Source organism: Arachis ipaensis, chromosome B10 (genome assembly GCF_059453495.1).
Source record: "Arachis ipaensis isolate K30076 ecotype BB chromosome B10, ASM5945349v1, whole genome shotgun sequence".
Taxonomy (NCBI): domain Eukaryota; kingdom Viridiplantae; phylum Streptophyta; class Magnoliopsida; order Fabales; family Fabaceae; genus Arachis; species Arachis ipaensis.
The window spans coordinates 64047055-64191233 of record NC_142435.1 but is presented as its reverse complement, the minus strand read 5'-3'; the positions used below and the strand labels follow the sequence as shown (position 1 = coordinate 64191233).

At 38.3% G+C, this 144179-nt stretch overlaps 1 protein-coding gene and 1 non-coding gene across 2 annotated transcripts; one reads left to right on the top strand and one right to left on the bottom strand.

Moving 5' to 3' along the window:
- The first annotated feature begins 55757 nt into the window (after window positions 1-55757).
- Window positions 55758-94280, top strand: LOC110267659 (uncharacterized). The gene is made up of 8 exons (XM_088491953.1): window positions 55758-55940; window positions 56031-56098; window positions 92227-92308; window positions 92392-92505; window positions 92563-92670; window positions 93628-93865; window positions 93953-94017; window positions 94191-94280. The coding sequence occupies exons 1-8, from the start codon at window positions 55758-55760 to the stop codon at window positions 94278-94280; spliced, it is 948 nt and encodes a 315-aa protein (XP_088348079.1).
- Window positions 94281-134529: 40249 nt separating this feature from the next.
- On the bottom strand, window positions 134530-134637 carry LOC148580301 (small nucleolar RNA R71). Its single transcript, XR_015896564.1, has one exon. It is a non-coding gene; the product is annotated as a small nucleolar RNA R71 (small nucleolar RNA).
- Window positions 134638-144179: the final 9542 nt, after the last annotated feature.

Genomic DNA, 144179 nt, shown 5'->3' with positions numbered 1-144179 from the left:
ATAATATTTTAATAAAAATACTAAAATAATACGAAAAAGGCAGTTTTCTGTAAAAGCTTTAGAAAGACAACTTTAAGCGTAGAATCTCATAATTACCTTCGTAAAACACTTAGGGAGTGGTAATAACATATGAGTGAGGCAAGGATAAAGGAAAGATAAAAAGTTGAAGAAAAGATAAGAACCAAAGAAAAGTCTGTAAAGTTTTAATAACAGAAAAACAGACAGAGACTAGCGAACAAACTAGGACAACATAGTTAGTCCTTAAGTTATGACTAGGGTTAGGTATCATATGAAAAGTTAAACTATTTCAGTATAGACTTAATGAACCTATACTTGGGACAGGCTAACTATTCATACCGAAATTTACATAATCTTTAAATACATATGTTAAGCAGAGAAGTCAGGGTAGAGTAGAGAAACACAGAGGATCAAAGCAACCAGAGGAAAGTAAAGAGATAAAGAGAAAAAGAGTAATATAGATACAGAGGAAAGAGTAATCAGAGCAAAGTAAAGAGATACAGAGAATAGAGTAACCAGAGCATAGTAAAGAGATGCAGAGAAAAGTGGAACCAAAACAGAGTAAAGAGATATAAGGAGAAAAGAGTAATATGAAAAAGAGAATAGAGAACAAGTAGAGGGCCTGTTGAAAGGTCATTTGTTGCATTAAGGCAACTCAAGAGTTATTTGTATGATCATCTACTGCACTGAGGTAGTCAGATAGATGGTGGTACAACCACTGAGAGTGCTTTCCTAGGTACCTTGCTATAATGCTTTGCTGTAAGACAGAGGTTGCTTACAGAGGTATCGAGATCAGTGTGTTCCTGTAAGACAGAGGTTGCTTACAGTGAGTGTGCTATTGCTCTTGTAAGACAAAGGTTGCTTACAGTGAGTGTGTTGTGCTCCTGTAAGACAGAAGTTGCTTACAGTGAGTGTGTTGGGCGTATATCGGCTAATAAGTTCCGCCCTACAAGACAAAGCTTGCTTGCAGTGGATACCCTGCAAGACAAAGGTTGCTTGCAGTGGGTATTGCCAACAGGAAAGCCTTATCCAGACAGAGGTTGCTGGGTAACGTCGGAAGCGGGTATGTAACCGACAAATGAGCTCATTACCTGCACTAGGGCTAGACATGCATCATGTTTGGCTGTGTATTTCCTCTGTTATGATTGTTGTATGAATGCATGCTTTCCTTGTTTGTATTCTATTCTTTGTGTTTGTGTTATTTTCTTGTATTCTTCTGTTTACTACTTCTCTGTATTCTTCTATTCGTCTGCAAAATAACATATAATTAATGAACTTAACGAATAATCCCCAGCCCTACTAAGAACTCCCTAGTTTTTACCCCTTCTCTTTCCCTTCCCCCTTCAGATGGAAGCATGAGTTCCCTTCCATAGTTTGCTGACGATCGTACGCAAAAAGGATTCTGCTCTAGGTAGTCTTCTGAGTCTAGGGTGAATCTCGTTCTCTGTTTATATGTATATACTGTGAGACCAGCCAACGTCTGCACCCCGTTTGTATGCGAATTGAACTCTAACTTAAATCCTGTGTACGAGACTCCTGTTATGTGGCTACTTGATGAGGTACAAGAGAGACGTCATATGGCAATATCTGATCGTGCAGAGGAGTAACAGATGATGTTCTACCTTTCGATGACGTTCCACCTGACTTAAGTTTTGAAGACTTAGAACATACTTTCCCTCACTTTAGTATTTTAAAGGGACTAGGTGAGTATAGGGTCTAGGCTAGCCTGGGCACCAGCTTAGGGACTTCTTGAACAGGTCAGGACCTGGGATGTTGTATGTATATATATGTATATAGTTATTATCTAGCTATATCTTGCCGTGTTCTAACTAAAAGTCTATATCTAAATAAAGGCTAGATCACTAAATGTTATTAACTACTTGCGATGTATTTATGTGTGGTTGTTTATGACTGTTTTATCTGTTATCAGTTGTGGAATGATTATGAATGATTCCGTCTATTAATCCAAACGTTTTCAAAGAAAAAATACCTCGCAAATTAACTACATTTTTAATAGCGAATCAGGCTCATATGATAAATAATAGATAATAATTAGGAAGACAAATTAGTAGCGCTCAGTTTCCAATATGATCTAGACATATTGAAAATTGGGTCATTACAAAATTTAATTTCGATGAATTTTTTTGAGTTGGAAAATGTATCTTTTTCGAAAAGTTTTTGTAAAATGCGTACGGGTGCTTAAGCTAGCAGTACGGGCTCTAGTCTGTCCAGTACCGCGTATTTTGGAAAATAAGATTTTAATTTTTATTTATTGTATTGAAAGGATAAAATAATTTAGAATTGAAAACTGGGCACTAATCTTAAAGGCTTAGGCCCAAAGTGGGCCGAACGAATCAAAAATGCTACGCAGTTGGACTGGGCCCAAGTTGGGCCCAAGTCCAACATATAAAAGCACATTTTAATGAGCTTTCAGCTCATTTTTAGCACATACACAAAGAGGGTGGCGCTGGTTTTCAGAGAAGAGAGGAGGAAGAAGAGCACTATTCATCTCCTCCATCTTTTGACCATGTCTTGAGCTACAGAGCTCCGATTGATGAGCCATTTGTGGTCACAAGAAGCTCTTGTCGAACTCTTCGTTTCTATCTAAGAAATTTTGGTAAGAACTTGAATCTCACACTCTAGTTTCCTGCCCTAGTTTTTGTGCATTTTTGGTTATGGTTTTTGAGTAGATTTTGTGGTTTTGGTTGTTTAGGTGATCTCTAGTAGCGGGTAATTGTTGAGAATTTCCCTAATCCTCTTTGGACAAGGTGAAGTTGCTCATAAACTCTAGTAGTGTTGTATGTTGTGGTTTCTAGGTTTTGATTTTGATGATATATGTGTTGTTAGTTTGAGCTTTGGTGCTTTTTAGAGTTGTCTTGGCTTTTTGGTGGTTTCGTGCGTGGAGGATAATCGGCCAAGGTATGGTTTCAGTTTTCTTTATGTAATATGTAATATTTTGTGAATCTTAGGCAAGTTGACCTTAAGATAGGATTGGATGCTTGGGTGTATGTTTAGTTGTATGTGATTTTGGTGATTCGAAGATAAGTTGTATAGTGGTGATGATGATATAGAGTTTTGGGATGTGGAATATATGAATTTTGATGTTGATTGTTGATAATTAATAATTATGAAGATTGATGATGAATGTTGTGATTTATTATTGTTTATGAGGATTGTGGAAAAATGAATGTTGGTAATGATTAGTAATGTTGAGATTAATTGAGAAGGAGTATGAATATTAATGTTGATGACAATTGGTTAAGGATGTAATTTTTATGAGAATAATGTGAGTAGTAAACACTTTGATGAATTTGGGTAATGTTAGATATTTTTTGGTGATGATTATTGAAATTGATGAGGATTTATAGTGGTTGTTGGTGTTGTTGTTGTTTATTGATGATGATTATGAGTGTTTATGATGGTTTTAGATGCTGATGATTAAGGGTTTTGAAGGTGTTGAATGGTGTAATTTAGATATTATGGATGGTTGAGTTGGGAGAGGAATGGTATGGAATTTTATGTTGTTTTGGTATTACTTGGGTTGTGATTGGTTTGGTTTTGGATTGGGTGTTTTGGTAAAATTGAGGTTTTGAGACTTTTGGTAAAAACAGATTTTTTGTGAAATTTGACGAATTATAACTTGAGCCTCAGTTTTAAAAATTTGTTGAAATTTACTTTAAAATAAAGTTCATTGAAAAATCTTTAAATGGATATAAAGTTTGTAGGAAACGGATTTTTGTAGAGGAAGTTATGATCATTCAAAGTTTGGTGTCAAAATCTGAATTCTGTGCATGCTGTAGAATTTGTGATTTCTGGTTTGTGTGCGCACGCACACCCCTATGAGTTTTTGCACCTTTGCGCACGCACACACAGGGGAAGGCTTGCTATTGAGGGCGCTAGCATGACCTGTGCGCATACACAACCAACGACGTTTTGCAACCTGTGCGCACGCACCCATTGGAAGGTGCACTCTGTTGAGGGCGTTCGCACCCCTTGTGCGGATGAACAGAGTAGAAATTTTACTACCTGTGCGTATGCACACCTCTATGCCAACGCACACATTTTGAAAATCCTCCTGGGCGTACGCACGCACACTCTTTTGCGTACGCACATGCCCTATTTTTCAATTAAAAATCTTGTTTTTAATTGTTTCACCTTCCCAACAAGCATGTAAACTTCTGTGACACCTATTTAAGACTTTTTGGCTTGTTTTTGAATGTTAAACATAGAGAAGGTCTTGTGTGGAATTATCTGGGTATTACCTCGAAAAGTTAGAAAACGGAGGGTTAGGTTTCTGGCGTATTGAGGATGAGTTTGGTTGGGAGAGGAGGAAGAGTAGTGAACTTGGTGATTACTGATAACGAATTGAGAAACTGATGAACTAATGAGTTCGGAATGGAAATTATGAATTGATGATGGTTGTGATGAGTTGATGACTCAAAAAGGGATGATGATCTTATTGAATGTTGAGAGTGTGCCAGACACTATATCCTTGGGTAAAGTGTGGTGGTAACTCAAGGAGGGATGATGATCTTGTTGAATGCTGAGAGTGTACTAGGTACTATATCCTCGGGTTAAGTATGATATTGTGTAGGGTATTATGTCCCTGGGATTGAATTATGATTGATAATCTTTTCTGCTACAAGAGTGTGCCAGGAACTATACCCTTGGGTTGCACATGCGAGTGTGCCCGGGCACTATATCCGTGGGTCAATAGAGTGAGCTCGGTACTATATCCATGGGCATGGCAGAAAAGCTACATCTTAAAGGATGTGTCGAATTAGCATTTATAGACTGACAAGTGATATCACGAGCCAATAGGACATGCATTCATCATATGCATCTCTTATGTGTTTGTTTGCTTTGATTACTTGAGTTTACCGAATTGTATAATATGCCTACTTGCTTCTTGAATTACTTGTTATATATGAATACTATCTATGTTTTACTTTCTTGCATTATCTGTGATTGTCTAGTGTTGAGGAGGATAGGTAGGCGGTGGCAATGGCGTCGCATGGAGGGTAGGTTGGCGAAGGCTGTGGGATACGGCGGTGTGGTTTAGTATTAGTTTGCAATTTCCTAAGTTTAGATAACCTTGTTTATGGTTTATGGTTTAAGTTATTTTTTTGTTAAGGCTTGAATATTCTGTATCGACGTGAAGTTTTAGGATTGCCTTTGGCGTCCCAGAACCTTACATCTTACATTATTAGGCACTGTTACCATACTGAGAACCTCAGATTCTCATACCATATTCTGTTGTTATTTTTCAGATGCAGGTTGCAACCCACCTAGGTGAGTTGCTTGACGGTGACAGAGCAGAAGATCTTTATCATGTTTTGGAGTCCTTTAATTTATTTTCATTAGTACTCTCACTTTTGTATTTATTTTGCCTTAGAGGCTTAGTTTGAGAGAAAGATATTGTATAAACTATTTTACTTTTAAAATTCTGTATGTTTGTATTTAATTAGTTGGCCCAAACTCCGCAGGCTTAGACTAGTATCTTATGATTATTATACTCTTATATACCTACATATATCTTGCTATCTCGCATAGTGGACCTTGTCTTTTAGGCTTGTAGCTTCGTGTGAATGTTCGCGCTTGGTAATTCCATATTCGAGCTTATTTTCTTCATCGGGCTTCTAGAATTATTACTCCTTCTAAACATATTTCTGTATAACTCATAGATTTGTCGTAACCTTTGATTAACCTTTGCTTTACGGCATGAGGTAAGGCTTAGGGTAATTAGGGTGTTACAATCTAGCCTATGTTTTCACAAAATTATCTATAAGAAACCAAAATCATACCTTGGCTAATTCCCCCTAAACTTGGAACACATAAAAAACCTCTCCTTTCACAAGCTCCAAGTGTCCAAACGTTAATTTCTCAAGCTTAATCTCCCGAATTTCGTTCCTAACCACCCAATTAAACTCCAAATGAACAAAAACACAATCTAATTCACACGATATCACTATAATCATCTTAGGGTTCACTAATTCAATAATTCACAAAGGTTCAAAAGTTTCTTACCTTACCCATGCATCAAATAAATAAAATCCAATAGTTTCCTCAAGCTAACTTAAGCATAGAACATCAAAATCACATAATCTATCAAACTCAACCCTTAAATTCAAAATTAGGGAAGAGTGGCTGAGTAAGAGATTTCTAGAATCTTACCAACTTGATCTATTGCTTTTGTAGAGAAATCTGAGACGAACGCATGGTCGCTGACGGCTCGTCAATCGGAGCTTCAGATTGAAAGTCATGTACGATTGAAGTTTTGGAGGTGAAAGTTAGGGTATTTAACGTAAACCCCTCTTCCAGCAGCGGGAATGGTCTTAATTTGGAGAAGAAGGCTGATTCTTGGTATATATATTTTGGGCCTTTGGGCCTAGTTTGGGTCCGAATCAACCGGTTCGGTCTGTTCGGCCAATTTTGGGCCAAAACCTTTAAAATTAATATTAAAATTCATATTTTAATTATTTCTTCTATTCTAAACTATAAAATTTAATTTTCTATTTTTTTAAATAATAATTAACTTGTTGGTTAATTATTTATAAATTCTCTGGGGTTTACAAATTTCAGGTAGCATTCTGATGAATAATCGATGGAAAAGCACATGAAGAAGCAAAAGAGGACCATGCGTATGCATCACTAGAGCAAAAAGGGAAATCGTGCGTACGCATGTGCTGCTAGTATGCATGACTATAAAGGCTTAAACAAGGACAATTCTCCTCTAGATGGTTGGCGCTAAACACCACAACTCAACGTTTAGCGTCCAAGGCTTCGTAACCCGTGCCACAATTTAGGGGACCAGGCAGTAAACGCCCAACCACCGGCATTTAGCGCCCAAGCCCATATTTTGCATATAAGCCTCGCTACTTGGGTGGTGCTAAATGCCCAGAACCTGGAGTTTAGCACAAAATGCATACAAAAGGATGGGGACCACACATTTATAATGCAACAAATTAAGAAAGCTTTTGGAAATTTGATTTTGTAAATCAAATAGCTATTAGAAAATATCTCTTAGGATTTTATTTAAGTTTTAAATATCTTTCTAATTAGGACTATAAATAGGATTTAGATCCATCCACGCGGGGACTTCTCTTCTCCTAATTTGTATTCCGCACTTTTACACTTTTTCTCTGCTAGGATTTTCTACACCATGAGCAACTAAACTTCCATTGTTAAGGTTAGAAGCTCTGTTTACTTGAATGGTTTAATAAATATTTTTTCTTCTACCCTTGATTAATTCTTTGATTATTGTTTAAGGATTGATTTTGTTCTTCATCCTAGGGATTAGTGATTATTGGAAAATAACTCTAATTCTACTTGAATTTATTTGAGTCTTCAAAAAGTTATATCATTAGATTTATAACATGAAAACAACTTCTCATAATTTCTAATTATCTGGACTTAGTGTGGTACGTGACATATAACTGCATTATGTTTTGGGATTCTTAGGGTTGTGTGGCTTATAAATTGAAAATTGAACTTAACCCTCTAATATAATTGAGTGATCAAGGAATTGACAGTCGGCTAGATTAGAGGAGACTAGATTGCCTAGGAACAATAGTTCAATCACTTGGGGTTTACCATCAACAAAATCATTGCTTGATCAAGGTAGTTGACATTGAATATTAGTCCGGACATTTAAACATCTCCGAAACCTTAACTCTAGTCTCATATTATTTTCTCAACCATTTACTATTCACTTTCTTTAGTTTATTGCTTCTTATGTGATTTGACAATCAAAACTCTTATTTTAACTTGTCTAACTAGAATAGCTAATCAACCATTGTTTGTTTAGTCCATTAATTCTCGTGGGATCGACACTCATTCACCATGAGTTATTACTTGGTACGATCCAGTGCACTTGTCAGTAAATTGTGAATTGTAAATTCCACCACCAGCAGGGGTGGATATGTGTGGGGTGGGTGTGTGGGTGGGTTTGTGTGTGTGGGTGTGGGTGTGTAGGTATGTGTTGCTTACATTATGAAATTGTTGCACGCAATATGAACTTGTTTGTGTTATGTGTGTGCGTCAATGTATGTATATATAACTTAATATTGTTGCACTATATAAAACGGAATCCATCTTAATATTGATGCCGTTTGGGTTGTGTTATATATATATATATATACACTATCGGCTATTTATATAAACATACATATTTTGTTATTAGTTCGATTATATATTTGTTGTGTGCTTATAATGTAATATAAGCATATATATATATATATATATATATATATATATATATATATATATATATATATATATATATATAAAATGATACTTATAAAATTGATAATTTATTCTAAAATGTCAATTGAGTATTATTGAATCATGATTATCTCATTTTAATTATCCCTTCCATTAATTTGGTATAAAATATTTTTTTTTTGGAATATAAGAATTATTGTGTATGTAATTTATACGAATATTAATCGATCCAGAAAGAGATTTATATTTGGCCAAGTTATATGTACACATTAATAATATTTGAATAATAAAAAGTAAAAAAAAATTAATTGATGTTCATCATTTATGCGAACAATAACCGGCCCAAAGGAAATTTTTTTTTGGCCAAATAATAAACATTGCACATTTTTGTTTATTTTCTATTAATTATGTGGTCAATAATTGGCCCAAAGAAAGGTTATTATTCTGGCCAATTAATGGAAAATATGTGTGACAATAAATAAGTTTCAAAGTTTAAGTTTTCATGTGTGCATTTAGTCGATTCGAAGAAAGGCTCAATGTGTGGCAGAAATTTTTTGACAATATTTAATTACTGCAATGAGAGTATCACTTACAGTTAATTTTTCTATCCAAAGATTGAAATTTAATATTGTTCTAGATATCTCAATATGGACTTTTTTTCATTATTTAACTAATGTTTAGTGCATGTTTTTTATTCTAATCCAGTTACTATAGCTTTTGCTACCAATATTTCTGCACAAGTTAGCAGTATTCCTATGTTGAATGGTACAAACTTTAAGGTTTGAAAGGTTACCGGGAAAATTATCCTCGGTTGTATGGATCTGGATATAGCTCTATGAGAGGGGAAACCTACTTCCACTCCATAAAATTCTAATGAGGTTAAAATAGAGAAGTGGAAGAGATCGAATCGAATGAGCATTATAATTATGAAACGCTCAATTCCTGAGGCGTTTCAGGGCTCAATTACTGAGGATAAAGATGCCAAAATATTCCTAAACGATGTTGAAAAATTCTTTGCTAAGATTGAAAAGGTGGAGGCATGTAATCTTTTGAGCAAACTTGTCTCCATGAGGTATAAAGGTAAAGAGAATATAAAGGAGTACATTATGGAAATGTCTCATCTTCCTTCAAAATTGAAAGCACTAAAGTTAGAGTTGTCTGAGGATTTGATGACATGTCATCATATCATGTTTTTCTATGCTTTTTCATACAAGAAATTGATAATTAGTGCTTAAATATTGCATTCTTTTGTGCTTAAATGGTAAATTTCTTTGATCTTTTGATTTTATAAACTTTATAGGAAATAAGAAAAAAAAGAAGCAAAAAAAGCACAAAATAAGCTAAAAAAGAAGAAAAGAGAAATTTTGGGGCACGCTTTAAAGATTGAGCACGCTTTGGAGTCTTAAGCTACGCTTTTAAAAACGTGGCCCATGACCATGAAGCCATGGCATGATATATACATGCATTAATGACTTATGCATGCATTTAATGAACCATGGCATTCAAATGAATGAACGCTAACGCTCATTAATTGGCATTGCCAATAAAGCCAAAGATTCCATTATCATGAATTAAAGCATACATGCATTTAATTAATAATGCCAATTAAGAATGGATGATATGAATGAACGCTACATTGGCTTATTCATACTAGTATCATTGGCTTATTCATTAAATGAATGAATGCCACGGCCAATGAAAGCATGCATGCATGAAGCATTTAATCATTAATGCTAAGTGAGAATGAATGCAATGAATACGGCATTATTAATTAAACCAATGAAAGCATGCATGAAATTTCTTTAGTAATGTCCAATTGGAAACCTAGCGTTGAAAGGAATGAACGCTAGCGTTCACTTGTGTGAACTTTTGCGTGACCCTGGCCCATGAGAGGAATGAAGCACCAAGCAACACACCAAGGAGAATTCCAAAAACTGAACGCCACGTTCAAAACTATGAACGTTTTCATGACACTTTTGGCATGGAAGCAAGGAAGGAAGGCCAGCGCTCAACCAAGGGAGTGCTACAAGAGAACACTCAACCAAGGGAGCACTCAACAAGGCATAGCATTCAAAACTTTGAACGCAGCGTTCACTATTGTGAACATTTGCGAACCAAGGAAGCAAGGCGAACCAAGGAGGGCCACCCACAAGGAACAGTGTTCAATAAGTGAACTTAGTGAACGCTAGGCACCAAATGCCCACCAAAGTGGCACACCAAGAAAGTGAGCTGGGCGTTCACTAAAGTGAACTGAGCGCTCCACTGGAGCTTGGTGCACGAATTGTGAATCACACTTTTCACAACTCGTACCACTAACCAGCAAGTGCACTGGGTCGTCCAAGTAATACCTTACGTGAGTAAGGGTCGAATCCCACGGAAATTGTTGGTTTGAAGCAATCTATGGTTATCTTGCAATTTTTATTCAGGAAGTCAATTATATTTATCAGTTGAATTGCGAATAAACAAGAGAGCATGGGTTAAAGGTTACTTGTTATGCAGTAAAAGAGAATATGTTGGAGTTTTGGAGATGCTTTGTCTTCTGAATCTCTGCTTTCCTCTGTCTTCTGATTCACGCACGCACGTCCTTCTATGGCAAGCTGTGTGTTGGTGGATCACCGTTGTCAATGGCTACCATCCATCCTTCCAGTGAAAAGGGTCCAGGTGCACTGTCACCGCACGGCTAATCATTTGCAGGTTCTCAGTCGTACCGGAATAGGATTTACTATCCTTTTGCGTCTGTCACTACGCCCAGAACTCGCGATTTTGAAGTTCGTCACAGTCATCCAATCCCAGAATCCTACTCGGAATACCACAGACAAGGTTTAGACTTTCCGGATTCTCATGAATGCCGCCATCAATCTAGCTTATACCACGGAGATTCTGATTAAGGAATCTAAGAGATATTCATTCAATCTGATGTAGAACAGAGGTGATTGTCAGACACACGTTCATGGATTCAGGAAGGTGATGAGTGTCACTGATCATCACCTTCTCCATAGTTAGGCGCGAATGGATATCATAGATAGGAACACGCATGTTTGAATGGAAAACAGAATTACTTGCATTAATTCATCAAGACACGGCAGAGCTCCTCACCCCCAACAATGGAGTTTAGAGACTCATGCCGTCAAAGAGTACAAAATTTTGATCTAAAATGTCATGAGATACAAAATAAATCTCTAAAAGTTGTTTAAATACTAACCTGGTAACCTAGGTTTACAGAAAATGAGTAGACTATGACAGATAGTGCAGAAATCCACTTCTGGGGCCCACTTGGTGTGTGCTGGGGCTGAGACTAAAGCTTCTCACATGCCTGGGCTGTTTTGGGCATTCAACGCCAGGTTGTAACCTGTTTCTGGCGTTGAACTCCACATTGTAACTTGTTTCTGGCGCTGGACGCCAGACAGCAGCATGGAACTTGCGTTAAACGCCAGTTTACGTCATCTATCCTTGAGCAAAGTATAGACTATTATATACTGCTGGAAAGCCCTGAATGTCTACTTTCCAACGCAATTAGAAGCGCGCCATTTGGACTCTTGTAGCTCCAGAAATTCCATTTTGAGTGCAGAGAGGTCAGAATCCAACAACATCAGCAGTCCTTTTTCAGCCTGAATCAGATTTTTGCTCAGCTCCCTCAATTTCAGCCAGAAAATACCTGAAATTATAGAAAAATACACAAACTCATAGTATAGTCCAGAAATATGAATTTTCCCTAGAAACTAATGAGAATAAACTAAAAACTAACTAAAATATACTAAAATCTATATGAAATTAACCCCAAAAAGCGTATAAAATATCCGCTCATGACAACACCAAACTTGAACTGTTGCTTGTTCTCAAGCAACTAGACAAATAAAATAGAAGACTAATAAGTCAAGAAGCAATAATATCTCAGACTTTTTGAGTGAAGCTCAGATTCTAATTAGATGAGCGGGACTAGTAGCTTTTTGCTTCCGAACAGTTTTGGCATCTCACTTTATCCATTGAAGCTCAGAGTGATTGGCATCTATAGGAACTTATAATTCAGATAGTGTTATTGATTCTCCTATTTCAGTATGATGATTCTTGAACACAGCTACTTTATGAATCTTGGTCGTGGCCCTAAGCACTTTGTTTTCCAGTATTACCACCGGATACATAAATGCCACAGACACATAATTGGGTGAACCCTTTTAGATTGTGACTCAGCTTTGCTAAAGTCCCCAATTAGAGGTGTCCAGGGTTCTTAAGCACACTTTTTTTTTTTTTGCTTTGGACCTTGACTTTAACCGCTCAGTCTCAAGTTTTCACTTGACACCTTCACGCCACAAGCACATGGCTAGGGACAGCCTGGTTTAGCCGCTTAGGCCAGGATTTTATCCCTTAGGCCCTCCTATCCACTAATGCTCAAAGCCTTGGGATCCTTTTTATTTACCCTTGCCTTTTGGTTTTAAGAGCTTTTGGCTTTTTCTGCTTGCTTTTCTTTTTCTTTCTATTTTTTTTTCTGCAAGCTTTGTTCTTTGCTGCTTTTTCTTGCTTCAAGAATCATTTTTATGATTTTTCAGATTATCAATAACATGTCTCATGTTCATCATTCTTTCAAGAGCCAACATATTTAACAGTCTTAAACAACAAATTCAAAAGATATATGTACTGTTCAAGCATTCATTCAGAAGACAGAAAGCATTGCCACCACATGTTACTAGTTAGAATTTTTCTTATTAAAACTCGAATTTTATTGCTTCTTATTCAAAAGATCTGCTATTTTATTCATGTTTGCTGATGATGAGAAAAATAGACTATAACTTAATTGGAGATAAAATCAAAAATAGACACTAATTACTACTATATGACTCCTAAGGTAAACTCCTATAACGACAACTATCACAGAGTTAAAGCAGAAATTAGAATTTAACAACCTTTGTTCTGGGAAGTGGATGTTCCTCGGATCTGTGGGGTGCTTGGTCCTTCAAGAGATAACTTCTGGCGCTTTAATTCCCTCAAGTCACGCCCTTGCTCTTCCTATTCTTTAATCAAATAGCAAAGAATTTGACTTTGTTCCTTCTGTTCCTTTATTATTTGTTCCATAGCTTCTTGCATCTTGGTAACTGATGTTTCAAGATACTCCCAATATTCAGATTGAGGGATTTCTGGGAGAAATTCCTGTGCTTTCTTCTTGATGAGATCATCCTGTGCTTGTTGTTTTTCCATTGATGCTTTGGTGATTGGTTTCTCAACTGAGATATACTCAGTTATTCCCATCCTTACTCCAGCGTCCTTGCAGAGCAGAGAAATCAAGCTTGGGTAAGCCAACCTGGCCTCTTTAGAATTTTTGTTAGCAATTTTGTAGAATTCAGTTGAAATCAGTTGATGAACTTCCACTTCTTTTCCCATCATGATGCAATGGATCATCACTGCTCTTCTAATAGTGACTTCAGAACGGTTGCTGGTGGGCAGCAGAGAATGCCCAATGAAGTCCAGCCAGCCTCTGGCTACTGGTTTGAGATCTTCTCTTTTGAGTTGATTAGGAACACCCTTCATGCTGGTGGTCTACCTGGCTCTAGGGATGCATATGTCCTCTAGAATCTTATCCAGGTTCTTGTTTGTTCTCATCATTCTCCTATTGAAGGAGTCTGGATCATCTTTCAGCTGAGGTAGCTTTAAGATCTCTCTGATCTTGTCAGGGTGGGTATGAATAATCTTTCCTCTGACCACGGTTCGATAGTCATAGATATCAGATCCAAATAGTCTTTGCCTGTTTGTATGCCACATATTAGCATAGAACTCCTGGACCATATTCCTTCCCATTTTCGTTTCAGGATTAGCTAGGACCTCCCAGTTCCTGATTCGAATTTGCTCCTGGATCTCCGGATATTCGTCTTCTTTCAGATCGAATCTAACTTCTGGGATCATTGATCTTAGACCCATTATTTTGTAATAATGGTCTGAATGTTCTTTAGATAAGAACTTCCCTTGATTCCAAAGTGGTTTTGGAACGCTCTCTTTCTTGCCTCTTGAAGTGGGTTGTTTTCCCTTAGGAGCCATGCTCTTAGTGATCACGGATAAACACACCAAACTTAGAGGTTTGCTTGTCTTCAAGCAAAGGAAAAGTAAGGAGAGGGATAGAAGGAGAGCTAGGTGCAATTGATGATGGAAGGGGAGGGAGGCCGAACCCATATTTAAAGGGAGGGGGGGTGGGTTCGAAAATTTAGATAAGATATGATAAAAAAGATTGATTTGGAAAAGATAAGATAGAAGATATGATAAGAGATGATATAGTTTAAAATTGAAAAGGTATGAAAGATTTTTGACAAAGATAAATCTAATTTTTGAAAAAGATAATGTGAAGATTTGAAAAAGATATTAGTTGAGAGGATTTTTAGAGTAAAAAAAAAGATAGATTTGTTTTGAAAATTTGAAAAAGAGTTGAATTGGATTGAAAAAGAGGGTTGGTGCTTATGGATTAAGATATATTTGATATTTTTATGGTAGGGTTTTTAGAAATTAGGATTTTAGAAATCAGGGTTCTTAACATGTTTATGCAAGAAATCATGAATTGAAGCATGAAAATCAGGATTAGAATGAAAAAAATATGAAGAAAATGAATTTACCTCCTCCCCACCATCCTAGCGTTTGAACGCCCAAACACTGCATGTTTTGGGCGTTTAGCGCCCAAATGCTGCCTCTCCTGGGCGTTCAACGCCCAGCTGCTGCTTCTTTCTGGCGTTGAACGCCAGGAAGTCCTTTGTTACCGGGCGTTTTTCTGAACGACCAGAATGCTGTAAATCTGGCATTAAACGCCCAAAAAGAGCTTCTTTCTGGCGTTTAATGCCCAGATGGCTATCCTCACTGGCGTTCAACACCCAGTGGATGCTTCTGTTGGGCGTTGAACGCCCAAAATAGACTTTTACTGGCGTTTTCTTGCCAGTGAGCTCTTTTTCTCTGTTTTGTGTGCAGAATCCTTCTGTAACCCTGTGAACTTATACAATTGACTCTTTTACCTTAGGATCAGTGAACTTTATATAAACAAATAAAAATAAAAATAGGGCAAAATGCTTAGAGGATTGATGCCCCATGGCTGGGTTGCCTCCCAGCAAGCGCTTCTTTATTGTCTTTAGCTAGACTTTGCTGAGCTTTTAGTCTAGCTTTAGCCTTGAGCACTCTTGCTCAACATTGCCCTCAAGATAGTGCTTGATTCTCTGTCCATTGACAATGAACTTTTTATCAGAATCAATATCTTGAAGCTCCACATAACCATATGGTGATACCCTTGTAATCACATATGGTCCCCTCCACCGGGACTTCAGTTTCCCGGGGAATAGCCTGAGCCTAGAGTTGAACAACAGAACCTTTTGTCCTTGTTCAAAGATTCTAGATGACAGCTTTCTGTCATGCCACTTTTTTTATTTTTCTTTATAAAGCTTGGCATTTTTGAAAGCCGTGAATCTGAATTCCTCTAGCTTATTTAGCTGGAGCAATCTTTTTTCTCCAACTAATTTGGCATCAAAGTTCAGGAATCTGGTTGCCCAGTAGGCTTTATGTTCCAGTTCCACGGGCAGGTGACATGCCTTACCATAGACCAGTTGGTATGGAGAGGTCCCTATAGGAGTCTTGAATGCTGTTCTGTATGCCCACAGAGCATCATCCAAGCTTCTTGCCCAATCCTTTCTACGGGTATTTAAAGTCCGTTCTAAGATTCTTTTTAGCTCTCTGTTAGAGACTTCAGCTTGCCCATTAGTCTGTGGATGATATGGAGTCGCCACCTTGGGGCGAATCCCATACCGGACCATGGCAGAGTAAAGCTGTTTGTTGCAGAAGTGAGTGCCCCCATCACTGATTAGTACTCTAGGGACCCCAAACCTGCTGAAGATATATTTCTGGAGGAACTTTAGCACTATTTTAGTATCATTGGTGGGTGTGGCAATGGCCTCAACCCATTTTGATACATAGTCAACTGCCACCAGAATATAAGTGTTTGAGAATGATGGTGGGAAAGGTCCCATGAAGTCAATTCCCCATACGTCAAACAACTCAATCTCCAAGATTCCTTGTTGAGGCATGGCGTAACCATGAGGCAGATTACCAGCTCTTTGGCAACTGTCACAGTTACGTACAAACTCTCGGAAATCTTTATAAAGTGTGGGCCAATAGAAGCCACATTGGAGGACCTTGGTGGTTGTTCGCTCACCTCCGAAATGGCCTCCATATTGAGATCCATGGCAATGCCATAGGATCCTCTGTGCTTTTTCTCTAGGAACACACCTACGGATTATTCCGTCTGCACATCTCTTAAAGAGATAGGGTTCATCCCACAAGTAGTACTTTGCATCAGTGATTAATTTTTTCTTTTGTTGCCTGTTGTACCCTTTGCGTATGAACCTTGCAGCTTTATAGTTTGCAATATCGGCAAACCATGGTGTTTCTTGAATGGCAAATAAATGATCATCCAGAAAAGTTTCAGAGATCTCAAGAGAGGGGAGGGACGTCCCTTCTACTGGCTCTATCCGGGACAGATGATCAGCCACTTGGTTTTCTGTCCCTTTTCTGTCTCTTATTTCTATATCAAACTCTTGCAGAAGCAACACCCATCTGATGAGCCTGGGTTTTGAATCCTGCTTTGTGAGTAGATATTTAAGAGCAGCATGGTCAGTATACACAATCACTTTTGATCCTACTAAGTATGATTTGAACTTGTCAATGGCATAAACCACTGCGAGTAATTCTTTTTCTGTGGTTGTGTAATTTTTCTGGGCATCATTTAAAACACGGCTAGCATAATAAATGACGTGCAGAAGCTTGTCATGCCTCTGTCCCAATACTGCCCCAATGGCGTGATCACTGGCATCACACATTAGCTCAAATGGTAATGTCCAGTCTGGTGCAGAGATAACTGGTGCTGTGACCAGCTTAGCTTTCAGTGTTTCAAATGCCTGCAGACACTCTGTGTCAAACACAAATGGCGTGTCAGCAGCCAGCAGATTGCTTAGAGGTTTTGCAATTTTTGAAAAATCCTTTATAAACCTCCTATAGAATCCTGCATGCCCCAGAAAGCTTCTAATTGCCTTAACATTGGCAGGTGGTGGTAATTTTTCAATTACCTCTATTTTTGCTTGATCCACCTCTATTCCCTTGTTTGAGATTTTATGCCCAAGGACAATACCTTCAGTCACCATGAAGTGACATTTTTCCCAGTTTAAAACTAGGTTGGTCTCTTGGCATCTCTTCAGAACAAGTTTCAGGTGATCAAGACAGGAGCTGAATGAGTCTCCATATACTGAGAAGTCATCCATGAAGACTTCCAGAAATTTTTCCACCATATCAGAGAAAATAGAGAGCATGCATCTCTGGAAGGTTGCAGGCGCATTACACAGCCCAAATGGCATCCTTCTATAAGCAAACACTCCAGATGGACATGTGAATGTTGTTTTCTCTTGATCCTGGGGATCTACTGCAATCTGGTTATAGCCTGAGTAGCCATCCAAAAAGCAGTAATAATCATGACCTGCCAGTCTTTCTAGCATCTGGTCTATGAATGGTAAAGGAAAATGATCCTTTATGGTGGCTGTATTGAGCCTTCTGTAGTCAATACACATGCGCCATCCTGTAACTGTTCTTGTAGGAACCAGTTCATTTTTTTCATTATGAATCACTGTCATGCCTTCCTTTTTTGGGATGACTTGGACAGGGCTCACCCAGGGGCTATCAGAAATAGGATAAATAATCCCAGCCTCTAGTAATTTGGTGACCTCTTTCTGCACCACTTCCTTCATGGCTGGATTTAGCCGCCTCTGTGGTTGAACCACTGGTTTAGCATTATCCTCCAATAAGATTTTGTGCATGCATCTAGCTGGGCTTATGCCCTTAAGGTCACCTATGGACCACCCAAGAGCTGTCTTGTGTGTCCTTAGCACTTGAATAAGTGCTTCCTCTTCCTGTGGATTTAAAGCAGAGCTTATGATCATTGGAAAAGTATCACCTTCTCCCAGAAATACATATTTCAGGGATGGTGGTAATGGTTTGAGCTCGGGTTTAGGAGGTTTTTCCTTTTCCAGAGGAAATTTTAGAGGCTCTTCCATCTCCTCTGAATCCTCTAAATCAAGCTGAACATCTTTAAAGATGTCTTCCAACTCTGATTCGAGACTCTCAGCCATCTTGATCTCTTCTACCAAAGAGTCAATAAGATCAACTTTCATGCAGTCTTTTGATGTGTCTGGATGCTGCATGGCTTTGACAGCATTCAACTTAAACTCATCATCATTGACTCTCAGGGTTATCTCCCCCTGTTGGACATAAATGAGAGTTCGTCCAGTTGCTAGGAAGGGTCTTCCTAGAATGAGAGTAGCACTCTTGTGCTCCTCCATTTCCAGCACTACAAAGTCAGTGGGAAAGGCGAATCGCCCAACTCTAACAATCATGTCTTCAATCACGCCTGATGGGTATTTAATGGAGCCATCAACAAGTTGGAGACATATCCGGGTTGGTTTAACTTCTTCAGTTAAGCCAAGCTTTCTGATAGTGGATGCAGGTATTAGGTTAATGCTTGCCCCAAGGTCGCACAGGGTTGTCTTGGTGTAATTACCTTCTAATGTGCATGGTATCAGAAAACTCCCAGGGTCTTTAAGCTTTTCAGGAAAGCTTTTTAGAATGACTGCACTGCATTCTTCAGTGAGGAGAACTCTTTCTGTTTCTCTCCAATCCTTTTTATGACTCAAGATCTCTTTCATGAACTTATCATAAGAAGGTATTTGCTCAAGTGCCTCTGCAAATGGAATCTTTATTTCAAGATTCCTGAGATAATCTGCAAAGCGAGCAAATTGCTTATCCTGCTCCTCTTTTTGGAGTTTTTGAAGATAAGGTATCTTGGCTTTATATTCCTCAACCTTAGTTGTTGTAGGTTTATTGCCTACAGAAGTGGTTGAAGAAGCCTTTTTAGAGGGGTTGTCATCAGCACTTGTGCGTGTCTGATCCCTCACTGGCAGTTGAGTGCCAGAGTTAGAAGCTGGAGTGACGTTAGACGCCAACTCCTTGTCTGTTCCTGGCGTCTGAAAGCCAGAACTGTGCCCATTTTGGGTGTTCACCGCCAGATCTTGCCCATTTTGGGCGTTCAACGCCAGATCCTTGCTTGTTTCTGGCGTTGAACGCCAGTCCTTGCTTGTTACTGGCGTTGAACGCCAGTCTTGGGCATGGTCTGGGCGTTCAGCGCCAGCCTTCCACTAGATTGATGGCATTTTAACGCCAGAATTACTTTTCCCTGGGCTCTTATTGTCCTCAGGTAAATTTTGGGTGGTTTGCTCATTCCTTGGCTCTTTGCTGCCTTGAGGTGGGGTATTTAATGTTTTCCCACTTCTCAATTGAACTGCTTGGCATTCTTCTGTTATTTGTCTTGACAGCTGCTGCTTTATTTGCTTCAATTGTTCTTCCATATTTATATTAGCCATCCTTGTCTTTTGTAGTTTATCCTTGAATTCGGCTAACAGCTTTATTAGAAAGTCCAATTGCTGATTGAATTCAGCAGCTTGTTTTACAGGGCTGAGTTCCTTTCATGGAAGGGTCACTGCTTAGGTACAGATGCTGATTCCTGGCAACTGTATCAATGAGCTCTTGAGCTTCTTCAATTGTCTTTCTCATGTGGATAGATCCACCAGCTGAGTAATCCAGAGACATCTGAGCTCCTTCTGCAAGCCCATAATAGAAGATTTCTAACTGAACCCACTCTGAAAACATTTCAGAGGGACATTTTTGTAGCATCTCTGTGTATCTCTCCCAGGCATTATAAAGAGATTCATTATCTCCTTTTTTGAAGCGTTGGATGTCCAGCCTTAGCTGTGTCATCCGTTTTGGGGGAAAGTATTGATTCAGGAATTTTTCTGTCAGCTGTTTCCATGTCCTTATGCTGGCCTTAGGTTGGTTATTTAGCCACGTCTTAGCTTGATCTTTTACAGCAAACGGAAACAGTAATAGTCTGTAGACATCCTGATCTATTTCCTTATCATGTACTGTGTTAGCAATTTATAAAAATTGTGCCAGAAACTCTGTAGGTTATTCCTGTGGAAGACCGGAATACTGGTAGCTTTGCTGCACCATGATAATGAGCTGAGGATTTAACTCAAAGCTACTGACTCCAATGGAGGGTATGCAGATACTACTCCCATATGAAGCAGTAGAGGGGTTAGCATATGACCCCAGAGTCCTCCTGGACTGTTCATTTCCACTTAGATCCATGATGGAGAAAGGGAGATGATGTCAAATAAAAAAAAATTATTTTTATTTATTTATTTATTTATTTATTTCGAAAATAAAATAAATTAAAATAAAATAAATAAAAATGGGTGAAGATTTTCGAAAAAATGAGGAGAGAGAAAGTGGTAAGGAAGTTTTGAAAAAGATATGATTTGGAAAAGATTTTAAATTTTAAATTTTTTTTTAAATCTGAATTTTTAAAATTAATTTTCGAAAATTGTTTAAAATTAGAGAGAAAAGATATTTTTGAATTTAGTGAGGAAAGAGAAAAACAATAAAATAGCACAAGATTTAAAATTTTTAGATCTAATGCTCCTTGTTTTCGAAAATTTTGGAGGGAAAACACCAAGGAACACCAAACTTAAAATTTTAAGATCAAGACACAAGGAAAACTCAAGAACACTTTGAAGACTCACAAGAACACAAGAACATGAAGAAAGAACACCAAACTTAAAATTTTTAGAAAACCAAAATAAAATTTTCGAAAAACAAAGAAAAATCAACAAGAAAACACCAAACTTAAAGTTTGATACAGAATTTAATAGAGAAATTATTATTTTTGAAAAAGATTTAAAAAAAAAAAGTATACCAAACTGCCAGGGACTTAGACCAACGCTCTAGCCAATTGGACAGTAAATGTAACACTTGTTTTGAAGAAGGATATTTTTAACCAAGAACAACAATAAGAGACTCTAAACCAAAAAGAAAAATTTTCCTAATCTAAGAAACAAAATAAACCGTCAGTTGTTCAAACACGAACAATCCCCAGCAACGGCGCCAAAAACTTGGTGCACGAATTGTGAATCACACTTTTCACAACTCGTACCACTACCCAGCAAGTGCACTGGGTCGTCCAAGTAATACCTTACGTGAGTAAGGGTCGAATCCCACGGAGATTGTTGGTTTGAAGCAATCTATGGTTATCTTGCAATTCTTAGTCAGGAAGTCAATTATATTTATCAGTTGAATTGCGAATAAACAAGAGAGCATGGGTTAAAGGTTACTTGTTATGCAATAAAGGAGAATATGTTGGAGTTTTGGAGATGCTTTGTCCTCTGAATCGATGCTTTCCTCTGTCTTCTGATTCACGCACGCACATCCTTCTATGGCAAGCTGTGTGTTGGTGGATCACCGTTGTCAATGGCTACCATCCATCCTTCCAGTGAAAAGGGTCCAGGTGCGCTGTCACCGCACGGTTAATCATTTGCAGGTTCTCAGTCGTACCGGAATAGGATTTACTATCCTTTTGCGTCTGTCACTACGCCCAGCACTCGCGAGTTTGAAGTTCGTCACAGTCATCCAATCCCAGAATCCTACTCGGAATACCACAGACAAGGTTTAGACTTTCTGGATTCTCATGAATGCCGCCATCAATCTAGCTTATACCACGGAGATTCTGATTAAGGAATCTAAGAGATATTCATTCAATCTGATGTAGAACGGAGGTGATTGTCAGACACACGTTCATGGATTGAGGAAGGTGATGAGTGTCACTGATCATCACCTTCTCCATAGTTAGGCGCGAATGGATATCTTAGATAGGAACACGCATGTTTGAATGGAAACCAGAATTACTTGCATTAATTTATCAAGACACCGCAGAGCTCCTCACCCCCAACAATGGAGTTTAGAGACTCATGCCGTCAAAGAGTACAAAATTTTGATCTAAAATGTCATGAGATACAAAATAAATCTCTAAAAGTTGTTTAAATACTAAACTGGTAACCTAGGTTTACAGAAAATGAGTAGACTATGACAGATAGTGCAGAAATCCACTTCTGGGGCCCACTTGGTGTGTGCTGGGGCTGAGACTAAAGCTTCTCACGTGCCTAGGCTGTTTTGGGCGTTCAACGCCAGGTTGTAACCTGTTTCTGGCGTTGAACTCCACTTTGTAAGTTGTTTCTGGCGCTGGACGCCAGACAGCAGCATAAAACTGGCGTTGAACGCCAGTTTACGTCGTTTATACTTGAGCAAAGTATAAACTATTATATATTGCTGGAAAGCCCTGGATGTCTACTTTCCAACGCAATTAGAAGCGCACCATTTGGACTCCTGTAGCTCCAGAAATTCCATTTTGAGTGCAGAGAGGTCAGAATCCAACAGCATCAGCAGTCCTTTTTCAGCCTGAATCAGATTTTTGCTCAGCTCCCTCAATTTCAGCCAGAAAATACCTGAAATTACAGAAAAATACACAAACTCATAGTAAAGTCCAGAAATATGAATTTTGCCTAGAAACTAATGAGAATAAACTAAAAACTAATTAAAATATACTAAAATTTATATGAAATTAACCCCAAAAAGCGTATAAAATATCCGCTCATCAGAGCTGTACCAAGACACTCTAACCCACACCATCAAGTGCCAATCCGGATCCACTTATTCAAGGCCAAATCCAAGTCAACCCATTTCGTTGAAGCCCCAAAGCAAGCATAGCCCATTGACATGACTCAAAGGCACAAGAAACAATTAGATTAGGAATTTCATTTTAATTGTAATTTGTTTTCAATTTCAATTTCATTTTCATTTTGTAAAGCCTATAAAAAGGCATCAGTTTCATTTCCTTAGGAAGGCTGGCTCTGCTAGAGAGCAATAGGAGTAGGATAGAATAGAAAGCTTTCTTTAATACACTTTCAATTTTCTGCAATTGTCATATTTCAATATTGAATTTAGTTTATGCAAATCTAAGTTTTCTACAATACTCTGCTCAACTTTCCTTCTCTGTAATTTTAGTTTTCTGTTTACATTGCTCCCAATTTAGTTTATGCAATTTACACCTTCTTGCAAATTATGTTCTTCTGCACTTTCACATTTTTGTTTCCCTTGAAGCTTGATTTACTTTTCTGCACATTTACGTTCTGCAACTTTACATTTGAGCTTGCTGCAATCTGAATTTACTTTTCATGCCTCGGATCTATTGCTTTCTTTAAATTTCCAGCACCCAGCCCCCTTTTACATTTTGCTGCAATTTACTTTTCTTGCTCTTTAAGCTTTTGTCCAATCTATATTCTGCTGATTTACATTTACTGCAATTTACATTCCTTGTTTTTTAAGATTCAGCCAATTTACTTCTTTTGCACTTTTAATTCACTGCGATTTATCTTCTGCTAGTTCCATTTCATCTAATTCACCAATGTTAGCTTGACTAGACTAATAACTCACTAAAGTTGCTTCTTCCATCAATCCCTATGGGATCAACCTTACTCTAAGTGAGTTTTACTACTTGATGCGTGATGAGCGGATATTTTATACGCTTTTTGGGGTTAATTTCATATAGATTTTAGTATGTTTTAGTTGGTTTTTAGTTTACTTTCATTAGTTTCTAGGCAAAATCTACATTTCTGGACTCTACTATGAGTTTGTGTATTTTTCTGTAATTTCAGGTATTTTCTGGCTGAAATTGAGGGAGCTGAGCAAAAATCTGATTCAGGCTGAAAAAGGATTGCTGATGCTGTTGGATTCTGACCTCCCTGCACTCAAAATGGATTTTCTGGAGCTACAAGACTCCAAATGGCGTTCTTCCAGTTGCGTTGGAAAGTAGACATCCAGGGCTTTCCAGCAATATATAATAGTCCATACTTTGCTCAAGGATAAATGACGTAAACTGGCATTCAACGATAGCTCTCTACCCAATTCTGGCGTCCAGCGCCAGAAACAAGTTGCAAGTTGGAGTTCAACGCCAGAAAAGGATCCAAAGCTGGCGTTGAACGCCCAAAACAGCCCCAGACACGTGAGAAGCTTTAGTCTCAGCCCCAGCACACACCAAGTGGGCCCCAGAAGTGGATTTCTGCACTATCTGTTATAGTTTACTCATTTTCTGTAAACCTAGGTTACTAGTTTAGTATTTAAACAACTTTTAGAGATTTATTTTGTATCTCATGACATTTTTAGATCAAAACTTTCTACTCTTTGACGGCATGAGTCTCTAAACTCCATTGTTAGGGGTGAGGAGCTTTGCTGTGTCTTGATGAATTAATGCAAGTATTTCTGTTTTTCATTCAAACATGCGTGTTCCTATCTAAGATATCCATTCGCGCCTAACTATGGAGAAGGTGATGATCAGTGACACTCATCACCTTCCTCAATCCATGAACGTGTGTCTGACAATCACTTCTGTTCTACATCAAATTGAATGAATATGTCTTAGATTCCCTAATCAGAATCTCCATGGTATAAGCTAGATTGATGGCGGCATTCATGAGAATCCGAAAAGTCTAAACCTTGTCTGTGGTATTCCGAGTAGGATTCTGGGATTGGATGGCTGTGACGAACTTCAAACTCGCGAGTGCTGGGCGTAGTGACAGACGCAAAAGGATAGTAAATCCTATTCTGGTATGACTGAGAACCTGCAGATGATTAGCCGTGCGGTGACAGTGCATCTGGACCCTTTTCACTGGAAGGATGGATGGTAGCCATTGACAACAGTGATCCACCTACACACAGCTTGCCATAGGAGGACATGCGTGCATGAATCAGAGGACAGAGAAAATCAGAGATTCTGAAGACAAAGCATCTCCAAAACTCCAACATATTATCCATTACTGCATAACAAGTAACCTTTAATCCATGCTCTCTTGTTTATTTGCAACTCAACTGATAAATATAATTGACTTCCTGACTAAGAATTGCAAGATAACCATAGATTGCTTCAAACCAACAATCTCCGTGGGATTCGACCCTTACTCACGTAAGGTATTACTTGGACGACCCAGTGCACTTGCTAGTTAGTGGTACGAGTGTGAAAAGTGTGATTCACAATTTGTGCACCAAGTTTTTGGCGCCGTTGTCGGGGATTGTTCGTGTTTGAACAACTGACGGTTTATTTTGTTGCTTAGATTAGGAAAATTTTTCTTTTTGGTTTAGAGTCTCTTATTATTGTTCTTGGTTAAAATTTTATACTTCTTCAAAACAAGTGTTACATTTACTGCCCAATTGGCTAGAGCGTTGGTCTAAGTCCGTGGCAGTTTGGTATACTCTTTTTAAAAATCTTTTTCAAAAATAATAATTTCTCTATTAAATTTTGTGCCAAACTTTAAGTTTGGTGTTTTCTTGTTGATTTCCCCTTTGGTTTTCGAAAATTTTAGTTTAGTTTTCTAAAAATTTTAAGTTTGGTGTTCCTTGGTGTTTTCCGTCCAAAATTTTCAAAAACAAGGAGCATCAGATCTAAAAATCCTAAATCTTGTGCCATCTTATTATTTTTCTCTCTCCTATTTAAATTCAAAAATATCTTTTCTCTCTATTTTAAAGCAAATTTTTGAAATTTACCTTTAAAAATTCATATTTTTTTAAAATTTAAAACCTTTTTCAAAAATCATCATATCCTTTTTAAAACTTCCTAACCACTTTCTCTCTCCTCATTTTTTCGAAAATTTTCAACCATTTTTGTTTATTTTATTTTAATTTATTTCATTTTCGAATTAAATAAATAAATAAATAAATAAAAATATTTTTTTTTGACATCATCTCCCTTTCTCCATTATGGATCTAAGTGGAAATGAACAGTCCAGGAGGACTCTGGGGTCATATGCTAACCCATCTACTGCTTCATATGGGAGTAGTATCTGCATACCCTCCATTGGAGTCAGTAGCTTTGAGTTGAATCCTCAGCTCATTATCATGGTGCAGCAAATTTGCCTGTATTCTGGTCTTCCACAGGAAGAACCTACAGAGTTTCTGGCACAATTTTTACAAATTGCTGACATAGTACATGACAAGGAAATAGATCAGGATGTCTACAGACTATTACTGTTTCCATTTGCTGTAAAAGATCAAGCTAAGAGGTGGTTAAATAACCAACCTAAGGCCAGCATAAGAACATGGAAACAGCTGACAGAAAAATTCCTGAATCAATACTTTCCCCCAAAACGGATGACACAGCTAAGGCTGGACATCCAAGGCTTTAAACAAGGAGATAAGGAATCTCTTATGATGCCTGGGAGAGATACAGAGAGATGCTACGAAAATGCCCCTCTGAAATGTTTTCAGAGTGGGTTCAGTTAGACATCTTCTATTATGGGCTTGCAGAAGGAGCTCAGATGTCTCTAGATTACTCAGCTGGTGGATCTATCCACATGAGAAAGACAATTGAAGAGGCTCAAGAACTCATTGATACAGTTGCCAAGAATCAGCATCTGTACTTAAGCAGTGACCCTTCCATGAAAGAAGAGGTTAAAATAGTAACTGCTGAACTCAGCCCTGTAAAACAAGCTGCTGAATTCAATCAGCAATTGAACTTTCTAACAAAGCAGTTAGCCGAATTCAAGGATAAACTACAAGAGACAAGGATGGCTAATATAAATATGGAAGAACAATTGAAGCAAACAAAGCAGTAGCTGTCAAGACAAATAACAGAAGAATGCCAAGCAGTTCAATTGAGAAGTGGGAAAACATTAAATACCCCACCTCAAGGCAGCAAAGAGCCAAGGAATGAGCAAACCACCCAAAATTCACCTGAGGACAGTAAGAGCCCAGGGAAAAGTAATTCTGGCGTTAAAACGCCAGCAATCTGGTGGAAGGCTGGCGCTGAACGCCCAGACCATGCCCAAGACTGGCGTTCAACGCCAATAACAAGCAAGGACTGGCGTTCAACGCCAGAAACAAGCAAGGATCTGGCGTTGAACGCCCAAAATGGGCAGGATCTGGCGTTGAACGCCCAAAATGGGCACGGTTCTGGCGTTCAGACGCCAGGAACAGACAAGGAGTTGGCGTCTAACGTCACTCCAGCTTCTAACTCTGGCACTCAATTGCCAGTTAGGGATCAGACACACACAAGTGCTGATGACAACCCCTCTAAAAAGGCTTCTTCAACCACTTCTGTAGGCAATAAACCTACAGCAACTAAGGTTGAGGAATATAAAGCCAAGATACCTTATCCCCAAAAACTCCGGAAAGAGGAGCAGGATAAGCAATTTGCTCGCTTTGCAGATTATCTCAGGACTATTGAAATAAAGATTCCATTTGCAGAGGCACTTGAGCAAATACCTTCTTATGCCAAGTTCATGAAAGAGATCCTGAGTCATAAAAAGGATTGTAGAGAAACAGAAAGAGTTCTCCTCACTGAAGAATGCAGTCCAATCATTCTAAAAAGCTTTCCTGAAAAGCTTAAAGACCTTGGGAGTTTTCTGATACCATGCATATTAGAAGGTAATTGCACCAAGACAGCTTTATGCGATCTTGGGGCAAGCATCAACCTAATACCTGCATCCACTATCAGAAAGCTTGCTTAACTGAAGAAGTTAAACCAACCCGGATATGTCTCCAACTTGCTGATGGCTCCATTAAATACCCATCAGGCGTGATTGAAGACATGATTGTCAGAGTTGGGCCATTCGCCTTTCCCACTGACTTTGTAGTGCTGGAAATGGAGGAGCACAAGAGTGCTACTCTCATTCTAGGAAGACCCTTCCTAGCAACTGGACGAACCCTCATTGATGTCCAACAAGGGGAAATAACCCTGAGAGTCAATGATGATGAGTTTAAGTTGAATGCTGTCAAAGCCATGCAGCATCCAGACACATCAAAAGACTGCATGAAAGTTGATCTTATTGACTCTTTGGTAGAAGAGATCAACATGGCTGAGAGTCTTGAATCAGAGTTGGAAGACATCTTTAAAGATGTTCAGCCTGATTTGGAGGATTCAGAGGAGATGAAAGAGTCTCTGAAATTTCCTCTGGAAGAAGAAAAACCTCCTAAACCCGAGCTCAAACCATTACCACCATCCCTGAAATATGTATTTCTGGGAGAAGGTGACACTTTTTCAGTGATCATAAGCTCTGCTTTAAATCCACAGGAAGATGAAGCACTTATTCAAGTGCTAAGGACACACAAGACAGCTCTTGGGTGGTCCATAGGTGACCTTAAGGGCATAAGCCCAGCTAGATGCATGCACAAAATCTTATTGGAAGATAATGCTAAACCAGTGGTTCAACCACAGAGGCGGCTAAATCCAGCCATGAAGGAAGTGGTGCAGAAAGAGGTCACCAAATTACTAGAGGCTGGGATTATTTATCCTATTTCTGATAGCCCCTGGGTGAGCCCTGTCCAAGTCGTCCCAAAAAAGGGAGGCATGACAGTGATTCATAATGAAAAAAATGAACTGGTTCCTACAAGAACAGTTACAGGGTGGCGCATGTGTATTGACTACAGAAGGCTCAATACAGCCACCAGAAAGGATCATTTTTCTTTACCATTCATAGACCAGATGCTAGAAAGACTGGCAGGTTATGATTATTACTGCTTTTTGGATGGCTACTCAGGTTATAACCAGATTGCAATAGATCCCCAGGATCAAGCGAAAATAGCATTCACATGTCCATCTGGAGTGTTTGCTTATAGAAGGATGCCATTTGGGCTGTGTAATGCGCCTACAACCTTCCAGAGATGCATGCTCTCTATTTTCTCTGATATGGTGGAAAAATTTCTGGAAGTCTTCATGGATGACTTCTCAGTATATGGAGACTCATTTAGCTCCTGTCTTGATCACCTGAAACTTGTCCTGAATAGATGCCAAGAGACCAACCTAGTCTTAAACTGGGAAAAGTGTCACTTCATGGTAACTGAAGGGATTGTCCATGGGCATAAAATCTCAAACAAGGGAATAGAAGTGGATCAAGCAAAAATAGAGGTAATTGAAAAATTACCACCACCTGCCAATGTTAAGGCAATCAGAAGCTTTCTGGGGCATGCAGGATTCTATAGGAGGTTTATAAAGGATTTTTCAAAAATCGCAAAACCTCTAAGCAATCTGCTAGCTGCTGACACGCCATTTGTGTTTGACACAGAGTGTCTGCAGGCGTTTGAAACGCTGAAAGCTAAGCTGGTCACAGCACCAGTTATTTCTGCACCAGACTGGATATTACCATTTGAGCTAATGTGTGATGCCAGTGATCACGCCATTGGTGCAGTATTGGGACAGAGGCATGACAAGCTTCTGCATGTCATTTATTATGCTAGTCGCGTTTTAAATGATGCCCAGAAAAATTACACAACCACAGAAAAAGAATTACTTGCAGTGGTTTATGCCATTGACAAGTTCAGATCATACTTAGTAGGATCAAAAGTGATTGTGTATACTGACCATGCTGCTCTTAAATATCTACTCACAAAGCAGGATTCAAAACCCAGGCTCATCAGATGGGTGTTGCTTCTGCAAGAGTTTGATATAGAAATAAGAGACAAAAAAGGGACAGAAAACCAAGTGGCTGATCATCTGTCCCGGATAGAGCCAGTGGAAGGGACGTCCCTCCCCTCTCTTGAGATCCCTGAGACTTTTCCGGATGAGCATCTATTTGCCATCCAGGAAACACCATGGTTTGCCGATATTGCAAACTATAAAGCTGTAAGGTTCATACCCAAGGAGTACAACAGGCAACAAAAGAAAAAATTAATCACTGATGCAAAGTACTACTTGTGGGATGAACCCTATCTCTTTAAGAGATGTGCAGACGGAATAATCCGTAGGTGTGTTCCTAGAGAAGAAGCGCAGAGGATCCTATGGCATTGCCATGGATCTCAATATGGAGGCCATTTCGGGGGTGAGCGAACAGCCACCAAGGTCCTCCAATGTGGCTTTTATTGGCCCACACTCTATAGAGATTTCCGAGAGTTTGTACGTAACTGTGACAGTTGCCAAAGAGCTGGTAATCTACCCCATGGTTACGTCATGCCTCAACAAGGAATCTTGGAGATTGAGTTGTTTGACGTATGGGGAATTGACTTCATGGGACCTTTCCCACCATCATTCTAAAACACTTATATTCTGGTGGCAGTTGACTATGTATCAAAATGGGTTGAGGCCATTGCCACACCCACCAATGATACTAAAACAGTGCTGAAGTTCCTCCAGAAATATATCTTTAGCAGGTTTGGTGTCCCTAGAGTACTGATCAGTGATGGGGGCACTCACTTCTGCAACAAATAGCTTTACTCTGCCATGGTTCGGTATGGGATTCGCCACAAGGTAGCTACTCCATATCATCCACAAACTAATGGGCAAGCTGAAGTCTCTAACAGAGAATTAAAGAGAATCCTAGAACGGACAGTAAGTACCCGTAGAAAGTATTGGGCACGGAGCTTGGATGATGCTCTGTGGTCTTACAAAACAGCATTCAAGACCCCTATAGGGACCTCTCCATACCAACTTGTGTATGGTAAGGCATGTCACCTGCCCGTGGAACTGGAACATAAAGCCTACTGGGCAACCAAATTCCTAAACTTTGATGCCAAATTAGCAGGAGAAAAAAGATTGCTCCAGCTAAATGAGCTAAAGGAATTCAGATTCACTGCTTTCGAAAATGCCAAGCTTTATAAAGAGAAATAAAAAAAGTGGCATGATAGAAAGCTGTCATCTAGAATCTTTGAACCAGGACAGAAGGTTCTGCTGTTTAACTCTAGACTCAGGCTATTCCTCGGGAAACTGAAATCCCGGTGGAGGGGACCATATGTGATTACAAGTGTATCACCATATGGTTATGTGGAGCTTCAAGATATTGATTCTGATAAGAAGTTCATTGTCAATGGACAGAGAATCAAGCACTATCTTGAAGGCAACGTTGAGCAAGAGTGCTCAAGGCTGAAAATAGATTAAAAGCTCAGCAAGGTCTAGCTAAAGACAATAAAGAAGCGCTTGCTGGGAGGCAACCCAGCCATGGGGCATCAATCCTCTAAGCATTTTGCCCTATTTTTATTTTTATTTGTTTATATAAAGTTCATTAATAACAAGGTAAAAAATCAATTGCATAAGTTCACAGGGTTACAGAAGGAATCTGCACACAAAACAGAAAAAAAGAGCTCACTGGCAAGAAAACGCCAGTAAGAGCCTGTTTTGGGCATTTAGCGCCCAAAAGAGGCATCCAGTGGGCGCTGAACGCCAGTAAGGATAGCTATCTGGCGTTCAACGCCAGAAAAGGGCAATAACTGGGCGTTGAACGCCCAAAACAGGCAGCGTTTGGGCGTTCAAACGCCAGGATGATGGGAAGGAGGTAAATTCGTTTCTTCTTCATATTTTTCATTCTAATTTTAATTTCCATGTTTCAAATCATGATTTCTTGTATACACATGTTAAGAACCCTGATTTCTAAAATCCTTAATTTCTAAAAATCCTACTTTAAAAATATCAAATATATCTTAATCCATAAGCACAAATCCTCTTTTTCAATCCAATTCAACTCTTTTCCAAAAATCTTTTCAACTCATCAATATCTTTTTCAAATCTCCACATTATCTTTTTCAAAATCTAGATTTATCTTTTTCAAAATTTTTCATATCTTTTCAATTTTAAACTATATCCTCTCTTATCATATCTTCTATCTTATCTTTTCCAAATCAATCTTTTTTATTATATCTTTTCTAAATTTTGAACCCACCCCCTCCCTTTAAATATGGGTTCGGCCTCTACCCCCCTCCATCAAAAATTGCACCTAGCTCTCCTTCTATCCCTCTCCTTTCTTTTCTTTTGCTTGAGGACAAGCAAACCTCTAAGTTTGGTGTGTTTATCCGTGATCACTAAGATCATGGCTCCTAAGGGAAAACAACCCACTTCAAGAGGCAAGAAAGAGAGCGTTCCAAAACCACTTTGGAATCAAGGGAAGTTCTTATCTAAAGAACATTCAGACCATTATTACAAAATAATGGGTCTAAGATCAGTGATCCCGGAAGTTAGATTCGATCTGAAAGAAGACGAATATCCGGAGATCCAGGAGCAAATTCGAATCAGGAACTGGGAGGTCCAAGCTAATCCTGAAACAAAAGTGGGAAGGAATATGGTCTAGGAGTTCTATGCTAATATGTGGCATAAAAACACGCAAAGACTATCTGGATCTGATATCTATGACTATCGAACCGTGGTCAGAGGAAAGATTATTCATACCCACCCTGACAAGATCAGAGAGATCTTAAAGCTACCTCAGCTGAAAGATGATCCAGACTCCTTCAATAGGAGAATGATGAGAACAAACAAGAACCTGGATAAGATTCTAGAGGACATATGCATCCCTGGAACCAGGTGGACCACCAGCACGAAGGGTGTCCCAAATCAACTCAAAAGAGAAGATCTCAAACCAGTCGCCAGATGATGGCTGGATTTCATTGGGCATTCTCTGCTGCCCACCAGCAACCGTTCTGAAGTCACTGTTAAAAGAGCAGTGATGATCCATTGCATCATGATGGGAAAAGAAGTGGAAGTTCATCAATTGATTTCAACTGAATTCTACAAAATTGCTAATAAAAATTCTAAAGATGCCAGGTTAGCTTACCCAAGCTTGATTTCTCTGCTCTGCAAGGACGCTGGAGTAAGGATGGGAATAACTGAGTATATCTCAATTGAGAAACCAATCACCAAAGCATCAATGGAAAAACAACAAGCACAGGATGACCCCATCAAGAAGAAAACACAGGAATTTCTCCCAAAAATCCCTCAATCTGAATATTGGGAGTATCTTGAAACATCAGTTACCAAGATACAAGAAGCTATGGAACAAATAATAAAGGAACAGAAGGAACAAAGTCAAATTCTGTGCTATTTGATTAAAGAACAGCAAGAGCAAGGGCGTGACTTGAGGGAATTGAAGCGCCAGAAGTTATCTCTTGAAGGACCAAGCACCCCACAGATCCGAGGAACATCCACTTCCCAGAACAAAGGTTGTTAAATTCCAATTTCTGCTTTAACTCTGTGATAGTTGTCGTTATAAGAGTTTACCTTAGGAGTCATATAGTAGTAATTAGTGTCTATTTTGATTTTACCTCCAATTAAGTTATAGTCTATTTTTCTCATCATCAGCAAACATGAATAAAATAGTAGATCTTTTGAATAAGAGGCAATAAAATTCAAGTTTTTAATAAGAAAAATTCTGATTAGTAACATGTGGTGGCAATGCTTTCTGTCTTCTGAATGAATGCTTGAACAGTGCATATGTCTTTTGAATTTGTTGTTTAAGACTGTTAAATATGTTGGCTCTTGAAAGAATGATGAACATGAGACATGTTATTGATAATCTGAAAAATCATAAAAATGATTCTTGAAGCAAGAAAAAGCAGCAAAGAACAAAGCTTGCAGAAAAAAAAAATAAAGAGAGAGAGAAAGAGAAAGCAAGCAGAAAAAGCCAAAGCTCTTAAAACCAAAAGGCAAGGGTAATAGAAAGGATCCCAAGGCTTTGAGCATCAGTGGACAGGAGGGCCTAAAGGAATAAAATCCTGGCCTAAGCAGCTAAACCAAGCTGCCCTAGCCATGTGCTTGTGGCATGAAGGTGTCAAGTGAAAACTTGAGACTGAGCGGTTAAAGTCAAGGTCCAAAGCAAAAAGAAGAGTGTGCTTAAGAACCCTGGACATCTCTAATTGGGGACTTTAGCAAAGCTGAGTCACAATCTAAAAGGGTTCACCCAATTATGTGTCTGTGGCATTTATGTATCCGGTGGTAATACTGGAAAACAAAGTGCTTAGGGCCACGGCCAAGACTCATAAAGTAGCTGTGTTCAAGAATCATCATACTGAAATAGGAGAATCAATAACACTATCTGAATTCTAAGTTCCTATAGATACCAATCACTCTGAGCTTCAATGGATAAAGTGAGATGCCGAAACTGTTCGGAAGCAAAAGGCTACTAGTCCCGCTCATCTAATTAGAATCTGAGCTTCACTCAAAAACTCTGAGATATTATTGCTTCTTGACTTATTAGTCTTCTATTTTATTTGTCTAGTTGCTTGAGGACAAGCAACAGTTCAAGTTTTGTGTTGTGATGAGCGGATATTTTATACGCTTTTTGGGGTTAATTTCATATAGATTTTAGTATGTTTTAGTTGGTTCTTAGTTTATTTTCATTAGTCTCTAGGCAAAATCCACATTTCTGGACTCTACTATGAGTTTGTGTGTTTTTCTGTAATTTTAGGTATTTTCTGGCTAAAATTGAGGGCGCTGAGCAAAAATCTGATTCAGGCTGAAAAAGGACTGCTGATGCTGTTGGATTCTGACCTCCCTGGACTCAAAATGGATTGTATGGCGCTACAGGACTCCAAATGGCGTGCTTCCAATTGTGTTGGAAAGTAGACATCCAGGGCTTTCCATCAATATATAATAGTCCATACTTTGCTCAAGGATAAACGACGTAAACTGGCGTTCAACGCCAGCTCTCTGCCCAATTCTGGCGTCCAGCGCCAGAAACAAGTTGCAAGTTGGAGTTCAACGCCAGAAAAGGATCCAAAGCTGGCGTTGAACGCCCAAAACAGCCCCAGGCACGAGAGAAGCTTTAGTCTCAACCCCAGCACACACCATAGGAGGACGTGCGTGCATGCATCAGAGAATAGAGGAAAGCAGAGATTCTGAAGACAAAGCATCTCCAAAACTCCAACATATTATCCATTACTGCATAACAAGTAACCTTTAATCCAGGCTCTCTTGTTTATTCGCAACTCAACTGATAAATATAATTGACTTCCTGACTAAGAATTGCAAGATAACCATAGATTGCTTCAAACCAACAATCTCCATGGGATTCGACCCTTACTCACGTAAGGTATTACTTGGACGACCCAGTGCACTTGCTGGTTAGTGGTACGAGTGTGAAAAGTGTGATTCACAATTCGTGCACCAATGCGACTCGGTACACTTGTCGGTGAGTTTGTGTGGGATTCTAATTTTCACCCATCAGGATTTACTCGTGCATTTTATTTTGATCTCTCTTCATGCATATTTTGGGCAATTCAAAGTGGGTTATAACACTCTGAAGGCCGTTTGGTCTCTAAATGAGCTTATATCTCACTGTGTGTAAGAAGAAAAGAGGCTAAATGAGATAAGATTGAAAGTGCTCATATGGTTTCATCTTCTCAGTATAAAGGAAAGTGTGATACTTCTACGGATGCACCTTCTCATCAAAAAAAGAATAAGAAATAGGAACAAGCTTCAACCTATTTCTTCTGTAAGAAGGTGGGACACATGAAGAAGGATTGTACCAAATATGCCACCTAGCATACAAAGAAGGGTATGATTCTTACTTTTGATTCTTCTGAAGCAAGTTCAAGTTATGCACTTGTTGATACTTGGTGGGTAGATTCTGCTGCCACTACTCATGTAAGTGTTACTATGCAGGATTGCCTGTGGATTTCATCGCCAAGTGATGCTGAAAGATACATCTATGTGACAGGCGGCAATATAGTTATAGTCAAAGTTATAGGAACCTTTAGATTATGTTCCATGAATAGATTTTATTTGGATTTGTTTGACACATTTTATGTACCGTCGTTTAGGTAGAATTTAGTTTTTTGTTTCTTGTTTGGACAAATCAAGTTATTTTTGTTCGTTTGGAAACAATAAGTCAGGCTCATTTATAATTTAAATAATATTTGCTCTGGTTGTTTGATGGATACTTGATGAATCGAATTCACACCCCATTCAAAATTGGTGAATTAGTTCTTTTGGCAAGCGCACCAAAATTATCGTCAAGTAATAACCCACAGTGGAGTGGGATCGTATCCACAGAGATGGCAAATTCGAGCAGTTTTAATCAATTGATGAATTAGTCAAGCGGATCAATAGGATTGTAAAGTGCAGAATTGTAAATGACATAAATGTAAATGACTAGAATATAAAGAAAAGTAATAAAGTGCAGGAATATAAATGGCAGAATGTAAAGTGCAGAATCATAAATGACTTGAATGTAAATGGGAATGGGGAATTGCTGAATGTAAAAATAAGCTGTAAAGAAATGGATAGATAAGAATGGGGAAATTCATCGAGATTGGGAGATGTTGTCTCTTTGGATCAAATCTAGCTTATATCCTCTTCAATCATGCAACTCATTGACCTCTTGGCAATCATGATTGATTGAGTCCCAATCCCTTGGTGACTCAATCTCTCAGATCTTGATCAATAGCCAATTCCTTGGTCTAATTGCTCATGAAGAGAGATATGGTTGGTCCCTGATTATACCACACACTATTATAGGTCCAGGTAGAGGGAGGATTATATGTCACATATCCAAACAACAAAACCCAGATTCTACTCTAGTGTGAGAAGGGATTTCAAGCATGATTTCATGTTTTCTTTCCCAAGGTTCCCATGAAACCCAATTGCATTCAATCTCTTTTCCAAGATAATTGAACACTAAGCATTAAGAACGAAATTCTTTCTAACAAATCAAAGAGAAGATGAAGAGAAGAAGAATTTCACTATTATCAATCCATCAAGTACAACAGAGTTCCCTCTCTCAATGAGAGGAAAGTTAGCTACTCATAGCTCAAAAAGTACTCAAAAGTGAAGTGTAAAAGTGGATCTAAAACTGACTGCTTAACCCCCTTCTTCAGTATTCCTTGGGGGTATTTATACTACTCCTAGTAAAATGAAAGAATTACAAAAGTGAAAAAGGAAAATTACATTTTGGAGGGAAAAGAAAACACTCAATAAGCATGACTTCTCAGCTGGCGTGTGGCTAGCGCTTTTCTGGCGTGTCACGTGCCCTTTATTTCTAGCTTGGCGTGCCACTTCCAATCCATCAAGTGGCATGCTCGTCCCTCTAACAACCTTGGCGTGCCACGCCTTCGAACTCAAGTGGCACGCCATAGTGAAATTCTTGTGTTGGCGTGCCATGCCTTCGAACCCAAGTGGCACGCCCCTTGCTTTTCTCACTTCTCTTTGCCTCTAGAAACTTGAACTGGCATGCCATGCCCAAGGTCTGGCGTGCCACACCCTTGCTCTATGCTTGGCTAAGCTTCTCTGGAAAGTTGAACTAGCGTGGCACGTCCAGGGTCTGGCATGCCACGCCCCTTTTGTGAGTGAGTGGTTCCTCTGTTTTGGCGTGCCACGCCACGAACTCTAGTGGCACGCCCCAATGCTTCTTGCTCTCTGAATGACACTGGTGTGCCACGCCTGGGTGCTCAAGTGGCACGCCTAAGTGAAGAATGGTGAATGGCGTGCCACGCCTTCAATATCAAGTGGCATGCCCCTTGTAACTAGCCTCCTTCATCCTCTCTGGAAACTTATACCAGCGTGCCACGCCTAAAGGCTGGCGTGCCACGCCCATGATCGTGTCTTGGTTCCAGTAGTTGGTGTGCCATGCCTCAGCCTTCAATTGGCACGCCATAGTGAAATGCTAAAGTTGGCATGCCACGCCTTCGATACCAAGTGGCACACTCAGTCCTTGCTTCTGGTCCTTTGTGCATTGGCGTGCCACGCTTGGTTGCTCAAGTGGCACGCCCAGTCTTCAATTTCCTTCAACCCCTTCTCTGGATTGTTGTACCAGCATGCCACGCCATGCTGTTCAAGTGGCACGCTCATGGATTTGTGAACTCTTCAAGCTTGGTGTGCCACGCTTGGGTTCTCGAGTGGCATGCCCAAGTGACTTCTTGGGGTTGGCGTGCCACGCCTTCGACACCAAGTGGCACGCCATAGTGAAGGTTCTTCTTGGAATGGTGAGTTGGCATGCCACGCCCCTTTGCTCAAGTGGCACGCCCATAGTAGTTGATGGGTCAGGTGTGCCACGCCCAGCCTGGCGTGCCTCGCCCCTTTTGTGTCCTCCATTGTAGCTCTTTGGAAAAATGTATTAGCATTCCATGCCCAGTCCTTTCCGTGCCACGCCGACATGCATGCTTGGATCTCCCTCTCTGGAATTTAGTACTGACATGCCACGCCTAGCTCTTGGCGTGCCACACCAGTGCATTTTTGTGGCGTTTGCTCCCAAGTGGCACGCCAGTTTCACACGCCCAGCTTCTTGTTTATTTTCTTCCCATTTTTGATGCCTTTTTCACCTGAAATTCAGCATAACTCATCTCAAAGTGGTGTACCATAATATTCATCAAATAATGCTTGAATTATACTGATCAAATGAGATTTATTCTCTTTTATGGTCTTCTTTATGCAAGAAAGAAGGTAGATGATGCAAGTCATCACAACACCAAACTTAAGTTTTGCTTGTCCCAAGCAAATCAATGTGAGTAAACCTTTATAACTTGATGCCTTGGCTTTGAGTGATTGTAATACAACTATGAGTAAGACTAAGTGTTCAACACATGTATGAATGTTTTAATGTCATGAAAAGCTCTTGGATCCTTGAGGGTTCTTTCAGGTATAGGCTTTAAGGGTCTTTTCTATTGATTGTCACCTTGAAGTAGTAAGGGTTATTTTGCTTTCTTGACCACGACTCTAAGTGTTTTGTCTCAAGACAACCCTTTAATTAAGCTTTCAATTAGCACTCCCAAACTAGTTGGTTTTAAGGTACTAAGTGTTGAGATACCCCTAAGAATTTACTTGCCCATGTCTCTTCTTGACACATCTTCACCACAAGCATATACTAAGATCTTTAATTCTTTTTTAGCTTTTTAATGTTTCTTTTTCTATCCCAGTAGTTGATACTCAGAGCCTTGGGCCTTTATTGCTTACTACCTCTTGGTTCTATGGATATTCAAGGAACACCCCTTAACCTTCCCCTTGTTGTACCTTCTAGGACTAGTTGCTCTTCCATGACTCATTTTCTTTTTACTTCATCCAAGGTCCTACACTTCGTTACTTATTTCTTAGTTTGTTTGATGATCTCTCTTGGCCTTGGTCTCTCTCTTTATTTTTGCACAACTCGCAGTGACTCTTATGGAGACAAACTCTGCTTTTATTTATGTTGAAATGAAGACTTGAAATACATGGCATTTTCTTTCTTGAAAAAAAAATCATAAAGACTTCAAACAGGAATTAAAACTAAGCATAAAGAATAAACTATCCTAGCATGATTATTTATTCAAAAAGTAAATAAAGCAAAAGCTTAAACAAGATTTCAAGATTTAAAAAATGTCAACCATGGGACTCAACAACCTTGAGCAGCTTCATCTTTAGTTCATTGGCCCCTTCCCTTTGTCCTTCTTCTTGGAGGGGGAGGAGCCACCTTTATCTGGCTTGGAGGAACCTTCTTGTGCTTTGGCATCCTTGGGCTTCCAAAATCCTGCCCTCCTCATATAATTCCTTTCATCTTCCTTATGTTTGGCTAGGATTTCCTCTTGTCTTGCACTTAGCTCTTCCATTCCTTGCACGAAGGTTGGGTATCCTGGGTTTAGAGCGGCCACGGCGTTACACAAGTGATTCAGCTTCGCTTGTGTATTGATGTCATACTGCCTCCTGGATATGGTTCTGGCATCATAGAGATGTCTGAATTCGGCCAAGTTCCTCTGTTGCCATTTGCGTTGCTCTACTATTTTGTCCAGTGCACTTCGCACCTCTCCCTAGTCAAATTGTTCTTGTTGTTCCTTCCTTATATGCTCCTAATTCCCTTGGAGTTGTTTAATATTTTGGTTGACTTGGCTCCATTGTTATTGTTGAGTTTCTTTGAATTGATTGACATCTTCCCTCAAGTGGTGTAGGTCTCTCTTCATTTGGTGTACATCTCCTTGCAATTGTTCCCAGTTGAAACCCTCTGGAAATTATTGATATTGGTATTGTGGTGGTGGTTGGAGTGCCAGGAATTAAGGTTGCTCTTCTGCCTCTTCCTCTTCTTGTTGTTGTTGTTGTTCATGGGCATGAGCTCTTCGTTCTCTGACCCTGTTGAATGGGTGAACAGCTACCACCTTGGCCATTTTTTTGGCAGTTATGAACTTATCTTGCTCCACAAGCACTTCATCAATGATCTTTTCAACTCCAGCCTCATCATATAGCCTCTGTATAATGCTGGAGAATGCCAACCTTGTGTTGTCACTGGTGCTCTTCAGCACTTTGTTGATGTTGTTGGCAATCATCTCCCCCATGTTGATATTCTCTCCTTTCATGATGCTGTAGATGTAAGACCCAGAACTTTTGAAAAGTCTTTTTATGATCAAGTCTCAAATCATATGGTTATTTATAGCCTTAATTTCAGAAATCATTTTATTAAAGATAATTAAGGCAAGTTTTGATTTATTGAATTTGAGACGAGTTATGATTATTATCCAATTTTATAATTATTGGATTATTTTCTATATTTGAATTATAAAGTTAATAGTTATGAAATAATAAGGATTTTATACGATTTGGATTAGATAAGTAATATTTTAAATATTAATGTTGTTATTTTGGAAAATAGAGAAATTAATTATATTATTTCTAATTTTTAGATTTGGGCATTTTATTGAAAATAATTTGTAAAGTTGATGAGCAAATAGTATTTTCCTATATATGATTAGTGTTGGATTTAATTTGGGTTTCAATTACCATATTATCCCTATTTTTATGTGAAATTACTATATTGCCCCTAACCCTAAGTTTCGAAAATGAAACCCTAATCCATGTAACCCAGCAGCCACCACCCAAACCCTCCTTCAGCAACACAAACAGCAGCACACGGTTTCCTTTCCTCTTTCTCCATGAAAGGAAAGGAACAGAAGCCAAAAATCAGAGAGAAATGGAGACTGAGTCACGGAAGAAGGGAGGAGGAGAGGAAGACCTGCGCCAGCGTGCTGGTCGCACTACCGCCGTCGTCTGACCGAGGAGGGGGAAGAGCGCCGCGCCTCTCTGTCTCGCCGCCGCTGAACTCGCGCACAGGTAGAGAGGAGATGCGCGAAAGGGAGCCGCTGCGGGGAAGCCATCGCCGCCTGCCACCATCGCCGAGCGTGGGGCCGCCATCCTCCTCGTCGCCGACAAGCCCGTCTCGTCGCCGCCATCGAACCCGTCCCTTGCCGCCGTCGTTGAAGCTGCGAACAGAGAAGAGGGAAAGGGATGAGTCGTGAGGAAGCAATGCTGCCCTTCCATCGCCGCTGTTGCCACGGTTGCGGTTGAGGGTATCCCCGTCGCCGTCGGTGGTTCCACCGCCCTAGCTGCCGCGCCGTCAGAGTCTGCCGCCATGGCCGCCGGTCTCCTAGTTGCTGCTGTGGTTGGGGGTCTGCTGTGTATGGTCGCCGGAAAACCTTTCTGCCACCGGAGTTGCCCTGAAACACCATCGGAGTCTGACAGTGCCACTGCCGGAGTTCTGAGGCCACCGGAACCACCGCCAGAGGTTCTGGCTACTTCTGTCGTCGCCGGAAAAGTTGCCGATAAGGGTTTCATTTGAGGTTTCTGCCTTTTTGGTTTTTGAGATGGTTTTGATGCTGTGCGGTTTTTCTAGTTGATCCACCGGAGTTTCCGGCCACCGCCGGAGTTGTTGCTGCCGCTGGTTTGAAATCGCAGCTGCTTCGTGTTATTCCGGTAAGAAATTATGTTTCGAAAAGTCTCGCGTTAGTTTTCGGTTGTGTTGGTTAATGAATGAGTTTTGGTAGCGTGGGGTCGAGTCTTGATTATTCTATATTGCGATTAGTGTCGCTATGGTTATTGCGAATGTGGCTTGAAGCTGAGGTTGCGGTTGTTGATGATTTCGGGTTGAGGCGGAAAGGACTCTGTGACACGTTTGAGTTACGGAATTTGTGTTTTGAGGTAGGGGCGCTTTCCGAAAACTATAGTTTATTATTAGAATTATTACATATGGATACTGATGTGAGATATGGTGTATTTAGTGATTGTATCTGCCTTATGTATTATTTGATTGAGTCGAATGATTATGGATGTTTGTTTGGCTGAATTGTTGTGCGGCTTTGTGAAATGTAATATTTTGAGGTGATTCTTTAAAGATTTGAAATATGAGTTTAATCCGTTGAGGATTGATTTGATTTGAGTCAATTATTTGATGATATGAAAAGTCGAATGCACTTTTGAATTCAGCCTGGTTTACTTTAATTGACTTGATCTTGGACAAATGATTTGTTACTGAACCGTTTCTTTAAAGCTTTGGAAATGAGTTAAATCGGTTGATATTGAGTTGACTTTGAAATGGTTTTCTTGAGATATGCCACTGAGGCGACTGTTGGATTTAACTTGCTTTGAATTGATTTCTGGTTTTGAGCTATTGAAAAGGAATGAGAAAAGGTTTAGTTGGGACCCGAACCGGGTGGCAAAAGTCCAAGTTTTAGGGGAGGTGCTGCCGAAATTTCTACAAAATCCTAGTCTTGTTTAAAAAATTATTTAAAAAGGATTGGATTTGAGAAGTTGTATTATTTGATTTATTAAGAGAATATTTATATTTTCAAGCTTAATTTATTTAGTGAACTTTATGCCTTGAGTTTGACTTATTTAGAAATGAACTATTTTTACCGTTTGAATCACTAAAGGAAAGAATGATGCTCTAATATTGATTTCAATATAAAAAAGAGCTTTTAGTGATTTCAAAGGAATCTAGACTTTTGATTGAGTAATTAAGTTTGAGGCATTTTGGAAGAGTTAAAAAAATGGGTTCCAAAAAGAAACCTGAAAGTGGTTTGATTCAAATGAACTGGTTCCTTTTCAAATGAGTTGATTTTTGGACCGGGTTGGAACTTATGATTTTGTATGGTCGGTTTCATAATAAATTCAGTTTTATTTACTTGAACCGAGAATCCATGATTTTAAGAGTTTCAATGAATTTTAAGGAATTGATATAGGTTGACCTTCCCTAAAGACTTGGGACTCTGTCGAGAAACTTTTGTTATAAAATCCCATTGTTGTATGGGTGATTTTGAATACTTTGAAATAAATCCTTAACTTGCCAAGGTTTTGGAAGTTTTGGAAAGAGAATACCGAGAGTGGCTTTGTTTTAAACAAGGAACTCACTTTGAGTAAATTTGGCTTATGAGCCTGAGATGATTTGAGAAATGAGATCTTTAAAGCCAAGGCTGAAAAGAGTTAAAATTTGATTTCAAAGTAAAATGGCTTGAGAAAAGTGATTTGTGGCTTAAATACCGGTTTATGAATTTGATGATGTTGAATGGTTGAAGTGCTGTTTTGTTAAGGGCCGGAATGGCTGTGTATGATTATGAATATTGGCTGGTTCTTGATTGAACCGTGAGCCGAAATGGCTGTGTATGATATTGATGTATGGCTGATTTCCGAATGAGTTATGGGCTGTATGGCTGACTATGAATTATGAATTTAAGCCGGATGGCTGAGATGGATGTTGATCCATGGCTGGGACTGAATGAATATATGCTTGAGATACCTGGGTAGTAGCAAGGGTTGTGGTTCATCCCACTTGCTCCAAGTTAGAGACTGTGACGCCTGGGTAGTAGCGGTAGTAGTGGTGATTCCACTCGCTCCAGGTTGAGCTTTTAAACACCCGCCTGGGTAGTAGCCACAGTAGTGGTTATTCCACTGGCTCTGGGTTGAGCGGGTAGTAGCAATGGGGTTGTAGCTCAAACCTACTTGCTCCGCGATGGGTGTTTCTGTCTATGGTTAGCTACCAGGACGTGTCGGGTTGGCTATATAACCGACAGATGATATCATCAGCCACTAGGGACAGGCATGCATCATATGCATTTATGTGACATTGTTTGGGTGTGCATATTATACTTGGTTTGCCTATGTGATTAATTGCTAACTGTTCTACTTGCAATAACTGTTTGTTTGTGCTTGCATCTTCCTATTTGTGTTTGCTACTGGGACTCTGTTGGACTGTGGTGATTGGTTGTTGTTGGATTGTTTGGGCCTAGGGCCGTAGTTGGAATGAGATGAACTGATGGTTGATTTCGGTTTTGTGTTTCTGGTTTAGAATAAAATATGAAAGGCTATTTTGGTTCCGCATAGATAAACCATTCTGAAAGGTTTTTGAGTTTTTGAAAATTGAACGGTTCTTTCAGAAAAGATTTCTGACTTTACTTTTATTGTAAACCGTTGTTTTTGAAAAGAGGCATAAGACGGTTATTAATCACTGGTGCGGTTATCTTCACGTATCCTATTACAGTAATTCCCAAAAACCCTCTACTGAGAACTCTTTCGAGGATGATGTTCTCACCCCCCCTACTTTTTTCCCCTTTCAGGATATGGGCGCAAAAGCCATGAAGAGTTTATTTAGTTGTTGCTGAAATGCTCTGTATTGCTTTAGATTATTATTTTTTGTACCATCGCCTTTATCTTGAGATATTCTGTAAAAGGGATAGGAATTGTATTGTCTAATGCTTGTAATATTTTATATATATATATATATATATATATATATATATATGTGTGTGTGTGTGTGTGTGTGTGTGTGTGTGTGTGTATGGATGTACTCTTTATGAGCTTTTGTAAGTTGTATGGTATTCGGTGAATGTACGTTATCGAACGAAAGTATTCTTTTTGGATCGGTATTGCGGTTTAAAGTTTTAAACAGGCTCATATTTTTGTATTAAGTAGTATAAGAGTCGTCGTAATGTCCGAGCTATCAGAGTTGCGCAGCCGAAAGCGTGAGTTTTGGTAGTTAGGGTGTTACATTATGGTATCAGAGCAGTCCTTCCTGTAGAGCCTGAGGAATGGACCGACTATGCTTCAATTGCATACTCTGAGCGTTTGTCATGTATTAGGTCTTGTCGAATGACGAGAATTAGAGCTTTATGCACATGACGGTCTATTGATTAACGCTGTTAGTCTTGCATTGCAAAATTCTTGGTATTAAGTTTGGCCGGCTTAATACTAGTGAATTATGTATATGAAAGCACTGATGGGTTATCATAGATGATATACGAGTTTTGAGAAAAGCGAATCGCAGGTTTTGGGAACGTTGGAAACTATTTCTCGAGGCTATTCAGTTGTGTGTCTTGAATTCTGTTCGAGTCGACCTGTTCTTTCGTATCCTAACTTGAAGTTCTTGTTTGCTAATTCTTTTAAAAAGTAGTTTGATTTTTCAACTCTATTCGTCTATTCATATGCATTCTTGTTTGATCTTAATTGCATATGCTTGTTTGGAATCCTTGTTACATCTGTCTTTCTCTATTTGAGTTCTTCCTGATTCAAATATTCTTTGATATAGCTTTGAACTTGTCTTAATGCGCTGTGCCTTTTAACTCTAGATTCCGAGTCCCTTCTTAGAGAAATTGTTGATTCAGTGTCCTTCTTATTTGACAGTGAATTACAGCCAATTTTGAGATTTTTATAAAAGTTGCTGTTGATTAGATATGTACTTATCTATATATGAAGCTTTGAAGATTTCTTATACAGTTTAATAACTATTTATCTCTAATACCTCGCATGTACTTTTACTGGTTTACGGAACTACACTTACTTTAAAAGTAAATTGACTTTCTAGTAATTCTACTATAGCTCCAGTGCACATCTTCATTTGATTATGTATTTGGGTATTTTTAGAATTCTGGAAAGAAAGGGGATTTCTTGCTTTTATCCCGGTTGAGTTTCGTTTGATAAACTTTACTTAATTGATTTTGATTTGAGTTTGATTTAGCGTACTACATGGCTTATGCCATTATTGTTCTTTTGAAAATGTTGGACTCGTGGTTTTCTTCTTATGAGCGAACTCGCTCCTTCTTAAGCTTTTCACCTCTATGAATGTCATACGTGGTTCTGTTTTTAAATATACATCAACCTTTTGGGAACACTACAATCAATCTCAACTTTTCTTTCTCTGGTGAATCTCATTCTTATATGAGTCAGTTTGATTCGTTTCAAAAATAGTGCATCGTTTATTCTCTCATTGCCTTTACAAGAATTTTTAGTCAAAAATTTATCCTTGAGAAATTACAAATGATTGAGTTGTCTTTTTCTATGACCTTGTATTCTTTCGGATCAATTTAAAACTTGTTTGATGTTTCATGTCTAGTGGATCTTGTTTGAACTACTTTAATTTAAGATCCTTTCTTGCAAGGCTTGACTCCTTTTTAGTACATCTTAAACTTCTTGAATGTTCTTCTGAGATGGTGATTTCAAGAACACTTTTGGAGTCTTGTTTTGAACCTTTTTAAAGGAATTTTGAATTCTCTTTGAAGAAATATTAAATGGAATTTATTTTCTGTTGCTTGATTGAGATTAAAACCATTGTCCAATTTTGATGAAATTAATTTAAAGTTGGCATGCGCCATTTTAAATGAGGTTTTGGAAAGCTCCCTTGTTTAGTGAAAATTGGTTCGTTTGTAATGCACCACTTATTTCCTTTACCAGATTGTAAGCAAATTTTTACTTCGGAGTTTCTTTTCTAAAATGAGTTTAACTTCCTCTTTCGTACTTGTTATAAATGTTATACACGCTTGTTTGAATATGAAATTTTGAGAATTTTGAATAAGCATTTGATTACTTCCGAGTTTTTATGAACTGCTTTTGGTTAAGTTGTGCATCTAATTATTTTTCTAAAATATTTGAGGAAATATTTTAGCTCTTAGCCAAAGTTGTGTGCATTTGTTTTTGGAACTCTACAAAATCTACTTCAACATGAAATTGTATTGAAGTAAAGCCACATTTATGCTTTTGCTACTCTCTTGAAGAGTGATTGTTGCTTAACTTTTCTTCTAGACTGCAAAGTGGTTTTTCCGCAAGTTTTCGACTCTTTCATGAACAATGTATCCGAAAGTATTTGTAATCGTGCTCTTGAGTTCTGTGAGCTTTGTCTTGGGTTCGAGATATTCTTTCCTGTAAACCTCCTACTTCTTCGACTCAATTTGAATTTGTTTCGAACTAAGGTGCTGGTTCTCTTCTTATTGGTCCTATTGAATTTCTTGGATCCAAGGGTTATCTTTGAAGTTGTCAATTGATTTATTTCTAGCAAACTTCATTGCTTGAGCGTCTTTGTTTATCTGGGAATTGGATACATTCTCTTAAATCTATGAGCATTATCCTTGATATTGTTTCTCCGTTCTAAATCTTGTATCCTTCTGAGTAGACTCGAGAATTGTTTAATATCACGTGCGACTTGTAGACGTATACGTAATGCGATGCGTTAGTTCTTTAAGACGTGATATGTGTAAATGGAAGGTGAAGCGGTAGGTGTGTAACATTATGATGAGTTGTGGGTGTTTTGTCCCTTGCAAACGAGCTTGCGGGTGTTATGCTTATGATTGGCTATGAGGTTGAAAAGTGCTTGACGAAGTTGGAAAGTTGAAGCCTTGAGGTTGATATGAGATTAGTGTGTGGATGTTAAGCACGTCGTTTTAACCCCATCATGTTTTATAGCCTTCGATGCCTTGCTTTACTATCACATGTTTGAACCATGTCATCTTTGCTTTGTGAACGCCTATCTTGATTTGCACCCTATTTTGGCACCTTAAGTTTTTGTGAGGCATTGAGATCATATGATCTTGTGCATTGAGCCTATCTTATAACGGTTGCTTTACAATCACACTCCTGCCTTTGTATCTTTATGCATACGACCATCCAAGTATTTGAAAACCGTATATATGCTTATATGTTGAGATATTTTTGCTTCTTCCTTAAATATGTTCAAAGGTGAACTGTTATGAAATTTTTTTCGTTTTGTATCAATTTTCGAGGACAAAAATTTTTATAAGGTGGGTAGAATGTAAGACCCAGAACTTTTGAAAAGTCTTTTTATGATCAAGTCTCAAATCATATGGTTATTTATAGCCTTAATTTTAGAAATCATTTTATTAAAGATAATTAAGGCAAGTTTTGATTTATTGAATTTGAGACGAGTTATGATTATTATCCAATTTTATAATTATTGGATTATTATTTGAATTATAAAGTTGATAGTTATGAAATAATAAGGATTTTATACGATTTGGATTAGATAAGTAATATTTTTAATATTAATGTTGTTATTTTGGAAAATAGAGAAATTAATTATATTATTTCTAATTTTTAGATTTGGGCATTTTATTGAAAATAATTTGTAAAGTTGATGAGCAAATAGTATTTTCCTATATATGATTAGTGTTGGATTTAATTTGGGTTTCAATTACCATATTATCCCTATTTTTATGTGAAATTACTATATTGCCCCTAACCCTAAGTTTCGAAAATGAAACCCTAATCCTTGTAACCCAGCAGCCACCACCCCAACCCCCCTTCAGCAACACAAACAGCAGCACACGGTTTCCTTTCCTCTTTCTCCATGAAAGGAAAGGAACAAAAGCCAAAAATCAGAGAGAAATGGAGACTGAGCCGCGGAAGAAGGGAGGAGGAGAGGAAGACCTGCGCCGGCGTCCTGGTCTCACTGCCGTCGTCGTCTGACCGAGGAGGGGGAAGAGCGCCGCGCCTGTCTGTCTCGCCGCCGCTGAACTCGCACACAGGAAGAGAGGAGATGCGCGAAAGGGAGCCACTGTGGGGAAGCCATCGCCGCCTGCCACCATCGCCGAGCGTGGGGCCGCCGTCCTCCTCGTCACCGACCAGCCTGTCTCGTCGTCGCTGTCGAACCCGTCCCTTGCCGCCGCCGTTGAAGCTGCGAACAGAGAAGAGGGAAACGGATGAGTCGTGAGGAAGCAATGCTGCCCTTCCATCGCCGCTGCTGCCACGGTTGTGGTTGAGGGTATCCCCGTCGCCGTGGGTGGTTCCACCGCCCTTGCTGCCGTGCCGCAGAGTCTGGCGCCATGGCCGCCGGTCTCCAAGTTGCTGCTGTGGTTGGGGGTCTGCTGTGTATGGTCGCCGGAAAACCTTTCTGCCACCGGAGCTGCCCTGAAACACCATTGGAGTTTGACAGTGCCGCTGCCGGAGTTCTGAGGCCACCGGAACCACCGCCAGAGGTTCTGGCTACTTCTGCCGTCGCCGGAAAAGTTGCCGGTAAGGGTTTCATTTGAGGTTTCTGCCTTTTTGGTTTTCGAGATGGTTTTGATGCTGTGTAGTTTTTCTAGTTGATCCACCAGAGTTTCCGGCCGCCGCCGGAGTTGTTGCTACCGCCGGTTCGAAATCGCAGCTGCTTCGTGTTATTCCGGTAAGAAATTATGTTTCGAAAAGTCTCGCATTAGTTTTTGGTTGTGTTGGTTAATGAATGAGTTTTGGTAACGTGGGGTCGAGTCCTGATTATTCTATGTTGCGATTAGTGTCGCTATGGTTATTGCGGATGTGGCTTGAAGCTGAGGTTGCGGTTGTTGATGATTTCGGGTTGAGGCGGAAAGGACTCTGTGACACGTTTGAGTTATGGAATTTGCGTTTTGAGGTAGGGGCGCTTTCCGAAAACTATAGTTTATTATTGGAATTATTACATATGGATACTGATATGAGATATGGTGTATTTAGTGATTGTATCTGCCTTATGTATTATTCGATTGAGTCGAATGATTATGGATGTTTGTTTGGCTGAATTGTTGTGCAGCTTTGTGAAATGTAATGTTTTGAAGTGATTCTTTAAAGATTTGAAATATGAGTTTAATCCGTTGAGGATTGATTTTATTTGAGTCAATTATTTGATGATATGAAAAGTCGAATGCACTTTTGAATTAAGCCTGGTTTACTTTAATTGACTTGATCTTGGACAAATGATTTGTTACTGAACCGTTTCTTTAAAGCTTTGGAAATGAGTTAAATCGATTGATATTGAGTTGACTTTGAAATGGTTTTCTTGAGATATGCCACTGAGGCGACTGTTGGATTTAACTTGCTTTGAATTGATTTCTGGTTTTGAGCTATTGAAAAGGAATGAGAAAAGGTTTAGTTGGGACCCGAACCGGGTGGCAAAAGTCCAAGTTTTAGGGGAGGTGCTGCCGAAATTTCTACAAAATCCTAGTCTTGTTTAAAAAATTATTTAAAAAGGATTGGATTTGAGAAATTGTATTATTTGATTTATTAAGAGAATATTTATATTTTCAAGCTTAATTTATTTAGTGAACTTTATGCCTTGAGTTTGACTTATTTAGAAATGAACTATTTTTACCGTTTGAATCACTAAAGGAAAGAATGATGTTCTAATATTGATTTCAACATAAAAAGGATTTTTTAGTGATTTCAAAAGAATCTAGACTTTTGATTGAGTAATTAAGTTTGAGGCATTTTGGAAGAGTTAGAAAAATGGGTTCCAAAAAGAAACCTGAAAGTGGTTTGATTCAAATGAACTGGTTCCTTTTCAAATGAGTTAATTTTTGGACCGGGTTGGAACTTGTGATTTTGTATGGTCGGTTTCATAATAAATTCAGTTTTATTTACTTGAACCGAGAATCCATGATTTTAAGAGTTTCAATGAATTTTAAGGAATTGATATAGGTTAACCTTCCCTAAAGACTTGGCTGTGTATGATATTGATTTATGGCTGATTGCCGAATGAGTTATGGGCCGTATGGCTGACTATGAATTATGAATTTAAGCCGGATGGCTGAGATGGATGTTGATCCATGGCTGGGACTGAATGAATATATGCTTGAGATACCTGGGTAGTAGCAAAGGTTGTGGATCGTCCCACTTGCTCCAGGTTAGAGACTGTGACGCCTGGGTAGTAGCGGTAGTAGTGGTGATTCCACTCGCTCCAGGTTGAGCTTTTAAACACCCGTCTGGGTAGTAGCCACAGTAGTGGTTATTCCACTGGCTATGGGTTGAGCGGGTAGTAGCAATGGGGTTGTAGCTCAAACCTACTTGCTCCGCGATGGGTGTTTCTGTCCATGGTTAGCTACCAGGACGTGTTGGGTTGGCTATATAACCGACAGATGATATCATCAGCCACTAGGGACAGGCATGCATCATATGCATTTATGTGACATTGTTTGGGTGTGCATATTATACTTGGTTTGCCTATGTGATTAATTGCTAATTGTTCTACTTGCAATAACTGTTTGTTTGTGCTTGCATCTTCCTATTTGTGTTTGCTACTGGGACTCTGTTGGACTGTGGTGATTGGTTGTTGTTGGATTGTTTGGGCCTAGGGTCGTGGTTGGAATGAGATGAACTGATGGTTGATTTCGGTTTTGTGTTTCTGGTTTGGAATAAAATATGAAAGGCTATTCTGGTTCCGCATAGATAAACCGTTCTGAAAGGTTTTTGAGTTTTTGAAAATTGAACGGTTCTTTCAGAAAAGACTTCTGACTTTACTTTTATTGTAAACCGTTGTTTTTGAAAAGAGGCATAAGACGGTTATTAATCACTGGTGCGGTTATCTTCACGTATCCTATTACAGTAATTCCCAAAAACCCTCTACTGAGAACCCTTTCGAGGATGATGTTCTCACCCCCCCTACTTTTTTCCCCTTTCAGGATATGGGCGCAAAAGTCATGAAGAGTTTATTTAGTTGTTGCTGAAATGCTCTGTATTGCTTTAGATTATTATTTTTTGTACCCTCGCCTTTATCTTGAGATATTCTGTAAGAGGGATAGGAATTGTATTGTCTAATGCTTGTAATATTTTATATATATATGTGTGTGTGTTTGTGTGTGTGTGTGTGTGTATATATATATGGATGTACTCTTTATGAGCTTTTGTAAGTTGTATGGTATTCGGTGAATGTACGTTATCGAACGAAAGTATTCTTTTTGGATCGGTATTGCGGTTTAAAGTTTTAAACAGGCTCATATTTTTGTATTAAATAGTATAAGAGTCGTCGTAATGTCCGAGCTATCAGAGTTGCGCAGCCGGAAGCGTGAGTTTTGGTAGTTAGGGTGTTACATTATGGTATCAGAGCAGTCCTTCCTGTAGAGCCTGAGGAATGGACCGACTATGCTTCAATTGCATACTCTGAGCGTTTGTCATGTATTAGGTCTTGTCGAATGACGAGAATTAGAGCTTTATGCACATGACGGTCTATTGATTAACGCTGTTAGTCTTGCATTGCAAAATTCTTGGTATTAAGTTTGGCCGGCTTAATACTAGTGAATTATGTATATGAAAGCATTGATGGGTTATCATAGATGATATACGAGTTTTGAGAAAAGCGAATCGCGGGTTTTGGGAACGTTGGAAACTATTTCTCGAGGCTATTCAGTTGTGTGTCTTGAATTCTGTTCGAGTCGACCTGTTCTTTCGTATCCTAACTTGAAGTTCTTGTTTGCTAATTCTTTTAAAAAGTAGTTTGATTTTTCAACTCTATTCGTCTATTCATATGCATTCTTGTTTGATCTTAATTGCATATGCTTGTTTGGAATCCTTGTTACATCTGTCTTTCTCTATTTGAGTTCTTCCTGATTCAAATATTCTTTGATATAGCTTTGAACTTGTCTTAATGCGCTGTGCCTTTTAACTCTAGATTCCGAGTCCGTTCTTAGAGAAATTGTTGATTCAGTGTCCCTCTTATTTGACAGTGAATTACAGCCAATTTTGAGATTTTTATAAAAGTTGCTGTTGATTAGATATGTACTTATCTATATATGAAGCTTTGAAGATTTCTTATACAGTTTAATAACTATTTATCTCTAATACCTCGCATGTACTTTTACTGGTTTACGGAACTGCACTTACTTTAAAAGTAAATTAACTTTCTAGTAATTCTACTATAGCTCCAGTGCACATCTTCATTTGATTATGTATTTGGGTATTTTTAGAATTCTGGAAAGAAAGGGGATTTCTTGCTTTTATCCCGGTTGAGTTTCGTTTGATAAACTTTACTTAATTGATTTTGATTTGAGTTTGATTTAGCGTACTACATGGCTTATGCCATTGTTGTTCTTTTGAAAATGTTGGACTCGTGGTTTTCTTCTTATGAGCGAACTCGCTCCTTCTTAAGCTTTTCACCTCTATGAATGTCATACGTGGTTCTGTTTTTAAATATACATCAACCTTTTGGGAACACTACAATCAATCTCAACTTTTCTTTCTCTGGTGAATCTCATTCTTATATGAGTCAGTTTGATTCGTTTCAAAAATAGTGCATCGTTTATTCTCTCATTGCCTTTACAAGAGTTTTTAGTCAAAAATTTATCCTTGAGAAATTACAAATGATTGAGTTGTCTTTTTCTATGACCTTGTATTCTTTCGGATCAATTTAAAACTTGTTTGATGTTTCATGTCTAGTGGATCTTGTTTGAACTACTTTAATTTAAGATCCTTTCTTGCAAGGCTTGACTCCTTTTTAGTACATCTTAAACTTCTTGAATGTTCTTCTGAGATGGTGATTTCAAGAACACTTTTGGAGTCTTGTTTTGAACCTTTTTAAAGGAATTTTGAATTCTCTTTGAAGAAATATTAAATGGAATTTATTTTCTGTTGCTTGATTGAGATTAAAACCATTGTCCAATTTTGATGAAATTAATTTAAAGTTGGCATGCGCCATTTTAAATGAGGTTTTGGAAAGCTCCCTTGTTTAGTGAAAATTGGTTCGTTTGTAATGCACCACTTATTTCCTTTACCAGATTGTAAGCAAATTTTTACTTCGGAGTTTCTTTTCTAAAATGAGTTTAACTTCCTCTTTCGTACTTGTTATAAATGTTATACACGCTTGTTTGAATATGAAATTTTGAGAATTTTGAATAAGCATTTGATTACTTCCGAGTTTTTATGAACTGCTTTTGGTTAAGTTGTGCATCTAATTATTTTTCTAAAATATTTGAGGAAATATTTTAGCTCTTAGCCAAAGTTGTGTGCATTTATTTTTGGAACTCTACAAAATCTACTTCAACATGAAATTGTATTGAAGTAAAGCCACATTTATGCTTTTGCTACTCTCTTGAAGAGTGATTGTTGCTTAACTTTTCTTCTAGACTGCAAAGTGGTTTTTCCGCAAGTTTTCGACTCTTTCATGAACAATGTATCCGAAAGTATTTGTAATCGTGCTCTTGAGTTCTGTGAGCTTTGTCTTGGGTTCGAGATATTCTTTCCTGTAAACCTCCTACTTCTTCGACTCAATTTGAATTTGTTTCGAACTAAGGCGCTGGTTCTCTTCTTATTGGTCCTATTGAATTTCTTGGATCCAAGGGTTATCTTTGAAGTTGTCAATTGATTTATTTCTAGCAAACTTCATTGCTTGAGCGTCTTTGTTTATCTGGGAATTGGATACATTCTCTTAAATCTATGAGCATTATCCTTGATATTGTTTCTCCGTTCTAAATCTTGTATCCTTCTGAGTAGACTCGAGAATTGTTTGATATCACGTGCGACTTGTAGACGTATACGTAATGCGATGCATTAGTTCTTTAAGACGTGATATGTGTAAATGGAAGGTGAAGCGGTAGGTGTGTAACATTATGATGAGTTGTGGGTGTTTTGTCCCTTGCAAACGAGCTTGCGGGTGTTATGCTTATGATTGGCTATGAGGTTGAAAAGTGCTTGACGAAGTTGGAAAGTTGAAGCCTTGAGGTTGATATGAGATTAGTGTGTGGATGTTAAGCACGTCGTTTTAACCCCATCATGTTTTATAGCCTTCGATGCCTTGCTTTACTATCACATGTTTGAACCATGTCATCTTTGCTTTGTGAACGCCTATCTTGATTTGCACCCTATTTTGGCACCTTAAGTTTTTGTGAGGCATTGAGATCATATGATCTTGTGCATTGAGCCTATCTTATAACGGTTGCTTTACAATCACACTCCTGCCTTTGTATCTTTATGCATACGACCATCCAAGTATTTGAAAACCGTATATATGCTTATATGTTGAGATATTTTTGCTTCTTCCTTAAATATGTTCAAAGGTGAACTGTTATGAAATTTTTTTCGTTTTGTATCAATTTTCGAGGACAAAAATTTTTATAAGGTGGGTAGAATGTAAGACCCAGAACTTTTGAAAAGTCTTTTTATGATCAAGTCTCAAATCATATGGTTATTTATAGCCTTAATTTTAGAAATCATTTTATTAAAGATAATTAAGGCAAGTTTTGATTTATTGAATTTGAGACGAGTTATGATTATTATCCAATTTTATAATTATTGGATTATTATTTGAATTATAAAGTTGATAGTTATGAAATAATAAGGATTTTATACGATTTGGATTAGATAAGTAATATTTTTAATATTAATGTTGTTATTTTGGAAAATAGAGAAATTAATTATATTATTTCTAATTTTTAGATTTGGGCATTTTATTGAAAATAATTTGTAAAGTTGATGAGCAAATAGTATTTTCCTATATATGATTAGTGTTGGATTTAATTTGGGTTTCAATTACCATATTATCCCTATTTTTATGTGAAATTACTATATTGCCCCTAACCCTAAGTTTCGAAAATGAAACCCTAATCCTTGTAACCCAGCAGCCACCACCCCAACCCCCCTTCAGCAACACAAACAGCAGCACACGGTTTCCTTTCCTCTTTCTCCATGAAAGGAAAGGAACAAAAGCCAAAAATCAGAGAGAAATGGAGACTGAGCCGCGGAAGAAGGGAGGAGGAGAGGAAGACCTGCGCCGGCGTCCTGGTCTCACTGCCGTCGTCGTCTGACCGAGGAGGGGGAAGAGCGCCGCGCCTGTCTGTCTCGCCGCCGCTGAACTCGCACACAGGAAGAGAGGAGATGTGCGAAAGGGAGCCACTGTGGGGAAGCCATCGCCGCCTGCCACCATCGCCGAGCGTGGGGCCGCCGTCCTGCTCGTCACCGACCAGCCTGTCTCATCGTCGCTGTCGAACCCGTCCCTTGCCGCCGCCGTTGAAGCTGCGAACAGAGAAGAGGGAAAGGGATGAGTCGTGAGGAAGCAATGCTGCCCTTCCATCGCCGTTGCTGCCACGGTTGTGGTTGAGGGTATCCCCGTCGCCGTGGGTGGTTCCACTGCCCTTGCTGCCGTGCCGCAGAGTCTGGCGCTATGGCCGCCGGTCTCCTAGTTGCTGCTGTGGTTGGGGGTCTGCTGTGTATGGTCGCCGGAAAACCTTTCTGCCACCGGAGCTGCCCTGAAACACCATCGGAGTTTGACAGTGCCGCTGCCGGAGTTCTGAGGCCACCGGAACCACCGCCAGAGGTTCTGGCTACTTCTGCCGTCGCCGGAAAAGTTGCCGGTAAGGGTTTCATTTGAGGTTTCTGCCTTTTTGGTTTTCGAGATGGTTTTGATGCTGTGTAGTTTTTCTAGTTGATCCACCAGAGTTTCCGGCCGCCGCCAGAGTTGTTGCTACCGCCGGTTCGAAATCGCAGCTGCTTCGTGTTATTCCGGTAAGAAATTATGTTTCGAAAAGTCTCGCGTTAGTTTTCGGTTGTGTTTGTTAATGAATGAGTTTTGGTAACGTGGGGTCGAGTCCTGATTATTCTATGTTGCGATTAGTGTCGCTATGGTTATTGCGGATGTGGCTTGAAGCTGAGGTTGCGGTTGTTGATGATTTCGGGTTGACGCGGAAAGGACTCTGTGACACGTTTGAGTTATGGAATTTGCGTTTTGAGGTAGGGGCGCTTTCCGAAAAATATAGTTTATTATTGGAATTATTACATATGGATACTGATATGAGATATGGTGTATTTAGTGATTGTATCTGCCTTATGTATTATTCGATTGAGTCGAATGATTATGGATGTTTGTTTGGCTGAATTGTTGTGCAGCTTTGTGAAATGTAATGTTTTGAAGTGATTCTTTAAAGATTTGAAATATGAGTTTAATCCGTTGAGGATTGATTTTATTTGAGTCAATTATTTGATGATATGAAAAGTCGAATGCACTTTTGAATTCAGCCTGGTTTACTTTAATTGACTTGATCTTGGACAAATGATTTGTTACTGAACCGTTTCTTTAAAGCTTTGGAAATGAGTTAAATTGATTGATATTGAGTTGACTTTGAAATGGTTTTCTTGAGATATGCCACTGAGGCGACTGTTGGATTTAACTTGCTTTGAATTGATTTCTGGTTTTGAGCTATTGAAAAGGAATGAGAAAAGGTTTAGTTGGGACCCGAACCGGGTGGCAAAAGTCCAAGTTTTAGGGGAGGTGCTGCCGAAATTTCTACAAAATCCTAGTCTTGTTTAAAAAATTATTTAAAAAGGATTGGATTTGAGAAGTTGTATTATTTGATTTATTAAGAGAATATTTATATTTTCAAGCTTAATTTATTTAGTGAACTTTATGCCTTGAGTTTGACTTATTTAGAAATGAACTATTTTTACCGTTTGAATCACTAAAGGAAAGAATGATGCTCTAATATTGATTTCAATATAAAAAGGAGTTTTTAGTGATTTCAAAGGAATCTAGACTTTTGATTGAGTAATTAAGTTTGAGGCATTTTGGAAGAGTTAGAAAAATGGGTTCCAAAAAGAAACCTGAAAGTGGTTTGATTCAAATGAACTGGTTCCTTTTCAAATGAGTTAATTTTTGGACCGGGTTGGAACTTGTGATTTTGTATGGTCGGTTTCATAATAAATTCATTTTTATTTACTTGAACCGAGAATCCATGATTTTAAGAGTTTCAATGAATTTTAAGGAATTGATATAGGTTAACCTTCCCTAAAGACTTGGTAGTGTATGATATTGATTTATGGCTGATTGCCGAATGAGTTATGGGCCGTATGGCTGACTATGAATTATGAATTTAAGCCGGATGGCTGAGATGGATGTTGATCCATGGCTGGGACTGAATGAATATATGCTTGAGATACCTGGGTAGTAGCAAAGGTTGTGGTTCGTCCCACCTGCTCCAGGTTAGAGACTGTGACGCCTGGGTAGTAGCGGTAGTAGTGGTGATTCCACTCGCTCCAGGTTGAGCTTTTAAACACCCGCCTAGGTAGTAGCAATGGGGTTGTAGCTCAAACCTACTTGCTCCGCGATGGGTGTTTCTGTCCATGGTTAGCTACCAGGACGTGTTGGGTTGGCTATATAACCGACAGATGATATTATCAGCCACTAGGGACAGGCATGCATCATATGCATTTATGTGACATTTTTTGGGTGTGCATATTATACTTGGTTTGCCTATGTAATTAATTGCTAACTGTTCTACTTGCAATAACTATTTGTTTGTGCTTGCATCTTCCTATTTGTGTTTGCTACTAGGACTCTGTTGGACTGTGGTGATTGGTTGTTGTTGGATTGTTTGGGCCTAGGGCCGTGGTTGGAATGAGATGAACTGATGGTTGATTTCGGTTTTGTGTTTCTGGTTTGGAATAAAATATGAAAGGCTATTTTGGTTCCGCATAGATAAACCATTCTGAAAGGTTTTTGAGTTTTTGAAAATTGAACGGTTCTTTCAGAAAAGATTTTTCTCTTTACTTTTATTGTAAACCGTTGTTTTTGAAAAGAGGCATAAGACGGTTATTAATCACTGGTGCAGTTATCTTCACGTATCCTATTACAGTAATTCCCAAAAACCCTCTACTGAGAACCCTTTCGAGGATGATGTTCTCACCCCCCCTACATTTTTCCCCTTTCAGGATATGGGCGCAGAAGTCACGAAGAGTTTATTTAGTTGTTGTTGAAATGCTCTGTATTGCTTTAGATTATTATTTTTTGTACTCTCGCCTTTATCTTGAGATATTCTATAAGAGGGATAGGAATTGTATTGTCTAATGCTTGTAATATTATTTATATATATATATGTGTGTATATATATGGATGTACTCTTTATGAGCTTTTGTAAGTTGTATGGTATTCGGTGAATGTACGTTATCGAACGAAAGTATTCTTTTTGGATCGGTATTGCGATTTAAAGTTTTAAACAGGCTCATATTTTTGTATTAAATAGTATAAGAGTCGTTGTAATGTCCGAGCTATCAGAGTTGCGCAGCCGGAAGCGTGAGTTTTGGTAGTTAGGGTGTTACAGTAGATGAGTACAGCTCTCTCCTTGGTCACCTCTGAAGTGTTGGATGTGGGGATTAGGGACCTCTTCACAAATTCTAGCCATCCTCTAGCTTGGGGGCTCAAATCTCTTCTCCTTAGTTGATTGGGTATCCCATCCTTATCATTTATCCAACGCACATGCATCACACAAATTTCATTCAGGATCTCATCAAATCCAGGATTTTGCTGCTTCATTCTTTCTTCATAGCTCCGAGTGGAGCTTGTCCTCTTCACCATTAGCATTCTTTCTATGCTAGAGGGGCTGTAGTCAATGGACTTCCCCCTTACATAGCTAATGTAGCCATAGTGTTGCCCTGGTTGAGGCACTACGTTGGCATAGAATTCCCTCACCAAGCTCTCTACCACTTTCCTTGGTGGGTTGCATAGAAGCGACCTAGCTCTATTGTTGATCTCAATGTTGATTTCAATGTGCTCGTTCCTCCCTAGTTGAAACCTAACTTTTGGAATGATCTCCCTCTCACTCACCCAATCATAGAATTGATTTTGGTTGAATGCCGAAAGGAACTTGTAGTCATTGAAAGAGCTTAAGGATCCAGAGGATGGTTCCTTGGTTTTTCTCTTCTTTGAGGCTGAGCTTTTTGGTGGTGCCATGAGGTTGAGAGAGTGTGTTTGAGAGTGAAAAAATGGGTGTTGCAAGAAAAAGCAAGCAAAACAAGGTTTTGCTCTAACACCAAACTAAGGACTTGATTGTCCCAATCAAGAAAAAAAAAGAAAGAAAGAAAGTAGGGAAAGAGATGGTAAAAGATGAAAAGAGAAAGGAAGGTTAGGGTTGTATGATCTTCGTGTGTGATTGGGGTTGTTGAAGTGGAATAGGAGATGGGGAAGTGAGGCTTTTATAATGGGTGAATGGTGTGGTTCGAAGGGTGGGAAATAAAAAGGGTTAAATGTTTTCCCACTTGGGGAGTGGCGCCTAGCGTGGGAAGAGGCGCCAACTCTTTTCTCACTGTGTCTTTTGCGTGTGTTGAGTTCCAAAGTGCAAGTACACTTTGACTTCTTTGCTTTGTGAGTTGTTTACCATGTGGGCCTCATCTTCTCTCCTGAAATTAAAACTGGACCCATTAGTAATGACAAAAGAACCCCTTCACATTCCTTCTCATCAAGAGTGAATTGGATTGCAACTGATGGGTGTCCCTTGGGATACCAAACTTAATTCTTTGGCATCTTAATAAATTGGTTTCATCATTGTGTATTTAATGTGTTCATAAGAGTGGAATAACATCAATATTTTCATTTTCTTTTGATTCCAGTTCCTCTGAACTCATTAAACCACGTTCATGTTCTTACCCAAAGCACTAAGTGCCTTCAAATAAGGTGACTTGGGTTGCTAGGTGATTCTTGGTGGTGGCCACACCAAACTTATTCTTTGGGCTTACTCTTCAAGATCAGGCTATTAATTGTTTGTAAGCCTAGATTAAGTGGGTGGAAGGCCACACCAAACTTAGCAGTTTAGCTAGTTCTCAGCCCATTCACTCATCATGATTTATGCCTTCATCAAGTTTAAATTCTAAAATAGAAAGAAATAAAAGGGTGTAAAAAAAATCTAGCTACCAAAGCTAATATCAAAATTTCTAACCTACAATTGTAAACTAATCCTAAATTGATACTGTAACCTCAAGGTGAGACTAAAAATTAAACTATCTAAAGCAATAGATTTTTAACTACTTCTAAGAAAATCAATTAAATCAAAAAGGATAAAGTGTTGGGGTGCCTCCCAACTAGCGCTTCTTTATTGTCATTAGCTTGACATTCCTTCATCTTCAGCTGAGCTTGTAGCTCACTCTCTGCTCCTCTAAGGGGCCTTCCATGTAGTGTTTGAGTCTATGGCTATTGACAGTAAAAGTTCTCTGAGTCTTGTCCTCCATGAGCTCCACATGACCATAAAGAAATACCTTGAGTATGGTGAAAGGCCCTGACCATCGAGACTTAAGTTTCCCAGGGAAGAACTTGAGTCTTGAGTTGTAGAGCAACACCTTCTGTCCTTCAGTGAACTCTCTTCTTGCTATCTTTTGGTCATGCCACTTTTTTGTGTTCTCTTTATAGATTTTTGCATTCTCATATGCTTGATTTCTAAACTCCTCCAGCTCATTGAGTTGCATTAATCTCTTTTCTCCAGCAGCTTGCTCATCATAGTTTAACATCTTTAGAGCCCAAAATGCTCTATGCTCAAGTTCAACTGGTAAGTGACAAGCCTTGCCATATACCAGTTGGTATGGAGACATCCCAATGGGAGTCTTATAGGCTGTTCTGTAGGCCCATAGTGCATCATCCAGCTTCTTAGACCAATCCTTTCTTGAGCTTCCAACAGTTTTTTCAAAGATTCGTTTCAGCTCTCTGTTGGAGATTTTAGCTTGCCCGTTGGTCTGTGGGTAGTATGGAGTTGCCACTTTGTGCTTTACTCCATATCTGAGAAGGAGTGTCTCAAGTTGTCTGTTGTAGAAGTGTGTCCTTCCATCACTAACGAGAGTTCTGGGAACTCCAAATCTGCTGAAGATGTTCCTTCTCAAGAAGCTTATCACAACCTTGTTGTCATTTATTGCAGTGGCTATGGCTTCTACCCACCTTGAGACATAATCAACAGCCACCAATATGTTGCAATTTGAGTAGGAGGTTGGAAAGGGTCCCATGAAATCAATTCTCCATACATCAAATAGCTCCAACTCTAGTATGAATTGTTGTGGCATCTCATTTCTCTTGGTTTGATTAACAGCTCTTTGGCATTTATCACACCTTGACACCATTTCCTTGGCATCCTTAAACATTATTGGCCAGTAAAATCCGGATTGAAGCACTTTTGCTGCTGTTCTTTTTCCACTGAAGTGACCTCTATATGCGGATCCATGGCACTGCCATAATACTTCCTACCCTTCCTCATGGGATATACACCTTCTTAGGATTCCATCAGCACACTTTTTGAACAAATAAGGATCATCCCAGATGTAGTATTTGGCATCCTTAATTAGCTTCCTCCTCATGTGCCTATAGATGTTGGTTGGTAGTTCCCCAATAGCCTTGAAGTTGGCTATGTCTGCAAACCAAGGGGCTACTTGAATCATCATCAATTGTTCATCAGGAAAGCTTTCATTGACTGCTACTTGCTGCATCTCTTCTTCTTGTGGGATCCTTGAGAGGTGGTCAGCTACCTTGTTCTCTGCTCCGCTTCGATCTTTAATCTCAATGTCAAATTCTTGGAGCAGCAAAATCCACCTTATTAGTCTGGGCTTAGATTCTTGTTTGGTAAGCAAGTATTTGAGTGCTGCATGATCAGTGAACATAATTACTTTTGAGCCAATAAGATATGATCTAAACTTGTCAAAGGCAAAAACTATGACTAAAAGTTCTTTCTCCGTGGTAGTATAGTTCCTTTGATTCTCATTAAGAACCTTGCTAGCATAGTAAATAACATGTACTAGCTTGTCTTTCCTCTGTCCTAGAACAGCACCAACAGCAAAATCAGATGCATCGCACATTAGTTCAAAGGGAAGATCCCAGCTTGGTGGTGCTATAATAGGTGTAGAGGAGAGTTTCTTCTTAAGTTCATCAAAGGCTACCATGCACTCTCTATCAAAAACAAAGGGAGTATTTGAGACAAGTAGGTTGCTAAGGGGTTTTGCAATCTTTGAAAAATCTTTGATAAACCTCCTATAGAACCCAGCATGTCCCAAAAAACTTCTAATTGCTTTGACATTGCAAGGTGGAGGTAATTTTTCAATTACTTCCACTTTTACCTTGTCCACTTCTATGCCATCTTTTGAAATCTTGTGACCAAGAACCACCCCTTCAGTCACCATAAAATGGCAGTTCTCCTAGTTTAAAACTAGGTTGGTTTCTTGACACCTTTTTAGCACAAGAGCAAGATGGTATAGGCAATCAGAATATGAGTTCCCAAATATAGAGAAGTTATCCATGAATACTTCTATGAACTTCTCAATCATGTCTGAAAAAATGGAGAGCATGCACCTTTGGAATGTTGCAGGTGCATTGCACAATCTAAAGGGCATTCTCCTATAAGCAAAGACACCATAGGGACAAGTAAATGAAGTTTTTTCCTGATTCTTGGGGTCTACAACAATTTGATTGTAGCCCGAATACCCATCTAGGAAGCAATAGTACTCATGTCCTGCCAATCTTTCAAGCATCTGGTCCATGAAAGATAAGGGAAAGTGGTCCTTCCGGGTGGCTTCATTAAGTTTCCGGTAGTCAATGCACATACGCCATCCGGTCACTGTCCTTGTGGGTATCAATTCATTCTTCTCATTTGCCACAACAGTGATCCCTCCCTTCTTAGGGACTACTTGCACCGGGCTTACCCAAGGGATGTCTGAGATCGGGTAAATTACCCCTGCTTGCCATAGTTTCAACACTTCTTTCTGAACCACTTCATTCATAGTTGGGTTCAGCCTCCTTTGTTGTTGTCTTGAAGGTTTGGCATCTTCTTCAAGCAAGATTTTATGCATACACATCGAAGGACTGATTCTTTTTAAATCTGCAAGTGTCCAGCCTATGGCATCCTTGTGTTGTCTCAGCACTTGGATGAGCTCCTCTTCTTGTTCCTTACTCAGACTTGAATTTATGATCACTGGGTGAGTGTTGTTAGCACCCAGATATGCATATTTCAAGCTGGGTGGTAATGCTTTCAGCTCTAGTTTTGGTGACTCTTCATCTTTGTTGTTTGTAGTGGTTGGCATGATTGAGTTTCCCATGGTTGCTTGTGGTGATTCTCCATCTGGTGCTTGTTCCAGCTCAATGGTTCCTCCACATTGTTCTTCTTCCAAGACTTCTTGAACTATTTGTTCCATGGTGTCTACCAGCATACATTCTCCTATGGATTCCTTGGGGTAACTCATTGCTTTGAAGACATTGAAGACCATTTTCTCTTCATGCAACCTCAAGACTAGTTCCCCTTTTTGCACATCGATGATGGCTCCAGGAGTAGCTAGGAATGGTCTTCCTAGGGTAATTGACATGTTGGCCCCTTCTTCCATGTCCAGCACAACGAAATCAGTAGGGAAAATAAACTCTCCTACTTTCACTAGCAAGTCTTCCACCACCCCATGTGGAAACTTAAATATTCTGTCAGCCAATTGGAGTGCTGATGAGCGGATATTTTATACGCTTTTTGGGGTTAATTTCATGTAGTTTTTAGGATATTTTAGTTAAGTTTTTAGTATATTTTCATTAGTTTCTAGGAAAAATTCATATTTCTGGACTTTACTATGAGTTTGTGTGCTTTTCTGTAATTTCAGGTATTTTCTGGCTGAAATTGAGGGAGCTGAGCAAAAATCTGATTCGGGCTGAAAAAGGATTGCTGATGCTATTGGATTCTGACCTCTCTGCACTCGGAATGGTTTTTCCTGGAGCTACAGGAGTCCCATTGGTGCGCTTCTAATTGCGTTGGAAAGTAGACATCCAAGGCTTTCCAGCAATATATAATAGTCCATACTTTGCTCAAGGATAGACGACGTAAACTGGCGTTCAACACCAGTTCCATGTTGCAGTCTGGCGTCCATCGCCAGAAACAGGTTACAAGTTGGAGTTCAACGCCAGAAACAGGTTACAACCTGGCGTTGAACGCCCAAAACAGCCCAGGCACGTGAGAAGCTTTAGTCTCAGCCCCAGCACACACCAAGTGGGCCCCAGAAGTGGATTTCTGCACTATCTATCATAGTTTACTCATTTTCTGTAAACCTAGGTTACTAGTTTAGTATTTAAACAACTTTTAGAGATTTATTTTGTATCTCATGACATTTTAGATCTGAAATTTGTACCTTTTGGCAGCATGAGTCTCTAAACCCCATTGTTGGGGGTGAAGAGCTCTGCAGCGTCTCGATGAATTAATGCAAGTACTTCTATTTTCCATTCAAACATAAGTGTTCCTATCTAAGATATTCATTCGTGCTTAATTATGGAGAAGGTGATGATCCGTGACACTCATCACCTTCCTCAACCCATGAACGTGTGCATGACAACCATCTCCGTTCTATATTAGATTGAATGAGTATCTCTTAGATTCCATAATCAAAATCTTTGTGGTATAAGCTAGAATTGATGGCGTCATTCAGGAGAATCCGGAAAGTCTAAACCTTGTCTGTGGTATTCCGAGTAGGATTTTGGGATTGAATGACTGTGACAGGCTTCAAACTCGCGAGTGCTGGGCGTAGTGACAGACGCAAAAGGATAGTAAATCCTATTCCAATATGATCGAGAACCTCTAGATGATTAGCCATGCTGTGACAGAGCATTTGGACCATTTTCACTAAGGAGATGGGAAGTAGCCATTGACAACGGTGACACCTTACATAGAGCCTCCCATGGAAGGAACTTTGCACTTTTGCATGCATGAGGGAAGAGGAATACAAGAGAAAAGCTGAAATTCAGAAGACAAAGCATCTCCAAAACCCCAACATATTCTCCATTACTGCATAATAAGTATTTATTTCATACTCTCTTATTTTTCGTAATTCAATTTGATAAGTGAATTGTTTTCCTGACTAAGAGTTACAAGATAACCATAGATTGCTTCAAGCCAACAATCTCCGTGGGATTCGACCCTTACTCACGTAAGGTATTACTTGGACGACCCAGTGCACTTGCTGGTTAGTTGTGCGGAATTACATAGTGTGAAGTAATTTTTGTTTACCAAGTTTTTGACGCCGTTGCCGGGGATTGTTCGAGTTTGGACAACTAAGGGTTTATTTTGTTGCTTAGATTAAGAAAAATTTTTCTTTTTGGTTTAGAGTCTTCTATTATTGTTTTTGGTTGAAATTTTCTTTTTAAAATCCTTATTTTCTTTTTTTTTTAATTTTTCAAAAATTTTTCTTAGTTATTAAAAATACTTCTTCAAAACAAGTGTTACATTTATTGCCCAATTGGCTAGAGCGTTGGTCTATGTTCTTGGTAATTGGGTATCTTCTTGTTAAAATCTTTTTTTTTGAAAAAAAAATTAATTTTTCTTTGATTAAATCTTGTGCCAAACTTTAAGTTTGGTGTTTTCTTGTTAATCTTTCTATAATTTTCGAAAATTTTAGTTTGGTTTGCTAAAAATTTTAAGTTTGGTGTTTTACCTTCATGTTCTTGTGGTTCTTGTGATTCTTCAAAGTGTTCTTGAATTTTCCTTGTGTCTTGATCTTAAAATTTTTAAGTTTGGTGTTCCTTCGTGTTTTCCCTCCAAAATTTTCAAAAACAAGGAGCATTAGATATAAAAAATTTTAAATCTTGCGCTATTTTATTGTTTTTCTCTTTCCTTATTAAATTCAAAAAAAAAAATATCTTTTCCAACTATTTTTATGCTAATATTTTGAAATTCTTCATAAAAATTCAGATTTCAATTTCAAAAATTTTATCTTATCATATCTTAGTTGTCAAGTTTTTTAAAAAAATTCATATCCTTTTTCAAAACCTACTAACCACTTATTCTCTCTCTTCATTTTTTTTCGAAAATCCTCATAAAATATTTTCAATTTTTTTATTCTATTATAGTTTTTATTTTATTTTATTTTATTATTTCGAATTTTTTTTGTATAATAAAATAAATAAAATAAAGCCACATCATCTCCCTTTCTCCATCATGGATCTAAGTGGAAATGAACAGTCCAGAAGGACTCTGGGGTCATATGCTAACCCCACTACTGTTTCATATGGGAGTAGTATCTGTATACCCTCCATCGGAGTCAGTAGCTTTGAGTTGAATCCTCAGCTCATTATCATGGTGCAGCAAAGTTGCCAGTATTCCGGTCTTCCACAGGAAGAACCTACAGAGTTTCTGGCACAGTTTTTACAAATTGCTGACACAGTACATGATAAGGAAGTAGATCAGGATGTCTACAAATTATTACTGTTTCCATTTGCTGTAAAAGATCAAGCTAAGAGGTGGTTAAATAACCAACCTACGGCTAGCATAAGGACATGGAAACAGCTGTCAGAAAAATTCCTGAATCAATACTTTCCTCCAAAACGGATGACACAGCTAAGGCTGGACATCCAAGACTTTAAACAAGGAGATAATGAATCTCTTTATGATGCCTGGGAGAGATACAGAGAGATGCTAAGAAAATATTCCTCTGAAATGTTTTCAGAGTGGGTTCAGCTAGACATCTTCTATTATGGGCTTACAGAAAGAGCTCAGATCTCTCTAGATTACTCAGCTGGTGGATCTATCCACATGAGAAAGACAATTGAAGAAGCTCAAGAGCTCATTGATACAGTTGCCAGAAATCAGCATCTGTACCTAAGCAGTGAACCTTCCATGAAAGAAGAGGCTAAAACAGTGACTACTGAACTCAGTCCTGCTGAACAAGCTACTGAATTCAATCAGCAATTGGATTTTCTAACAAAACAGTTAGCCGAAATCAAGGAGAGACTACAAGAGACAAGGATGGCTAATATAAATATGGAAGAACAATTAAAGCAAACAAAGCAGCAGCTATCAAAACAAATAACAGAAGAATGCCAAGCAGTTCAATTAAGAAGTGGGAAAATATTAAATACCCCACCTCAAGACAGCAGGAAGCCAAGAAATGAGCAAACTACCCAAATTTCATCTGAGGACAGTAAGAGCCCAGGAAAAAATAATTCTAGCGCTAAAACGCCAGAAATTGGGTGGAAGGCTGGCGCTAAACGCCCAAACCATGCTCAGGACCGGCGTTCAACGCCAGAAACAAGCAAGGAACTGGCGTTGAACGCCCAAAGGAAGCACAGTTCTGGCGTTCTGACGCCAGGAACAGCTGAGGAGTTGGCATCTAACGTCACTCCAGCTTCCAACCCTGGCACTCAATTGCCAGTGAGGGATCAAACACACACAAGTGCTGATGACAACCCCTCTAAAAGGGCTTCTTCAACCACTTCTGTAGGAAATAAACCTGCAGCAACCAAAGTTGAGGAATATAAAGCTAAGATACCTTATCCTCAAAAATTCCGCCAAGAGGAGCAGGATAGGCAATTTGCTCGCTTTGCAGATTATCTCAGGACTCTTGAAATAAAGATTCCTTTTGCAGAGGCACTTGAGCAAATACCTTCTTATGCCAAGTTCATGAAAGAGATCTTGAGTCATAAGAAGGATTGGAGAGAAACTGAAAGAGTTCTCCTCACTGAAGAATGCAGTGCAGTCATTCTGAAAAACTTCCCAGAAAAGCTTAAAGATCCCAGAAGCTTTCTGATACCATGCACATTAGAGGGTAATTGCACTAGGACAACTCTATGCGATCTTGGGGTAAGCATCAACCTAATACCTGCATCCACCATCAGAAAGCTTGGTTTAATAGAAGAAGTTAAACCGACCCGGATATGTCTCCAACTTGCTGATGGCTCCATTAAATACCCATCAGGCATGATTGAGGACATGATTGTTAGGGTTGGGCCATTCGCCTTTCCCACTGACTTTGTAGTGCTGGAAATAGAGGAGCACAAGAGTGCTACTCTCATTCTAGGAAGACCTTTCCTAGCAATTGGACGAACTCTCATTGACGTCCAACAGGGGGAAATAACCCTGAGAGTCAATGAGGATGAGTTTAAGTTGAATGCTGTCAATGCCATGCAGCATCCAGACACACCAAAAGACTGCATGAAAGTTGATCTTATTGACTCTCTAGTGGAGGAGATCAACATGGCTGAGAGTCTCGAATCAGAGCTGGAAAACATTTTTAAAGATGTTCTGCCTGATCTAGAGGATTCAGAGGAATTGAAAGAGCCTCTGAAATTTCCTCAGGGAGAGGAAAAACCTCCTAAACCTGAGCTCAAACCATTACCACTGGTATGCGAAATTGCTACTCAGGTTGTGAATTATTGTTCGAAACATATCTTCACAACTTCGCATAACTAACCAGCAAGTGCACTGGGTCGTCCAAGTAATACCTTACGTGAGTAAGGGTTGAATCCCACGGAGATTGTTGGTATGAAGCAAGCTATGGTAACCTTGTAAATCTCAGTCAGGCGGATATAAAATAGTTATGTAGTTTTCGAAAATAAATAATAAAATAAGGATAGAAATACTTATGTAAATCATTGGTGAGAATTTCAGATAAGCGTGTGGAGATGCATTCGTTCCTCTGAACCTCCGCTTTCCTGCTGTCTTCATCCAATCAGTCTTACTCCTCTCCATGGCTGGCTTTATGCAAGGGCATCACCGTTGTTAGTGGCTACATCCCCTCCTCTTGTGAAAATGGTCCAAGATGCCCTGTCACGGCACGGCTAATCATCTGAGGTTCCCGATCATGCTGGAATAGGATTCACCCTCCTTTTGCGTCTGTCACTACGCCTAGCACTCGCGAGTTTGAAGCTCGTCACAGTCATTCAATCATTGAATCCTACTCGGAATACCACAGACAAGGTTTAGACTTTCCGGATTCTCTTGAATGCCGCCATCATTCTAGCTTACACCACGAAGATTTCGATTAAGAGATCTAAGAGACACTCATTCAATCTAAGGTAGAACGGAGGTGGTTGTCAAGCACGCGTTCATAGGGAATGATGATGATTGTCACGTTCATCACATTCAGGTTGAAGTGTGAATGAATATCTTAGAAGCGAAATAAGATGAATTGAATAGAAAATAGTAGTACTTTGCATTAATCTTTGAGGAATAGCAGAGCTCCACACCTTAATCTATGGAGTGTAGAAACTCTACCGTTGAAAATACATAAGTAATGAAGGTCCAGGCATGGCCGAATGGCTAGCCCCCAAACGAGATCACAGGATCAAAATATAATCAAGGATGATGCAAATACAATAGTAAAAAGTTCTATTTATAATAAACTAGCTACTAGGGTTTACAGAAGTAAGTAATTGATGCATAAATCCACTTCCGGGGCCCACTTGGTGTGTGCTTGGGCTGAGCTTGAATGTTACACGTGCAGAGGCTCTTTCTGGAGTTGAACGCCAGGTTGTGACGTATTTCTGGCGTTCAACTCTGGTTTGTGACTTGTTTCTGGCGTTTAACTCCAGACAGTAGCGTAGAACTGGTGTTCAACGCCCTTTTACGTCGTCTAAACTCGTTCAAAGTATGGACTATTATACATTTCTGGAAAGCCCTAGATGTCTACTTTCCAACGCAATTGAAAGCGCGCCATTTTGAGTTATGTAGCTCCAGAAAATCCACTTTGAGTGCAGGGAGGTCAGAATCCAACAGCATCAGCAGTCCTTCTTCAACCTCTAAATCTGATTTTTGCTCAAGTCCCTCAATTTCAGCCAGAAAATACCTGAAATCACAGAAAAACACACAAACTCATAGTAAAGTCCAGAAATGTGAATTTAACATAAAAACTAATGAAAACATCCCTAAAAGTTACTAGATCCTACTAAAAACACACTAAAAACAATGCCAAAAAGCGTACAAATTATCCGCTCATCACAACACCAAACTTAAATTGTTGCTTGTCCCCAAGCAACTGAAAATCAAATAGGATAAAAAGAAGAGAATATACTATAAATTTCAAACTATCAATGAAAGATAGCTTCAATCATATGAGCGGGACTTATAGCTTTTTGCCTCTTGAATAGTTTTGGCATCTCACTTTATCCATTGAAGTTCAAAATGATTGGCTTCTATAGGAACTCAGAGTTCAGATAGTGTTATTGACTCTCCTAGTTCAGTATGATGATTCTTGAACACAGCTTTTTTATAAGTCTTGGCCGTGGCCCTAAGCACTTTATTTTCCAGTATTACCACCGGATACATAAATGCCACAGACACATAATTGGGTGAACCTTTTCAGATTGTGACTCAGCTTTGCTAAAGTCCCCAATTAGAGGTGTCCAGGGTTCTTAAGCACACTCTTTTTTTTTTTGCTTTGGACCTTGACTTTAACCGCTCAGTCTCAAGTTTTCACTTGACACATTCACGCCACAAGCACATGGTTAGGGACAGCTTGGTTTAACCGCTTAGGCCAGGATTTTATTCCTTTAGGCCCTCCTATCCACTGATGCTCAAAGCCTTGGGATCCTTTTTATTGCCCTTGCCTTTTGGTTTTAAGGGTTATTGGCTTTTTGCTCTTACCTCTTGCTTTTAAGAGCTTTTGGCTTTTTCTGCTTGCTTTTTTTGTTTTTCTTTCTATTTTTTTTTTTGCTATTTTTTTTTTCTGCAAGATTTATTCTTTGCTGCTTTTTCTTGCTTCAAGAATCATTTTTTATGATTTTTCAGATTATCAAATAACATGTCTCCTTGTCATCATTCTTTCAAGAGCCAACATATTTAACATTCTTAAACAACAACTTCAAAAGACATATGCATTGTTCAAGCATACATTAAGAAAACAAGAAGCATTGTCACCACATCAATATAATTAAACTAAGTTCAAGGATAAATTCGAAACTCATGTACTTCTTGTTCTTTTGAATTAAAACATTTTTCATTTAAGAGAGGTGATGGATTCATAGGACATTCATAACTTTAAGACAAAGTTACTAACTACTAATGATCATGTAATGAAGACAAAAACACAGATAAGCACTTAACATAGAGAAAACGAAAAACAGAAGAAATAAGAACAAGGAATGAATCCACCTTAGTGATGGTGGCGTTTCCTTCTTGAGGAACCAATGATGTCCTTGAGCTCTTCTATGTCTCTTCCTTATCTTTGTTGCTCCTCCCTCATTGCTTTTTGATCTTCTCTTATTTCATGAAGGATGATGGAGTGCTCTTGATGTTCCACCCTTAGTTGTCCCATATTGGAACTTAATTCTCCTAGGGAGGTGTTGATTTGCTCCCAAGAATTCTGTGGAGAAAAATGTGTCCCCTGAGGTATCTCAGGGATCTCTTGATGATGAGCTTCTTCATGTTCCTATTGAGATCCATGAATGTGCTCTCTTGTTTACTCCATCCTTTTCTTAGTGATGGGCATGTGAGATGAATCTTTCCATCTCCCATGGCTCAGAGGTGGAAGCAATTGTCTTCCCTTTCCTCTTTCTTGAGGTTTCTCTGGCCTTAGGTGCCATTAATGGTAATGGCAACACAAAAAGCTTATGCTTTTACCAAAAGAAGAAAGAATAGAAGAAGAAGAAGAAGAAGAAGAAGAAGAAGAACAAGAAGAAGAAGAAGAAGAAGAAGAAGAAGAAGAAGAAGAAGAAGAAGAAGAAGATATGGAGGAGATGGAGGGATGTGTGTATGGATGTGAGTGGTGAATGGAAAATAGAAGGGATGATCATGAATGGAGAGAGGGAGGGTGAGGTGGGTGGGGATCCTGTGAGATTCACAGATCCTGAGGTGTTCAAGGATTTACAACATTGCACCAAATTAGGCATGTAAAATGCCCTTGCACACAACTCTGGGCGTTCAGCGCCAGATTGGTGCTTGTTCTGGGCGTTGAACGCCCATTTGTAGCCTATTTCTGGCATTGAACGCCAGAACCATGCTTGTTCTGGGCGTTCAACGCCAGCTCTTCTCCAGGGTGCATTTCTGGTGTTCAAACGCCCAGATGCTGCCCATTTTTGGCATTCAGCGCCAGAACCATGCTCTGTTCTGGCGTTGAACGCCCAAAACATGCTTCTTAGTGGCGTTTAAACGCCAGTAAGGTCTTCCTCCAGGGTGTGATTTTTCTTCTGCTGTTTTTGATTCCATTTTCAATTTTTATATTTATTTTGTGACTCCACATGATCATGAACCTAATAAAACATGAAAAACAAAAATTAAATTAGATAAATAAAGATTGGGTTGCCTCCCAACTCCCAACAAGCGCTTCTTTAATGTCAATAGCTTGACAGTGGGCTCTCATGGAGCCTCACAGATGTGCAGAGCTTTGTTGAGACCTTCCAACACCAAACTTAGAGTTTGGATATGGGGGTTTGACACCAAACTTAGAGTTTGGTTGTGGCCTCCCAACACCAAACTTAGAGTTTGACTGTGGGGGCTTTGGTTGACTCTGCTTTGAGAGAAGCTTTTTATGCTTCCTCTCCATGGATGCAGAGAGAGATCCTTAAGTTGTAAACACAAGGTTGTCCTCATTTAATTGAAGGATCAATTCTCCTCTGTCCACATCAATCACAGCTCTTGCTATGGCTAGGAAAGGTCTTCCTAGGATGATGGATTCATCCTCTTCCTTTCAAGTATCCAGGACTATGAAATCAGCAGGGATGTAAAGGCCTTCAACCTTTACTAACACGTCCTCTACTTGTCCATAAGCCTGTTTTCTTGAATTGTCTGCCATCTCTAATGAGATTTTAGCAGCTTGTACCCCATAGATTCCCAGTTTCTCTATTATAGAGAGGGGCATAAGGTTTATCCCTGAACCAAGGTCACACAGAGCCTTAAAGATCATGGTGCTTATAGTACAAGGTATTATGAACTTTCCAGGATCCTGTCTCTTCTGAGGCAATGTCAGTTGATCCAGATCACTTAGTTCATTGGTGAACAAGGGAGGTTCATCTTCCCAAGTATCAATGCCAAATAATTTGGCATTTAGCTTCATGATTGCACCAAGGAACTTGGCAGCTTACTCTTCAGTAACATCCTCATTCTCTTCAGAAGAGGAATACTCATCAGAGCTCATGAATGGCATAAGGAGGTTCAATGGAATCTCTATGGTCTCTAGATGAGCCTCAGAGTCCTTTGGTTCCTCAGAAGGAAGCTCCTTATTGATCACTGGACATCCCAGGAGGTCTTCCTCCTTGGGATTCACGTCCTCTCCTTCCCTTACAGGTTCGGCCATGGTGCTTATGTCAATGGCCTTGCACTCTCCTTTTGGATTCTCTTCTGTATTGCTTGGGAGAGTACTAGGAGGGATTTCAGTGATCCTTTTACTCAGCTGGCCCACTTATGCTTCCAAATTTCTAATGGAAGACCTTGTTTCATTCATGAAACTTACAGTGGCCTTGGATAGATCAGAGACTAAGTTTGCTAAATTAGAGGTATTTTGTTCAGAGTTCTCTGTCTGTTGCTGAGTGGATGATGGAAAAGGTTTATTATTGTTAAACCTGTTTCTTCCACCATTATTAAAGCCTTGTTGAGGCCGTTGATCCTTCCATGAGAGATTTGGATGATTTCTCCATGATGGATTATAGGTGTTTCCATATGGTTCACCCATGTAATTTACCTCTGCTATTGCAGGGTTCTCAGGATCATAAGCTTCTTCTTCATAAGAAGCCTCTTGAGTACTGTTGGATGCAGCTTGCATTCCATTCAGACTCTGAGAAATCATATTGACTTGCTGAGTCAATATTTTGTTCTGAGCCAATATGGCATTCAGAGTATCAACTTCAAGAACTCCCTTCTTCTGAGGCGTCCCATTACTCACAGGATTCCTCTCAGAAGTGTACATAAACTGGTTATTAGCAACCATGTCAATGAGTTCTTGAGCTTCTGCAGGCGTTTTCTTTAGGTGAATGGATCCACCTGCAGAAGTATCCAATGACATCTTTGATAGCTCAGATAAACCATCATAGAATATATCCAGGATGGTCCATTCTGAAAGCATGTCAGAAGGACACTTTTTGGTCAGCTGTTTGTATCTTTCCCAAGCTTCATAGAGGGATTCACCTTCTTTTTGTCTGAAGGTTTGAACATCAGCTCTAAGCTTGCTCAGCTTTTGAGGAGGAAAGAACTTGGCTAAGAAAGTCGTGACCAGCTTATCCCAAGAGTTCAGGCTGTCTTTGGGTTGAGAGTCCAACCATATTCTAGCTCTGTCTCTTACAGCAAAAGGGAAAAGTATGAGCCTGTAGACTTCAGGATCTACTCCATTAGTCTTAACAGTATCACAGATCTGCAAGAATTCAGTTAAGAACTGAAAATGATCTTCAGATGGAAGTCCATGAAACTTGCAGTTCTGCTGCATCAGAGAAACTAGCTGAGGTTTCAGCTCAAAGTTGTTTGCTCCAATGGCAGGAATGGATATGCTTCTTCCATGTAAATTGGAATTAAGTGCAGTAAAGTCACCAAGCATCCTCCTTGCATTATTGTTGTTGGGTTCGGCTGCCATCTCCTTTACTTGTTCGAAATTTCCAATAAGGTTGTCTCTGGATTGTTGTAATTTAGCTTCTCTTAGTTTCCTCTTCAGAGTCCTTTCAGGTTCTGGATCAGCTTCAACAAGAATGCCTTTTTCTTTGTCCCTACTCATAAGAAAGAGAAGAGAAAAAGAAAAGAAGAGGAATCCTCTATGTCACAGTAAAGAGGTTCCTTATTGTTAGTAGATGAATAAATAAATAAAAGGAGATGAGAAAGAAAGAATTTTGAAAATTATTTTTGAAAAAGAGTTAGTGATTTTCGAAAATAGTTTTTGAAAAAGGTTGGTAATTTTCGAAAATTAGAATCAAAAATTAAAATAATTAGTTAATTAAAAAGAAATTTTGGAAAAGAGGGAGATATTTTCGAAAATTAGAGAGAGAGAAAGTTAGTTAGGTGGTTTTGAAAAAGATAAGAAACAAACAAAAAGTTAGTTAGTTAGTTGAAACAAATTTTGAAAAGATAAGAAGTTAGGAAGTTAGAAAAGATATTTTGAAATCAAATTTTTGAAAAAGATAAGATAAGAAGATATTTTTTTGAAAAGATATGATTGAAATTAGTTTTGTAAAAGATTTGATTTTTAAAATCACAATTAATGACTTGATTCACAAGAAATCACAAGATGTGATTCTAGAACTCAAAGTTTGAATCTTTCTTAACAAGTAAGTAACAAACTTGAAATTTTTGAATCAAAACATTAATTGTTATTGTTATTTTCGAAAATTTGATATAAAAATAAGAAAAAGATTTTTGAAAAATATTTTTGAAATTTTCGAAAATAACTAAAAAATGAAAAAGATTTGATTTTTGAAAAAGATTTTGAAAAAGATAAGATTTTTAAATTGAAAATTTGATTTGACTCATAAAAACAACTAGATTTTTAAAATTTTTGAAAAAGTCAAATCTAATTTTCGAAATTTTAAGAGAGAAAAAGGGAAAGATATTTTTTTTTATTTTTGAATTTTTTTATGATGAGAGAGAAAAACAAGAAAAATGATGCAATGCATGAAAGTTATGGATCAAAACAATGAATGCATGCAAGAATGCTATGAATGTCAAGATGAACACCAAGAACACTATGAAGATCATGATGAACATCAAGAACACATTTTTGAAAAATTTTTTATGCAAAGAAAACATGCAAGACACCAAACTTAGAATTCTTTAATGCTTCGGCACTAAGAATTCAAGAATGCATATGAAAAACAAGAAAAGACACAAAACATGCAAATGCAAAGATCAAACAAGAAGACTTACCAAGAACAACTTGAAGATCATGAAGAACACTATGAATGCATGAAATTTTTTTTTTCGAAAAATGCAAGATGCAGATGCAATTGACACCAAACTTATAACATGACTCAAGACTCAAGCAAGAAACATGAAATATTTTTTATTTTTATGATTTTCTAATTTTTTTAGATTTTTATTTTATATTTTTCGAAAATTAATGTGGAAAAGAAAAATAAGGATTCCAAAATTTTTAATATGAATTCCAGGAATCTTATGCTCTTTAGTCTAAAGCTCCAATCAAAGGGTCAGGCATGGCTTAATAGCCAGCCAAGCTTTAGTATGTAACTCAGACATGACACGCCTGACATACCCTATCCAGAAGAATTGGACATGGCTCCATTGAGGTGATTAGTTGAAGACCAATCCCAAAGCAGTTTGGGTATGGCTTTACAGCCAGATAGGATTCAACATGTTTCATGAAACACTAGAATTCACTCTTAAAAATTCTGAAGAAAAATATATTTTTGAAAACACATTTTTTTTCGAAAACAAAAGAAAAATTTTTGAAAGGTTTTTGAAAACTTTTTGAAAATAAAATAAGAAGAAAATTACCTAATCTGAGCAACAGGATGAACCGTTAGTTGTCCAAACTCGAACAATCCCCGGCAACGGCACCAAAAACTTGGTATGCGAAATTGCTACTCAGGTTGTGAATTATTGTTCGAAACATATCTTCACAACTTCGCATAACTAACCAGCAAGTGCACTGGGTCGTCCAAGTAATACCTTACGTGAGTAAGGGTTGAATCCCACGGAGATTGTTGGTATGAAGCAAGCTATGGTAACCTTGTAAATCTCATTCAGGCGGATATAAAATAGTTATGTAGTTTTCAAAAATAAATAATAAACTAAGGATAGAAATACTTATGTAAATCATTGGTGAGAATTTCAGATAAGCGTATGGAGATGCATTCGTTCCTCTGAACCTCCGCTTTCCTGCTGTCTTCATCCAATCAGTCTTACTCCTTTCCATGGCTGGCTTTATGCAAGGGCATCACCGTTGTCAGTGGCTACATCCCCTCCTCTTGTGAAAATGGTCCAAGATGCCCTGTCACGGCACGACTAATCATCTGAGGTTCCCGATCATGCTGGAATAGCATTCACCCTCCTTTTGCGTCTGTCACTACGCCCAGCACTCGCGAGTTTGAAGCTCGTCACAGTCATTCAATCATTGAATCCTACTCGGAATACCACAGACAAGGTTTAGACTTTTCGGATTCTCTTGAATGCCGCCATCATTCTAGCTTACACCACGAAGATTCCAATTAAGAGATCTAAGAGACACTCATTCAATCTAAGGTAGAACGGAGGTGGTTGTCAGGCACCCGTTCATAGGGAATGATGATGATTGTCACGTTCATCACATTCAGGTTGAAGTGCGAATGAATATCTTAGAAGCGAAATAAGATGAATTGAATAGAAAACAGTAGTACTTTGCATTAATCTTTGAGGAACAGCAGAGCTCCACACCTTAATCTATGGAGTGTAGAAACTCTACCATTGAAAATACATAAGTAATGAAGGTCCAGGCATGGCCAAATGGCCAGCCCCCAAACGAGATCACAGGATCAAAATATAATCCAGGATGATGCAAATACAATAGTAAAAAGTTCTATTTATAATAAACTAGCTACTAGGGTTTACAGAAGTAAGTAATTGATGCATAAATCCACTTCCGGGGCCCACTTGGTGTGTGCTTGGGCTGAGCTTGAATGTTACACGTGCAGAGGCTCTTTCTGGAGTTGAACGCCAGGTTGTGACGTATTTCTGGCATTCAACTCTGGTTTGTGACTTGTTTCTGGCGTTTAACTCCAGACAGCAGCGTAGAACTGGCGTTCAACGCCGTTTTACGTCGTCTAAACTCGTTCAAAGTATAGACTATTATACATTTCTGGAAAGCCCTAGATGTCTACTTTCCAACGCAATTCGCGCCATTTTGAGTTCTGTAGCCCCAGAAAATCTACTTTGAGTGCAGGGAGGTAAGAATCCAACAGCATCAGCAGTCCTTCTTCAACCTCTGAATCTGATTTTTGCTCAAGTCCCTCAATTTCAGCCAGAAAATATCTGAAATCACAGAAAAACACACAAACTCATAGTAAAGTCCAGAAATGTGAATTTAACATAAAAACTAATGAAAACATCCCTAAAAGTAACTAGATCCTACTAAAAACACACTAAAAACAATGCCAAAAAGCGTACAAATTATCCGTTCATCAACCACCATCCCTGAAATATGCATTTCTGGGAGAAGGTGATACTTTTCTAGTGATCATAAGCTCTGCTTTAAATCCACAAGAAGAGGAAGCACTAATTCAAGTGCTAAGGACACATAAGACAGCTCTTGGGTGGTCCATAAGTGACCTTAAGGGCATAAGCCCAGCTAGATGCATGCACAAGATCTTATTGGAGGACAATGCTAAGCCAGTGGTTCAACCACAGAGGCGGCTAAATCCTGCAATGAAGGAAGTGTTGCAGAAAGAGGTCACCAAATTACTGGAGGCTGGGATTATTTATCCTATTTCTAATAGCACCTGGGTGAGCCCTGTTCAAGTTGTCCCCAAAAAGGGAGGCATGACAGTGGTTCATAATGAAAAAAATGAACTGGTTCCTACAAGAACAGTTACAGGGTGGCGCATGTGTATTGACTATAGAAGTCTCAATACAACCACCAGGAAGGATCATTTTCCTTTACCATTCATAGACCAGATGCTAGAAAGACTAGCAGGTCATGATTATTACTGCTTTTTGGACGGCTATTCAGGCTACAACCAAATTGCAGTAGATCCCCAGGATTAAGAGAAAACAGCATTCACATGTCCATCTGGAATATTTGCTTACAGAAGGATGCCATTTGGGCTGTGTAATGCACCTGCAACCTTTCAGAGATGCATGCTCTCTATTTTCTCTGATATGGTGGAAAAATTTCTGGAAGTCTTCATAGATGACTTCTTAGTATATGAAGACTCATTCAGCTCCTGTCTTGATCACCTGACACTGGTTTTAAAAACATGCCAAGAGACCAACCTGGTTTTAAACTGGGAAAAATGTCACTTTATGGTGACTGAATGGATTGTCCTTGGGCATAAAATTTCAAACAAGGGAATAGAGGTGGATCAAGCTAAAATAGAGGTAATTGAAAAATTACCACCACCTGCCAATGTTAAGGCAATCAGAAGCTTTCTGGGGCATGCAGGATTCTATAGGAGGTTTATAAAGGATTTTTCAAAAATTGCAAAACCTCTAAGCAACCTGCTAGCTGCTGACACACCATTTTTGTTTGACACAGAGTGCCTACAGGCATTTGTAACTCTGAAAGCTAAGCTGGTCACAGCACCAGTTATCTCTGCACCAGACTGGACATTACCATTCGAATTAATGTGTGATGCCAGTGATCACGCCATTGGTGCAGTACTAGGGCAGAGGCATGACAAACTTCTGCATGTCATTTATTATGCTAGCCGTGTTTTAAATGATGCCCAGAAAAATTACACAACCACAGAAAAGGAATTGCTTGCAGTGGTCTATGCCATTGACAAGTTTAGATCATACTTAGTAGGATCAAAAGTGATTGTGTACACTGACCATGCTGCTCTTAAATATCTACTTACAAAGCAGGATTTAAAACCCAGGCTTATAAGATGGGTATTGCTTCTGCAAGAGTTTGATATAAAAATAAGAGACAGAAAAGGGACAGAAAACCAAGTGGCTGATCATCTGTCCCGAATAGAGCCAGTAGAAGGGACGCCCTCTCCCTCTATTGAGATCTCTGAAACCTTTCCGGATGAGCATTTGTTCGCCATTCAGGAAACACCATGATTTGCAGACATTGCAAACTATAAAGCTGTAAGGTTCACACCCAAGGCGTACAGCAGGCAACAAAAGAAAAAATTAATTTCTGGTGCAAAGTACTACTTGTGGGATGAACCCTATCTCTTTGAGAGATGTGCAGACGGAATAATCCGTAGGTGTGTACCTAGAAAAGAAGCACAGAGCATCTTATGGCAGTGCCATGGGTCATAATATGGAGGTCATTTCGGAGGTGAGCGAACAGCCACCAAGGTCCTCCAATGTGGTTTCTACTGGCCTACACTCTACAGAGATTCCCAAGAGTTTATACGTAACTGTGACAGTTACCAGAGAGCTGGTAATTTGCCTCACAGTTACGCCATGCCTCAACAAGGAATCTTGGAGATTGAGCTGTTTGATGTATGGGGTATTGATTTCATGGGGCCTTTCCCACCATCATACTCAAACACTTATATTCTGGTGGCAGTTGACTATGTATCTAAATGGGTAGAAGCCATTGCCACACCCACCAATGATACTAAAATAGTGCTGAAGTTCCTCCAGAAACATATCTTCAGCAGGTTTGGTGTCCCTAGGGTACTAATCAGTGATGGGGGCACTCACTTCTGCAACAAACAGCTTTACTCTGCCATGGTCCGGTATGGGATTCGCCACAAGGTGGCGACTCTATGTCATCCACAGACAAATGGGCAAGCTGAATTTTCTAACAGAGAACTAAAAAGAATCCTGGAACGGACTGTAAGTACCCGTAGAAAGGATTGGGCACGAAGCTTGGATGATGCTCTGTGGGCTTACAGAACAACATTCAAGACTCCTTATAGGGACCTCTCCGTACCAACTTGTGTATGGTAAGGCTTGTCACCTGCCCATGGAACTGGAACATAAGGCCTACTGGGCAACCAGATTCCTAAACTTTGATGCCAAGTTAGCTGGAGAAAAATGATTGCTTCAGCTGAATGAGCTAGAGGAATTCAGATTCACTGCTTTCGAAAATGCCAAGCTTTATAAAGAGAAATCAAAAAGATGGCATGACAGAAAGCTGTCATCTAGAATCTTTGAACCAGGACAAAAGGTTCTGTTGTTTAACTCTAGGCTCAGGCTGTTCCCCGAGAAATTGAAATCCCGGTGGAGGGGACCATATGTGATTACAAGTGTATCACCATACGGTTATGTGGAGCTTCAAGACATTGACTCTGATAGGAAGTTCATTGTTAATGGACAGAGAATCAAGTACTATCTTGAAGGTAATGTTGAGCAAGAGTGCTCAAGGCTGAGGCCAGATTAAAAAGCTCAGCAAGGTCCAGCTAAAGACAATAAAGAAGCGCTTGCTGGGAGGCAACCCAGCCATTGGCATCACTTTCTCTGGCATTTTGCAATATTCTTGATTTTATTTATTTATATAAAGTTCATTGTTAATAAGGTAAAGAGTCCATTGCATAAGTTCACAGAGTTACAGAAGGATTCAGCACGCAAAACAGAGAGAAAAAGCTCACTGGCAAGAAAACGCCAGTAAGAGGCACAATTGGGCGTTCAACGCCCAAAAGAAGCATCCACTGGGCGTTGAACGCCAGTAAGGATAGCTATCTGGGCGTTAAACGCCAGAAAGAAGCTCCTTCTGGGCATTTAACGCCAGATTTATAGCGTCTTGGGCATTCAGAAAAACGCCCAGTGACAAAGGAGTTCCTGGCATTCAACGCCAGAAAGAAGCAACAGCTGGGCGTTGAACGCCCAGGAGAAGCAGCAATTGGGCGTTAAACGCCCAAAACATGCAGCATTTGGGCATTTAACGTAGGATGGTGGGGAGGAGGTAAATTCGTTTTTTTTTCATATTTTTCATTTTAATTTTAATTTTCATGTTTCAATTCATGATTTCTTGCATAAACATGTTACAAACCCTGATTTCTAAGAACCCTAATTTCTAAAAACCCTACTTTAAAAATATCAAATGTATCTTAATCCATAAACACAAATTCTTTTTCAATCCAATCCAACTCTTTTTCAAATTTTCCAAAACAAATCTATCTCTTTTCCTTCTAAAATCTTTTCAACTCATCAATATCTTTTTCAAATCTCCACATTATCTTTTTCAAAATCCAAATTTATCTTTTTCAAATATCTTTCTTATCTTTTCAATCTTAATTTACATCTTTTCATATCATACTTTTTTTTAAAGTCATATCTTTTATCTTATCTTTTTAATATTTTCGAAAATCCCACCCCCCTCCCTTTTAAAACCACATTCGGCCTCCCTCCTCTCATCCACCATTCGACACAAGCTCTCCTTCTACCCATCTCTTTTCTTTTCTTTTGCTTGAGGACAAGCAAACCTCTAAGTTTGGTGTGTTTATCCGTGATCACTAAACCATACCCACTAAGATCATGGTTCCTAAAGGAAAACAACCTACTCCAAGAGGCAAGAAAGAGAGTATTCCAAAACCACTTTGGAATCAAGGGAGGTTCTTAACCAAAGAACATTCAGACCATTACTACAAAATAATGGGTCTAAGATCAGTGATCCCAGAAGTCAAGTTCGATCTGAAAGAAGATGAATATCCAGAGATCCAAGAGCAGATTCGAAACAGGAACTGGGAAGTCCTAGCTAATCCTGAAATGAAAGTGGGAAGGAATATGGTTCAGAAATTCTACGCTAATCTGTGGCAAACAAACAGGCAGAGAATATCTGGAACTGCCCTCTATGACTATCGGACTATGGTCAGAGGAAAGATTGTTCACATCCACCCTGACAAAATCAGGGAGATCTTTAAGCTACCTCAGCTGAAAGATGACCCAGACTTCTTCAATAGGAGAATGATGAGAACAAACAAGGGCCTGGATAAGATTCTAGAGGATATATGCATCCCTGGAGCCAGGTGGACCACCAGCAGCAAGGGTGTCCCAAATCAACTCAAGAGAGAAGATCTCAAACCAGTCGCCAGAGGATGGCTGGACTTCATTGGGCGTTCTATATTGCCCACTAGCAACCGTTCTGAAGTCACCGTCAAAAGAGCAGTGATGATCTATTGCATTATGTTGGGAAAAGAAGTGGAAGTTCATCAATTGATTCCATCTGAATTTTACATACTTGCAAACAAGAACTCCAAAGATGCCAGGTTAGCTTATCCAAGCCTAATCTCTATGCTCTGCAAGAGTAAGGATGGGAATAACGGAGTACATCTCAGTGGAGCAACCAATCACTAAAACCACAATGGAAAAACAACAAATGCAGGATGACCCCATCAAGAGGAGGGCGCAAGAATTCCTCCTGGAAGTCCCTCAATTTGAATATTAGGAACAACTTGAAGCATCTGTCACCAAGTTGCAAGAATCTATGGACCAAATAAAGGAAGAACAGCAAAATCAAAACAGTATGCTCTGCAAACTGCTCAGGGAACAAGAAGAGCAAGGGCGTGACTTAAAGGAACTGAAGCGTCAGAAGTTATCTCTGGAAGGACCAAGCACCCCCACAGACTAGAGGAACATCCACATCCCAAACTCAAGGTTGTTGAGTTCTAATCTTAGCCTTAACTCTGTGATAATTATTCTTATTTGAGTTTTACTTTAAAAGTTATAGTAGTAATTAGTAGTAATTTTATCTCCAATTAAGCTATAATTTATTTTTCTCATCATCATTAAACATGAATAAAATAGAAGATTTTCTTTAGAATAAGGAGGCAATATTTTTCGAGATTTTAATAAAACAAATTCTAATTGTTTACATGTGGTGGCAATGCTTTCTGCCTTCTGAATGAATGCTTGAACAGTGCATATGTCTTTGGAATTTGATGTTCTTGAATGTTAAATATGTTGGCTCTTGAAAGAATGATGAACATGAGACATGTTATTGGTAATCTGAAAAATCATAAAAATAATTCTTGAAGCAAGAAAAAGCAGTGAATACAAAGCTTGCAAAAAAAAAAGCAAGCAGAAAAAGCCAATAGCCCTTAAAACCAAAAGGCAAGGGTAATAAAAAGGATTCAAGGCTTTGAGCATCAGTGGATAGGAGGGCCTGAGGAAACCAAATCCTGGTCTAAGCGGCTAAACCAAGCTGTCCCTAACCATGTGCTTGTGACGTGAAGGTGTCAAATGAAAACTTGAGACTGAGCGGTTAAAGTCAAGGTCCAAAGCAAAAAGAAGAGTGTGCTTAAGAACCCTGGACACCTCTAATTGGGGAGTTTAGCAAAGCTGAGTCACAATCTGGAAAGGTTCACCCAATTATGTGTCTGTGGCATTTATGTATCCGGTGGTAATACTGGAAAACAAAGTACTTAGGGCCACGACCAAGACTCATAAAGTAGCTGTGTTCAAGAATCAACATACTGAATTCTAAGTTCCTATAGATGCCAATCATTCTGAGCTTCAATGGATAAAGTGAGATGCCAAAACTGTTTAGAAGCAAAAAGCTACTAGTCCCGCTCATCTAATTAGAATCTGAGCTTCACTCAAAAACTCTGAGATATTATTGCTTCATGACTTATTTGTATTCTATTTTATTTGTCTAGTTGCTTGGGGACAAGCAACAGTTTAAGTTTGGTGTTGTGATGAGCGGATATTTTATACGCTTTTTGGGGTTAATTTCATGTAGTTTTTAGGATGTTTTAGTTAAGTTTTTAGTATATTTTCATTAGTTTCTAGGAAAAATTCATATTTCTGGACTTTACTATGAGTTTGTGTGCTTTTCTATAAATTTAGGTATTTTCTGGCTAAAATTGAGGGAGCTGAGCAAAAATCTGATTCGGGCTGAAAAAGGATTGCTGATGCTGTTGGATTCTGACCTCTCTGCACTCGGAATGAATTTTCTGGAGCTACAGAGGTCCAATTGGCACGATTCTAATTGCGTTGAAAAGTAGACATCCAGCGCTTTCCAGCGATATATAATAGTCCATACTTTGCTCAAGGATAGCCGATGTAAACTGGCGTTCAACACCAGTTCCATGTTGCAGTCTGGCGTCCAGCGCCAGAAACAGGTTACAAGTTGGAGTTCAACGCCAGAAACAGGTTACAACCTGGCGTTGAACGCCCAAAACTGCCCAGGCACGTGAGAAGCTTTAGTCTCAGCCCCAGCACACACCAAGATTTCTGCACTATCTATCATAGTTTACTCATTTTCTGTAAACCTAGGTTACTAGTTTAGTATTTAAACAACTTTTAGAGATTTATTTTGTATCTCATGACATTTTAGATCTGAAATTTGTACATTTTGGCAGCATGAGTCTCTAAACCCCATTGTTGGGGGTGAGGAGCTCTGCAGCATCTCGATGAATTAATGCAAGTACTTCTATTTTCCATTCAAACATGCGTGTTCCTATCTAAGATATTCATTCGTGCTTAATTATGGAGAAGGTGATGATCCGTGACACTCATCACCTTCCTCAACCCATGAACGTGTGCATGACAACCACCTCCGTTCTATATTAGATTGAATGAGTATCTCTTAGATTCCATAATCAGAATCTTCGTGGTATAAGCTAGAATTGATGGCGTCATTCAGGAGAATCCGGAAAGTCTAAACCTTGTCTGTGGTATTCCGAGTAGGATTCTGGGATTGAATGACTGTGACGGGCTTCAAACTCGCGAGTACTGGGCGTAGTGACAGACGCAAAAGGATAGTAAATCCTATTCCAGTATGATCGAGAACCTCTAGATGATTAGCTGTGCTGTGACAGAGCATTTGGACCATTTTCACTAAGGAGATGGGAAGTAGCCATTGACAACGGTGACACCTTACATAGAGCCTGCCATGGAAGGAACTTTGCACTTTTGCATGCATGAGGGAAGAGGAATACAAGAGAAAAGCTGAAATTCAGAAGACAAAGCATCTCCAAAACCCCAACATATTCTCCATTACTGCATAATAAGTATTTATTTCATACTCTCTTATTTTTCGTAATTCAATTTGATAAGTGAATTGTTTTCCTGACTAAGAGTTACAAGATAACCATAGATTGCTTCAAGCCAACAATCTCCGTGAGATTCGACCCTTACTCACGTAAGGTATTACTTGGACGACCCAGTGCACTTGCTGGTTAGTTGTGCGGAATTACATAGTGTGAAGTAATTTTCGTGCACCAAGTGCCATTCTTGTTGGCTTGGCTTCCTCAATCTTCATCCTTCTCATCATGGTCAGGGACATAAGATTTATGCTAGCTCCCAAATCACACAAAGTTTTCTCAATGTTGATGTCTCCTATGATGCAGGGGATTTGGAAACTCACTGGGTCTTTCAGCTTTTGAGGCAGCTTCTTCTGTATGATGGTGCTGCATTCTTCAGTTAATATTATGGTTTCTTTTGCTTCCCAGTTCCTCTTTTTGGTTATAAGCTCCTTCAAAAATTTAGCATAGAGTGGCATTTGTTTTAATGCCTCAGCAAATGGTATGTTGATTTGAGCCTCTTGAAGATCTCTAGGAACTTAGAAAACTGGCCATCCTTCCCATCTTTTCCCAGTCTTTGTGGGTATGGTGCCTTTGGCACATAAGGCTTCAAGACTAGTTTTGGTGGAGGTGGAGCAGGGATTTCTTCTTCATCCTTGTTCCCACGCGTTGCTGCAGCTTCTTCATGCTTGTCTTTGCTTGGGGTTCCTTCCTCTACAACCTTCCCACTTCTTAGAGTAATGGCCTTGCATTCCCCTCTTGGGTTAGCCATGGTATCACTAGGAAATGTGTGTGTGGAAAGTGGGATTTGCTTGGATAAAATCCCCACTTGTGCTTCCAACTTTGAGATTGTTGCGCCTTGATTTTTCAGATTTGACCTGTATTCTTCTCGATTAGCGTCTATCCTTCTTTCAGTTTATGCTTGTCTGTCCATGAGGGTGGAGACTGCTCCTGTAATCTGTGAGGATAGTTGTGCTATTGCAGCTTCCATCCTCTCAAAGTTGCTCTTGATTTCACATGGTTGCATAGTTGAGGATGGTGCATCTTGGTTGAGGTTGTTGTGTATGGGTTGGTTACTATGGTATGATGTATTTTGTGAGTTATGATAGGGTCTATGGTTCCGTATTTGATGGTTGGGGTTGTGGTTGGAATGCTGATTTGATGAGTAAGGCTTGTTGTGGTCCTGGTTGTGGTTTTGTTGATTTCCCCACCCAAAGTTTGGGTGGTTCTTCCAACCTGGTTTGTATGTCTTAGAGTGTGGGTCATATGGTGGTCTGGATGAATTGTTCACATAATTGGCTTGTTCCCAGTCACCTTCAAATTCTGGTGCATTCCCTTCTTGTTAAGGAGTTTGGTCTTGAATGACTGAGGCTTGGTTGGCCTCTATCCTTTTGGTTACAGCTGCTATTTGAGCTGCAATTGCCTTGTTCTGAGCTAACAAAGCATCTACAGAGTTGAGTTCTAGCACTCCCTTCTTCTGAGTCCTTTCTGAAGCATAGAAATATTCATTTTCAGCTACAGTCTCAATGACATCTATGGCCTCTTCAATGGTTTTCTTCTTGTTGAGTGAGCCTCTTGAAGAATGATCCACAGCCTTCTTTGCTTCATAGGATAGTCCCTTATAAAAGATGTGTAGTTGTACCCATTCATTGAACATTTCTGGTGGGCATCTTCTTGTCAGATCTTTGAATCTCTCCCAGGCCTCATAGAGTGTTTCTCCATCTTGTTGTCTGAAAGTTTGCACCTCAGCTTTCAGCCTATTGATTCTTTGTGGAGGGTAAAATCTTGCAAGGAATCTGTTCACGACCTCTTCCCATGTAGTTAGGCTATCCTTGGGGAATGATTTCAACCACTTTGCTGCGTTATCTCTGAGTGAGAAAGGGAACAAGAGTAGTTTGTAGATGTCGGGGTGTACCCCGTTGGACTTTACAGTATCACATATCCTCAAGAATGTGCTGAGATGTTGATTAGGGTCTTCTTGAGCACTTCCTCTATATGAGCAATTGTTCTGAACAAGTGTGATGAGCTGAGGTTTCAACTCAAAATTATTGGAATGAAATGTTGGCTTTAGGATGCTGCTGCCATAATTTCCTGGGTTTGGGTTGATATAGGAGCCTAAGACTCTCCTTTCTTGCCCATCATGATTTACTGGGCCTTCTCTGGCACGGTTGTGAGCTTCTTCTTCATGGTGGTTCTCCATGTTCTCCTCCATGTCTGTTTCAAAATACTCTTCCTCTTCCTCAGCACCAATTACTCCTTTCCCTCTTGCTTCCATCCTCAATCTAAGGAAGGTCCTCTCAGGTTCAGAATCAAAGGAAGTTGAAGCCCCGCTTCTTCTACCTGTCATACAACCAACAAGGCAAAAACAAGAAGGGAAATGAATAAAGAAGTTACTCTTGTTAGAGTGGATGTTAGTGTGAGTGGTGCAATTAATCAAACAGTTAGACGAATGGTAATATGTATGAAACAAAAAAAATACTCAAAGAAGAAAGAAATAGAACTCAAAATAAAAGAAAATAAAAAGGTGCTAAATAAAATAAAATAACAAGGAATTTAAATTGCTTAATCTAGCTCTCCAATCGATTTAATCACTGTCAAATTTAAGCCAATCCCTGGCAACGGCACCATAAAACTTGATGAATCGAATTCACACCCCATTCAAAATTGGTGAATTAGTTCTTTTGGCAAGCGCACCAAAATTATCATCAAGTAATAACCCACAGTGGAGTGGGATCGTATCCACAGAGATTGGCAAATTCGAGCAGTTTTAATCAATTGATGAATTAGTCAAGCGGATCAATAGGATTGTGAAGTGCAGAATTGTAAATGAGATAAATATAAATGACTAGAATATAAAGAAAAGTAATAAAGTGCAAGAATATAAATGGCAGAATGTAAAGTGCAGAATCATAAATGACTTGAATGTAAATAGGAATGGGGAATTGCTGAATGTAAAAATAAGCTGTAAAGAAATGGATAGATAAGAATGGGGAAATTCATCGAGATTGGGAGATGTTGTCTCTTTGGATCAAATCTAGCTTATATCCTCTTCAATCATGCAACTCATTGACCTCTTGGCAATCATGATTGATTGAGTCCCAATCCCTTGGTGACTCAATCTCTCAGATCTTGATCAATAGCCAATTCCTTGGTCTAATTGCTCATGAAGAGAGATATGGTTGGTCCCTGATTATACCACACACCATTATAGGTCCAGGTAGAAGGAGGATTATATGTCACATATCCAAACACCAAAACCCAGATTCTACTCTAGTGTGAGAAGGGATTTCAAGCATGATTTCATGTTTCCTTTCCCAAGGTTCCCATGAAACCCAATTCCATTCAATCTCTTTTCCAAGATAATTGAACACTAATCATTAAGAACGAAATTCTTTCTAGCAAATCAAAGAGAATATGAAGAGAAGAAGAATTTCACTATTATCAATCCGTAAAGTACAACAGAGTTCCCTCTCTCAATAAGAGGGAAGTTAGCTACTCATAGCTCAAAAAGTACTCAAAAGTGAAGTGTAAAAGTGGATCTAAAACTGACTGCTTAACCCCCTTCTTCAGTATTCCTTGGGGGTATTTATACTACTCCTAGTAAAATGAAAGAATTACAAAAGTGAAAAAGGAAAATTACATTTTGGAGGGAAAAGAAAACACTCAATAAGCATGACTTCTCAGCTGGCGTGTGGCTGGCGCTATTCTGGCGTGTCACGTGCCCTTTATTTCTAGCTTGGCGTGCCACGCCCAATCCTTCAAGTGGCACGCTCGTCCCTCGCCTTTGAACTCAAGTGGCACGCCATAGTAAAATTCTTGTGTTGGCGTGCCACGCCTTCGAACCCAAGTGGTACGCCCCTTGCTTTTCTCACTTCTCTTTGCCTCTGGAAACTTGAACTGGCGTGCCACGCCCAAGGTCTGGCGTGCCACGCCCTTGCTCTATGCTTGGCTAAGCTTCTCTGGAAAGTTGAACTAGCGTGCCACGCCCAGGGTCTGGCGTGCCACGCCCCTTTTGTGAGTGAGTGGTTCCTCTGTTTTGGCGTGCCACGCCACGAACTCTAGTGGCACACCCCAATGCTTCTTGCTCTCTGAATGACACTAGCGTACCATGCCTGGTTGCTCAAGTGGCACGTCTAAGTGAAGAATGGTGAATGGCATGCCACGCCTTCGATATCAAGTGGCACGCCCCTTGTAACTGGCCTCCTTCATCCTCTCTGGAAACTTATACCAGCGTGCCATGCTTAAAGGCTGGCGTGCCACGCCCATGATCGTGTCTTGGTTCCAGTAGTTGGTGTGCCACGCCTTCGATACCAAGTGGCACGCCCAGTCCTTGCTTCTGGTCCTTTGTGCATTGGCGTGTCACGCCTGGTTACTCAAGTGGCACGCCCAGTCTTCAATTGCCTTCAGCCCCTTCTCTGGATTGTTGTACCAGCGTGCCACGCCATGCTGTTCAAGTGGCACGCTCATGGATTTGTGAACTCTTCAAGCTTGGCATGCCACGCCTGGGTTCTCAAGTGGCACTCCCAAGTGACTTCTTGGGGCTGGCGTGCCACACCTTCGACACGAAGTGGCATGCCATAGTGAAGGTTCTTTTTGGAATGGTGAGTTGGCGTGCCACGCCCTTTTGCTCAAGTGGCACACCCATAGTAGTTGATGGGTCAAGCATGCCACGCCCAGCCTGGCGTGCCACACCCCTTTTGTGTCCTCCATTGTAGCTCTCTGGAAAAATGTATTAGTGTCCCACGCCCAGTCCTTGGCATGCCACGCCCACATGCATGGTTGGATCTCTCTCTCTGGAATTTAGTACTGGCGTGCCACACCAGTGCATTTTTGTGGCGTTTGCTCCCAAGTGGCAGGCCAGTTTCACACGCCCAGCTTCTTGTTTGTCTTCTTCCCATTTTTTATGCCTTTTTCACCTGAAATTCAGCACAACTCATCTCAAAGTGGTGTACCATAATATTCATCAAATTATGCATGAATTGTACTGATCAAATGAGATTTATGCTCTTTTATGGTCTTCTTTATGCAAAAAAGAAGGGTAGATGATGCAAGTCATCAATAATCTATATAGACTTGATTTAAAGTCCTATAATAATGAAATATTGCAAACAAGTACAAAACAAAAGCTAAATGAGAATTCCGCATCATTATGGTACAAATGCTTAGGTCATATCTCTAAACAGAGAATTCAGAGGCTCGTGTCGGATGGGGTTCTTGGACCCCTGAATTTGGCAGACTTTGAAATCTACATTGAGTTGAAAAAGGAGAAAAGGACAAACGAAAGGAAATTAGGTGCCGAGAAAGCTAAAGATGTCTTAGAACTAATACATGCCAATATATGTAGTCCATTCTGTAACACTTTACCATTTATTGCCTTATGCTTAAGTCATAATTAATTTATGGTTTGGTGCTATGACACAAGGTTAAGATATAAATATGTATATATATAGAGAGAAATATTATACTAGAAGCTTGTGAATTGTCGGTCACTCACACTCGATAATGTATATAAGCGCGTCAGAAGAAAGGTAGATAATTAAAAGCTGGAAGGAAGAATAATAGTAAATAGACATATATAAGTATATATATAAGTATCAACTAGTCTTGGCCCGTGAAGATTAGGCCGGCTAGAGTTACAACAGTAAAACAGTTAGATAGACATAACCTCTCTCTCCAAAATACATCGTAGGCCTCTAAAGGCAAGCCTTTAAAATAAATGCATAATATAAGTGTTTCCAAAAGGAGGAAAGAGTCTAAAATTAAAGCAGAATAAAAGGTCTTCTTCGCTGTCCTTCAAGAAAATCATCCCTTACGGGGTTCTCAGCAGGGCAATAATTCCAAATAGAGAGTATGTAAAACCACATGAACCCGCTAAGCAATCCTAATCTCCAATCACACAAAGTTCAAGCCTAGGGTTCTTACTAATCCAATCAATGTAGATAAACTAAATCTCAACTATATTAGTGATCTTTAAATCTCAATTTTCCCTTATACAAATCATCATCTTTCTCATTATCATAAATTCCCAACTCATTTAATAATTCAATATTAAAATTTAGTGTCAATATTATCAATTCATTCTCAGTCTTATCTACAATTATCAATCATCACCTCTCATCAAGAACAACTCTCAGTGTCACCACCGTCAGCATAAGGGATCTCTTATTTGTGCAAATACATATAAGACAATACAAAGAATACACAAATAGAGAGAATAGATAAAGCAACTAGTTCAATTAGTATATAGATACAATTATTCAAATTAGCAAGCCAGATACAAGATACACACCCAAACAATACAAACAAATGTTAATGATGTATGTCTACCCTATGGCCAATGAGCTCATCTGTTGATTATACAACCAAACCCGATATATCTGGTAGCTAACCCTGGACAGTCCCTCGCTGAGTGCATCCCCAAGCTCAAACTCATATTCATTGATCAATGTCCATGGGGGAAACATCTGGAAAGATATAAGTGCCCGACCAAATAGGAATCACCCCAAAAAGTGTAGCAGTAGCCCAGAAAGCGTAGGCGTAGCCTAAGGCATCATTTTTTTTTTACTTTTCGCTACACTTTTCAAGTGTACCTGAATGGGTATTTTTCTTGTAGTGTAGTGAACAATGTGCCTGATGATATTCCAACAGATCAATGGGCTTGCTTTGTCAATTATCGACTAAAACCGTCTACAATTGTAAGAAAATAAACAATTCATTTAGTTATTGTTGTACTTTAATTAAAAAAACTATTAATTAAAGTTATTATATTTATTTTTAGGAGCTTTTCATGAAAAATAAGGAAAATCGAAGCAAGCAAACCATTCCTCACACTTGTGGATCTAAATCCAATTCTCAGAAGCGACATGAGATGGTATATATATACACAGACTTGGTACATATGTGATTTTACTTATATTATATATGTAACCCTTTATTCCTTCTTTTTTAGTACTTGGAAACAGGAAAGAAGCCTAGTAGAGGAATGATGTACATTGAAACACATAAGAGAAATGATGGGTCTTTTGTAAATAACGAGACATTAACTATAGTGATAAGTGTTTTGTAAACCTTTGCTATCTTATCTTATTTTATTTGTATGTGATAATATGAAAATGGGATTTGAGTGTGGTTGCTTGTGGATTGAGATATATAATGATTATAGGAAAGTGGTTCGTCGGTTCGCGTCTTAGTATTCTAATCTCCACCGAATTAAATTACAAATTGAAACATTTTAAGGTTTATTATTAGGCAATGATCTTCTGAAATCAATCAGCAAATAAATGGTTTTCCTCCATCTAACTCATCAATTCAACTATTACTACTTAGGAACTAACTGAGCAGAGCATACATGCGAACTAATTTAGAGTGGAAAAAGGTTAGGACTTCATGTTATCATTATTATATATAATTGATGATGTTCTTAATTTAGGTAATACACCAATATCAACTAGGGAGATTAAGTGGTGCCTTTTATTATAACTCATCATGTATGTCACGGATCTTTGTCAATATGGCCAAGTTAAAGAAGGTATATACACTGTCACGCTAGAAATTAATTAGTATAAAAAATAGAATGAAATATATGCAGAAGAAGAGCACACTTAATGTATCACAATAATATAGATAGAGCTAGCCAGTTCTAAAGCTAAGTATTTGCAGAGAATATGCAGAATACAATTCTGTTCCATGCAAAATTGTTTCTCTCTTTTCTATTAACCTATTGATGACTCTATTTTTTTAGATTCATCAGTACTTATTATAGAGAGAGTGGTCTCTTACTCTCTACTAAACTTTAATTTTCTGCATGATAAATTGTTGTACACTTTTATCTTGCTTTGCTTGCAGTGACCTTCGGTATTCTCAAGTTTTGTTGGTGAACTAATTAAAATGGTGATCTTATGAGATTTGCAAGTGATATAGACAAGAGAAGGAAGAAGTGAAGAACTGCTAATTGAAATTTTTTTTATTTATTTTTTTTTAAATTTAATAGTTTCTGTTTACTACTTTTAAATAGGAACAGATTGAGCTGAATATGACACAGTCGAATGCACAATTTGAGGTGTCCCCTAATGATGCTGTTGGTAAAGTTTTGGGGCCTGAACACTCTAGGAGAGTTCATTGCATGGGCATGGGAGCAGCGCTTACAAATACCTTTAAGAATGTGAGAAGTCGGCTTAATGGGATGACTATCTCCACTAATTCAACTGGGTCTTCTTCACCTACTACTGCTGCAATTTTACAGGAAAAGATCAGTAATTTGTAGTTCGACTTACATAATTCACAACAAAAGGTCACTAGTCTAGAGTCTAAGTTGCAGCAATCATTTGATATGATGAAAGCATACCTAATGATAAAGGAAGGAGAAATTCCCGAAGCGCTTGTTGACTTCTTTTCTGCCCGAGAGGTAACTTTATAGTAAATTCATTCATTAGGAATATAAGTTTAGATGGAGTAATACTCATTAATATTGAATACAGGTTTAGATGCTCTTTAAAATTGAGTTGTTAGGCTTATATCGAATCATCTTGATGCTTAACTTTATTGAAATTACTAATAATATCTTATATTTACATATAGGCTAATGATGCTGAAATCAAGCCTACTACCCCCTTTGTTGCTAGGAGATCAGCTGGTGATAGCAATGGACATCCAAGGACAAATATTTAAGACTTTTATGTAATTAGATGTTTTATTTTACTTTTTAAATAAAAACAGTAATAGTTATGTAAAACAATACCATATGCAATTATGTTTGGAACTATTGACATTGAGATTTTTTTGTTTATATATAGAGTTATGTATTATATTGAGGAAGTGTATTATAAAAGATTTAGTTTTTAAATTTTAATATTAAAAAATAAATTTTTAATTTGAGAGTATGTAAATGAGATGAGATTAATGAATGATTTGAAATTAAAAATAAATAATTATAGGGTTTGTGCAGGTTTCAAAATCTCATAAAATAGTTAATTTTTGTTAAATTAAAACTGCCACAAAAGTTCAATATAAAATCTCCCCTAAACACATATAAAACCCCCCACTGAATAGACTGTGGAGGATTTTAAAAACCCCCACAAAAGACCTTGTGGCACCTTAAATTTTGGGAAGTTTTAGAAACCCCCACAAATAAAAAAAAATAAGCTGTCACAAATAAATAAAAACTTTGTATTGACAATAATTCAGCCTTATCAAAAATACAAAAAGTTTTGGTTAAAGAAGACTGAAACAAATTTTCTATTACTTTTATAAGTATAAATACACTTCTACAATATAATATATAATTTTTGGTGATTCAATATAGATGATCTGAATTAATAAAAATTATTTATTCTAACATAGCTTGCATTGGATAATGTAATGACTAGTTAGAGACTAGAGAGATGTGGATAAGAATAAGAAAGGAACGACATAAAAATACTAATGTACCACTTCCTTCAAGACATTAGAGTCATGGAAGTGTTTCACAAGTAACTATATATCCTACTCCGACATATGCTTGCTTTTGTTGTATGGCCATCAATATATACCATGCAAATTAAATTACAACGGTTTCCTTATGAGTTTGTGACGTAACTCACTTCGATGAACTAATAAGCCACGCAAACTAATAATGGCCTCAAATAATTAAAATTGTGTTATTAATTTCTTTTGTATGTTTTTTCAATCTCGTATTACTTTATATATATGACTTGGTATTGTAATTTTATTTAACTTTTAAATGTGCGAATTGTTTAAATTGCTAAGGCATTCCAAGTTCCAACCATAGAGAGAAAAGCAAAATTGCCATACGATGTGTGTGAGGACTCAAACCTTACGTTAAAGCAATTTCAGTCATGTTTCGACATTAAAAGCATCAACGAAGCTTCAAAAAAATTGAGTTAGAAACAAATTAAATTTGCTTCAAGCAAGAAAATAACTTCTTCTGACTTTTCCCTACATAATTAGAAACCCGTCCTTGCAAGTATGTACGTAGAAATAAATATTTGTTTGTACGCATTAATTCACACCCATCCCAATATATTATTATTATTATTATTATTATTTGAATAAGAGAGCTTAACACAATAAGTGGAACAAAAACAATCACAAGCAAATAAAAAAATTAAAAAAAAAAAAACAAAAAATAGCAAAAAATTCATCAATCATTTTTCGCATTTCTTCTTTCTACAGTGTACTTCTAATTTTGTACTCCTAATTATGTATTCGTGGAAACATTTCTAGCCACTTCAATCTTACTAAAACTCTGACAATTCAATTGCAAGATCGTTAAGTAAAAGTCTATCAGTTGTATATATTATTATTATTATTATTATTATTATTATTATTATTATTATTATTATTATTATTATTATTATTATTATTATTATTATTATTATCGGTCTACCATGGTAATTACTAATTAGACTCTGATTTATATTTTAGATCAAATTAATTTATTTCAATTTACCGAATTCAAAATCTCAAATAATATAAGATTTTTGTTTAAGAAAATGAGTGGTATAAATATCTTGAAAGTTGAAACAACTAATTATTCATATTTTTTCTTTTTGTATTTAATCCTGTATGAATTGAAACGGTGACGTTATTGTTTATTTATTTGAAAAACGACTTAATGGACAATACTTGACTGTTTCAATGTATTGTGAATACTGTGTATTAGCCTATTAGATATGTGGTAGCTTTTAAATTTGGAAAGATTCTCTAATAATTATTTTTGAATTTGTAATATTTATTATATGTGAACTCTATTATCTTAATTTAATAGTGATTAATAATATATATTTTTTTTCTAAAATAACAATACAACTTTAGAGAATCTGAATCTTTCAAACTTTAATGTTAGATTCGCATCGTACCTCAGATTTGTATAATATATATTTTCTATGTGTTCAACTTTCACCTTTTTATTTATCCATGTTAACGCGTTCGAAGTTGTTAAATCATTATTACCACAAAAAAAAAGGACAGCAGAGGAAAAACCAAAGGGTTAAATATGAGGCCGAAAATCTTTTGTGCGGATTCATTTTTGGAGTTATGCCTTAAAATGAGATTAGAAGATACCTCATATATTAAAAAATTTAAAAATATTTAATTCGAAATTTATATATCTCACATATAGCGAGATAATTTATTAAAAATTATAGAAAAAACTTTTTTACTAATGACGAGATGAATTTTGATTTTTTTTTTAAATGAAAAAAGTACCTCATTAATTGAAAAAAGTTAGAAGAAAATATATTTTTACGGTAAAAGGTGACTTTGTATTGGTAATATGATGTTGTCAGTAATCCACAAAAAGCGAGAAGTTCTCTTTAATAAGGCAAATTTAATAATTTAGTATCTCACTGTATGCAAAATTATAATAATTTAGTATTATTTGTAGCAAAAATTAATTGTTTTGTAGGAAAAAATGTATAAAAATATTATTTTTTCTTCTTATATACGGAGATAACCGAACTCATATAAGAAAGACATTCTTTCTCTTCTCTCGGAATTGCATTTTCCACTCTTCCACCTTTTCTTTCTTTAACTTCAATGTTTCAAACATTTTTAATTTAGTAAACATTTTTAATTTAGTGTCGTGTAAGAACAACTTTTTTATACGAGTAATAGAAGACAACATGAATTTATTAGTACCTTTTGATGGTGAGATTATATCATATACAATTAAAGATGTGAAATTTGTTTATAGTAGTTCAATTTCTTTTATTATGCTTTGTACAATGTCATTCGTAGAGTTATAAGAAAGACTATGTCAACACATATATGGTGATATTTTAAAGAGTTAGAACTACTTTATACAGGCAGCCAGTATTAATTTTCAGTAGTATGATACAGTTTCAATTAATAAATGTGACCGAAAAGTCACTATGGTAGAGATGTTAATGTTTTATTGATGGAGTCAAGTTCAGGTGCCAACACTAGATTTGTATGTTGAATTCGAGCAGTTAGCTGTTACTGACGTAGCAAATAAATCGTTGCTAAATAAAGTGTACAACACAAACTGGGAAGTAAACAACAGTTTTAGTAAAGAAGAGTTTTTTTTGCCAAAAATGACATGTTTGGAGGAAACAACGAAGGGAACGAGGCGAATGACATGGAATTCCGTGCTTCAATAAACACGGTAGCAATCCAACATTCCCTCAATGTGCCATCTTTCATGCATACTCTGGACCTTGATGTTATGCACGCATCGGAATATCCTAAGTTTGCGAAACCCAAGCATGTGACACTAATGTATTTGGTTAAAATGTATTTTTTTAAAGAATGTTGGGTATTTCAATATTTCAAAATTTGACAAGTCTTTATAGTAGTTGTTAATAAGATTCTTTAGCACCAAATAAAAAGAAACAAATAAGTTTCATTATGTTGCTTGATATTGTAAGTGCTTGAATCAAAACGGATACAAATTAGTGCTATTTTAATTTTATTTTCAATTAATACATTAAATACTATGGCATATACTTTTATAGAATTTTGAAATTGTTATTCGTTGTCTATAGGCATTCTGATTGTACAAGATGGTAAGTTTGTTGTTGGAATGAAATGCAGTTTTAGGGAGATTGAGGTCATGGCAATTAGGAATTACATGCTTTCTAAAGGAGTCGATTACAGGGTCAATGAGTCTGAACCTTTGACGTTTTATGCGAAATACTTGCAGTATGGTAGAAGTTATGACTGGCTGATTCAGGCTAGTTTGAACATTTGTCAATTTATACGTGTACTATGGGAACAGTTTTTCAAGACCATTCGAAACTAGATTTAGACACAATTGCAAATGCTATAAGGCCTCTTGTTGAAGTCGACCCATCCTTAAAGGTCTGACTTGTCATTGTAGATGTTGAATCGATGTTCAACTATATGATAAGCTATCGTAAACCTTGGTTGGCAAAGCAAAAGTCAATTACAAAAATCTTTGGTGGTTGAAAAGTTTCATGAGTATTTGCCAGCATGGGATATGGTAATGTGTGCTTAGAACCCAAGTTTTGTGGTTTAGGTGGATACAATACTAGCATATCGTGGATTTGAGGTGGACGAAGGCGTCAAAATAATGTGCAAAGTATTTTGGAGCTTCTATCCATGCATTAGAGTTTACTGACATTGCAAACCACTCAGGTAGGTTGATAGAACATATCTGTATAAAATATATAAAGGAGCTCTTTTGGTTGATATGTTTCAAGATGGGAACCAGAATATTGTGCCATTTGCTTTTGCCATCGTTGAAGGAGAGACCACAAAGCATGGCATTTTTTCCTAAATAATCTATGGAGAAATGTCATTAGGAGGGATGGTATCAGTATTATTTCTAATTAGCACAAATTTACACTACAAAAAAAGCAATATTTATAACAAAAAAATTTGTTACAAAAAATCTAAATTTTGAAATGAAAGGTATTTGTAACAAAAAAGAGTTGTTGCAGTATGTCCCGTTACAAAAAAAAATTTTAACAAAAAATGAAACTGTTACCATACAAAGTAATATTTTATAACAATTTTTTTTAATACAAAAACCAAAATTTATTACAAAAGTGATAACAATGTTTGACCTTTAAAATATTTTTCGTAACAATTAAATTTTTGTGTCATAATATTTTGTTACAAAATACTACTTACTTTTGTAACATATTTTATTCTTAGTTACAAAAATTGAAAGTTCATTTGAAAATATTTAATTAAATAATTGATATATCAATTAATTTTCAAAACAAGCTAACTTAACATTTATATAATATATAATTATATAGATAATTAGAATATCTTACATGTCATTAAGATTTGTTCACAATAAAATAAGTTCTACAAATTCAACTAAACACAACTTTTTCCTAACATAAAATTGTATCATATTGGATTTATAGTTCTTGACTCTTCTAGCATATTTCAGTCAATACAAAGTCTAGCATGTTGGTGATAAACCACAATTTTATTGTTTATTTTAGATTGAATTGAGTGGATTTTGTCAATTCTTTTCACACTTATTCATATAAATTGCATGCTTTTATGATTTCTTCCTAATTGTGCTTTATAGTTCAAAACATGCTTCCTAGGCCTTAAAAATGCTAATTTTTAATTATCTCCTATTACCATTTTATGCCATGATTCGTTTGTTAAGTAATTTTAAGGTCTATAGGGCAAAAATGGCTTAGAGGATGGAATGGAAGCATGCAAAAGTGGAAGGAACATAAATAATTGAAGTTTTAAGAAGCTGATGCTCATGCGTACGCTTGGCTTATGCGTATGCGTGACCTATGCAAAAGTTCGACTAGCGCGTAGGCGTCGCTCATGCGTACACGTGACATATAGCACATGATTTCTTTAAAATTGCACGTGTCAGCAATTTCTAGAGCTTTCTTAGGGCCCAAATCAAGCTAATTCTGATGGGAAAAGGCCAAAAGTTGAAGGGGGAAAAGGAGGCAACAAAGCATACACACATTTTATAGATTTTTAGCTAGTTTTTGTTAATATATTTTTAGAGAGAAAAAATCCTCCTTCTCTCTAGAATTTTAGTGCATTTTGATCACATCTTGTCTCAATTACTCATTTGGATCTTGTTAGACTTTCATTTTGTTGCTCGAATTATAGTTTCTATAGCTTAATTTCACTTGGAATCTTGTTGAATATTTTCTCTTATTTTGTTGGTTTATGGATCTTATTAATTTTGAATTTCTATATATTAATGCATTGAAGTTTCTATGATTTATATGTGTTAATTGAGTTGCGATTATTTCCAATTAGTAGTAGGTAGACTTAATTGTGCTTAATTTTCTCAATTATATGATGCTCTTTTTACTTGGTCACCAAGTGTTTGATAGAATGTTTATCAAAATATAATGTTGATTAGTGATTGAGGATTGCTCATTGACTTGAATTCCACTAAGGTTAATCTTTCATTAGGATTTGATTAAGACTCGTGGACTAAAGTCAATTTTACTCGCTTGACTTTCCTTCAATTGTTAGAGGATAACTATGTGAGAGAAAAATACACTTACCATGACAATTGATAATGATAATGAGGATAGAAACTCCAATTCTCACCCCTAGCCAAGGCCTTTTATATTGATTGATTATCACTCCATTTCGTTAGCTTTGATCTCTTAGCTCTTCTAGCTTAAGTTCACATTCATTTGTTATATGCGTTAGTTAATGCTATCAATTTATTGCGTGCTTGTTAGTTAGTTAATTTCTTGATTGGTAATTCTAAGTTTCCTTTTAATTGTTATTTGTTCATTGCCTTTATTTTCTTGTCACTTTACTTTTTTCCGCAAGCAAAACAAAACCCCCCAGATTTACTAACCAATGATGTATACTCAAGTTCAAGTCCTAGGAAAAATGACCTAGGATTCTACTTTTGGTTATTGATTTGATTGTTGTGACATTCTTCTAAACTTTGATTGGGGATCACTTGTCGGCTTAGGCTATACTTGCAACGTTTGAGTTGAAAATCCTTTGGAATTTTCTAAGCCAGTTGATGAATCCATATTTGATGACGAATTTTGGTTTGATTTGAGTGGATTTCATCATATAAATTCACATTTATTCATCCAAATAGCATACTTTTGTGTTCTCTCCTTAAATTGTAAAAAGCTTTATTACAATCGTAAAAAGTGCTATTTATACTAAACTAGTTACTAGGGTTTACAGAAATAAGTAACTAAGTGCAGTAGTGCAAAAATTTACTCCCGGGGCCCACTTGGTGTGTGCTTGGGCTGAGCATTGAAGCTTTAATGTGCATAGGCCATTCTTGGAGTTAAACACCAGCTTGGGTGCTAGTTTGGGCGTTTAACTCCAGTTTTGGTGCCAGTTCTGGCGTTTTACGCTAGAAAGTTTTTGGCTGGCGTTTAACGCCAGTTTGGGCCATCAAATCTCGGCCAAAGTATGGACTATTATATATTGCTGGAAAACCTAAGATGTCTACTTTCCAACACAATTGAAAGCGCGCGAATTGGGTTTCTTTAACTCCAAAAAATCCACTTCGAGTGCAGGAGGGTCAGAATCCAACAACATCTATAGTCCTTTCTCAGCCTCTGAATCAGATTTTTGCTCAGGTTCCTCAATTTCAGCCAGAAAATACCTAAAATTATAGAAAAACATACAAACTCATAGTAAAGTCCAGAAATGTGATTTTTGCATAAAAACTAATAAAAATATAATAAAAAGTAACTAAAACATACTAAAAACTATGTAAAAACAATGCCAAAAAGGGTATAAATTATCCGCTCATCACAACACCAAACTTAAATTGTTGCTTGTCCCCAAGCAACTAAAAACAAAATAGGATAAAAAGAAGAGAATATACAATAAATCTCAAAAATATCAATAAAGATTAGTTTCGATTAGATGAGCGGGACTAGTAACTCTTTGCTTCTGAACAGTTTTGGCATCTCACTTTATCCTTTGAAGTTCAGAATGATTGGCATCCATAGGAACTCAGAATTCAGATAGTGTTATTGATTCTCCTAGTTCAGTATGTTGATTCTTGAACACAACTACTTTATGAGTCTTGGCCGTGACCCTAAGCATTTTGTTTTCCAGTATTACCACCGAATACATAAATGCCACAGACACATAACTGGGTGAACTTTTTCAGATTGTGACTCAGCTTTGCTAGAGTCCCCAGTTAGAGGTGCCCAGAGCTCTTAAGCACACTCTTTTTACTTTGGACCACGACTTTAACCGCTCAGTCTCAAGCTCTTCACTTGACACCTTCACGCCACAAGCACATGGTTAGGGACAGCTTGATTTAGTCGCTTAGGCCAGGATTTTATTCCTTTGGGCCCTCCTATCCATTAATGCTCAAAGCCTTAGATCCTCTTTACCCTTGCCTTTTAGTTTAAAGGGTTATTAGCTTTTTCTGCTTGCCTTTTCTTTTTCTTTCTTTTTCTTTTATTTTCACCTTTTTTTTTCGCAAGCTTTGTGTTTTTCACTGCTTTTTCTTGCTTCAAGAATCAATTTTATGATTTTTCAAATTATCAATAACATTTTTCCTTTTCATTATTCTTTTAAGAGGAAACACTTTTAACATTCATAAATTTCACTATAAAAAATATACACTGTTCAAGAACTCATTCAGAAAACAAAAACTATTGCCACCACATCGAAATAATTAAGCTAATTTCAAGATAATTTTCGAAATTATACACTTCTTGTTCTTTTGCAAATAAACACATTTTTCATTTAAGAAAGGTGAGGGATTCATGGAATCATTCATAGCTTTAAGACATAGACACTAGACACTAATGATCATGTAATAAAGACACAAACATAGTTAAAACATAAAGCATAAACCAAAAAACAGAAAAATAAGAACAAGGAAATTAAAGAATGGGTCCACCTTAGTGATGGCGGCTAGTTCTTTCTCTTAAAGATCCTATGGAGTGCTTGAGCTCCTCTATGTCTCTTTCTTGCCTTTGTTGCTCCTCGCTCATGGCCTTTTGGTCCTCTCTGATTTCATTGAGGATAATGGAGTGCTCTTGGTGCTCCATCCTTAGTTGCTCCATGTTAGAACTCAAATCTCCTAAAGAGGTGTTGAGTTGCTCCCAATAGTTGTATGGAGGGAAATACATCCCTTGAGGCATCACAGGGAATTCTTGATGAGGAATTTCCTCATGCTCTTGTTGAGGTCCATGAGTGGGCTCTCTTGTTTGCTCCATCCTCTTTCTAGTGATGGGCTTTTGAGATGAATCTCTCCATCTCCCATGACTCGGAGGTGGAAGCAATTGCCTTCCCTTTCCTCTTTCTAGAGGTTTCTCCGGCCTTAGGTGCAATTAATGGTTATGGAAAAACAAAAAGCAGAGCTTTTTCCACACCAAACTTAAAAGGTTTGCTCGTCCTCGAGCAAAAGAAGAAAGAAAGGAGGAGAAGAAGAAGAAATGGAGGAGATGGAGGGGTGTGATGAATTCGGCCAAGGGGGGTGTAAGTGTTTATGATGTGTGAAATTGAAGGTGGTAAGGAGGGGGTATTTGATGCCAGGGCATTTTGGCCAGTTTCACTGACCTTTTCTTTACTGTTTTTAAGGTATTTTCATGCATTTTCTTAGGAAATAAGCTAGTTTTGGGTAGATATTCACTTACATCTTGATTCAAGCATACATTGTGCACTTTACATCTTTTCATGAGAATTTTGCATGAATTATATGATAAATTGGATGATGCATGATCCCATGATTAAGAGCAAGACTTTGATGCACTTTGTTTGATTGATTTCAGGCCAAAAGAAGAAGAGAAGAGCCACGTTAGTGGCTACGTTAGTTACATTAACGTGGGCACTAACGTGGAAGGAAGGAAACCCACAACGATTAGTGAGAAAAGTTAGTGGCATTAACTTTGAAGAAAGGAAATGGAGCCAACGTTAGTGACACTTAACATTATCACTAACGTTGGACCAAGATCATGAGTGGCCACGTTAGAGTCCACGTTAACTTAGTTAACGTGGCCTCTAACGTTAAGAAGAAAAGGGGGAAAGCCAACGTTAGTGACATTCAACATTGTCACTAACGTTGGCCAAGTCACAAAAGGCCACGTTAACTTCCACGTTAACCTAGTTAACATGGAAGCTAACGTGAAAAGACTAGGTGTCGACAACGTTAGTGACACTAAACATTGTCACTAACGTTGGGATGAACACACACTATCCCCAAGAAGCCACATTAACTCCAACGTTAACCTAGTTAACGTGGAAGCTAACGTGAAGAAGGGAGGTGATCGCCAACGTTAGTGACACCCAACATTGTCACTAACGTTGGAATGAGCCACACAAGCCACTATGAGCCACGTTAACTTAGTTAACGTGGAAGTTAACGTGGCACCTGGCAGCCTGACCATGCCTTCTTCAAACACGCATAACTTGAGCCACAAAGCTCCAAATGAGGTGATTCCAGTGGCATTGGAAAGTAGGATTCCAGAGCTTTCCAAGCATATATGGCACTACATGGTTGACACTAAATTTGAGGGAGAAAACCTGTCCCGAAAGTGCAATGATGAACATGGTATCAACCTGTATTAAGCCCAACTGACCTCTTCACCTTCCAAGAAGTATAACTCGAGTTGTAGAGCTTCAAATGATGCACTTCCAAAGGCATTGAAAAGTAGACACCCAGGGCTTTCCAACAATATATAATATTATGGGGTGGACACTAAGTTTGAGCTTCAGAAACTGGCAATAATGAAGCCCTGATCGCTAGCGTTATTGGCACTCAAGTTTTCCCTTAACGCTGGCAACTATGCCAGCGACCATGTCTACTTCAAAGGAGCATAACTTGAGCTATAGAGGTCCAATTGAGGTGATTCTAGTTGCGTTAGAAAGCTGACATTCAGAGCTATCCAACGATATATAATACTCTATAGTGGGCATGAAATTGGAGCACAAACAAGAGGTATCTTTTAAGCCCCAAAAACACCAACTGGGCAGCAAGTGCAACGTTAGCCACAATAACTTTAGCACTAACGCCACACTTGTAGCGTTAGTGTGGCTAACTTTAGCACTAACTTTAGCACCTGGATCTCAACTTGACCCACTTCTCTCTCAAGTCCACTTCAAAGCTCAAGCAAGCAAGCCCACAATTGTCAACCAATCAAGACCACAAGAAGCATCTAGAATAGGAATTTTCATTTAATTGTAATTAGCTTTTAATTTCATTTTGTAATTTAGGAGAGCCTATATAAAGGCCTTAGTCTTTACATTGAAAACATCTTGGAATTGGGGGAATTCTGGAATGGGGGATTGAAGAGGGGTCTTCGGACTCCCTCCCCTCACACACTTTTCCTTCTCTTTCTTTTAGTTGTAATTTTCATTTATGAATGTTAAGTTTTCAATTTCAGTTTGAATCTTCATCTTTACTTTTCTGCACTTTCTTTCTTTTCTATTTTTGTAGAGCAATGATCAACTAACTCTTTACATTGGGTTAGAGAGCTCTATTGTGATTCAATTGATCAATTGTAGTTCTTATTCTTCTTCTTCTTTCTTTTCTCTTGATTTTACTTGAAAGCTTTCGATCTTCATCCAATTGGGTAGTTATCTTGGAAAAGAAACTATTCATACTTGGATCTCTTCTGAACCTTGGAAGAGGAATGAAGAGATCAAGCTAGAAATGCTTTCTCATGCTGGACCAAATTGGGTTTGGATGGATATGTGACTATATTCCTCTCAATGCTTGATTTGGGAAATGCATGTGGTATAATCAGTGACCATACTTCATCTCTTCTCATGAGCAATTGACCAAGGAATTGGCTATTGATCAACATTTGAGAGATTGAATTACAAGAAATTGTAATTCAATCACTTAAGATTGCCAAGGAGATCAATGAGTGCATTGATTGAGGAAGAGATGAGAATGAACTTGATCCGGAGGATTGCAATATCTCTTGACCCCAATGTTCATTTTATTTTTAGTTCTTATATTTACTTTTCTTTCCATTTTACTTTTCTGCACTTTATTGCTTTCTTTACTTTTCTGTCAATTTACAATTCCTGCTATTCATCATCCAAATCTGAACCGTCTAACTAAGATAATCAATTAACCATTGATTGCTTAATCCGTTAATCTCCGTGGGATTCGACCTCACTCTATTGTGAGTTTTTACTTGACGACAATTCGGTACACTTGCCGAAGGGAAATTTGTTGAGAGACAAGTTTTCCGTGCATCAAGTTTATGGCACCGTTGCCGGGGATTAATTGTGATTAACAAACTACCGGTTGATTGATTTACTAGATTAGACACTTTTCCTTTGTCTTTGTTTTCTTTTGTTTCTTTATTTTCTTTTGCTAACTTACTGTTTGTGATATTGCCTCACTGGGAATTTTCTCATCTGTGACAATGGAGATTCCAATTTCTTTTGGTGATTATTGTTTGAGACAGAGCTTTCTGCAGGAAAGAAAGGAGCATCCATCATATTTTAGTCAATCATATTTCATGGGAAACTCTCCACCACCACAGAATGATTTACATTACTATGCTCATGGTGGATGGGAGTATCAAGAACATGAAATGGGGTGCTTCCCAGGGTCACAAAATGGTTCATATTTTGATGACTTTGATCACTACTCAAGTTGTACCTGGGAATTGCGAAGATCAAAACCAAAGAAATTTCACTTATTCACACCCCATTCATCAAGAGCCATCATCCTTTAATTATTCAACCTCACCTCTGAGCCTTTCGCATCAAAACCCCTCACCACTTGGATATGCCTCAACACAAAATTCCTTTCCACATCCATATAATTCATCTCACCACTCACACAATGCATTCCATTACACACAAAATTCTTCTTACAGTCCACAAAACCCATATCATTACCCATAAAAGTCATACCACTCTCAGTACATAAAACCACAAAACAACCAATTCCATTCACAAAGTAGCCATCCTCAACCTCCAAATTTCACCCCAGCTGCACACCCTCCCCTCGAGGATAAGCTATCAAGGATAGAGAACCTACTGGCAATGCTCTTGGAAGAATCTAAGGACACAAGGACTTTCCAAGAGGAAGTAAAAACCATTATGCAGAACCGGTGGGTTGCCATTAAGAAGCTTGAGGCACAAGTTAGATATCTATCAAAGCAAATCACTACCCACAATTCTCTCAGTGATACCATGGCAAACCCAAGGGAAGAATCAGAAGAACAAGAAAAAGAGGCACCTATACCAAGTGAGATTTCTATGAAGAAGGAGGAGGTTATGAGAGTATATAAGCCTAAGGCTCCATATCCACAAAGGTTACTAGTGGTGACAAAGGAACATGCAAACTCACTCCCAAAAGACTCAATGCAACATCATGTAGAAGAAAGGGAGGAAGTCAATCAAGGGAGCCCACACTCCAATGAAACAGAGAGTTGCATAGAGGGTGAGTTCATTGAACCACCAATTCAAGAAGTTCTTGATGAAGAGGATGCTCCAACCATCATACAATACCCAAGTCCTAAAATCAAGGTGGTAAAGGCAATCAACATGAACACTAACAAAAGGATGGTGACCAAGAAAAGAAGGACAATATTCATGAAGAAGAAAAGGTCAACCAAAAGCCATCCCACCCCTACCCCAACAAGCAAGTTTACTCAAGCTAACAACAGAAGAAGGCTTGCTGGGGAGAGGCACTCAAAACAAGGGGCATTAACTGGCTCCTCTTTCCTCTTAAGGTCATTCCTCTTAACAAACTGGAAGAAGAGGAAGAAAGTCGTGAACAACATGTCAAGCTAATGACATTAAAAGAGCGCTTGTTGGGAGGCAACCCAACCGTAGGTAACATTTCCTTGCTTTGCTTAGTTTACTTTCAATAATTTGGCATATGATTGCACTCTAAGTTTGGTGTTGCCATGCAACAATTTGAATTTCAATCTTCACTGGGTACTTGCAACATTCTAGATTGACAGTGGCACACTAAGTTTGGTGTTGCCACTTAACTTTCATGCAAAGTACCATGCCAACACCACTTATTAATGCAATCAAAATTGTCTCTGTTTTACTTCTTGTGCTTTTGTTGTGATCCATAATCTTGCTTGCTGAAACACATGCATACTCACACTTTATTTTAAGACATTCATGATCCATCATAAACCCTATCACCACTGTTTTAATTATTGCTTGAGTATAAGCAATCATTCTATGTCTGGTGTGGGAAGGGGAAGAATAGGAGGAAAAGGGCAACAACAATGAAGATAAAATACAAGGTGGTAAAGTTCCTTTCTCCTCTTACTTATTTCCAGCACTTTAATTTGCATGATTGTCTTCTATGTTCTTTGTATGTATGTGTGCTTTCTCCTTGTGAATAAGCATGTCAATTCTGTCTTTTAAACTTTTTATTGATTAAGGCTGTGTTTTCTAGTCTGAATGTCATTACTGCATCCTTACTTTGCTTACTAGTATGCTTGTCCCTTTTGAATCAAATGAAAAGAGAATGAGTGTTTCATAAAAGACCAGAGTAGAGTTCATACTATGGAGTAAGTTCTTGAGTTTATGGTGTGGTCATAAGTTAGCTAAGTTGGTTCAACCACAAGGTGGGAAGACAACTATCTGTCCTGAATCATATGCTTTGAACACACCCCATGAGACTAGCTAAATAAGAAGATCCTAATAAGAAAAAGGGAAAGAACAATAAAGGTTGAAAAAGAAAAGAAAAAGAGTAAGCAATAAGGCTGGGCACCAATGGTTTTAATCTCGAGGCATGTGTCTGTGGTGCTCCTGTGTGAGGGATCTACTTGGATGAATAAGCTCTTAGGGGTGCCTTATCACTTGGTAACTTGGGTTAACTAACTCGGGATTATCAGCTGAAAGTCCACTATCAAGAGTAACCCTCAATACAGAGCATTTAGTAACCCAAAGAGGTGCTGGACACCAAGGTCTCAAGAAAAGAAAATATATAAACTATGTGCCTGTGGTGTGTATGTATGGGGGAGAGACTTGAGCAAGTAAGTCCTTAGGGGTGCTTCAACACCTAGCACCTTGAACCAACTGGTTCGGGAGTGTTGGCTGAAAGCTTATTTTAAAGAGTTGCCCCCTTACAGAGCACTTAGCTTAAGAACAAAAATAAGCCCTGAAATGACAACAAAAGGATCAATGAATAAAAGTCTCATGGGATGCAATCACAGTGAGTATTCTAGGACATGATAAAGGTCTGAAAGCCAGGAATGAACCTAAGTTGCTATGCATGAAACCATCATAAAACCAAGGACATGACTTCCACAAGAATGACTCATTTCTCTTGGCATTCCATTCATCATTTTCTTCTTCCAGTACTTGCTTAGGGACAAGCAAGCTTTAAGTTTGGTGTTGTGATGCCAGGGCATTTTGCCTAGTTTCACTGACCTTTTCTTTACTGTTTTTAAGGTAGTTTCATGCATTTTCTTAGGAAATAAGCTATTTTTGGGTAGATATTCACTTACATCTTGATTCAAGCATACATTGTGCACTTTACATGATTTTATGAGAATTTTGCATGAATTATATGATAAATTGGATGATGCATGATCCCATGATTAAGAGCATGACTTTGATGCACTTTGTTTGATTGATTTCAGGCCAAAAGAAGAAGAGAAGAGCCACGTTAGTGGCTACGTTAGTTACATTAACGTGGGCACTAACGTGGAAGGAAGGAAAGCCACAACGATTAGTGAGAAAAGTTAGTGGCATTAACTTTGAAGAAAGGAAATGGAGCCAACGTTAGTGACACTTAACATTATCACTAACGTTGGACCAAGATCATGAGTGGCCACGTTAGAGTCTACGTTAACTTAGTTAACGTGGCCTCTAACGTTAAGAAGAAAAGGGGGAAAGCCAACGTTAGTGACATTCAACATTGTCACTAACGTTGGCCAAGTCACACAAGGCCACGTTAACTTCCACGTTAACCTAGTTAACGTGGAAGCTAACGTGAAAAGACTAGGTGTCGACAACGTTAGTGACACTAAACATTGTCACTAACGTTGGGATGAACACACACTATCCCCAAGAAGCCACGTTAACTCCAACGTTAACCTAGTTAACGTGGAAGCTAACGTGAAGAAGGGAGGTGATCGCCAATGTTAGTGACACCCAACATTGTCACTAACATTGGAATGAGCCATACAAGCCACTATGAGCCACGTTAACTCCCACGTTAACTTAGTTAACGTGGCACCTGGCAGCCTGACCATGCCTTCTTCAAACACGCATAACTTGAGCCACAAAGCTCCAAATGAGGTGATTCCAGTGGCATTGGAAAGTAGGATTCCAGAGCTTTCCAAGCATATATGGCACTACATGGTTGACACTAAATTTGAGGGAGAAAACCTGCCCCGAAAGTGCAATGATGAACATGGTATCAACCTGTATTAAGCCCAACTGACCTCTTCACCTTCCAAGAAATATAACTCGAGTTGTAGAGCTCCAAATGATGCGCTTTCAAAGGCATTGGAAAGTAGACACCCAGGGCTTTCCAACAATATATAATAGTATGGGGTGGACACTAAGTTTGAGCTTCAGAAACTGGCAATAATGAAGCCTTGATCGCTAGCGTTATTGGTACTCAAGTTTTCCATTAACGCTGGCAACTATGCCAGCGACCATGTCCACTTCAAAGGAGCGTAATTTGAGCTACAGAGGTCCAATTGAGGTGATTCCAGTTGCGTTAGAAAGCTGACATTCATAGCTTTCCAACGATATATAATACTCTATAGTGGGCATGAAATTGGAGTACAAACAAGAGGCATCTTTTAAGCCCCAAAAATACCAACTGGGCAGCAAGTGCAACGTTAGCCACAATAACTTTAGCACTAACGCCACACTTGTAGCGTTAGTGTGGCTAACTTTAGCACTAACTTTAGCACCTGGACCTCAACTTGACCCACTTCTCTCTCAAGTCCACTTCAAAGCTCAAGCAAGCAAGCCCACAATTGTCAACCAATCAAGACCACAAGAAGCATCTAGAATAGGAATTTTCATTTAATTGTAATTAGCTTTTAATTTCATTTTGTAATTTAGGAGAGCCTATATAAAGGTCTTAGTCTTTACATTGAAAATATCTTGGAATTGGGGGAATTCTTGAATGGGGGATTGAAGATGGGTCTTCGGACTCCCTCCCCTCACACACTTTTCCTTCTCTTTCTTTTAGTTGTAATTTTCATTTACGAATGTTAAATTTTCAATTTCAGTTTGAATCTTCATCTTTACTTTTCTGCACTTTCTTTCTTTTCTATTTTTGTAGAGCAATGATCAACTAACTCTTTACATTGGGTTAGAGAGCTCTATCGTGATTCAATGGATCAATTGTAATTCTTATTCTTCTTCTTCTTTCTTTTCTCTTGATTTTACTTGAAAGCTTTCGATCTTCATCCAATTGGGTAGTTATCTTGGAAAAGAAACTATTCATACTTGGATCTCTTCTGAACCTTGGAAGAGGAATGAAGAGATCAAGCTAGAAATGCTTTCTCATGCTGGACTAAATTGGGTTTGGATGGATATGTGACTATAATCCTCTCAATGCTTGATTTGGGAAATGCATGTGGTATAATCAGTGACCATACTTCATCTCTTCTCATGAGCAATTGACCAAGGAATTGGCTATTGATCAACATTTGAGAGATTGAATTACAAGAAATTGTAATTCAATCACTTAAGATTGCCAAGGAGATCAATGAGTGCATTGATTGAGGAAGAGATGAGAATGAACTTGATCTGGAGGATTGCAATATCTCTTGACCCCAATGTTCATTTTATTTTTAGTTCTTATATTTACTTTTCTTGCCATTTTACTTTTCTGCACTTTATTGCTTTCTTTACTTTTCTGTTAATTTACAATTCCTGCTACTCATCATCCAAATCTGAACCATCTAACTAGGATAATCAATTAACCATTGATTGCTTAATCCGTTAATCTCTGTGGGATTCAACCTCACTCTATTGTGAGTTTTTACTTGACGACAATTCGGTACACTTGCCGAAGGGAAATTTGTTGAGAGACAAGTTTTTCGTGCATCAGTATTTATAGGGTAAGAGAGAGAGAGGGAATTCGTGTAAGATGGGGCTGGGTTTGGGAGGGAAATGTTTTGAATTTGAATGGTGAGGTAGGTGGGGTTGGTGGGTGATGAGCGGATAATTTATACCCTTTTTGACATTGTTTTTACATAGTTTTTAGTATGTTTTAGTTATTTTTTATTATATTTTTATTAGTTTTTATGCAAAAATCACATTTCTGGACTTTACTATGAGTTTGTGTGTTTTTCTATGATTTTAGGTATTTTCTGGCTGAAATTGAGGGACTTGAGCAAAAATCTGATTCAGAGGCTGAAAAAGGACTGCAGATGCTGTTGGACTCTGACCCTGCTGCACTCAAAATGGATTTTCTGTAGTTACAAAAGCCCAATTGGCGTGTTCTCAATTGCGTTGGAAAGTAGACATCTTGGGCTTTCCAGAATATATAATAGTTTATACTTTGCCCGAGATTTGATGGCCCAAACTGGCACTAAAATTCAGCCTAAAACTTTCTGGCGTAAAACGCCCAAACTGGCACCAGAATTGGAGTTAAACGCCCAAACTGGCACCAAAGCTGGCGTTTAACTCCAAGAACAGCCTACGCACGTGAAAGCTTCAATGCGCAGCCCAAGCACACACCAAGTGGGCCCCGGATGTGGATTTCTGCACTATCTGCACTTAGTTACTCATTTTCTGTAACCCTAGGTTACTTGATAAACCACTATTTTATGGTTTATCTTGTGCTTAATTGAGTGGATTTTATCAACTCTTTACCCACTTATTCATACTATTTTGCATGGTTTTACATTTGCCTTCCTAATTATGTGCTTTGATTAAAAACATGCTTCTTTGGCCTTAAGTTCTCTATGTTTAATCCTCTCTTATTACCATTAGATGCCTTGATATGTGTGTTAAGTGATTTTAGAGATTACAGGGCAGGAATGGCTCAGAGGATGGAAAGGAAGCATGCAAAAGTGGAAGGAATACAAGAAGTTAGAGAAATTGCTAAGCTGTCCAGCCTGACCTCTTTGCACTCAAACGGCTATAACTTTAGCTACAGAGGTCCAAACGACGCGGTTCCAGTTGCGTTGGAAAGCTAACGTCCGGGGTTTCGATTTGTTATATAATATGACATAGTTTCCCTGATGATAGGTGACGTGAATGCGTGCTCCACGCGGCCGCATCGCAGTGACGAAAAATCAGCGTGTTTGAATTCGCAACCAACGAATTCTGAGCTGTTTCTGACCCGGTTTGCGGCCCAGAAAACATAGATTAGAGGCTATAAAGTGGGGGAATGCATCCATTCATAAAGCAAGCTCACAATTCACAATTTTAGGAGTAGATGTAGTTTTTAGAGAGAGAGGTTCTCTCCTCTCTCTTAGGATTTAGTTTTAGAATTTAGGATTATTTCTTCTTCATCACAGGTTCAATGTTCTTTTTATTTATTTTCCTAATTTAATTTATGAACTCTTCCATGTTACATTTGATATCTTTATTAGTTCTAATTGAGGTATTTCAGAATTATGATTGCTTTCTTTTATTTATTATATAAATAATATGGATTTTTCTCTTTTGGCTTTGGTTGAGTCATTGGAGACTCTTGAGTTATCAAACTCATTGTTAATTGAAAATTGGAATTCTTCAAGAATTAATTCGAGTTTCACTAACTCTAACTTTTCCCAAGAAAAGACTAGGACTTGAGGAATCAGAATTAATTCATCCACTTAACTTACCTTCATAGTTAGAGGTTAACAAAGTGGGAGAAAAATCCAATTCTCATTACAATTGATAAGGATAACCAGGATAGGACTTTCAGTTTTCATACTTGCCAAGAGTTTTATTATCTATTTAATTTAATACAATTTACTTTCTTGCCATTTACTATTCTCACTTTTTATCATATACATTAAAAACCCCCCAATTTACAAACTCATAACCAATAATAAGAACACCTCCCTGCAATTTCTTGAGAAGACGACCTGAGGTTTAAATACTCGGTTATCAATTTTAAAGGGGTTTGTTACTTGTGACAACCAAAACGTTTGTAAGAAAGGTTGATTGCTTGGTTTAGTAACTATACTTGCAACGAGAGTTTACTATAACCTCTAAACCATCAATCTTCAGTTCTTCAAAATGGCGCCGTTGCCGGGGAGTTGCAATAGAGTGCTAAAGTTATTAATTAGAATTTATTTATTTGCATTTTATTTTATTTTGCTACTATGAGCTGCATGTTTCTTTCGTCAAATGACGCGTTCACTTCCTGATCCAAGCTTGCCAATATTCGATCCTGAAATTGAAAGAACTATTTCACGAATAAGGCGAGCTCGGCATCGGTTAGTCCTCTCTGAGGGCGGATCTGAAGCGTCAGTTGAAGAAGAAACCAGCCCCCCGTTCTACTGATTCGGTTGATTCACGTGCAGACGACATGGCAGAACCTAAGAGAATTACTATCCAGGAGGAAGGAGCCCCTGATTGTACATTGCAACCGTTTCAAGCGCATCACCCAGTGGTGGCTACAGATTTTGAAATAAAGACCACACTGCTCAATTTGATGCCTAAGTTTCATGGCTTACCTGCTCAAGAGCCTATCAAGCACCTGAGAGATTTCCAAGCAGCCTGTTCTACTGTCAGGCGTGATGGTGCAGATGAAACTTCAATTTTGCTGAAAGCTTTCCCGTTTTCTCTTGAGGGAAAAGCAAGAGAGTGGTACTACACTCAACCCCTAGCAAATGTATCCAACTGGGATACACTCAGAAAAGAATTTTTGGAAAAATTCTTTCCATATGAAGTTACTGATAAACTGAGGAAAGACATTTCCACGATTGTTCAAGATGACAACGAGACTCTCTTTGAATACTGGGAACGCTTCAATAATCTTCTAGAAGCATGCCCCCACCACATGATTGACAAGATAGTATTACTCAGCTATATCACACAGGGCATGAGGCCCCAAGATAAGACCACATTGGAAAGTGCTAGCAATGGGTCTATGAAGAAGTACAAGACCACTGATGAGGCATGGCAATTGATCAGCGACTTAGCTGAATCTACTAGGAACCACAGGCAGAAACAAGGCCATTCAAAAGCCGTCGCAAAAGTATCCTCTAGCAGAGAAACTGCTGCTCTAGCTCAGAGTATCTGTGAAATGACCAACTTGCTGAAGCAGATGCAATTGAATCAACAACAAGTTCAGCAAGCTCAACCTCCTCCACCACAGTAAAGCCAACAGTTAGTCCCACAGAGAGTTTGCGGAATTTGTGCTGGTTATAGCCATTATACTGATGAATGCCCGCAGCTCCAACAGGAAGACAACATGGTGGTATCCACTCATAACTTCTATGACCGCCCCAACCAAGGGTACAATCAAGGTGGAAATTATAACCATGGATGGCAGGACAATTCTAACCATAATTAGAAGGACAACAATAACAGAGGAGGCAGAGACAATCAGGAAAATCAGAAGTGGAATAATAACAACAACAGGCAGCAGAACCAACCTTATAGAGCACCTCACCTGAGGCAATCCCAAGGACCATAGAATACCCAACATCAGACCTCTCAAATTACTTATCCTTCTTCATCTCCTAATGATGAGTTACTACAATCTATTGATAGGAGACAACAGGCCATGGAAAACAACCTTAGTGCCACTCTAAATGGTCTGACCTCTGCTGTACAAGCTCTCGTCTAGCAGATTGGTTCAATGAATAACCCCAGTAACCAAACTTTGAGCTCCACTGGAATTTCCTCTCAACCATTACCCAATCCAAAGGGAGGCATTAATGCCATCACCCTAAGGTCTGGAACCACACTGCAGGAGAGGAATCAGGAGAAGCCAAGCCCACCAGAACACGCCTCAGCTGAAGAGGTAGTAGAAATAGAAGATGTTGAAGAGGAAGAGGACATACAGGACATAGCTGAAAAAGAAGAAGCCCAACCATAGGAGGAAGCACCAAAAGGCGTAGACACTGCAGAAAACACCTTTCCCATTCCATTTCCACAACTCGCAAGGAAGCCCAGGAAGCAGCTGGAACCCGATCCTAAAATGGTAGAGATATTCAAAAAGGTTGAGGTAACTGTTTCTCTTTTTGATGTTATTCAACAGGTACCTAAATATGCAAAGTTTCTAAAAGATTTATATATACATAAAGACAAAATTAATGAATTAGAAACTATTCCTTTAGGTAGTTCCATATCTGCTTTAATGGGAGGACTACCTGAAAAGTGTAGTGACCCAGGTCCTTGTATAGTTAGTTGTACTATTGGTGGTGTAGTAATTTATGATTGCATGTGTGATTTAGGAGCATGTGTTAGTATAATGCCTTTGTCTATATATGATATTTTGAGGCTCCCTCCCTTAAAAAGGTCGGCAGCTCGTTTTGTGTTAGCAGATAAAAGCATTATTACAGTGCCTGGAGTTGCTGAAGATGTTTTGGTGAACATTAAAGGGCTTACATTTTCCACTGATTTTTATATCTTGGAGATGCCCCATAATGACTCAGATAAGCCATCATCAATCCTACTTGGAAGACCATTCTTGAAGACATCAAAATTCAAATTGGATGCTTTTTCAGGAACATACTCTTTTGAAATATATGGTCGAATAGTGATCTTCAATCTGAATGGAGTCATAAACAACCCTCCAGAAGATCATTCTATCTTCTAGTATGATGTCATAGATGAAACTGTAGCTGAAGTTCATAAGGAAGAGTTAGAAGAGAGGCACACTGGACAAGGTCCAAGTGTGAGGACCCTCTTAACTGACAATGAGGGTACTTCGGCATTTTCACAAGCTCCAGACAATCCAGAGCCTGCCCATGATCAGAAGTTGGAATTAAAACCTCTTCCTCCATATCTCAAATATGCTTATCTTGAAGATGAGCAGAAGTTTCCAGTTATCATTGCAAGGGAACTCACTTCTCAACAAGAAGAGCAGTTACTTGATGTACTGAGGAGGCATAAGAAGGCAATTAGGTGGAGTTTGGCAGACATAGTAGGCATCAACCCTCAAGTATGTGAGCACAGAATATTTTTAGAAGAGGGAGCGAGACTTGTCCGTCAACCCCAAAGAAGATTGAATCCCACTATCCTGGAAGTCGTCAAAAAGGAAGTGACCAGACTGTTGGAAGCAGGTATCATCTATCCCATTTCAGACAGTGAATAGGTTAGCCCAGTACAAGTGGTGCCCAAGAAGTCTGGAGTGACTACAGTGAAGAATGAGCATGGAGAGCTCATAGCAACTAGAGTTTAGAACGCTTGGAGAGTCTGCATTGATTACAGGCATCTAAACCAAGCCACCCGTAAGGATCACTACCCACTTCCATTCATTAATCAAATGCTGGATCGCCTGTCAGGTAAATCACATTATTGCTTTTTAGATGGTTACACAGGTTATTTCCAGATTCATATAGCTCCTGAGGATTAGGAAAAGACAACTTTTACATGTCCTTTTGGGACTTATGCTTACAAGAGAATGCCCTTTGGCTTGTGCAATGCACCAGCTACTTTCCAAAGGTGCATGATAAATCTTTTCTCTGATCTTATTGAAGACTGTATGGAGGTTTTTATGGACGATTTTAGCGTTTATGGTGATTCTTTTAGCCTTTGCTTAGATGGATTATCTAGAGTATTAGATAGATGTGTTAATACAAACCTTGTATTAAATTTTGAAAAATGTCACTTTATGGTAAAACAAGGGATTGTACTAGGACATGTGGTATCTAATAATGGAATTTTTGTAGACCCAGCAAAGGTGAATGTTATTTCGAGTTTACCTTACCCCTCCTCTGTGAGGGAGGTCCGTTCGTTCCTTGGCCATGCAGGTTTTTACAGGAGATTCATAAAGGACTTCAGTAAGGTAGCACTCCCCTTGTCCAGATTACTGCAGAAAGATATTGAGTTCGAGTTCAGTGAGGATTGCAAACAAGCGTTTGATAAGCTGAAGACCGCCCTGACTCAAGCTCCAATTGTGAGAGGACCAGACTGGAGCCAGCCATTTGAAATCATGTGCGATGCTTCCAACCATGCAGTAGGAGCAGCGCTAGCTCAGCATGAAGGTAAGGATCTTTTTGTTATAGCTTATGCGTCTAAGACTTTAGACACTGCCCAGTCCAATTATACTACTACTGAGAAAGAGCTTCTTGCTATTGTTTTTGCTCTGGATAAATTCCGAGCTTATTTACTTGGTACTAGAGTAGTAGTGTATTCGGACCATGCAGCTTTAAAGTATCTATTAGCTAAAAAGGAGTCCAAACCAAGGCTTATACGTTGGATACTGCTATTACAAGAATTTGATTTAGAAATAAAGGATAGAAGTGGTAACCAGAATTTAGTGGCAGACCACTTGAGTCGCCTTGAGCACGTTAAGGATGATTCTACTCCTATAGATGATAATTTTCCATTTGATAACCTGCAAGCAGTATCTGAGGTAGTCCCTTGGTATGCACCTGTAGCTAATTATCTAGTTAGCCGCACATTTCCTCCAAACTTTTCTAAGCATCAAAGAGACAAGCTGAAAAGCGAGTTTAAATATTATATATGGGATGACCGATATTTATGGAGATGTGGCACTAATCAGGTAATTAGACGGTGTGTGCCTCAATCAGAATTTCAGTCTATTTTAGAGGCCTGTCACTCATCTGAGAGTGGAGGACATTTTGGCCCTCAAAGAACAGCAAGAAAGATCTTAGACTGTGGATTCTGGTGGCCTACTCTTTTTAGAGACGCTGCCGAGTTTTGTAAATCTTGTCTCCCATGCCAAAAATTTGGTAATATATCCAGGAGGGATGAAATGCCTCAACAAATTATGCTTTTCTGTGAAATTTTTTATGTTTGGGGCATTGACTTCATGGGTCCATTTCCAAATTCTAATGGTTATTTTTATATATTGTTAGCAGTGGATTACGTTTCCAAATGGGTGGAAGCAATTTCTACCCGCACTGATGATGCTAACACTGTTGTTTCCTTTGTGAGAAACCATATTATTTGTCACTTTGGATCACCACGGGCAATCGTGAGCGATCAAGGCACCCATTTTTGTAACAGGAGACTAACAGGATTAATGAAGAAGCATGGGATAATTCATAAGGTTGCGGCAGCATACCATCCTCAGACCAATGGGCAAGCCGAGGTGTCAAACAGAGAGATAAAGCGTATCTTACAGAAGATAGTCAAACCTCATAGAAAAGACTGGAGCACCAGGCTACAAGATGCACTCTGGGCATATAGGACAGCATATAAAACACCCATTGGGATGAGTCCTTTCCGCTTAGTTTATGGAAAAGCTTGCCATCTCCCAGTTGAAGTAGAGCACAGAGCCTTTTGGGCAGTCAAGGAGTGCAACATGGGAATTGAGAAAGCCAGAGCTGAAAGGAAGTTACAACTGCAAGAACTGGAGAGCCTTCGCCTAGAAGCTTATGAGAACTCAAGACTATACAAGGAGAAGATGAAGGCTGTACATGATCAGCACATCAAGAAAAAAGAGTTCCAACCTGGGAATTTTGTCCTCCTTTACAAATCTCGACTGAGGCTCATGCCAGGTAAGTTGCGATCAAGATGGGAAGGTCCATACAGAGTAGAGAAGGCCGAACCGTACGGAGTTTATCACCTAAGTCATCCTTCAAGTTCTGAACTTATCAAAGTTAATGGACAACGCCTGAAGCTATACCATGGCGAGAAGATGCAGAAAAACAAGAAGCTTGAGATCTTCCTCTTGGAAGATCCCCACATAGCAGAAGATTAAGCTAGTGGAGCATCCAACTTACGGACGTTAAAGCAAAGTGCTAGGTGGGAGACAACCCACCATGGTATGATCGTTCTTTTCTTTATTTTTAGTTTTTCTATTCAATAACTCTTCTCTTTATCAGTACATTTCGTGCATCTGCATTTGCATATTCTTATTATTTAAAAAAAAAAAAGTGCCACGCGACGCGACCGCACCAGCGACACGTCCGCGTCGCAAGGAGAGTGGAGAAAATAAAAACGAACAGAGAGTCACGCTGGAGCGTGGCTGGAGGCGTGCCAGTGGCACAAATCGTCCCACGCGACCGCGTCACCTTACTTGAAGCGCAATCGCGCGAACGCGTGCCCCATGCGGCCGCGTCGCCTGCGCCGCACAGCTCAAACTTAATTGCCAAAATATCTTATCTTCCTCTTCTCCAAATCCTAATTTCTCTTTTCCCTCCTTATTTCTTCCTTCTCCCTTCTTCCTTCTATCTCCCCTTTCTCTCTCTCTCTCTTTCACCTCCATTAACAAGGTTTTATTTTCTTCTTCCCTCTTTCCTTTTCTATCATTCTTCTTATTTTATGTTATTTTCTTTTCTTCCTTTTTTTTTCATTATCCATATTTTCTTTCTTCTTATTTCCTTTTTACATGGTGTTAGAATTTTATTCGTGTCATTATTCCTCATTATATGCTTGTGGATTGTTGCACTTGTTTGACAATTATATATTAATTTTTAAAGGATTACTTGCATGTTCACTTTAATACTTTCTATACCTTATCTACCATGCATACTATGTGTTTGTGAAAAAGCCCATATGGCATTATGCACTTCTCTATGTTATTCTACTATTTAATGCTGCTTTTCATAAACTCCCTTTACTATTGTATTAATTGAAAATAATTGTCAATACAAACGTGATGGTTTGTTACGAGTGATGCTTGATCTATGCTACTCATGCCCTTTTTCGGCATGCCAATAAACACCTTGCATTCACTTGTCATTATATGCACTAGCTATTTTTCATTGATGACTTTTCACATGTACACATGAGAATGTGTTAATGTCAGTTACCTCCTAATGTACATCCATCACCACCTTTTCCGTTCTCTTCCTTGCTATATATCTCTTTGAATTTAATTTACTTTCTCTTCCCTTTTCAGGATGGCCACCAAGAAAGGAAAAGAGAAAGCTACTCCCAAACCACCAGCAAGAAGAGGAACTAAAAGAGCACTAGTGGCAGAGCCTTCTTCAACTGCAGTCAAGCCCTCAACAAAAAGAGTTAAGAGGATCATAAAGGTTGATGAAAAGGAGAAAGCCTTTCAAGCAAAGGACACTGCGCGATTTCCCAATCGCTACTGTGAGCAGATGTTCCCCATCCTGGCTGAAAGGAGCTACAACAACGAACACCTTCTTATCCTCCCGCCCAATATTGCTACTTTTGTTGAGCCGCAAATTGAACAAAGACAATGGGGGTTTCCTACAGAGACAACCAAGGCAGGTCAATCTTTCTTGGGTAGTTGAGTTCTACTCTAACTTCTACCTGCCTACCTTACAGTCTGTCTTTGTCTGTCAGAAGCAAGTCCCCATTACAGAAGGATTGGACGCCTTTCAAGAAGCCGCACTCAAGCGCCAGATGTTCCAATTTGACTGGGATGCTGTTTTCAGAGTTATCGCACTATCTGGCAGCCGTTGGATCTACGGATACCATCGTACCCGCCCTAAGGGAATATCGGCTTCAGCACTTACCTTGGAGGCTCGCGTATGGGCACAGATCATGTCCCATTACGTCTTTCTGAGCACTCACGAGTCCTCCTTCACTGCGGACATGGCCGTTCTACTATGGTGCATCCATGCATACCAACCTCTGAATCTACCAAGATATATCCGGAATGCCATGGGACACATCCAAATCGCGGGCAACTTACCTTTTCCCGCCTTGGTCTCAGATCTTGTCTCAGCAGCCAGAGTCTCTTACAGAGCTGGGGACACCAAGGCCATGCTTCCACGGGATGATCAGTATGTCCCTAACGGGAAATACCTCAGACCTCCAGCAGCCACTACAAGCCTTCCTACTGCACCGGTTGAAGATATTCCTTCTTCAACACCACAAGCACCTACAACAGACGAACTGCTCCAGCAGATAATCGAAAGGTTGGATCGACAAGAACAGAAAGCGAAGTTAAGAGAGCGCCGTAATGAGCGCCGATTCAAACACCTCAAGGAGCTACTCAAGGGACACTTCAAGGACTCAGACACCCCGGACTCCACTTCTTTTACCAGCACAGGGAGCCATGATGGTCCCGACTGTGGAGATACTGCTACCAGCCCACCCCTGTTCCTGACAGATGGCACCGAGGACGGTGCAAAGCCTTAAGTGTGGGGAGGTCGGTCAGTACTTGACTTCTGGAGGTAATTTCTCTTCCCTAGCACCAATAAATTAGGATATCTTAGTTAGATTTTCTTTCTTTTATAGAATAGGATAAATTGCATAGTAATAGGTTAGTTGCATGCATGCTCTACTTGATTATAAAGACAATAAGTTTCTTCTAAGACTCTATCTTTGGAACAAAATTTCACTAATTTTTAACAAATTTTTTATGATAAATCTGCTTGAAGATGTATTTGGAACATGATTTTTGAGCTAAAGAACACACAACCTGTGAAGATTTGAGCCTTTATGCATGGTTACATTATTTAACCATAAATATTTTATTCTTGTGTGTTTACTTCTCTATGATTGTAATCTATATTTTGTTTCATCCTATATGTCCAATTTTTATTATATTTGTATGCTTGCATATGATTGAGGCCATTATTTGTTTAAACTCACTTATCTAAATTAAGCCTACCCTTTTCAATTACCTTTGTTAACCACTTTGAGCCTTTAAATCCCGTTTGTTCTATATTTCACCACATTACTAGCCTTAAGCGGAAAAACAATTGTATATCCCAAATTGAATCTTTGGTTAGCTTAAGATAGAATTGTGTGTGCTAGTTAAGTATGGGAAATTGTGGGAACAAAAGTTATTAAGGGAATGTGTCATGATAATACAATGGAAATTTAGATACCTACTCATGTGAAACTATAAGAATTAAAAATCTATGTGCATTGATAAGCTATGTTTATTTTTATGTTTATAAAAAAAATCAATAAATAAATAAGGGGACAAAAATTACCCCAATGCTAAATTAAGAATTCAAAGATCAATGCACATATGATAAAATTAAAATAAAAAGTTGATACATGAGTATGGAATGTAAAAGGGAATTCTGGGTAGCTAGGTATGAATTCTAAGGTTACACTAAATATATATAGGTTGGGTTAAAGCTTGGGTTAATTAAAGATTCAATTTATAAGATCACTTAACCATATATGTATCCCTACCCCTACCTTGGCCCCATTACAACCTTGGAAAGACCTTATGATGTTTGCATTGGTATATTAACTGTTGTTGATTGGTTAGGAGAAGAACAAAAGTTAGAGAACATGATTAGAGAAGGATAGAGTGATTACCCTATACACTAGGGAGATTAGAGCGTACATAAATCATCAGTGAGGGTTCTATGCTTGAATTTCCATGTTCCCTTCTTTCATGAGCTATCTTCTTGCACTTTTATCTGTCTTACTATATAATGATAGAATTAGTGGAATTTGATTTGCAATTATTTTGATGAGCTTATTTACTTTTGATCACGTGGGCAAGAATCATATAGTTGTATTCATGTATATAGGATTGCATTGCATTGCATGAGTTTCTACATGTTCATACTTATTTATTTTATCTCCTTCAATTAAGCATGAGGACATGCTAGTGTTTAAGTGTGGGGAGGTTGATAAACCACTATTTTATAGTTTATATTGTGTTTAATTGTGTGGTTTTATCATGATTCTTACCCACTTATTCATTAATTTAGCATGCATTTATATTTCCTTCCTGAAATTATTACATGATTGAAAACTGCTTCCTAGAGACTTTTAATTAGGCATTTTAATTCTCCTTTATTCCATTCGATGCCGTGATCTGTGTGTTAAGCGTTTCAGGCTTTATAGGGCATGAATGAGTTGGAGATTAGAAAGGAAGCTAGCAAAATGGAAGGAACACAAGAAATTGAGGAGATAACCAGCGAGAAGTGACGCGGCCGCATGGCTCACGCGACCGCGCGAAAGAGGAGAAATTGTAGTGACGCGGCCGCATGACTCATGTGACCGTGCAGATTGGAAAAGCACAAGCGACACGGAGGCGTGGACGACGCGAACGCGTGGCAGGGAAAAACGCGAATGATGCATCCGCATGGATGACGCGATCGCGTGACATGCGCGATCTGCATAATCTGCAGAATTCGCTGGGGGCAATTTTGGACCCTATTTTGGCCCAGTTTTCGGCCCAGAACAGCAGACTAGAGCCAAAGAACATGTAGAAACCAAAGACAACATTCATTCTACAGAGTTTTAGTTTTGAGATCTAGTTTTTACTCCTCCCCTAGGTTTTCTCTCTAGACATTCATAGTTCTTAGGATTTACTTTTCGATTGCTCTTTGCATTGGGACACTGAGAAGAGTTATTACCTCATCAAGACTTCGTCATTCTAGTTCGTTTTCTTTACTAGGCTTACTCTTCCATGTTCTTTGCTTTGTTTAATTTTACCATTGGAATATCTTTTTGGATTATTTAATATAAGGATTATCTTTATTTTTAATTAATTATTTTAATTTTTATTTACAATGTCTTTTTTTAATTCCTTTTCATATAAAATAGCACACTTTTCTGCAACTCGTTAGGAGACGACCTGGGATTCATACTCCCAGTATTTTAATTTTAAATTTTTGTGACACCTTTCTAAATTGATAAGTGGATTTCTGGCGAATTAAGAACTATACTTGCAACGTATATACTTTAACAATTTTTAATTCGCCAATTTCTGCTACCATCAATTTTTGGCGCCGTTGCCGGGGAATTGCAAACGTGTGCCTTATTATTGGTTATTGTAAATATTTGCTTTTTGCTTGTTTATTTCTTTTATTTTTGTTTTTATTTTTTCTTTTTCATAAATTAAGAGGTTATTGGTTTTTATTTAGTTATTAAAAAATTTTCAAAAAAAAAAAAATTCTGTTCTTGGTGTTCATCTTGATCTTCAAGTTGTTCTTCGTGTTCATCTTGACCTTCAAGTTGTTCTTAGTTGTTTTCTTCGTTTTGATCTAAAAATTTTAAGTTTGGTGTCATTTTATCGTTTTTCTCTTTCCTCATTAAATTCAAAAATTCAAAACTTAAAATTCAAATTTCAAAATTTCAAATTTCAATTTTCAAAATTCAAATTTAAAAAAAAAATTTAAAATTCAAAATTCAAATTTTTAAAATTTAAAATATCAAAATTTAAATTTCAAAATTCAAATCTTTTTCAAAATCTTATCTTATCTTATTTCAAAAATCAAATTTCAAAATTCATTATTTAAATTTCAAATTTCAAAATTTAATTTTTCAAATTTCAAAAATTTAAAATTCAAAATTTCAATTTTCAAATTTTAAAATTTAAAATTCAAATTTCAAAATTTAATTTTCAAATTTAAAATTTAAATTTCAATAACCTTTTAATCTAAATTTATTTTTATTTTCGTTTTTAATTTTTATTTGCTACTATGAACTCTCACCCCTTTGGCTATGAGTCTGGTTACAATTATGTTGCAGGAAGAGGAAATTACAATGAGAACAGTCATCAAGGTTGGAACAATCAGAGATGGGAGGAGTCACAAGAATTTGATCAACCCTCTTGGCAACAACCACCTCCAATGGACTATCAACAACCGTTCTATGATGCATATCAAGGCAATGGCTATGGTGAGCACTCTTCTGATTATCAACAACTACCACCACAATCCTATTATGAACCCTCTCTCCCAAACAATGAACCCTCATATCCACCCCAACCTCCAATGGATGACAGATTTCATGTTATTCTTCAAAGGCAAGAAAGGATGAATAAGAGTGTGCTAGATTTCGCGGCCGCCTTAGGCGAGTTAGTAAATATAATAGCTTCCCAATATCTGAGCACTCAAAGAACTCCCATGGCTACATGTGGAGAATCAAAAGAAGAGCAAAGCATGAAGGAGACACTAGAAACTTCGGTGGACAATGAGGAATATGGCTTTGTATTGGAACAAGTGGAGGAAGCCATAATAGTTACGGGGGAAGAAGTGGTTGAAGACTTAGGAGATGCTGAACCTCCATGGGAAAGTCAAGACATAGAGCCTCCTTCCAAGACAGTTGCATTTGATGTTGAGGAGGGTGTACAACCCCCAAGGCATATCATAGTTGAAGACTTGGAAGAGGTTGGTCAAGAAATGGATATTAAAGAAGAAGAAGCACAGTCTCCCATGCCCTTGGTGAGCAATGAAGAAGAGATCAAATTGAAAGAAAGCTACCAAGAGGAAGATGTTGATATTGAAGAAGTTTACAAAGAGGTGGAAGTTGTCAAAAAGCACAAAGGAGTGGAGCTTGAAATCACTTTGCCAAAGTTATTGGAGACCCCTCCCCCTAAGTTGCCATCATCCTTCACAACATTCAAGTGGGTAAAATTCATATCCCTTAGCTTTCTAATTCCACTTGATTATGGGCTACTGGAGACGAATGGTCAACTTAGAGCTCTTTGTGGCATAAAGAGTAAGAGGAAGATGGTCAGTAGTAAGAATTGTTCTGCAAGGTTCATTATGGTTGGAAGCTTTAAGTTTAAACGTAAAGGTTGGTGTAGAGCTCAATTGAATGGGTCTAGGAAGCTGTTTGGATGTCTCAGTAAGAATTCCGACTGTTCACCACCCGGATGGAATCATGATAATCAACTTGAAGACGGGTGTAGAAACAAGATTTGGGATCCCGGAGGCTACTGGAAGTACAAACATTGGTGGAGATTCCTGGATGAGTTCAAGCACAAGCCACCATAACAGGGAGCTCATCAATTGTCCAACTTAAGGACTTTAACTAAAAGTGCTAGGTGGGAGACAACCCACCATGGTATGATCGTCCCTTTTTCAGTTTGAATTCTAGTCTGTTTTTTTGTTTTTGAGTTTTATTTTATTTTATTTCATTGAACCTGGAATTACTCATAACATCCATATCATTTTGCACTCTGCATACTGCATAAAAAAAAAAATTTCACGCGACCCGACCGCCTCATTGACACGTCCGCGTCGTAGGTGTGGGAGAGAATAAAAATTGAACAGAGAGTCATGCGAGAGTGTGGCTGGAGGCGTGCCAATGGCACAAATTGTCCCACGAGACCGCGTCACCGACGCGACCGCGTCATATGGGAATAATGGCCTCCCACGCGACCGCATACCCCATGCGGCCGCGTGACCAGGATTTCGACGTCAAAGTGGTGCACACCCAAAAGTTGTGCTAGAGTGGTGCTGGATTGGTGCTGAACGCACAATCCTTCCCACGCGGCCGCATGACCGACGCGACCGCGTCATATCCTTCTCATGACCACTCACGCGATCGCATGACCCATGCGATCGCGTCACCCAATATTTGGCAATTAATGATTTTGAACAGAGAGTTGTGCGAGTGCGAGGCTGCCCTCGCGCCAGTGGCATAAAACGGGTCACGCGAAGTGGCATAAAACGGGTCACGCGACCGCGTCAATCAGTATAAGCGCAAGTCGCGCGACCGCGTGCCCACGCGGCCGCATCGCTTGCGCCGCACAGCTTCCCTAATTTACCACTTATCTTATCTTTTCTTCCCCAATCCTAATTTCTTCTATCTTTTCTTCTTTCTTCTTTCTTTCTTACTTTCTTTCTCTTTATTTTTTTTACTTCTCATCCTTTTTCACTTTCATTTTATTTTATTTAATTCAATTGCATACTTTCATTCATTGCATTTTAATTTTGTGCATATTTTTATCTTCTTTTCTAAATTTATTATTTTACCATTGGTGTTCAAATGTTCTTATTCAGCCGTTATATCTTTTCTGGTATTATCTTGGTGCTTCATGACTTGTTTTACACTGTTGGGTAATATTATTTAAGTCAATACTAATCTTTTATGATATTTGTATTAATTTTGCATTGACATTAATTTATATTATCTTGCACTCTCTTCCCCATTGTTACAAATTTTGTACCACTGGTATGCCATGGCTTCTATTGTTTTCTCACGTACATGTTGAAACTTCCATGTAAATGAGACCCTTTTCATTTGGCATTAACCCACCCATACTTCATTTATTTTCTTATCTCTATTACTGGGTTACCTTTCTTCCCTTTTTCTTTCAGGATGGCCACCCGGAAGGGAAGCAGAAGACGTTTACATGGGGAGACAAACAAGTCCATCTGCACAATCCTTGAAGAAAAGCATCAGTTGGAACAACCCGTCCACTTGCACATCTCAGCATGCACCGAGGACGGTGCAATCTTTAAGTGTGGGGAGGTCGATACCGATCTCCATGGGTTAGTTATTCTCTTCTCAACACCAATGTTTAAATTTTCTTCATTAGTTCATTGTTGTATTTGCATGTTTGATTGCATGATTATTTGATTTTATGCATATTTTACCACTTGGTTGAAGTAATATTTTCTTGTTCAAGAAACCTTTTAAGAGCATTTCACTAATTTGAATAAAATTTTTTTTGTTACACTTGTTTGAGAAATATTATATTTGGAACATGGTTTAGAGCTTGAACATACAAAACCAATGAGATTTTTGAGCCTATTTTAATTGGTTGCATTTTACCAACCAATACTTTATTTTTGGTGTGTGTTTTTCTCTCTAAAATTGTGATATTTTGTCTTGCTTAATTCTATATTTCCATTATTTGATGTATGCATACACTGACATGATTGAGGCCTTTGTTTCACTGAGCTTACATACCCATATGGCCTTACCCATTCATTTTTCTTTGCAAACCAATGTTGAGCCTATTATACCCCTTTGTTCTTTACTTTAGCACATCATTAACTCTAAGCAAAAAACAATAATGTCCTTAATTTGAATTCTTGGTTAGCTTAGACTAGTGAGAGTGCTCATGAATTAAGTATGGGGAAAATTGAATTTGAAAACAATTGGTTTGAGAATTGAGTATGTTAGAATTTTCTGAAAATGTGAAAAAAAAATGTTTAGGACATGATTCATGCATCCAATAATTTAATCACATGCATTGAGAAAAATAAAAGAAAAAAAAAAAATATATATATATAAAGAAGAGCAATTAAGCAAAAAGGGGACAAAATGCCCCAAAGTAAATGATGAAAGCAATGCATATGTACTGTACTTGAAATTAGAATGCATGAATATGTGGAAAACATGGTTAATGGATAGTTAGATGTGGTATTATGATTACATGGATTGTCCAAAGTTAGGTGGAAAGTTTAAGTTAATTAAGGATTCAGATTTTAGTCCACTTGGCCAAATACAATCCTACCTTGACCCTAACCCTATTACAACCCTTAAAAGACCTCTTGATATGTGTATCTGTGCATTAAATTTATGTTGATTGTTAGATGAAGAGCAAGACTTAGAAAGCAAGGTTAGTAGAGAATTGAGAGAATCGAACCTTAAACACTTGAGTGATTAGAGTGTATACACTACCAGTGAGGTTTCGATGCTCAATCCCTTCTTCCCTGCTTTCATGAGCTATTTTCTTCTTGCAAGTCTATTTGTACTTCATTTTTATGATTTGAATTAGTGAAATCCAGTTCATATTTATTCTTGGAGAATTTATTTATTTTTAAACCAAGTAGATAAAAATATTTTACATGTAGTTGCATTCATATAGATAGGTTGCATTTCATATTAATCTACCATTCCTCTTCATCCTTATAGCTTCTCTTGAGCTTAGCATGAGGACATGCTATTGTTTAAGTGTGGGGAGGTTGAAAAACCACTATTTTGTGGTTTATCTTGTGCTTAATTGAGTGGATTTTATCAACTCTTTACCCACTTATTCATACTATTTGCATGGTTTTATATTTGCCTTCCTAATTATGTGCTTTGATTGAAAACATGCTTCTTTGGCCTTAAGTTCCCTATGTTTAATCCTCTCTTATTACCATTAGATGCCTTGATATGTGTGTTAAGTGATTTCAGAGATTACAGGGCAGGAATGGCTCAGAGGATGGAAAGGAAGCATGCAAAAGTGGAAGGAATACAAGAAGTTGGAGAAATTGCTAAGCTGTCCAGCCTGACCTCTTCGCACTCAAATGGCTATAACTTTAGCTACAGAGGTCCAAACGACGCGGTTCCAGTTGTGTTGGAAAGCTAACGTCCGGAGCTTCAATTTGATATATAATATGTCATAGTTTCCTTGACGATAGATGACGCGAACGTGTGCTCTACGCGGCCGTGTCGCAGTAACAAAAAATCAGCGTGTTTGCATTCGTAACCAGCGAATTCTGGGCTATTTCTGACCCAGTTTGCGGCCCAGAAAACACAGATTAGAGGCTATAAAGTGGGGAATGCATCCATTTATAAAACAAGCTCACAATTCACAATTTTAGGAGTAGATGTAGTTTTTAGAGAGAGAGGTTCTCTCCTCTCTCTTAGGATTTAGTTTTAGGATTTAGGATTATTTCTTCTTCATCACAGGTTCAATGTTCTTTTTATTTATTTTCCTAATTTAATTTATGAACTCTTCCATGTTACATTTGATATCTTTATTAGTGCTAATTGAGGTATTTCAGAATTATGATTGCTTTCTTTTATTTATTATATAAATAATTTGGATTTTTCTCTTTTGGATTTGGTTGAGTCATTGGAGACTCTTGAGTTATCAAACTCATTGTTAATTGAAAATTGAAATTCTTCAAGAATTAATTCGAGTTCCACTAACTCTAACTTTTTCCAAGGAAAGACTAGGACTTGAGGAATCAGAATTAATTCATCCACTTAGCTTACCTTCATAGTTAGAGGTTAACAAAGTGGGAGAAAAATCCAATTCTCATTACAATTGATAAGGATAACCAGGATAGGACTTTCGGTTTTCATACCTTGCCAAGAGTTTTATTATCTATTTAATTTAATACAATTTACTTTCTTGCCATTTACTATTCTCGCTTTTTATCTTATACATTAAAAACCCCCCAATTTACAAACTCATAACCAATAATAAGAACACCTCCCTGCAATTCTTTGAGAAGACGACCCAATGTTTAAATACTCGGTTATCAATTTTAAAGGGGTTTGTTACTTGTGACAACTAAAACGTTTGTAAGAAAGGTTGATTGCTTGGTTTAGTAACTATACTTGCAACGAGAGTTTACTATAACCTCTAAACCATCAATCTTCAGTTCATCATTACTAGTCTAGTATAAAAACTACTTTTAGAGATTTATTTGATAACTTTTGATCTTTTGACCATTGTTCATGTTTTGAGAGGCTGGCCTCACGGCCATGCCTAGACCTTTTTCACTTATGTATTTTCAACGGTGGAGTTTCTATACCCCATAGATTAAGGTGTAAAGCTCTGCTGTTTCATGAATTAATAAAATTACTACTGTTTTCTATTCAATTCACGCCTACTTCTTCTCCAAGATATACTCTCGTACTTAATTCAGTTAAGTCAGAATGATGGGGTGACCCGTGACAATCACCCAATCTTCGTTACTCGCTTAGCCAAGATCTGCGTGCCTGACAACCACAAGCGGTCTACATGATGTTCAACATAGTCATTGGACAAAAGCCAGAGTATATTCTCTTGGGTATCTAATACACAGACCGAGTCTGTGAGATTAGTATCTTCGTGGTATAGGCTAGAACCAATTGGCAGCCATTTCTGAGATCCGGAAAGTCTAAACCTTGTCTGTACTATTCCAAGTAGGATCTGGGAAGGGATGACTGTGACGAACTTCAAACCTGCGAATGTTGGGCGCAGTGATAGTGTGCAAAAGGATCAATGGATCCTATTCCGATGCTAGTGGGAACCGACAGATGATTAGCCATGCGGTAGCTGTACCTAGTATTTTTCATCCGAGACGAGAAATCCGACAGTTGATTAGCCGTGTAGAAACCGTAGAGGACCATTTTCAATGAGAGGATCCTACAACTTGCCTTGGAAGGGAGCACGCATGATTGGAAGAAGGCAATAGGAATGCAGAGATTCAGAAGCAACAAAGCATCTCCAAAAGCTTATCTAAAATTCCCACCAATGAATTAGATAAGTCTCTCTATCTTATTTTATGTTTTATTTATCTTTCAATTATCAAAACCTCATAACCAATTGAATCCGCCTGACTAAGATTTACAAGGATGACCATAGCTTGTTTCAAGCCGACAATCTCCATGGGATTGACCCTTACTCACGTAAGGTTTATTACTTGGACGACCCAGTGCACTTGCTGGTTAGTTGTGCGGAGTTGTGAAAAGTGTGAATCACGATTTCCCACACCAAGTTTTTGGCGCCATTGCCGGGGATTGTTCGAGTTTGGATAACTGACGGTTCATCTTGTTGCTTAGATTGGGTAATTTTATTTTATGTTTAAGCTTTTTACTTTAATTTTCAAAAAAAAAAACAAAAAATTATATAGTTTTCAAAAAATTCAAAAAAAAAATATCTGTTCTTCAGAATTTTTAAGAATAAATTCTAGAGTTTCATAAGATATGTTGAATCCTGGCTGGCTGTTAAGCTATGCCTAATTTTTTTGGACCGAGGTTTCCACTTATCTTTGCAGGAGCCCTTTGGTTCCCATCTATTTGGCTATTGTATGTAATGCTCTGCTCAAGCTTGGCTGGCCATTTGGCCATGTCTAATTCTTTTGGACCGAAACTTTAAACTAACATTGCATGATTCCTGGAATTCTTATTAAAAGTTTTGTCTTTCTTTATTTCTTTTCCAAAATAATTTTTGAAAAAATTACAAAAAAAATTAATAAAATCATAAAAACCAAAAATTTTATGTTTCTTGTTTGAGTCTAGTGTCAAATTTTAAGTTTGGTGTCAATTGCATGTTTTAACCTTTTTTAAAATTTTCAAAAATTCATGCATATGTTCTTCATTGATCTTCAAGTTGTTCTTGATGACTTTTCTTGTTTGATCTTTAAATTTTCTTGTTTTGTGTCTTTTCTTGTTTTTCATATGTATTTTCGAATTCATAGTGTCTAAACATTAAAAATTTTTAAGTTTGGTGTCTTGCATGTGTTTCTTTCCTTAAAAATTTTCAAAAATGTGTTGATGTTCATCATGATCTTCAAAGTGTTCTTAGTGTTCATCTTGACATTCAAAGTGTTCTTGCATGCATTATTTGTTTTGATCTTAAATTTTTATGTCATGCATCATTTTGATGTTTTTTCTCTCTCCTCATTAAAAATTCAAAAATAAAAAATAATAGCTTTCCCTTATTTTACTCATAAAATTCGAAATTTTGAGTTGATTTAGTCAAAAGTTTTAAATTTTAGTTGTTTCTTGTTAGTCAAGTCAAAATTTCAAATTTAAAATTCTATCTTTTCAAATCTTTTTCAAAAATCAAATATTTTTCATTTTTCTTTCATATTTTTCGAAAATTCTCCAAAAATTAATTTTCAAAATCTTTTTCTTAATTTCTATTTCATATTTTCGAATTTATTGCTAACATTTAATGTTTTGAGTAAAAAATTTTCAAGTTGTTACTTGCCTATTAAGAAAGGATCAGTCTTTAAATTCTAGAATCATATCTTTTAGTTTCTTGTTAGTCAAGTAATCAACTTTAATTTCAAAAGTAAAATCTTTTTAATTTCCTTTTCAAATCCTTTTCAAAATAAATTTCAATCATATCTTTTTCAAAACTTAATTTCAAAATCTTTTTCTAACTTCTTATTTATTTTCAAATCTTTTTCAATTAACTACTTGACTTTTTGTTTGTTTTACAATTTCTTATCTTTTTCAAAACCACCTAACTACTTTTCTTTATCATTAAATTCGAAAACCACTAACCACTTTTTCAAAATTCTTTTTAATTAACCAATTGTTTTAAATTTTAATTCTAATTTTATTTTACTTCTTTTCTTAATTTCGAATACTAACCAATAATTAAAATAAAAACAAAAATATTTTCCTTTTCCCTCTTCTTAAAATTTGAATTTTTTCTCTCTCTCATCTCTTTCTATTTATTTATTTATTTACTAACACTTTTCTTCTACTCATAATTCAAACCCTCTCTCTCTCTCTGTGTTCGAATTCTTCTTATTCTCTTTCTACCTCACTCTTCTATTCTTCTACTCACATAAAGGAATCTCTATACTGTGACAGAGAGTATTCCTCTTCTTTTCTGTTCTCTTCTTTTTCATATGAGCAGGAACAAGGATAAAAATATTCTTGTGAAGCTGATCCTGAACCTAAAAGGACTCTGAAGAGGAAGCTAAGAGAAGCTAAAATACAACACTCTGGAGAGGACCTAACAGAAATTTTTGAAAAAGAAGTTATGGCAACCGAAAATAACAATGGTGGAGATGCAAGGAAGGTACTTGGTGACTTTACTGCACCAACTTCTGACTTTTATGGAGCAAACAACTTTGAGCTTAAGCCTCAATTAGTTTCTCTAATGCAGCAGAATTGCAAGTTTCATGGACTTCCATTGGAAGATCCTCATCAGTTCTTAGCTGAATTCTTGCAAATCTGTGACACTGTTAAGACCAATGGGGTTGATCCTGAGGTCTACAGACTTATGCTTTTCCCTTTTGCTGTAAGAGACAGAGATAGTATATGGTTAGATTCACAACCTAAAGAAAGCCTGAACTCTTAGGAAAAGTTGGTCAATGCTTTCTTGGCCAAATTCTTTCCACCTCAAAAGTTGAGAAAGCTTAGAGTGGAAGTCCAAACCTTCAGACAGAAGGAAGGTGAATCCCTCTATGAAGCTTGGGAAAGATACAAGCAATTGATCAGAAGGTGTCCTTCTGACATGCTTTCAGAATGGAGCATCTTATGTATATTCTATGATGGTCTATCTGAATTGTCCAAGATGTCATTGGAACACTTTACTGGAGGATCTCTTCATCTGAAGAAGACACCTGCAGAAGCCCAGGAACTCATTGAGATGGTTGTAAATAACCAGTTCATGTATACTTTTGAAAGAAATCCTATGAATAATGGGATGACTCAGAAGAAAGGAGTTCTTGAGATTGATACTCTGAATACAATATTGGCTCAGAACTAAATATTGACTCAGCAAGTCAATATGATTTCTCAGAATCTGACTGGAATGCAAGTGGCATCCGGCAGTACTAAAGAAGCTTCCTCTGAAGAAGAAGCTTATGACCCTGAGAATCCTGCAATGGCAGAGGTGAATTACATGGGAAAATCCTATAGAAACACCTATAATCCTTCATGGAGAAATCATCCTAATTTCTCATGGAAGGATCAATAGAAGCCTAATCAAGGCTTCAATAATAATGGTGGGAGAAATAGGTTTGGCAATAACAAGCCTTTTCCATCATCTTCTGAGCAACAGATAGAGAATTCTAAGCAGAGCCACTCTGACTTAGCAACCATAGTATCTGATCTATCTAAGACCACTCTCAGTTTATTGACTGAAACAAGGTCTTCCATCAGAAATTTGGAGGCACAATTGGGTCAAATGAGTAAAAGAGTGACTGAAAGTCCTCCTAGTACTCTCCCAAGCAATACAAAAGAGAATCCAAAAAGAGAGTGCAAGGCCATCAATATACCCAACATGGCCGAACCTAGAGAGAGTCAAAAGGCAGTGATTTCCAATGAGGAAGACCTCAATGAACATCCACTAGCCAATAAGGAGTTTCCCATTGAGGAACCAAAGGAATCTAAGGCACATATAGAGACTATAGAGATTCCACTGAACTTGTTGTTGCCATTCATGAGCTCTGATGAGTATTCTTCCTCTGAAGAGGATGAAGATATTATTGAAGAGCAAGTTGCTCAGTATCTAGGAGCAATCATGAAGCTGAATGCCAAGATATTTGGTAATGAGACTTGGGAGGATGAACCTCCATTGCTCGTTGATGCATATTTTTGGAAAACAAAAAACGAATTCCAAATACACAAAACTAACCGGCAAGTGCACCGGGTCGTATCAAGTAATAAAACTCACGAGAGTGAGGTCGATCCCACAGGGATTGAAGGATTGAGCAATTTTAGTTTAGTGGTTGATTTAGTCAAGCGAATCAAGAGTTGATTTGAGTGGTTTGTATACGACAGAATTTAAATTGCATGAAATTAAAAGGGAGAAGGGTAGATTGCAGAAAATTAAAGAGCAAAGAAAGTAAATAAGCTGAATCTTAAAGAACAAGTAATGTAAATTTCAGAAACTTAGATTGCAAGAAATGTAAATTGCAGAATCTTAAAGTGCAAGAAATGTAAATGGCTTGAATTGTAAAGGGAATTGGGAATTGGATTTGCAGAAATTAAACAAGGAACAATAAATTGCAACAAACAGGAATGTCGAAGATGGATTCAATTGAACCGGATCTTGACAAAAATGGAAATCAGCTTGGTGTAGCAACGAAATAGGGAAATTGAAATTTAAAGCTGTAGATCTCAGGACCCAAGAGACTAGATAACCAAGTCTAGATCCCACTGCCTTTCTAGATCCAGCAAGAACAATTGCAAGGGAAATGTAAATTGCAGAGAGAATAGAAGAAGAAGCAATGAATAGAAATTGAATTTTGATTATGCAGAAAATTAAACAAGATCCAAAGGTGAGATTGAAACAGAAGTTCTTCAATTCTCCACCTAAGATCCCAAGCAAGAAAAGTAAAGAGTGCTGAGCAAGAACAAGGAAGAAGAGAGATCAATTCTCCTTCCCAATTCTCTAGAATTCTAAAGCAACAATGTAAAGGTGAGCTCTCTGTAAGTGTTCTAAGAAAAATGCCAAAGGAAAAGCTCCCTAAAAACTTAAATCCTAAGCTATTTATACACTTTCTTCAAATGGTCTTCAAGCCTTCAATTGGGCCTTTGTTCTTGATGGAATTGGGTTGATAAAGGCCTTGGTTGATTGCTCTTGGAGTTGGAGAAAGATCCATTGTGAACTGGGTTGAAAAACATAAAAGCTTGAGTAAAAGTTTGAGTAAAAGTTTGAGGTCAAACTTTTGCTCAAGCTTTTTATACCAGCTGCCCCATTCTTGCTGCTACCAATGTTTGAGCCAAAGTTTGGGGTCAAACTTTTGCTCAAACGTTGGCCCCCTTGTAAATGTGTGTTGCGCCAACGTTTGAGCAAAAGTTTGACCTCAAACGTTGGCGCAAGCTTTTTCCTCCAGGGTGTGCAAGAGTGGCGCCAACGTTTGAGCAAAAGTTTGACCTCAAACGTTGGCGCAAGCTTTTTCCTCCAGGGTATTGATTTTGTGATGCCAACGTTTGCCAAAAAGTTTGAGGCAAACGTTGGCTCAAGCTTTTCTCCCAAAAGTTTGAGCTAAAGTTTGAGGTCAAACTTTTGCTCAAGCTTTTTTCCTCTGGAGTGTTTTTCAATTCTTCCAAAAGTTTGAGCTAAAGTTTGAGGTCAAACTTTTGCTCAAGCTTTTTGTTCTCTCTTGCTCCTAGCCATTCCTTCCTTCTTCAACCTTCTTCAAAACTCTTTTCACCTATCATCAATCAACCAAACACATCAAAGCTTTGCTTAAAATCATGAGTTTGTTATTCTTTCATAATATATGACAATTATAGCATAGAATCTCATGAAATTGCATTAATTCATGCATGGTTGATTGAATCAAAGGAAACATGGAAATCTACCCAATTGGCTTGTTATGGCTCAAGAAAGTGCATAAATCAAGTGAAAACAAAAGAAAAAGGCTAGTGAAACTAGGCTAAGATGACTTGTCATCACAACACCAAACTTAAAGCTTGCTTGTCCCCAAGCAAGAAAAGAATTATTGAGAAGAAAGAATGAAATGGAAGAGGATGTTCATGCTAGCAGAGTATTCTTGGTAGTTTATGGGGTTTTCTCTGGATATGTAAACACTCACTTCTTATTGACTTTTAGGCCTAGAAAGTCTCCTTCAAGCATCAAGCAACACACTTCTATGACCTCTCATTATTCCTTTGTCCTTGACTATTATTGTTTTTCTCTAAAAGCTTTAGTTCAGTGTCATGTGTAACAAGTTCTTTTCTTTCTTTATACTTGACACATTATTCACTATAGACACTTGGCTCACATTCCTTCTTAAAACATTGATGCCCAGCACCTCTTTGGGTTACTAAATGCCTTGTAGTTAGGTTGCTCTTGATAGTGGACTTTCAGCTGATGATCCCGGGTTAGTTAACCCAAGTCACCAAGTGTTGATGCACTCCAAAGAACTTAATAATCTAAGCAGATCCTAGTACAAAGACACCACAGGCATATATTCTAAGGTTCAAGCTATTGGTGTCTAGCTTTGTTTCTTTTTTTTTTCTTTTATTCTATTGCCCATTTTTGGCTTTTTCTTTTCTCTGTTTGTTTTTCTTTTTAACCAAGGACTTTTATTTGATTGAGATTCATAGACAGTGAACTACTTTCTGCTTAAAAGGAGGCATCCTAGTTCTCTTATTCATTAAAAGTGAGCTATCATACAATCACACATACATACCACCACTTACTTTTATTGTACTTCTATCTAACAGAGAACTATCTCACTTCACATTCAAACATTTCTTTTATTGAATTGAAAATGCAGGGGACAAAGCATGCTTTTTGTTAAGTGAAAGTAAACACACAAGCACACATTTAGACTAGCTTACTTATTTTAAATTGAAACAAACATAATGCAAAGACTATTTTAAACAGATAAGATGCATGCTTTTTTTTTTCTTTGTAGTGATGAACAAGGAGCAAGTCCACCTTTCATTTGTCATGCTTTTTCTTTCTTCTTTCATACACTTGGTTGCTGGTGTTCCCAGTGTCCATGTCTGTTGTCTGTTGATCCCGCCAGAACCCAGCTCTATTCATCGCCTCCTCTACTCTATCTTCAAGCTTCATAGCATTGCTTACTTCTATCTCACTTCTCCTTTTGAAGAATTCATCGAAAGTTGGAAATGCTGGATCCATGTTGTGCAGATGCTCTCCAATATAGTTCAGTTTGATTTGACTATTTATGTTGTAGTCGGCTTGGACTTCATATCTTGCATCTTGGAGGGTTGTGAACTCTTTGAGAGCCCTCAGATTTTCAGCTTGCATTTGTACCAACTTTCCAAATGATTCGTGAGATTGAAAGGCATGCTCCTCTTGCATCGCGAAGAATTTTGACTCAAACTCACTTTGTTTGTTCATCATTCTTAGCTCCCGTTCTTCTTGCTCTTGTTGGTTTTTCATGTATAGTGAATGGTATTCTTCTTGCCTTTCTTGAATTCTCATGTACTGTTGTGATAATCTTCCAATTGCTTCCTACATCTGAGTCATGTCCAGAGTGTTGTGTGATGGACTGTGTTGCTGTTCCTCTTCCTCTTGTGGTTCTTCTTCCTCTTGTAACTCTTCTTCCTCCATTGGTTCTTCTCTTTGCCTTCTTCCATGTGGTCTTCGGCCTTGATGCGCCTCAGTAGCCATCATCATTCTTTCAATGGTTATAGGCATACCTGGGTTCAACCATGTTGGATTCTTGTCCTCCATTGGTACTTTAGCTTTTGTGCACAACCTCATAATGGTGCTTGGGTAGTACAACCAAGACCCGGCCGAATTCTTCTCTGTAAGTTTTTGAATGTCTTTTGCAAGGATTTCATGAACCTTCACCTCTCCTCCCATAATAATGCAATGCAACATAATAGCTCTCTTCCTGTTGACTTCTGAGGTGTTTACTGTGCCCAGAATTGATCTTTTCAATAGCTCATACCATCCCTTTGCTTCCGGGGTAAGGTTTCCTCTCCTCAGATACTTGTATTTGTTCTTGGCATCTCCTTCCCACTCTGAGTTCTCCATAAAAATATCTCTAGAAATTCTATCATAATCCGGATCTCCATTCACCCTTTGGTGGTATCCAGGTTCACTAAAGCAGACTGATTTTAGTCCCAAGACTTTCTTGATGGCGTCTGAGCTAAAGTCTACTTCCATCCCCCGTACATAACTCTTGTACGTTGGGGCTTCACCCATGTCAAGTCTTGGGATATTGGCATAGAACTCTCTTATGATATTTGCATTGACTCGAGTGATAGGTGAGGCGAGTTCTTCCCATTTCCTCTTTCTAATCTTGTCCTTCATTTCTTGGCACCCTTCATCTGGTAGCATGAAAGGAACCTCTGGATATATCTTCTTCTCATTCATCCATTGAAGTTGTAATTGATGGAACCAAGATCTAAATCTCCATCGGTCATATTCATGTGTACTCTCCTCCATCATGGGATCTTTCCCTTTTCTTCGTTTGGTTCTTGAGGAAGAGGCCATGATCACTTGGTTGTGTGATCTCTTTGGGGTTAAAGGGAGTGTGAAGAAAGTTGGAGATTTTGACAAGAAAAGTGATTGAGGATGAGCTTATATGATGAAGAATGATGATGGGAATGGAGTTTGAATGGTTGGAGTGCAGAGGTATGCAACTATTCGGTTATGTGCATGGCTTGAAGGTGGTGTGTTACTTAAATGAATAATGGAAGGCTGGGATGCAATTGGACATTATGTGAATCAAAGGTGTGCATGTGAGGGTGAATGAAGACAAAACTTGCTTCTTCAATGGTCTATACCGTGATCATTCCAAGGAGTGGCAGATTCACTTTTTGAGACATGTGATGGGATTTTGTCCTCATGCTATGCTCTCCCTTTGTCTTGTCTCTTTCATTGAGTGTTCTTTGACCATCTAGTCATCACAACAAGACATCAAGGATCAATATTATCAAACCGTGGCAAGAATGTTTCCTTTATTCACAACTATATGAACTCTCATTCCTTATATCCATTGTGACCGTGACTTTTCTTGGAGGACACCAAACTTAATGTTTGGTCATATAGTTTAAAAATTTTTCTTCCTCCAACTAGTGTTCTTGAAATCCCAATGTCACTCTTGGTTAAATGTTTATAAGAAATGTTTTCATCATAATTTTCCTTTTTCTCTTTTTTTTTTCTTTCATGAAGGATCAATTGTGTCCCTTAATCAGTGCATCAAGGTTTGATGAACACCAAACTTGTCTCTTGCTTAAGGGGTAAATGTGAGATGCTAGTAGTTAATCACAATTGATGCCTTCATCATAGAATATGATTTCTTTTTAATTGAAAAGTCTCAGAAAGAGACAATGTATGATCATTGATGCATGATTCTTAATTTTCATGAAAAGAAGAACACCAAACTTAGTGTTTGGTCATATGCTTCATCAGGATAACTAAGCATATAGTATGAAAATGTTTGTAACACTGGTTTGGTGTGCTTGAAGGCACACCAAACTTTAGAAATCTTAGCACATGTTTCAAAAAAAATGCATGCATTCATTAAGTACGTTCATGAAAAGAAAGAAATTCATGCTCAAGTGATCATAGTTTATTGAATTTAAACTGACAGAAAACTTAAATCATGGGTTGCCTCCCATGGAGCGCTCTTTTATTGTCACTAGCTTGATATTGGAGCTTTCTTTTATGGTGGTTGAGGATTGTAGTGCCTCAACTTGTCTCCCCTGACTGTAATCCTCCTCTTTGTTCTCTGGTGTTCAATTTCAGCATGCTCCAATGAGAGTATGTTGCTGACAGTGTAATAGTCATCAGTCTGTTGGCTTGCTCCCAGTTGTTGATATATCAATTGCATTTTGTCACCTTTGGAAAGCCCTTCTGTTGGAATCTTCCTGTTCTTCTAACCCCTTTTTGTTTTGTTTCTGTGTTTCTTGCTTCCTTTTGTTAACCTTTCCCTTTTGGCCGTAGGCTCACTTTGGAGATCTCCCTTCTCAGTGGCTAATACTCCAATATCCTCTTGAACTTCTTCATCATTCTGCACAATCTTTTGCCTTGGGATGTTGCTGTGAATCACCTTGTTGCTTTCTTTCTTTAACTGTGATTCTTCCTTGTCGAGTTCCATATAGTCTTTCTTCTCATCACTGAACTGCGCTTCTGGTACTACTTTCAGAGTAACACTCTTATCATGCATTCTGAGAGTTAATTCTCCTTGTTCTACGTCTATGATAGCCCTGGCAGTGGCCAAGAACGGTCTCCCAAGTATGATGGAGTCACTTTCATCCTCATCTGAATCTAGAACCACAAAATCTGCAGGGTATATGAATTTGTCCACCTTGACTAGAAGGTTTTTAATTACACCCCTGGGGTATACCACTGACTTGTCTACCAGCTCTAGAGACATCTGTACCGGTCTAACTTCCTCTATATGCAGTTTTTTTACCAAGGAGGAGGGAATTAAGTTAATACTTGCTCCTAGATCGCACATTGCCTTAGTGATAGTTAATTCCCCAATGGTGCAAGGCAGCAAAAAGCTCCCAGGGTCTTCAAGCTTGGGAGGGAGCCCTTTTTGAATCAAAGCCCTGCATTCCTCAGTAAGCAGTATGGTCTCTTTTTCGTCCCAACTTCTTTTCTTGTTGATAAGCTCCTTCAAAAACTTGGCATACAGAGGCATTTACTCAAGTGCTTCAGCAAAGGGAATATTGATTTCCAGCTTTTGAAAGTCTCAAGGAACTTATGAAAATGTTGGTCCTTAGTCTCTTTGCTGAATCTCTGGGGATATGGCAGTGGAGGTGTGATGCTTTTTCCTGCTTGCTCCTGTCTCTGAATCACTTCTTTTGAATTGTGTGGTTGGTTGTTCTTTTCTTTGAGTTTATCAGTGCTCTTGTTTAGCATCACAACTTGATCCTTGGCTTCATCTACCTTTGTTTGCTTTTCATCTTTTATTGGTTTTGTGCTGCTCTCTGCTTGCTTCTTTGTAGTGTCATTGTTGCTCATCAATGTTCTCCCACTCCTTAATTGTATTGCCTTGCATTCTTCCTTAGGATTTGGGATTGTGTCACTCGGCAGTGAGCTTGAAGGTCTCTCAACAGAAATCTGTTTGGAGATTTTCCCAATTTGCCTCTCTAGGCTCTTCATGGAGGCTTCATGATTCTTGGTTGTCATTTCCTGGTGTTTCCACATTTTGTCTATCAAGGTTTCCAAGTTGGTGAGTCTTTGAGATTCAGGTGATGCTTGTGGTGGGTTGTGAGATGTGGATGGTGGATGGTGGGTATTTTGGTTGGTGGGTTGGTTATTAGATTGGTAATGGTTGGGGTTGGGGTAGTTGTTTTGAGGCTTTCTGTAGGGGTTTTGGTTAGTTTCCTGCTGGTTGTGGTTTTGGTTATTTCTTGAAGTGTTTTGGTTTGAGTTCCTCTGCCATGGTTGTTGGTTCAGGGTGTGATTATCTCCCCATCTGAGGTTTGGGTGGTTCTTCCAGGATGGATTGTATGTATCACCATACACTTCATTTGGTCCTTGGTTGTGCATATACTACACTTGCTCTTGTTGTTGTTCTTCTTGGTTCTCCTCATTCTGCTCCCATGTGGAAGACGGTTGGCTTGTGTTAACTGCTGCAACTTGGAGGCTATCAATCCTCTTGGCCATTTGCTCAAATTGTTGTTGAATTTGCTGCTGCATCATCTTGTTTTGAGCCAAGATTGAGTCCACTCCTTCTAGCTCCATTACTCCTCTCCTTTGTGATGGTTGGCGATTTCTTTGATGAGCGAAGAAATATTGATTGTTGGCCACCATGTCAATAAGATTTTGAGCTTCTTCTACTGTTTTCATCAGTTGCAATGATCCTCCAGCTGAGTGGTCAAGTGATTCTTGAGCCTTTAGAGTGAGTCCTTCATAGAAGTTCTGTAGCTTGTCCCACTCAGTGAACATTTCTGGTGGACATTTCCTCAGCAGAGCCTTGTATCTCTCCCATGCTTCATACAGATTTTCAGCATCCAATTGCGTGAATGTTTGCACCTTAGTCTTCAGCCTGATGACTCTTTGAGGTGGATAGAATTTGGCTAGAAATTTAGTCACCAAGTCATCCCAACTAGTGATGCTTCCTTGGGGAAAAGTTTCAAGCCATTGTGCGGCCTTGTCCCTTAATGAGAACGGGAACAGCAGAAGCTTGTAAGTTTCAGGATTCACACCATTGGACTTGACAGTGTCACAAATCCTTAAGAAGGTAGATAGATGTTGATTTGGATCCTCCAATGGTCCTCCCCCAAACGAGCAGTTGTTTTGGACCAATGTAATGAGTTGTGGCTTCAGTTCAAAGTTATTTGCATTGACATTAGGGGTGAGAATGCTGCTTCCACAATGTCTAGCATTTGCAAAGGTATAGGAGGCCAATACTCTCCTCTGCTGTGGGTTATTGTTAACCCCTCCTTCTGGATTAGATGGATCTCCTTCCATCTCGTGATATTCTTCCTCAGATTCTTCCTCTCCAACAATATTTTTCCCTCTTTCAGCTCTTCTTAACCTTTTAAGAGTTCTCTGGTCAGTTTCAGATAAAACAGGAATGGATCTCCCTGTACCTGACATACAAACACAACAAAAAGAAACACCACCAGTAACTCTTCAATCTATTAATAGAATGAAGTTTAGTT

Excerpts from the sequence above, each read along its gene's own strand:
- LOC110267659 (XM_088491953.1), top strand. The coding sequence starts at position 55,758 with ATGGCCGCCGGTCTCCTAGTTGCTGCTGTGGTTGGGGGTCTGCTGTGT. Across the intron at positions 56,099-92,226 it reads AGCTGCTTCGTGTTATTCCG|TGTAGTGAACAATGTGCCTG; the intron begins GTAAGAAATTAT and ends TTTTTCTTGTAG. Across the intron at positions 92,506-92,562 it reads TATATATATACACAGACTTG|TACTTGGAAACAGGAAAGAA; the intron begins GTACATATGTGA and ends CTTCTTTTTTAG.